General features: G+C 42.1%; 1 protein-coding gene across 1 annotated transcript; it reads right to left on the reverse strand.

Annotated features, from left to right (window-relative positions):
- Nucleotides 1-36,271: 36,271 nt before the first annotated feature.
- LOC121551542 (heparan sulfate glucosamine 3-O-sulfotransferase 4-like) lies at nt 36,272-113,939 on the reverse strand. The gene is made up of 2 exons (XM_041864243.2): nt 112,543-113,939; nt 36,272-38,403 (listed from the first exon to the last, which is right to left on the reverse strand). Exons 1-2 carry the CDS (start codon nt 113,157-113,159, stop codon nt 37,749-37,751), a joined length of 1,272 nt encoding a protein of 423 aa, XP_041720177.2. The 5' UTR covers nt 113,160-113,939; the 3' UTR covers nt 36,272-37,748.
- Nucleotides 113,940-144,179: the final 30,240 nt, after the last annotated feature.

A 144,179-nucleotide genomic window follows, 5' to 3' on the forward strand; every position in this document is an offset into this window, starting at 1 on the left:
TCCTTGAACCTCAAGGTTTGGTTCTGCCCCTCATCTTGTGTCGCTGTCTTTCTGCAACACAGCAACATTTATATTTCAACGGGTTGAATATGAATTATGCACAATAACCAGTGAGAATAAATGTAATGATGCCTCCTTGGTACAGTCTGGCTGGGCGAATGAACGAAGACTGATTCCTCCCCCCATCTTAGCCTGGGGGAGGGAGGTGCTGATTTGAACAAATCTTGACCTCATCCCTCTTGTTACTCGTGTGAGTGAAGCTGATGCACAGGTTTGGAGCAGGAGATAGGGATGGGGGTGGTACTTCACCCTGTCAGCATATTGACTTGCTCTGACTCGTCATGTAATGATTCTTATTCAGTAATGAAATGACGGGGGCGGCTGGGCTGAATTTGGTGTGCATCATGACTGACTTTTAATTAAGAGCCCAGAAAATAACCATATCCCTTTGACCTCGTCATCCACACACCAACCAACAACCCATGAGTAGCCCATTATATCCACACAATTTGGAGGTTATTCTTGTCTCTTTCTGGCTAGGCAACCTGTTAAATATATGATAAATGTGAATTCGTAGATATTCAGACCCCAGGTTGAGAACCTCTGAAACATAACTGACTAGCAACTGCTGTCACATTCTACAAAGTCTCTACTGAAACTAAATTTTTCATCGAGAAAAAAAACTCCTATTAAATGTAAGTGCAGCGGCTCATATTTCCATAATTTTTTTAATGCTCAACAAATTCCTCTCTGTTGTATGGGGTGTTTGCATATCATTTAACATCAAAGACTGTTTGTGCTAAAAACAGGATAATTATTTCCTGCATAGTGGTTCTCCTCATCCTGAATCTGATCAATGACTTCACTGGAAGCTATGCATCTACATTATAATTGGGAGTAGCACACACACAGTGTCTTCCTGAAAGCAATCTGCCTATCCTTTGGTCAGCCTAGTGATTAATGGAGCTCCAGTAGAACACAGTGGAAGCTCCACACTCCCCTTCACACTCTTCCATCCTGCCTCCCATCACCAAACTTTCCCTCAACCCCATGATGTATCGCAGATTGCACTGTCGTACAGTTTTGCATTATACTTTTGCCTTTTTTCCAATGCAGTTTTTAAATGGTTTATTTGGGGTCTTTGTCTCAGCATGCCTGTTCCAGACTATCTTTCGTGATTTCGTGTGCTGTCTGTTTTCTGTGCAATTAAATGATAAGCATTTTCTTCCCACCATTCAAATGATTGTATGAATCAATCAGAATTCATGAACAGAACATGGTTGTCTCTCACTGGCGAAATTGACCTGGACTCACTTGACTCAAAATTCATCAATTATTCTCAGAATTATTTTCCCAAAAGACAGTCAAAGTCACTCACTTCACATTTAGTCCAGTGTTCACATTCACTAATCAGTTAAATGGTTGTAATTTGTGACTAATTTCAGTTACTCCATTTTCAGTATGCATGTAGTGTGAAGATCATTATTTCATACATATGAACACTTAAATCTAATGATAATCTTAGCATTGAATGTTTGAGAAATGGCCAATAGAAATAGAATAGAAAAAGAACAGACATGCAGACATGTATAGCATATAACTTTTCAAGGCCACCCTGCCACACACATTGAACTTGCTCAATACATTTTCAGAGATTACCAATACATTTAATTGAAACAAACAATTAATTCAAAATATGACATTCCTAAGCATAATTGGTATTACTCCATTATGATAGGGATTACTGTACTGTAAGATTAACAATAAGCTGGTAGTGTCGACAGTGTTTCAAATAATTGTTCAAGGACATCCATTAATTTATGATATTGTAACTGAATTTACAAGGTTATGATGTTGCCATCAAAGAGAATAATCATTCATCTACTTTAGAATTACTGGCTTGAATGGCTTTTCTTGAATATATTTTAGTTGTTATGAATAAGACTGAGGTTGGATGAATGGTTTGATTGTTATTGGAGGTGTTATTTCACATGTATGACACATACACAATGGCCATTTTAAAGGAAAGGGTTAATAACACATTTGATTTCCATAATAACATTATTTGTTAAAGGTCCAATGCAGCCGTTTTGATCTTCTCAATATCAAATAATTTATGCGTAACAATAAAGTACCTTACTGTGATTGTTTTCAATAAAAATTTCAAAAGAGACAAAAATATCTGCTTATTAAAAATACATTTCACAAGCGAAAATGTTACTAGGACTGTCTTGGAGTGGTCTGGGTGAGGGGCCTAATTGGAGTTGCCTAATGGGAGGCATACAGCATACAGCACCTTCAGAAAGTATTTACACCCTTTGACTTTTTGTTTTCTTCCAGCCTGCATTTAAAATGGATTAAATTGAGATTTTTGGTCACTGGCCTACACACTATACCCCATAATGTCAAAGTGGAATTATGTATTTTGACATTTTTACAAATTAATAAAAAATGAAAAGCTGAAATGTCTTGAGTCAGTAAGTATTCAACCCCTTTGTTATGGCAAGCCTAAATAAGTTCAGGAGCAAAAATGTGCTTAACAAGTGACATAATAAGTTTAATGGACTCACTCTGTGTGCAATAATAGTGTTTAACATGATTTTTGAATTATTATTCCAAAACATGCATCATGTTTGCAACAAGGCACTAAAGTAACACTGCAAAAAATTTGGAAAAGCAATTAACTTTTTGTGCTGAATACAAAGTGTTATGTCTGGGGCAAATCCAATACAAAACATTACTGAGTAACACTCTCCATAGTTTCATGCATGGTGGTTGCTGCATCATGTTATGGAATGGAGCTAAGCACAGGCAAAATCCTAGAGGGAAAACCTTGTTCTGTCTACTTTCCATGAGACACTGGGAGATTAATTTACCTTTCAGCAAGACAATAACCTAAAACACAAGGCCAAATCTACACTGGAGTTGCTTACCAAGAAGACAGTGAATGTTCCTGAGTGGCCGCATTACAGTTTTTACTTACATCTGATTGAGAATCTATGACAAGGCCTGAAAGTGGTTGTCTAGCAATGATCAACAACCAATTTGACAAAGCTAGAAGAATTTTGAAAATAATAATGGGCAAATGTTGCACAATCCAGGTGTGGAAAGCTCTTAGAGACTTACCCAGAAAGACTCACAACTGTAATCGCTGCCAAAGGTGATTCTAACATTGACTCAGGGGGTTGAATACTTATCTAATCAAGATATATTGTGTTTTATTTTTCACAATTGTTTTACTAATGTTAGAATTGTTCTTCCACTTTGACATAACATAATATTCTGTGTAGATTGTTGACAAAAAATGACAATTAAATGCATTTCAATCCCACTTTGTAACGCAACAAAATATGGAAAAGGTCAAGGGGTGTGAATAATTTATGAAGGCACTGTTATTGGCAGAGATGTTTGAAACTCTATTATTATTGGTCTATTAATGCTGCAATATGTAACTTTTGGGCGACCAGACCAAATTCACATAGAAATGGGAGTTATAGATTTGTCATTTTCATTAAAGCAAGTCTAAGAAGCGGTAGATCTGTTCTATGGTGCACATCAACGGGGCCGCAGTGGAGAAGGTGGAAAGCTTCAAGTTCCTTGGCGCACACATCACTGACAAACTGAAATGGTCCACCCACGCAGACAGTGTGGTGAAGAAGGCGCAACAGAGCCTCTTCAACCTCAGGAGGCTGAAGAAATTTGGCTTGGCACCTAAAACCCTCACAAACAATTGAGAGCATCCTGTCGGGCTGTATCACCGCCTGATACGGCAACTGCACCACCCACAAACGCAGGGCTCTCCAGAGGGTGGTGCAGTCTGCCGAACGCATTACCGGGGGCAAACTACCCGCCCTCCAAGACACCTACAGCACCCGATGTCACAGGAAGGCCACCCGAGCCACTGCCTGTTCACCCTGCTATCATCCAGAAGGTGAGGTCAGTACAGGTGCATCAAAGCTGGGACCGAGAGAATGAAAAACAGCTTCTATCTCAAGGCCATCAGACTGTTAAATAGCCATCACTAGCACATTAGAGGCTGCTGCTGCCTATTGAAATCACTGGCCACTTTAAGAAATGGAACACTAGTCACTTTAATAATGTTTACATATATTGCACTACTCATCTCATATGTACAGTGAGGGAAAAAAGTATTTGATCCCCTGCGGATTTTGTACGTTTGCCCACTGACAAAGACATGATCAGTCTATAATTTGAATGGTAGGTTTATTTGAACAGTGAGAGACAGAATAACAACAACAAAATCCAAAAAAACGCATGTCAAAAATGTTATAAATTGATTTGCATTTTAATGAGGGAAATAAGTATTTGACCCCTCTGCAAAACAAGACTTAGTACTTGGTGGCAAAATGCTTGTTGGCAATCACAGAGGTCAGACGTTTCTTGTAGTTGGCCACCAGGTTTGCACACATCTCAGGAGGGATTTTGTTCCACTCCTCTTTGCAGATCTTCTCCAAGTCATTAAGGTTTCGAGGCTGACGTTTGGCAACTTGAACCTTCAGCTCCCTCCACAGATTTTCTATGGGATTAAGGTCTGGAGACTGGCTAGGCCACTCCAGGACCTTAATGTCCTTCTTCTTGAGCCACTCCTTTTGGTCTCATCTGACCACAACACTTTCACCAAGTTCTCCTCTGAATCATTCAGATGTTCATTGGCAAACTTCAGACGGGCATGTATATGTGCTTTCTTGAGCAGGGGGACCTTGCGGGCGCTGCAGGATTTCAGTCCTTCACGGCATAGTGTGTTACCAATTGTTTTCTTGGTAACTATGGTCCCAGCTGCCTTGAGATCATTGACAAGATCCTCCCGTGTAGTTCTGGGCTGATTCCTCACCGTTCTCATGATCATTGCAACTCCACGAGGTGAGATTTTGCATGGAGCCCCAGGCCGAGGGAGATTGACAGTTATTTTGTGTTTCTTCCATTTGCGAATAATCGCACCAACTGTTGTCACCTTCTCACCAAGCTGCTTGGCGATGGTCTTGTAGCCCATTCCAGCCTTGTGTAGGTCTACAATCTTGTCCCTGACATCCTTGAAGAGCTCTTTGGTCTTGGCCATGGTGGAGAGTTTGGAATCTGATTGATTGATTGCTTCTGTGGACAGGTGTCTTTTATACAGGTAAGAAACTGAGATTAGGATCACTCCCTTTAAGAGTGTGCTCCTAATCTCAGCTCGTTACCTGTATAAAAGACATCTGGGAGCCAGAAATCTTTCTGATTGAGAGGGGGTCAAATACTTATTTCCATCATTAAAATGCAAATCAATTTATAACATTTTTGACATGCGTTTTTATGGATTTTGTTGTTGTTATTCTGTCTCTCACTGTTAAAATAAACCTACCATTAAAATTATAGAGTGATAATTTCTTTGTCAGTGGGCAAAAATACAAAATCAGCAGGGGATCAAATACTTTTTTCCCTCACTGTATATACTGTATTCTATTCTATAATATTCTACTGTATCTTAGTCCAATGCCGCTCTGTCATTGCTTGTCCATATATGTATACATTCTTAAATTCCATTCCTTACTAGATTTGTTTGAATTGGGTATATGTTGTGAAATTGTTAGATATTACTTGTTAGACATTACTGCACTGTTGGAGGTAGAAGCACAAGCATTTCGCTACACCCACAATAACATCTGCTAAACACGTGTATGTGACAAATACAATTTGATTTGATGTGCACTCTTAAGTTTCTTTTTTGCATCTTTTACTTTTGGTTTTGTATTCCAGTTTCAAACAGTTGAAAATACAATACTTTTGGATATGGAAAATATATTTCACAGCGGTTTAGATGGTACAATTATTCTCTACACTATACTTGTTTGTTTTGTCACATAAACTGCAAACTATTAGAATTTTAGCAACCACGAAATGGTGGAGCACACTGCACCTTTAACTTATACCGCCTGATGATATCAACAGGCAGTCCAAAACTCCACCCATGCAAAACAAGCTGAGATTTTAGGCAGTCTTTCCAAACAGCTCTTACACAAAAAGGGCATTATCATGATAGTGTGGAAATATTTTTAAAAAACTGGGAAATCACGTTTTTGACTGCATTGCCCCTTTAAATTAATAAACCATTCATCTTATTCCCTATGGAGGGAGTCTCTTGAAATATTAAAACAATGTATTTCTCTGTTCTGACCTTTGCTTGATTAGAAAGTCAATCTTTGTCTTCAGACATCTGTTGCATAATGCACAAATTGGGCTATGGTAGAGCGTGGTAAGTCTTGTTTGTTGAAGGCATTAACATATTGGGGCTGTTTGACAGCATGGACAGGAGGCTGCGAATACCTGCAAACAGCACTATAATCCCCGGAAGGTTCATTACCCACAATTTACACAAGCTTTACTCCCCAGGGGAACTGGGCTGAGAAGCACCAACACTGCCTGCTTATTTCAGTTATGGTGTCTCCAGATTGTATGGGTTTGTCAGGAAGAGTGGCGTGTGCCAGACTACACAAGCGGCAATGAGTAAACACACAACAAAAGAGTTCACGTTTCAAATGCTTTTACTTTAGCTTTTAGTCTTACAGATTTTAATTGCTAAGCTTTTTAGTGTCTCTGGAGTTTTAGTCCACAAAGCTGTTCAGGCAAAAGGGTGGTTAAAGATAGAAGCCACCTGTAGTCTCTTGCGTCAGTGGTTGTCAAGGGCTGAGGTGTATGAAGTGTGGAAGTCAGGCGCAGGACACCGAAGCTAGTCCAACAAAGTTTACTGAGAAAACCAATAGGCAAAATACAGTGAACGGCCTCAACAAAAAGACAGAGGCGAGCAATACGCAAACTATGCGTAAAACAAAATAAACAAGAAAACAGATGCAAAACACGCAGCACTACGGACAGGCGAAAAACAACACACAATCTAACCAATGTAAAACAGGGAATTTATAGGACACGTAATCAGACACAAACGAACACAGGTGTAAAAGACAGACCAAAGCAATCACACCAAGAAACATTCAACGGTGGCAGCTAGTACTCCGGGGACGGCGAACGCCGAAGCCTGCCCGAACTAGGAGGAGGAGCAGTCTCGGCAGAATCCGTGACAGTGGTGGCATGGCTTCACTGGCAGAGTCTCTAACTCTCCTTCGGAGGAGTCTGTAGAAGGTAAGTCTTAACTGCTCCAGTTGAATGAGGTCCAGCCTGCACTCTTGTGCTGGTCAGTTGATTAGGGAATGCCTTACAGGTGTGCTGATTAGTAATCCAGCTGAACTGGGCATACATGTCTTTGAACAGAGGGAGGTTTGAAGGTCTTTGAACGCCTTCTCAGCTTCTGAACTCCATTTAACCTTTTCATCTGTGAGTTCCAAATATCTCTAATGGTCCCCCCAGCGTTAAGTCAGAATTCACACACTGTTCCAGAATTTGACTGTTACGCAACAGGACAGTTAACCCGCGCTGCCCTCAAACCATTGGCACGCTGCTTGCTAACTATCTATTGGCTATGTTTTAACTTGCCAATACATGATTTTCTAACAACAGTTTGAAATGAGGTACGTTCCACATCCTCATTAATTCACATAGAATTAGCCCATTTCACTGTGGTGGACAATTTACGTTTGAGGCATGCTATGCTAATGTAAGGCGAGAATTAGGTAGATGAGCCAGACAAACTTCTCTCTTCGATGAGAGCCCATGCACTCCACCAGTGTTTCCTCAGGTCAAATTTCTGCATCTCTAGTCAGAACCTGGCCACATTTTTTTCACTGGCGCATTTTCAGTCTGCCGCCTGCATTTCATTCATTGTTGTTTTTCTTACTAATAATTACTGTGTGCATTCCTATCAAAGTAAGTGTCTTATTACCATATCATAATACAGTTTCTTTATATCGTGTTATGTAATTTCTGCTGTAGCACACCGTATTTATACTGAACAAAAATAGAAACGCAACATGTAAAGTGTTGATCCCATGTTTCATGAGCTGAAATAAAAGATCCCAGAAATGTTCCATATGCACAAAAAGCTTATTTCTCTCAAATGTTGTGCACAAATTAGTTTACATCCCTGTTAGTGAGCATTTCTCATTTGCCAAGATAATCCATCCACCTGACTGGTGTGGCATATCAAGAAGCTGATTAAATAGGATGATCATTACACAGGTGAACCTTGTGCTGGGGACAATAAAAGGCCACTCTAAAATGTTCAGTTTTGTCACACACACAATGCCACAGATGTCTCAAGTTTTGAGGGAGTGTGCATGTAAGCGTTGGGGTGAGGTGTGACCCAGGTGCGGTGCAGGAGATACAGTAGGCAGTAGGCAGCGATGGTGAAACAAGGACCTTTACTGTTGGTCCCGAAGCCAGAATACAAAATAACGGACTTATCACAATAAAACAAAGGTGGAGCAAATAAGTCTTCAAAAACCGTCTGACAGCCAAAATACGAAAAACTACCTGAGACTGAAACAAATAACGAAACAGGGAGAACACTTCTCAAGTACCTGTACATAGATCTCCGATCAGACACTGAGTAGTACTGCTGGACATAGAAAAACTAGCAGAGAAAACTGAGCAAGGGAACACAGGGAAGTGAGGGCATAAATGCACAGGTGAACCGATAGACACAGGTGACACCAATAGGATGATGATTAGTCCCGACTGTGAGTGAGGAGGTTGTCGGAGGATGACACCTAGTGGGTTGCTCCGGAACTGCGACCCCCTCCTGTAACACGTGCAATTGGCATGCTGACTGCAGGAATGTTCACCTGAGCTGTTGCCAGATAATTTAATGTTCATTTCTCTACAATAAGCCGCCTCCAACATTGTTTTAGAGAATTTGTCAGTACGTCCAACCGACCTCACAACCGCAGACCACATGTAACCACGGCAGCCCAGGACCTCCACATCTGGCTTCTTCACCTGCAGGATCGTCTGAGACCAGCCACCCGGACAGCTGATGAAACTGTGGGCTTGCATAACTGAATTATTTCTGTACAAACAATCAGAAACCATATCAAGGAAGCTCATCTGCATGCTCGTTGTCCTCACCAGGGTCTTGACCTGACTGCAGTTTGGTGTCATAACCGACTTCAGTGGGCAAATGCTCACCTTCGATGGCCACTGGCATGCTGGAGAAGTGTGCTCTTCATGGATGAATCCCAGTTTCAACTGTACTGGGCAGATGGCAGATGGAGTGTATGGCGTCGTGTGGGCGAGCAGTTTGCTGATGCCAACATTGTAAACAGAGTGACCCATGGTGGCGGTGGGGTTATGGTATGGACAGTCATAAGCTACGGACAATGAACACAATTGCATTTTATCAATGGCAATTTAAATGCATAGAGATAACATGATGAGATCCTGAGGCCCACTGTCATGCCATTCATCCACCACCATCACCTTGTGTTTCAGCTTGGTAATGCACAGCCCCATGTCGCAAGGATCTTTACACAATTCCTGGATGCTGAAAATGTCCCAGTTCTTCCATGGCTTGCATACTCACCAGACATGTCAACCATTGAGCATGTTTGGGATGCTCTGGATCAATGTGTACGACAGTGTGTTCCAGTTCCCGCCAATATCCAGCAACAGCCTGATCAACTCTATGCGAAGGAGATGTGTCACACTGCATGAGACAAATTGTGGTCACACCAGATACTGACTGGTTTTCTGATCCACGCCCCTACCTTTTTTTAAGGTATCTGTGACCAACAGATGCATATCTATATTCCCAGTCATGTGAAATCCATAGATTAGGGCCTAATTCATTTTTTTCAATTGACTGATTTCCTTATATGAACTGTAACTTAGAAAAAATCTTTAAAATTGTTGTATGTTGCATTTATATTTTGTACAGTGTATGGAGCATAATGTATTATATGTGTATTCCTTTATAACTGCAGACACACGAAGTACTTATTTCATAAACTTTATGGTGTTATACTCAATTGTGCTTATGTAGTTAAATGTTTCTAATAGTTCTGTGATTCAATATTCAAAAAGGCACAAATCTGACATTAATTTGACAAAAGCTGGATTCCTTCTAGCCATGGGCTTATCATGACCATTGCATTGGCATGTGTATTCATTTGGCCTGCATAGCTATGCCCTGAGCTGCCCCGTTGTCAAGCCCTTGTGGAGCTCTTCAGTTAAGTTAAGTTAAGTTACTTGTAATATTGTTTTATTGCTATCCTGACATTTATTCTAATTACTAATAATTCCTTGGTGGGTGAGATATTGTCAATATAATTGCATAATGGAACTGTATTTGATTTGTATGTGAACTGTATGTCCAATTACAAAAAACCTTGTTCAGTCATTACATTTACGTCATTTAGCAGACGCTCTTATCCATAGCGACTTACATGAGCAATTAGGGTTAAGTGCCTTGCTCAAGGGCACATCGGCAGATTTTTCACCTAGTCGGCTCAGGGGATTAGAACCAGCGACCTTTCGGTTACTGGCACAACGCTCTTAAACACTAAGCTACCTGCCGCCCCAGTCATCTCACTTGTTAGCTGGCGGTGAACTATGTGGCCATTGAGGACAGCAGTGTCGATCAGATGGAAAAATATATTATTTTCCGAGTGCATGCCACAAAACTGTTTATCATGTCCGCCTTATCCACTGCCCCCATTTTGCGATTATAGTCAAGCACACAGTCTGGTTTGATCTTTCTCTCCTGTCAGGTGGTCCACCTTCCCTGTGCCTCTCTCTTCTCCTGTAGTTCCAAGGCATAGTGATTGGTCGTCTCCACTATGTCTTCCAACAGCTCCTCTGTCAGAAACAGCTTGAAGCACTCTGCCTCAGTGGGAGATGGCAAGGGGCTTTGCACTCCAGACTGGGACTCATCAAAGCCAACAGCAGGGCCAGGAGGGGTGAAACGGCTGGAGGCCTTCCAGCTACTGCAGACCACCTGTACTTCATCCACTATTGGTGTGCCTCCATCACCACCAGCATCTTCAGAGGGACCTGGGACTTCATCGGTGGGCAAGGGGTCCTCAGAGTCAGGGTTTCTTAATGGCCACAAGGTTGGGGGGCAGCTCCTCACTGTCACTGTCAGAATCTGATTCCTCACTGTCATACTCAGAATCATTGTCAGAATTTTACAAACATCTCCAGAATTTCCACATTTGTGAGTCATCTCCTTTTGAAAGACATTGCTAATGCTACAGCTTAGCCCACTAGCTACATACAGTACATACACAGCAACACTGAATGGCTTCAAGTGAGTGTCAGGGGTGACGTGATTGGCTGCCGGTGTGGTGTTACTTATGATCTGTCTCCACAGATGGTTTGTTTACACAGCAGGTTAGGATAATTAACGTGGCTGGTTAGGAGAACGAACGCAGCAGGTTAGGTGAATTAACATAGGAGGATAAGAGAATGAGGTTAAGGTTAGTAAAAGGTTTAGGGTTAGCTACAATACTACAGTTGTCAACAACTGTTGTCCCCGACACGACCACTAGACAGAGCTGTTGTACGCCAGCTACTCCATCTAGCACAACGGTAGAAACGTAAACAAACCATCTGTGCCTACAAATTATACATATCATAACACGGGCACATGCCACTTGTATCAATAAATCACTATCAGAAAAGGGTTTGTTTTGTAATTATTTCTTTATGTACTGTTTTATTCACGTTTTCAAGTACTGGTAACAAAATCATGCATTCCGATTCTTGCATATATTGGACACATGATGTGTGTAAAATACTTTTTTGAAGGTTGTACTGATTATGATGAGCTAATGCTAACTTATTTGCCGGCTATGTGGGGCGCCATGTTTGTTGACATCATTCAATGCATTCTGGGTGTCACGTAAACGTTTGTCAGACCAAAGATGTTATAGCAAAACAAGTTAAAGGGATGGTTCACTCATCTTTCAAGTAAACTTCCAGAAGTGAATGATGGGAAGTGAAAGATGGTAGATGACACACTCCCTTCGCCTTCAACATGCATACTGTAAACAGACCCAACTCATCTTGTCACCTCTTCTTATCTTTGGTTGACACAGAAAAAAAAACATGGCGGCGTGCACAAACTCTACCCATCGTGGGATTTCTTTCAACTTTTAGAAAGTGTTTTACTCAATTATTTCGATCACTGGTGAGCTCACCCGTGATGTGATGAATTGTAAGTAGTAATTAATATTAGCTCATTCATATTATGGTTTCTATCAGCTGAGAGTTGGATAAATATGACTATGTGTGTTAGCTCACTCTTTACTCAGTTAGCGCTAGGACTAATGTAGCCTACATTTTGCGATTTGAATGGGAATTGTGTTATGCTGTTGCTACTTCTGCGAATGTCTGAACATTGCATCCAAAAATAAACTGCTCACATTGAGGACAAAGTTGTAAAGACTGTGGTTGTGCAAAATGTTTCTGTGAAATAACAGTGCTGCCAGCTCAAACGCTGACTGTTGCGTCAATAGTAACTAGACGTTCTAATGAAGTCTTCTAATCACACCAGTTTGAGCGTACGCTGTAGGGACCACTGTAGAATGATCACACCTGTGTGTTCATACGCGTCAAAGGGTTAACCTTCTCCGGCTTGGCCTTTCGTGTCATGTCTGTCAGCAAAGAGACCCGAGCAGAAAACCACAGAATAAACCGCTAGTAGTAACTGGCCAGCCTCAAGAAGACTCTCACCTGAGTCTTGATGGTTGGATAAGTTGTGGATTGTCTCAACATTCTGCTCCTGTGGTTTGATGAGTCCTCAACAAATGGTGTATCCAAAATATTGCACCTCACTCTGTGCAATGTAGCACTTCTTTGGGTTGGCTGTCAGGCCTGCCTGTCAGAGAGAACCCAAGACACAGCTTAACACCTCCAAGTAATCTTCCCAGGTCTCTAAACGGATTACCACATTGTCCAGGTAGGGCGTATCAAAGTCCCAATGTGGCCATAGGACAATGTCCATCAGTGGTTGAAAGGTGGCTGGGGCCCCGTGAAGGCCAAAGGAAGAACCTTAGAGCCCATCAGGTGTGGAGAAGGCAGTTTGGTAAGGCCTAGTGTGGTGATGTAGCAAGCTCATCAGAGCCCTTGGCATGGGATAGGAGTCAAACTCTGACACCTCATTTAGTCATTGGAAGTCGATGCAGAATCGCAGTGTACCATCTGGCTTTGATACCAGGACAATGGAATTGGCCCATGGACTTTTTTTCTCCTATATAGCATCCAACTCCCACCTCCTTTTGACCTCAGCACGGATGGCTTTGCGATGAGCTTCAGGGACCCTATACGGCTTCACGTGTACAGTCTTCCCAGGTGGAGTACGTCTATCATGTCCTAGCACATCTGTCCGCCCAGGAAAAGAGGAAAATACATCTGTGTACTGATCAACAAAGTGTCTTACCTCTTGGAGTTGTTGGGGAGTAAAGTCTTGTGCCATGTTTATGACATCTAAGGGTATTTCCTGGGGAAGCTCTGTGGGGACAAAAGACAAAGTAACATCATCGTCCTCCCATTTCTTCAGAAGGTTGATGTGATACCGTTTACAGTGATCTGGCTGGTTTATCCTGTATGTCACTGGTCCTAGTTTCTCCATGACTTCATAGGGGGTCTGCCACTGGGCGAGGAACTTGCTTTCTGTGGTGGGGAGAAGGAGGATCACACAGTCACCAGGATTGAACTCATGTGCTTGTACAGGGTGGTTGTAAGTCCTCTGTTGTGCTCTTTGTGCCTCTTGCATATGCTTGTGCACAATGGGCATCACCTGGGCGATCCTGGTCTACATCCCCACCACATGTTCTACCAGGGTATTATGGGCAGATGGCGGGTCTACTCAGGCTTCCCTGGTGACATTGAAGATTACTCTTGGGCGGTGAGTGTAGAAGAGCTTGAATGGGGGAAACCCTGTGGAGGACTGGGGCACTTCACGAATGGCAAAGAGGACAGAAGGCAGTAACTGATCCCAGTCCTTTCCTTCATACTCTTTTCAACAGCCTCTTGAGGGTCTGCTTGAAGCGCTCTAACAGTCCATCAGTTTGCAGATGGTTGACTGAGGTGCCTGGATGTTGGATCCTCAGGAGCTTACACATGTCCCACATGATTCTTGACATGAAGGGGATCCCTTGGTCCTTCAGGATTTCTCTAGGAAGGCCCACCCTGGTGATCATATGCACCAACTCCTTAGCTATGGCCTTGGTGGTAATGGTTTGCAGGGGAATCACCTCAGTTTACCTGGTGACATAGTCTACCACCACCAGGATATCTCAGTATCCTCACCCAGACTTTGGGAGCAGTCCAACAAGGTCAATCCCTATCCTATCAAATGGGGTCTCAATGATGGGTAGCGGAATGAGAGGAGGTCGGGTACGCCCTACTGGGGCAGTCCACTGACAGGTGGGACACCTCTGACAGTAGCGTGTGACAGCTGTGTAGATTCCGTGCCAGTAAAACCTCTTTACAATTTGTTACCTTGTCTTTTCCTTGCCCAGATGAGCACCCAAGATGTGACAGTGGGCCAGCTGGAGAAGAACTGGAACATACACTTTGAGCACTAGGAGCTGTGATATAAGGCTTTCACCTACTTCTGTAACCCGATAGAGTAGCCCTTGACGAAGGGCAAAGTAAGGACTCACCAAAGGCCGTTCTCCCAGGGCTTTACCATCCACCTCCTGGACCCTTCTAGGGGACTTGACAAGGTTTTGGTCTCTCAGTTGGGCAGCGCCAAAATGGCCCTGCAACAGAACTGAGAAGTCATTGATAAGTAGGGGGGCTCACCTTCAACATCGGCGAGATCTCTGCTCCCGAGTGGCGCAGTGGTCTAAGGCACTGCATCGCAGTGCTAGCTGTGCCACTAGAGATCCTGGTTCGAATCCAGGCTCTGTCGTAGCCGGCCATGACCGGGAGACCCATGGGGCGGCACACAATTGGCCCAGCATCGTCCAGGGTAGGGGAGGGAATGGCCGGCAGGGATGTAGCTCAGATGGTAGAGCATGGTGTTTGCAACGGCAGAGTTGTGGGTTTGATTCCCACGGGGGTCCAGAATGAAAAAATTATAATGTATGCACTCACTAACTGTAAGTCGCTCTGGATAAGAGCGTCTGCTATATGACGAAAATGTAAAATGTCATCAGGCTGGTCTGGTTGTAGGGCATCACCTTGCAGCACCTCCACTGACCTCTGCTGGCGAGAATGGGTTTTAGTATGTTGCCCCTTTTCAACAGGCAGCAAAGGCTTGTGTCTATGAGTGTGGCAAAGACCAGAGATAGTGCGAGAGGGATTTTTGCTTACCCCAGCAGCCTTAAAGACTGTCAAATCCCTGGCAGTTTCGACCCAGGAGCAGAGGGGTCATCAATTCTGGCATCACCGTTGCAATGACAGTCCATGCCGCACAATCAGCGTTAAGCTGGATGCAGGCTGTTGGGACGTGCCTGGTGTCCCCATGGATGCAGGAGAGGGGTAGGGAGTTGTGGTTTCGAAGAGACCATACAGGAATCCATTCTGGCTGTATTTGAGTCACGGCACTACCAGTGTCCAAGGAAGACAGTAGGTTATGGGAGTCCACCTGCACTGGATACTTGCGAGCTGCTACCTCACTTCCGTCATCTCTCAGGTATGACAGGTGGCAATGAGGGGTTGTCCAGCCACTCCTGGGTCTGTAAGCATTGGCTCATCTGTTAGTCAACATTTGTGAGTTGGGAGTAGGGTGTCCCTTGGCCCCACATTTTTCGCACCATTTTCGCACCATTGGGCGCTGGAAAAGGGGTTGAGCCATGATCTGCTTAAGATCTCCTCCTTCAAATGGTCATAGTTATTGGCCTCTACTGTCTCCAGATCCTGATAGGCTTGTTACACTTCTCCTGTGAGATAGGGGCTACAAGTACAGTGGGGAAAAAAAGTATTTAGTCAGCCACCAATTGTGCAAGTTCTCCCACTTAAAAAGATGAGAGAGGCCTGTAATTTTCATCATAGGTACAAGTCAACTATGACAGACAAAATGAGAATTTTTTTTCCAGAAAATCACATTGTAGGATTTTTAATGCATTTATTTGCAAATTATGGTGGAAAATAAGTATTTGGTCAATAACAAAAGTTTCTCAATACTTTGTTATATACCCTTTGTTGGCAATGACACAGGTCAAACGTTTTCTGTAAGTCTTCACAAGGTTTTCACACACTGTTGCTGGTATTTTGGCCCATTCCTCCATGCAGATCTCCTCTAGAGCAGTGATGTTTTGGGGCTGTCGCTGGGCAACACGGACTTTCAACTCCCTCCAAAGATTTTCTATGGGGTTGAGATCTGGAGACTGGCAAGGCCACTCCAGGACCTTGAAATGCTTCTTACAAAGCCACTCCTTCGTATTCCGGGCGGTGTGTTTGGGATCATTGTCATGCTGAAAGACCCAGCCACGTTTCATCTTCAATGCCCTTGCTGATGGAAGGAGGTTTTCACTCAAAATCTCACCTTACATGGCCCCATTCATTTTTTCCTTTACACGGATCAGTCGTCCTGGTCCCTTTGCAGAAAAACAGCCCCAAAGCATGATGTTTCCACCCCCATGCTTCACAGTAGGTATGGTGTTCTTTGGATGCAACTTTGTCCTCCAAACACGACAAGTTGAGTTTTTACCAAAAAGTTCTATTTTGGTTTCATCTGACCATATGACATTCTCCCAATCCTCTTCTGGATCATCCAAATGCACTCTAGCAAACTTCAGACGGGCCTGGACATGTACTGGCTTAAGCAGGGGGGACACGTCTGCCACTGCAGGATTTGAGTCCCTGGCGGCGTAGTGTGTTACTGATGGTAGGCTTTGTTACTTTGGTCCCAGCTCTCTGCAGGTCATTCACTAGGTCCCCCCGTGTGGTTCTGGGATTTTTGCTCACCGTTCTTGTGATCATTTTGACCCCACGGGGGTGAGATCTTGCGTGGAGCCCCAGACCGAGGGAGATTATCAGTGGTCTTGTATGTCTTCCATTTCCTAATAATTGCTCCCACAGTTGATTTCTTCAAACCAAGCTGCTTACCTATTGCAGATTCAGTCTTCCCAGCCTGGTGCAGGTCTACAATTTTGTTTCTGGTGTCCTTTGACAGCTCTTTGGTCTTGGCCATAGTGGAGTTTGGAGTGTGACTGTTTGAGGTTGTGGACAGGTGTCTTTTATACTGATAACAAGTTCAAACAGGTGCCATTAATACAGGTAACGAGTGGAGGACAGAGGAGCCTCTTAATGAATAAGTTACAGGTCTGTGAGAGCCAGAAATCTTGCTTGTTTGTAGGTGACCAAATACTTATTTTCCACCATAATTTGCAACAAATTCATTAAAAATCCTACAATGTGATTTTCTGGATTTTTCTTTTCTCAATTTGTCTGTCATAGTTGACGTGTACCTATGATGAAAATTACAGGCCTCTCTCATCTTTTTAAGTGGGAGAACTTGCACAGTTGGTGGCTGACCAAATACTTTTTTCCCCACTGTAGGTGTCATCCGGTCCCATAATCCTCTCTCTGCCACTCTCTCAAATGTCAAGAGATAGGCCTCTGGGTCATCAGCATCAGTCATTTTAGTGAGGGTCTCTCTGGCCTTAATGGTGGGTGAGGGAAAAGGGACCAGGGACCGGTTGCATAAAACATCTTAAGTACATTTTCCCCTTATCTTTTCCCTTAAAGTTTCCTTAACTTTAAGTCAGTTACACAAAACATTTTAATGTGAATGTCCACCTTAAATTAAGTGAAAAAGTGAATGGTGCCCATGAGGGTCCCTTAAGTGCTTCATTCAGTATGTAAACAGCATTTGTGGAGATTAATGTTGCTTTCCTCTGCCCTGATTGCAAAAGGAAAACATCAACCAGCTAGCTAGGTGCATAGATAGCTAGCTACTTAGCTAAACAATGGAAGGTGCACAATCCATGGCTACAAAGATAGCTGACTAGCTAGCTACCTACTCTGTAAGTTAGCTTGACGTGCTAGAAAGTAATATAAGCAAGTTGAGAAAAAGGTAACTAAAATAAACGTGTTTTATTATCTTCTGAATCAATTTGTTTCTCCTGTCTTGAATGTAGAAGTTCTATTTTGCATCATACTGTATGTATTTCTGTATTTTGAAAGTTATATACACTACCAGTCAAAAGTTTGGACACACCTACTCATTCAAGGGTTTTTCTTTATTCTTGCTATTTTCTGCAATGTAGCATTATAGTGAAGACATCAAAACTATGAAATAACACATATGGAATCATGTAGTGACAAAAATAGTGTTAAATAAATCAATTTATATTTTATAATTGAGATTCTTCAAATAGCCACCCTTTGCCTTGATGATAGCTTTGCACACTCTTGGCATTCTCTCAACCAGCTTCATGATGTAGTCACCTGGAATGCATTTAAATTAACAGGTGTGCCTTTTTAAAAGTTAATTAGTGGAATTCATTTCTGTCTTAATGCGTTTGAGCCAATCAGTTGTGTTGTGACAAGGTAGGGGGGGTATACAGAAGATAGCCCTATTTGGTAAAAGAACAATAACATATCATGTCAAGAACAGCTCAAATAGGCAAAGAGAAATGACAGTCCATCATTAATTTAAGACATGAAGGTCAGTCAATACGGAACATTTCAGGAACTTTGAAAGTTTCTTCAAGTGCAGTCGCAAAAACCATCAAGCGCTATGATGAAACTGGCTCTCATGAGGACCGCCAAAGGAATGGAAGACCAAGCGTTACCTCTGCTGCAGAGGATAAGTTCATTAGAGTTACCAGCCTCAGAAATTGAAGCCCAAATAAATGCTTCGCAGAGTTCAAGTCACAGACACATCTCAACATCAACTGTTCAAAGGGGACAGTGTGAATCAGGCCTTCATGGTCAAATTGCTGCAAAGAAACCACTACTAAAGGACACCAATAAAAAGAAGAGACTTGCTTGGGCCAAGAAACACGAGCAATGGACATTAGACCAAATTGGAGATTTTTGGTTCCAACTGCAGTGTCTTTGTGAGAGGCGGTGTGGGTGAATGGATGATGTCTGCATGTGTATTTCCCACCGTAAAGCATGGAGGAGGAGGTGTTATGGTGTGGGGGTGCTTTGCTGGTGACACTGTCTCTGATTTATTTGGAATTCAAGGCACACTTAACCAGCATGACTACCACAGTATTCTTCAGCGAAACGCCCTTCCATCTGGTTTGGGCTTAGTGGGACTATCATTTGTTTTTCATCAGGACAATGACCCAACACACCTCCAGGCTGTGTAAGGGCTATTTTACCAAGAAGGAGAGTGATGGAGTGCTGCATCAGATGACCTGGCCTCCACAATCCCCCGACCAAATTGAGATCGATTTGGATGAGTCGGACCGCAGAGTGAAGGAAAAGCAGCCAACAAGTGCTCAGCATATGTGGGAACTCCTTCAAGACTGTTGGAAAACCATTCCAGGTGAAGCTGGTTGAGAGAATGCCAAGAGTGTGCAAAGCTGTCATCAAGGCAAAGGGTGGCTATATGAAGAATCTCAAATATATTTTAATTTGTTTAACACTTTTTGGTTACTACATGATTCTATATGTGTTATTTCATAGTTTTGATGTCTTCACTATTATCCTACAATGTAGAAAATAGTACAAATAAAGAGAAACCCTTGAATGAGTAGGTGTTCTAAAACTTTTGACCAGTAGTGTATCAAAAACTAAAAGTATTGTATTTGGTACAAATCATTCCCTAAGTTCTAGACCTCAGCTGAATCTGGTAATGAATGATATGGCTGTTGAGTAAGTTCAGGAGACTAAACTTATTGGTGTCACCTTAGAATGTAAATTGTCATGGTCAAGGCATATTGATTCAATTGTTGTAAAGATTGGGAGATGTGATACAGAGATGCTCAGCAATTTTAACACCACAGTTGACCATGTCCTGCAGGCCCCAGTTTGATCTAATCTTGACTATTGCCCAGTGATATGGTCAAGTGCTGCAAAGAAGTGTCATGAATTCCGCCGAGACTGCTCCTCCTCCTTGTTCGGGCAGGCTTCGGCGTTCGTCGTCTCCGGAGTACTAGCTGCTACCGTTTGATGTTCTCTATGTTTGTTTGGTTTTGTCTGTTTAGTGCACCTGTTCCATATCACGTATTGATTATGTCACCTATAAGTTTCCTTTGGTTTTGTTTGTAGTTGTGTGTTGTTGTCCGCCTGTCCGTTGGTGATTTGTATTTGCTCTCGTGTATTTAGTGTATTGACTCACTGTTTGCGTAATCACTTATATTTTGTGTATTTACGCACAGTATGCGTAATCGCTCGCCTCCGTTGTGTTGAGGCCCGTTATTTTGTATTGTCGTGTTTTGACTAGTAAAGTCTGTTGGACTAAGCTTCTGTGTCCTGCTCCTGACTCCAACACCACATCCACATCAGCTCGTGACAGAACAACACACCATACAATGGAGTCAGCAGGAGCAGCGGCGGCGACCGAGTCGCTGGAGGATCGGGTCAGCTGCCAGGACGCCATGATCCAGCAACTCGGCTCCGACATGCAGGAGGTAATGAACACCATGCGCCGATGGGAAAGGGGAGGCGTGCCCACACCTCCTCCTACATTACCACCACCATCGGCCAGCCCCACCAGACCAGCTCCGGAATCCAGTGGGATTCGGCTCTCGCTCCCGAGGGCGTATGATGGCACCGCAGCCGGGTGTCAGGGGTTCCTCCTTCAGGTGGAACTCTACCTGGCCACCGTACACCCGGCGCCCTCGGGATACGAGAGCGTTTCCGCCCTCATCTCCTGTCTCTCCAGCAAGGCGTTGGAGTGGGCCAACGCCGAATGGAGGGGAATAGACGCCGCCACCATCAGCTATGCGGAGTTCTCCCGCCGCTTCAGGGCAGTTTTCGATCACCCTCCTGAGGGTAAAGCAGCGGGGGAGCGTCTGTTCCACCTCCGACAGGGGAAGAGGAGCGCACAGGAGTTCGCCCTGGATTTTCGGACTCCAGCGGCGGATGCGGGGTGGAATGAGAGGGCCCTCATCGACCACTATAGGTGTAGCCTGCGTGAGGACGTTCGTCGAGAGCTGGCCTGCAGGGACACCAATCTGTCCTTCGACCAGCTAGTGGACATGTCCATTCGTCTGGATACCCTGCTGGCCACCCGCGGACGTCCCGAGATGGGGACCTCCATTCCATCCCCCAGCACCTCCGAGCTGAGCCCAATGGAGCTCGGGGGTGCTGGCGCTAGAGAGAGAAGGAGAGAGAACCCGAGGGGGGCCGTCCCCTGCACCAGCTGTGGCCGTGGAGGACACACTGCGGCTAGGTGCTGGGGAGGGTCTCCAAGGAATCGAGGCAACAGGTCGCGCACTGGGGAGTCATTTCAGGTGAGTAGGCGCCCCACTCACCCAGAGCTCTCTGTTGTTCACTTGTGTATACCTGTGGTATTTCCTCAGGTTGCATCTCATTCCCAGCATAAGGCGCTAGTCGATTCAGGCGCAGCTGGGAATTTTATTGATCGGAAATGTTGTTCTAAATTAGGGATTCCCCTCCTGCCCGTTGATGCACCCTTTCCTGTCCATGCCCTAGATAGCCGCCCGTTGGGATCTGGGTTGATTAGGGAGGTCACAGCGCCACTAAAGATGAAGACGCAGGGGGGTCACGAGGAGATTATTCAGTTGTACCTAATTGACTCTCCTGCGTATCCCGTGGTGCTGGGGCTTCCTTGGTTAATCACCCATGACCCCACCATTTCGTGGCAACAGAGGGCTCTCAAGGAATGGTCTGGCCAGTGTGTTGGGCGATGTTTAGGTGTTTCCGTTGGGGCGACCACGGTGGAGAGTCCGAACCAAGTGCCCGCAATGCACATTCCCCCTGAGTATGAGGATTTGGCACTCGTGTTCAGCAAGACGAGGGCGACGCGATTGCCACCTCATAGACAGGGAGATTGTGCGATAAACCTCCAGACAGGTGCGGCACTTCCGCGGAGCCATGTGTATCCTCTGTCTCAAGAGGAGACGGCGGCTATGGAAACATACATAGCTGAGTCCCTGAGACAGGGATACAGTGGGGAAAAAAAGTATTTAGTCAGCCACCAATTGTGCAAGTTCTCCCACTTAAAAAGATGAGAGAGGCCTGTAATTTTCATCATAGGTACAAGTCAACTATGACAGACAAATTGAGGAAAAAAAATCCAGAAAATCACATTGTAGGATTTTTAATGAATTTATTTGCAAATTATGGTGGAAAATAAGTATTTGGTCACCTAGAAACAAGCAAGATTTCTGGCTCTCACAGACCTGTAACTTCTTCTTTAAGAGGCTCCTCTGTCCTCCACTCGTTACCTGTATTAATGGCACCTGTTTGAACTTGTTATCAGTATAAAAGACACCTGTCCACAACCTCAAACAGTCACACTCCAAACTCCACTATGGCCAAGACCAAAGAGCTGTCAAAGGACACCAGAAACAAAATTGTAGACCTGCACCAGGCTGGGAAGACTGAATCTGCAATAGGTAAGCAGCTTGGTTTGAAGAAATCAACTGTGGGAGCAATTATTAGGAAATGGAAGACATACAAGACCACTGATAATCTCCCTCGATCTGGGGCTCCACGCAAGATCTCACCCCGTGGGGTCAAAATGATCACAAGAACGGTGAGCAAAAATCCCAGAACCACACGGGGGGACCTAGTGAATGACCTGCAGAGAGCTGGGACCAAAGTAACAAAGCCCACCATCAGTAACACACTACGCCGCCAGGGACTCAAATCCTGCAGTGCAAGACGTGTCCCCCTGCTTAAGCCAGTACATGTCCAGGCCCGTCTGAAGTTTGCTAGAGTGCATTTGGATGATCCAGAAGAGGATTGGGAGAATGTCATATGGTCAGATGAAACCAAATTAGAACTTTTTGGTAAAAACTTAACTCGTTGTGTTTGGAGGACAAAGAATGCTGAGTTGCATCCAAAGAACACCATACCTACTGTGAAGCATGGGGGTGGAAACATCATGCTTTGGGGCTGTTTTTCTGCAAAGGGACCAGGACAACTGATCCGTGTAAAGGAAAGAATGAATGGGGCCATGTATCGTGAGATTTTGAGTGAAAACCTCCTTCCATCAGCAAGGGCATTGAAGATGAAACGTGGCTGGGTCTTTCAGCATGACAATGATCCCAAACACACCGCCCGGGCAACGAAGGAGTGGCTTCGTAAGAAGCATTTCAAGGTCCTGGAGTGGCCTAGCCAGTCTCCAGATCTCAACCCCATAGAAAATCTTTGGAGGGAGTTGAAAGTCCGTGTTGCTCAGCGACAGCCCCAAAACATCACTGCTCTAGAGGAGATCTGCATGGAGGAATGGGCCAAAATACCAGCAACAGTGTGTGAAAACCTTGTGAAGACTTACAGAAAACGTTTGACCTGTGTCATTGCCAACAAAGGGTATATAACAAACTATTGACAAAACTTTTGTTATTGACCAAATACTTATTTTCCACCATAATTGCAAATAAATTCATTAAAAATCCTACAATGTGATTTTCTGGATTTTTTTTTCTCATTTTGTCTGTCATAGTTGACGTGTACCTATGATGAAAATTACAGGCCTCTCATCTTTTTAAGTGGGAGAACTTGCACAATTGGTGGCTGACCAAATACTTTTTTTCCCCACTGTACATACGGCCCTCCACTTCCCCTGCGTCCTCGAGTTTCTTTTTTGTGAAGAAAAAGGATGGAGGTTTGCTCCAGTGTATTGATTATCGTAGTCTCAATCAGATCACTGTGAAATACAGTTACCCTCTACCTCTGATTGCGAGTATGACTGAATCATTACACGGAGCGGGTTTCTTCACAAAACTGGATCTCAGGAGCGCTTATAACCTGGTGCGCATTAGGGAGGGAGATGAATGGAAGACGGCATTTAGTACCACCTCAGGTCATTATGAGTATCTTGTCATGCCATACGGGTTAATGAATGCTCCTTCAGTCTTCCAATCATTTGTGGACGAGATCTTCCGGGACCTGCATGGACAGGGAGTGGTAGTGTACATTGACGACATCCTAGTGTACCCTGCTACCCGAGCCGAGCATGTAGCCCTGGTGCGCCGAGTGTTGGGTAGGCTGTTGGAGCATGACCTGTATGTCAAGGCAGAGAAATGTCTGTTTTTCCAGGAGTCCATCTCCTTCTTGGGTCATCGGTTGTCCGCGTCAGGGGTGAAGATGGAGGTTGACCGGGTGTCAGCCGTGCGTAACTGGCAAACCCCAACCACTGTTAAAGAGGTGCAGCAGTTTTTGGGTTTTGCCAATTACTACCGGAGGTTTATCCGGGGTTTTGGACAGGTAGCAGCTCCCATTACTTCCCTGCTGAAGGGGGGCCCGGTGCGTTTGCAGTGGTCGGCTGAAGCGGACAGGGCGTTTTGTAAACTGAAGGACCTGTTCACTTCGGCTCCGGTGCTGGCGCACCCGGACCCCACTTTAGTGTTCCAGGTAGAGGTGGACGCTTCAGAGGCCGGTATTGGGGCAGTACTGTCGCAACGCTCCGGCACGCCTCCTAAGCTCCGTCCCTGCGCTTTTTATTCTAAAAAGCTCAGCCCGGCGGAGCGTAATTATGACGTAGGGGACAGGGAGCTGTTAGCCGTGGTTCAAGCCCTAAAGGTGTGGAGGCATTGGCTTGAGGGGGCTCAACACCCTTTTCTCATTCTGACTGACCATCGGAACCTGGAGTACATCCGGGCAGCTAGGAGATTGAACCCTCGTCAGGCTAGGTGGAACATGTTCCTGACCCGGTTCGTTTTTAAGATCACTTACATCCCAGGGTACCAGAACGATAAGGCAGACGCCCTGTCCCGGCGGTATGACACAGAGGAGAGGTCCATTGAGCCCACTCCCATACTGCCGGAGTCTTGTCTGGTGGCACCGGTGGTATGGGAGGTCGATGCGGAAATTGAGCGGGCGTTACGCACTGACCCTACTCCCCCAGAGTGTCCAGTGGGTCGGACGTACGTGCCGCTCGAGGTCCGTGATCGTCTCATCTATTGGGCTCATACGTCACCCTCCTCTGGACATCCAGGTATTGGCCGGACAGTGCACTGCCTTAGTGTTAAGTACTGGTGGCCAACATTGGCTAGGGACGTGAGGGTTTATGTCTCCTCCTGCTCGGTGTGCGCTCAGTGTAAGGCGCCTAGACACCTGCCCAGGGGGAAGTTACAACCCCTGCCCGTTCCACAACGGCCGTGGTCTCACCTCTCGGTGGACTTTGTTACGGACCTTCCCCCCTCTCAGGGGAATACCACTATTCTGGTCGTTGTGGATCGGTTCTCTAAGGCCTGTCGTCTCATTCCTATGCCGGGTCTCCCTACTGCCCTACAGACCGCTGAGGCTTTGTTCACCCACGTCTTCCGGCACTAAGGGGTTCCCGAGGATATAGTGTCTGATCGGGGTCCCCAATTCACCTCTAGAGTCTGGAGGGTGTTCATGGAACGCTTGGGGGTCTCGGTTAGCCTTACCTCGGGTTACCACCCTGAGAGTAATGGGCAGGTGGAGAGAGTAAACCAGGATGTGGGTAGGTTTCTGAGATCCTATTGCCAGGGCCGGCTGGAGCAGTGGTCGGGGTATATCACCTGGGCAGAGATGGCTCAGAACTCTCTTCACCACTCCTGTACTAACCTGACCCCTTTTCAGTGTGTGTTAGATTATCAGCCAGTTCTGGCACCATGGCATCAGAGCCAAATCGAGGCTCCTGCGGTGGATGAGTGGTTTCGGCGCTCGGAAGAAACATGGAACGCTGCACACGTACATCTGCAGCGGGCCATCCGCAAGCAGAAGGCGAGCGCCGATCTCCACCGCAGTGAGGGTCCAGTCTACGCCCCTGGAGATCGAGTCTGGCTCTCGACTCGAAACCTGCCCCTTTGCCTGCCCTGCCGGAAGCTTGGCCGGCGGTTTTTGGGGCCATTTAAAGTCCTGAGGAGATTGAACGAGGTGTGTTACAAGTTGCAACTGCCTAATGACTATCACATTAACCCCTCGTTCCATGTGTCTCTCCTCAGGCCGGTGGTAGCTGGTCCACTCCAGGAGAGTGAGATAAGAGAGACCCCTCCGCCCCCACTGGACTTCGAGGGGGCTCCGGCGTACTCAGTCCGGTCCATCGTGGATTCAAGACGTCGGATGGGGGGTCTACAATATCTCGTGGAGTGGGAGGGGTACGGTCCGGAGGAACGGTGCTGGATGCCTAGGAGGGACATTTTAGATCCATCCCTCCTGACTGAGTTCCACCGTAGTCATCCTACGCGCCCTGCTCCACGTCCTACTGGCCGTCCCCGAGGCCGGAGTCGGGGGGTACTGTCACGAATTCCGCCGAGACTGCTCCTCCTCCTTGTTCGGGCAGGCTTCGGCGTTCGTCGTCTCTGGAGTACTAGCTGCTACCGTTTGATGTTCTCTATGTTTGTTTGGTTTTGTCTGATTAGTGCACCTGTTCCATATCACGTATTGATTATGTCACCTATAAGTTTCCTTTGGTTTTGTTTGTAGTTGTGTGTTGTTGTCCGCCTGTCCGTTGGTGATTTGTATTTTCTCTCGTTTATTTTGTGTATTTACGCACAGTATGTGTAATCGCTCGCCTCCGTTGTGTTGAGGCCCGTTATTTTGTATTGTCGTGTTTTGACTAGTAAAGTCTGTTGGACTAAGCTTCTGTGTCCTGCTCCTGACTCCAAGACCACATCCACATCAGCTCGTGACAAGAAGGACCTAGAAAAGCTGCAGATGGCCCAGAACAGAGCAGCACGTCTTGCCCTTCATTGTACACAGAATGCTAATGCCAACAGTATTCATATCAGTCTCTCTTGGCTCAATTCTTGTTTTTGTGAGAAATATTAATGTGTTGAAAATTCCAAATTGTCTGTATAATCAACTTACATATAGCTCTTACATACTTACCCCACTAGACATGCCACAATGGGTCTCTTCACAGTCCCCAGGTCCAGAACAAATTCAAGAAAATGTACAGTATTATATAGAGCCATGACTACATGGAACTCCCTTCCATCTCATATAGTGCAAGTGAACAGCAAAAAACTAACAAAGCAACACCGAACGGCACAACGTCTCTCCCCATGTGACCTAATTTTTGTGTGTATGTACTAACATGTACACTATACAGTACCAGTCAAAGGTTTGGACACACCTAATCATTCAAGAGTTTTTCTTTATTTTTACTATTTTCTACTTTGTAGAATAATAGTGAAGACATCAAATCTATGAAATAACACATATGGAATCATGTAGTAACCAATAAAGTGTTAAACAAATCAAAATATATTTTACATTTGAGATTCTTCAAAGTAGCCACCCTTTGCCTTGATGACAGCTTTGCACACTCTTGGCATTGTCTCAACCAGCTTCATGAGGTAGTCACCTGGAATGCATTTCAATTAACAGGTGTGCCTTCTTAAAAGTTAATTTGTGGAATTTCTTTCCTTCTTAATGTGTTTGATCCAATCAGTTGTGTTGTGACAAGGTAGGGGTGGTATACAGAAGATAGCCCTATTTGGTAAAAGACCAAGTCCATATTATGGCAAGAACAGCTCAAATAAGCAAAGAGAAATGACAGTCCATCATTACTTGAAGACATGAAGGTCAGTCAATACGGAACATTTCAAGAACTTTGAACATTTCTTCAAGTGCAGTCGCAAAAACCATCAAGCGCTATGATGAAACTGGCTCTCATGAGGACTGCCACAGGAAAGGAAGACCCAGAGTTACCTCTGCTATGTTCATTAGAGTTAACTGCACCTCAGTTATATAATGAAAATATAATAATGACTGGCAAAATGTGGATCAACAAACATAGATGACAGCCACCAACGTTGAGATTGTAAGACGCGGTCACCAATTCTGTTGTTGCTCACTGACAACACTTCTCACCTTGTTTGTTTGTGCCAGGTGTCTGTGGTTTGTCAAGTATGCTTGCTTTAGGCACTCTTCCCTCAGAGAACTGACATCACTTTATTTTTGCATCATTTATGTAGTGTCAGGGTTAGGATGGAACAGAACGACAGTCCAATGTCGAAACATGAGAAAACCTGGTGCAACTTTTGGCGTCCTGCCTTCTGTCAGTGTATCTCTCTACGGGCTCTATTCAATCCGCATCACGGAAATTCAGCTTTACAGCGCGATTGAAATTTAAAGGCAATGTTCCCGCTTTAGTGGAGACTGCATTCACGGTAAAAGCTGCATATGTCGGCTCAATCGGAAATTACTTTAACATTTCTATTGCGGAATCTGTAACGCTTCAGTTTAACAGATTGAACAGAGCCCTAATACATTTAAACTTTGCCTGTGTACCTCAGCTTTTGTGTCAGCTCTTGTATGGCCTGTAGGTGTTCGAAATGAGGTTCTTGAACATGTTGTACCCTTCTCACTGTCACTTGCAAAAAACGTGAAATGCATATGCATTGGAAATGTCCAGAGTGACATGCCTTTTCTGCAAATGCTCTGAAATGCCAACCAGAGATTTCTAACCCTACTATTGTGGAAAATTGTGTGCATTTAACTGTCTTTCAATGCAGGTAACTAGCTAAGTCAATACATTTTGTATCACTGGTCATTTAAAATCATAACAATGTTAAGAAAAGTTGTATAAATTATTCAAATAATACCTGGGGCAATTCTAAATAAATGTTAACCATGAGGGTAAGCATTTCCATTATCATCGTTCATTTCAAGTAACACTTTCAGAAATAGGACAGGAGGCTATTTAATAATGGAGGCTTTCCAAATAATTTAGTGCATGATCTACACTAAGAGGGGGAGCTTGGATGACAATCTTCATAAAGCAGATTATAGTTGCATTCTGGCAGATAATTCCTCCCAATACACAAGATCCATCCTACTGTGTTTACTTTACTGTGTACTATATGTTTAACATTACAAACCACATACCATCAACCTCAAACTCAATAAGCATTCGAATTAAAAGGCTGTACAAAACAATATGTATACCTGATAAATGGAAATTGTCCAACCTTTGTCAAACGTTAATTCCTCAGACGTTTTTATGAATGGTGTTAGGCTGATTACATCTAAATGAAACTGTTGGGTGATTAGAAAAATCTAAAGAAAGCTGGTTTTTACATGTGACTTGAAGGAGGCTGATACTGTATGGTTACCTCCAAGGGAGACAGGTTGACTTAGCTTAGTGGGAACAGATAGGACTAATTAATCACCTACTTAGGGTTTATTGTTCATGCAAAATTACTGTACCTCACAGAATATGAAGATTATGTAGACAATTCTCCAGAGATGTATTTTCTTTTCATTGCATGCAAGAGGATCATAGAGAGGAAATTAAAAGGCTTCTGATAGTAATCATAATGCAAATGTATGCATCATAGATTGGTGAAAAAATACATTAGAGTCATAGGTCTATAGTCAAACAACATATACAAATAACATTTGATCTTTCATAAAAAATCGATGATTCAAGAAACAACGTGAAGTAGGTCTCTCATTAGTGACATTCCCCATGACACAAATGGGTCATAAACTCATTGAAATAATGCTGTTGGAATAGTGAATCCGTTTTAGGTCATTCATTGAAAAAGAAAAAGAGAGCCGCACACTCTAGGAGCTCAGATGCAATAATGAAGTCATTCATATAACACATCTGATAAAAGATGAATAACCTTGTACAACTCACCCAAATGTGTCCTTCCATGTCGTTGCAATGAAGTCGGAGTGAGTCTCTTGTAGCGAGCAAGATGTCTTTCTTTAAAAATCAACAAACATTGATAATTGTTACCCTCAATACCCTCATGAAAAACATACCTTCTAATTAGGCTAAGAATCTTTTACTTGGTTGACAAATGAGAGGGGAGACCAAACCCTCATAGGAGAATAGGAGTTATTGATGGATGGGCACTAAGCCTAATTAAGAAAAGAAAGAAGTGCTGCATTGTATGCGATATCTAGTGAGTGCATAATTGGTGAAGTTATTTTGAGAACATAAGTGGTTTATATTCCAGTTTTAGACTTTTAACATCCCAGGCGTCCTCAAACCCTTACATTGACCAATCGCTAGCATGCCTATACCTAACCTTACCTTATCCCCTTACATGAAGCAGTTATCAGATGCATCAGGCCAGGCATTTAGATCACATACCATGAGTTTTAGATTTTTCAGAGCATAATAATTGCCCCCGAAGGCATGCATCACTGAACAAAGCAACATGAGGGACCACTGTTGCCACTTTCAGGGCAAACCTACACGATTGTGTACAAAGGAAAACAGAATATGAACAGGGAGAGAGTAGCGAGTATATAGGTATGGCAATTGTAATCAACAGACAGTAAATGCAGTGAACTGTAATATTTCCATTTGATGATATTTATGTAGAGGCGTTACATGAGAAGTCTTTTAAAGCGCAACTGAAGTGAAATTTATCTGATAGAAAATGGCCTATGTGACATCGATATTAGTCAGAAACATTTATTGACTACAAAGTGTAAATAGGATAATATCTTTCATAAAGTCACTCTCGTCCAAAACAGAGTTTTGTAAGTGAGTTCTTCATGACTTACTTGAGGGTTGGGTTTTGATTCAGACAATGCTCACTTGAATTTTTTTCCATTAAAACTAGTCATCTCTCATAGAATGACAACAAACACTTCATTGAAGAATCCCATTAATCCTACTAGTAGTACTGTTGACCAATCATCGACGAAGTGGCGTAGACTTCGGCTACCGAACTTCGAGTTGCCTCAAGAAAGAAAATGGTGTGCTCGAACAGACAAAAAAAAACGGCCAAACACCAAAACGAACAAAAACGTCACTAAATGTTGTCATAATATATGTGCTGTTTTGACTGGGAAGGATGCAACAGGATTAATACGATACACAGCTGAAATGATTGAGCTCTCTCCATTCCTACCACAGAGCACACAGACAGTGAGACAGACTTGCTCATCAGGACCTCGGATCTGACTTTGTTTGCATAAAACAATTCATTGCACATGACAAATACTGCAATAAACACCTTAACTAGATGTAAAATTGCACGACCAAAACCTCCTCGGCAAAAAATGTCCAAATTCATTACAGATTTCTTGAGTTATATTAGATTCATTCTGACTATTTTGAGGAAGTAATACTGTCTTTGTTCCTATGGTGTCTCATGGGGGACAAACATCAGTAACAGCCACATCGAACCACACCCCCAAGACTGAAATCTCTTTTTTCTTAACGAGCAACAGAGAAACACATGCAGAATCAGTGTGTTCAGTCGCTCTTTTAGAGGTGTGTTTATTTGGCCTCCAAGAATCTAATTCACAATACATACTGACCACACCTCTGACAAACATAATTAATGATTGCTGGCAAAAGGTTAATATCCACTCAGCAGAAAATGAATCAACAGTGTATTAATGAGCCCATTACCAACAATGATGGATCAAGAAATTAGTCTCCTTAAGGAGGAGGAGCATCTCGGATGCAGAGAGATATTGATTGGAAAAAATAATGCTTCTCATATAGACAACACTTTGTCCTGGTGGCAACAGAAGGGTGATCCCAGACAATACGGGCCTCCATGCACTGTAAATAGTGTTGTAATTGATACTCAGAGACGGGGATGAAAAACAAGCTTACCCCTCCCCCTCCTCTACAACAACAGTTGACTTATTTAGGTCCCCCCACTCCTACAGTTATTGCTAGATCATAAATGTTCCATGACTCTAGACAAGATGAGTTAAGGTCATGTAAATGATATGCTGGATCCTGTTGAGATGCATTCTATTGTACTTTACAGTAATTGTTTGTTTCCATTCGAGATTACATTTTGCTTTTAGCCAGTCAGAGTAAGATTGGACTGCAATGTAGCTAACTAGAATGATTCTTTCTAGACATGGTAAACTACTCTCCTGTGTTAAAAAGGACCCTTTCTCCTGACATATTTTATGACAAATGATTGTTTTTAAAGGCCCAATCTTGAATTACAAAAAAACAAAATGATGTAACAATTTCACTAGAGAGAGAAAGTAAGGGATGGATTCAAACCGGAGTGCGAAAGATCCGCATTATAGCACGATTGAAATTTAAAGGCAATATTCCCGCGATCGCAGAGGGTGTTTCTCAATATGCATACTACCGCGCTCCACACTCTCATGCTCCGAGTGTACTCTCCGATGATGTTTTCTGGAGTACGTTCTTGTGAGGACGAGAGTGTGGAGAATGTATAAAAAATTACATTTGAGAAGCACTCGCACTCCCCCTACTGTATTACCTCAGGCTTCACCTCCCCATTCACTGAACCTTTTTCCAGCCAGGACAATGGCAACAATAGACGAAAACAAGACACCAATTTGTAAGTCGCTCTGGATAAGAGCGTCTGCTAAATGATGTAAATGTAAATGTATATACAAAGCAAACGTTTTACTTCATAATTATCAGCTAGATATGTGAATCGTAATAATCGAGCTAGCCAGCTAGTTAAACAGGCAAAAATTACCTAAAACTAATGTTATGTAAGGTAGATGTAAATTTTTTGTGGCTAGCTAGCTAACCTGTTAGCCCTATTGACCTTCGGACTTACCCATTCACTGAACCATCTTCCAGCCAGGACAATGGCAGTAAAGATGGAACAAGATATACACAAAGCAACCGATTTACTTCATAACAATCAGCTAGCTATATGTGAATTGTAATTATGTAGCTAACCAGATAGTTTAACAGGCAAAAATACCTCAAACTAATATTATGCAAGATAGATGTCAATTCTTCGTGGGTAGCTAGCTAACAATTCTTCGTGGCTAGCTAACATTAGTAGCTAGCCAGTTAGCTCTTTTGACTTATTATGGGCTTGAGATCTACGGTACGCAGGCAGGCAAACATGCCAAAATTAGCACAGCATGTATTTATTAACGTATCAAGATGAAATATTGTAGTCAGGCAACATATGAGATGTGAGTAGGAAATATTGTATTTTCTCTCGCTTCAGCTCAAATAATGATTTCAATAAATTTTGTGTATTTTTTTACGTGGTGGTGTCATATTTCATTGCATACTTTCCGTTAAAGCTTGCATCGAATCATGCTTCAAAATATGTACAAATGGAGTACGCATTCGAGAAGTGCCCTCCGTGCTCTGTTTCACATACTTGGATTTGGACTCATACTCCGACCCTCCCGTGCTCCAATTTGCGTGCTCGGAGCACAGTAGTATGCATTTTGAGAAACACCCAGAGACTGCATTTACGGTAAAACCTGCATACAGTATATCGGCTATATCAGAAATTACCTTTACATTTCAATTGCACTATATCTCGGTTCTTCCCCACTCCGGATTTAATCCAGCCCTTAGTTTATCGGTTTTCCAAGGGTAGATTTGCATACATTGTTGTTTATGTTCATGCCTTAATGTTCTTCTCCGTCATTCTATGAGCTAGGCTATGTGTATAAAGAGCTTTTTGTATTGGACAGTAGGCTACTGTGAAGTACTGTGGATGCCACCTGCGAGGAATTATATGGACTCTTTTATCTCCTTACAGGTATTGAGTGACAGACATTCATTTGTACATTAATGGAGCATGATGACAGCGAAACAATAGTGGTTGTGATGAGTGGGCGAGGCTCCTCCCGTCATCTAAGTAGAGCTCCTCTCTCCTCTGTCTCCTCACCCCACCACGGTGCCGAACCACACACACCACATGACCCCCATAGGGAGAAACATGTGGAGGACAGCTTTGCATGCCTTTCATGCAATGGAACTCTCGCAGGGTGTATCAAAGCACTAGACTACTCCACCGACTGTGGACTGTGCTTCGGTGCGCAAAGAGAAGATACTTACAGTGGGGGAAAAAAGTATTTAGTCAGCCACCAATTGTGCAAGTTCTCCCACTTAAAAAGATGAGAGAGGCCTGTAATTGTCATCATAGGTACACGTCAACTATGACAGACAAAATGAGGAAACAAAATCCAGAAAATCACATTGTAGGATTTTTTATGAATTTATTTGCAAATTATGGTGGAAAATAAGTATTTGGTCATTAACAAATGTTTCTCAATACTTTGTTATATACCCTTTGTTGGCAATGACACAGGTCAAACGTTTTCTTTAAGTCTTCACAAGGTTTTCACACACTGTTGCTGGTATTTTGGCCCATTCCTCCATGCAGATCTCCTCTAGAGCAGTGATGTTTTGGGGCTGTCGCTGGGCAACACGGACTTTCAACTCCCTCCAAAGATTTTCTATGGGGTTGAGATCTGGAGACTGGCTAGGCCACTCCAGGACCTTGAAATGCTTCTTACGAAGCCACTCCTTCATTGCCCGGGTGGTGTGTTTGGGATCATTGTCATGCTGAAAGACCCAGCCACGTTTCATCTTCAATGCCCTTGCTGATGGAAGGAGGTTTTCACTCAAAATCTCACGATACATGGCCACATTCATTCTTTCCTTTACACTGATCAGTCGTCCTGGTCCCTTTGCAGAAAAACAGCCCCAAAGCATGATGTTTCCACCCCCATGCTTCACAGTAGGTATGGTGTTCTTTGGATGCAACTCAGCATTCTTTGTCCTCCAAACACGACGAGTTGAGTTTTTACCAAAAAGTTCTATTTTGGTTTCATCTGACCATATGACATTCTCCCAGTCCTCTTCTGGATCATCCAAATGCACTCTAGCAAACTTCAGACGGGCCTGGACATGTACTGGCTTAAGCAGGGGGACACGTCTGGCACTGCAGGATTTGAGTCCCTGGCGGCGTAGTGTGTTACTGATGGTAGGCTTTGTTACTTTGGTCCCAGCTCTCTGCAGGCCATTCACTAGGTCCCCCCGTGTGGTTCTGGGATTTTTGCTCACTGTTCTTGTGATCATTTTGAACCCACGGGGTGAGATCTTGCGTGGAGCCCCAGATCGAGGGAGATTATCAGTGGTCTTGTATGTCTTCCATTTCCTAATAATTGCTCCCACAGTTGATTTCTTCAAACCAAGCTGCTTACCTTTTGCAGATTCAGTCTTCCCAGCCTGGTGCAGGTCTACAATTTTGTTTCTGGTGTCCTTTGACAGCTCTTTGGTCTTGGCCATAGTGGAGTTTGGAGTGTGACTGTTTGAGGTTGTGGACAGGTGTCTTTTATACTGATAACAAGTTCAAACAGGTGCCATTAATACAGGTAACGAGTAGAGGACAGAGGAGCCTCTTAAAGAAGAAGTTACAGGTCTGTGAGAGCCAGAAATCTTGCTTGTTTGTAGGTGACCAAATACTTATTTTCCACCATAATTTGCAAATAAATTCATTAAAAATCCTACAATGTGATTTTCTGGATTTATTTTCCTCATTTTGTCTGTCATAGTTGACGTGTACCTATGATGAAAATTACAGGCCTCTCTCATCTTTTTAAGTTGGAGAACTTGCACAATTGGTGGCTGACTAAATACTTTTTTCCCCCACTGTAGTTAAAAATAAAAATAAATCCTTGAATGAGTAGGTGTGTCCAAAGTTTTGACTGGTACTGTATGTGTTTATAATGTCACCGTCTTCTGTTCCCGTTTTTTCCTCTCAACCCTCCTGTAGTTATCTTAGTTGTGCAGCCCTAGTTTCTCAAGCACACTGACTCAGCAGAAATCAATTGCCTTAATAGCATGGACCCTAATTACAAGGGAGAAAGAACTTCTCCAAGCAATATCTGAAAGTTTGTTACATTTTTTGTGTGCAATATAGTGATTAGCTAGCTAGAATATTTTGTTTGTGTTTATTTGGCAAATGGAAAGTATTATTTTTGCAAGAAATCCCATTTCATATGCATTCAATGCAGTTTCTTCATCAGAGTAAAACAAACACATTATTAAAACAGGCAGCAGAATCCCATTCTGATTGGATTATTTGATGCAACCTACCATTTTCCCCAAAGTAGTCAAACTATAAACAATGTTATTTATGAGCCCACATCTCTGTTCTAAACTGAACAAAGAGAGTAGTGCTAGACAGTAAGAATCATGTGAGGAATGGGGGAGTGTGCTCCGGGACGGAGAGAGAGAAAGAGGTTCAGAGGAAGACACCAGGGGATATCTGCACAGAGAAGCCTCAGTGGAAAGTGTGACTGGGAAACTGAGGCTCTGAGGTAAGTGTTCAGGCTCAGTGCTAGAAAGGGTAGTATAGTTCTTACCTTGATTGAATCAATTGCTCTGTGTAACTAGCTGCTGCACCCAGCCTCCCCTGGGTGACAGGGAGGCCGGCAGAGAGTGAACCTATCCACCCTGTCATGGCCGCCAGAAAACAGGGAAGATTAACAGTGTAATGCATCATAGCTGTGGGCGACCATTGATGTGTAGAAGACTGTATTTATTGACTCATTGACTGTATTGATTGTCTCAATTGATGAAAAGTCCAGAGACAGTAGTAAGACAGCAGACAGAAGCACAGCAAGCTATGCAAAAAGGATGACGGTTCTTATTTCATGGAGTGAAACATAAAGTAACATTTATAGAAAAGCAGAAAAGCACTGTAAAACTCTGTTATTATAATCCGTGCCATGTATACAAACTTGGATGAGGATCAGCACAAGTGGGTTACGATGCGATGATGTGCATAATGTTTCCTCAACAGACAGACTTATATTCCAGTCAGATACATGATACTGTCATAACAATATGGGAGATTTACTGGGTAAACCTGTGCATAATAGCATTTTGTCTGAAGCAAATCATCACTTTGACATTGACAATGCTGTTCCAGGTTTACTTAATTAATCCATGAATCTCTTAATGACAGAAGACTGCATGGCACCAGATGTTTGTTAACACCCTTCTGTTGGGTCCTCCTCTGTTGTTCTTCACCTCATCGACTTAACCATAACAGGAGAACCCTATTGGCTTGCAAATCTCACTACACATTTTGTTTTGTAGTAGTTCTGTCACATTTATCATATAATAGCTCTATATAAAAAAGTTTTTAGAATAGTTTCCTTCATTTATAATATACTTTGTGCACACCTCAAAATACTGTTACTTCAGATTAGTGGGCATACTTTGAATGGGTGTGACATTTACAGTAATCCCTTGATGTTTGTAAGAAATGCATTCTAGTTGATACAGTATACTGTATGCCAATTCCAGCCTCACAAATGATGATATACAAAACAATTTGAAATATATGTACTGTACATTTGTTTAAAACATGTTATTTACGAGTGCAGGTCAACAAAAATATGGATTCTGAGTAAATTAAAGCTATGCCTTGGTAAACTTGGATTGACAAAAAAGGGATTGTCTCTGTTTATAATACATACATGGACAACCTCAAATACGACATGAGTGTCATGTCAAGGGATTATTGTACTGTAAGACTCATTTATTTTATTTTATCTCTACAGCTGAATGGGAGTGTTGAAATAAATCATCCAGAATACTTCATGGCCTCAGTCATCTGAGTAGTATGACTGTTTTGTACTGTACGCTGGTGGGTGTGGGTGAGAGGGCAACAAACTGCATGAAAACTAAAGGGAGAAGAAGCAGGCAGAATACACCCTTAGGGCTCAGGAGGTAAGGACACTTAACTTATCGCATGCATGCATCGTCATAGTCGACATGATTCATATATCAGCTCTATGTTTTTAAAACAAAAGGAATAAAATCATCTCCTCTTCACAAATATAAATATTATTTTATGTATAGTATGTACAATAATGTTTTGCCACCATCAACAACATTAATATTGAGGGAGAGAATAGAAGCATGTCAGTAAACTCTTTTTTTCTATGGATATAGACACTTTTGCAAAGACAGCCATGATTGATTGACGTACTCAAGCACTCTCTCAGAGGATGAAGAGGTAGGGACAGACAGTAGTTGTGTTATTGAGAAGGCTGGTGGTGTAGCTGTGGCTGTGTCATGGGGCAGCAGTCTGTTAGTTCTGAGAGCTCCGAGAGTCACTGCCCCCCTCCAACTCCCACTCAAAGTTCTGGCCAGTCATTTGGTAGAACATCATGTTAAAGGGTTTGAAGAACTTGTGCAGTCGGCGGATAACGTCTGGGTCAATTTTAGGGTGAGTTCTCCCCTTAGATTTGCCGAGACATCTCGGGGTGCTGCTGTCCTCTGGCTTCTTGAGACAAGGAAATCCCTTAGTTTTGTTGAAGTAAAAGTGTTTATCCGTGACGATCCGCTTGAGTCCCAGAAAGTCCTGTACCTTGCCCATCTCGCCAGCGGGATCAACGATAAGCCTCTCTCCACTGACAAAGTGCATCTGGGCGAGAGGGAAGTACTGCATCCACGTCTCCAAGTGGAGTGCGTAGATCCCTATACGTAGAGCACTCCACGACGCATCTATTAGGCCCAGCGTCCGGTTCTTAAAGGCCAAAACCTCAAAGGTTGGGATCTCAGGTTTTTTGGACAGAGTCTGAGTGTAGTCTGAAATGGCCCTGGTGACGGGGTTGCGGACCACGATGATTAATTTGATGTCCCTGGCCATCGTGTGGATGCGCTTGGGGGCGTGGCTAGTCACAAAGTAGCTGGGTGTCTTCTCCATGGTGATCTGTCCCTCCAACGTCGAAGGCATCAGGTCTCTGTGAACACAAAGCAGCAGTTAGCTCAGCTCCGTTAATACTGAACTCTCTGCACCTACTGCAACACAAATGAGGTACTCAAGGACAGGGTACAAGCAAATGTGGTATTTATGGAGCAATAAATCATTTGAAATTACAAGTGAAATAAATGTTATTATCACTGGACATTATGTAGCGAGGAGAAACATACAGCTTATTTAATCCGTGGAGTAATATGTGCAAGATAAAAGAAACAGAAGATGTAACGGCAAGTGAGCAAGTATGCTCATTGCCTAATTGGCTCCATCTGTGTTACTCCAGGAGCTGTTTTGGAACTTTAATAATGAGTTCACTGCATATCATTAATACTGCTGGTGCCTGGGGTATTGTTTTGTCATACATTTATTCTGTGTGCCCCACACTGTGTGCCTGCCTTGAGTTTCATTCCTTAGCATTCACTTCACCTTCTGCATTGTGTGTAAGACACATTCATTTTCTTTCCCTCTATCCCATGTTTAAGGTTAGAGGCTGTTCATTGAAGGGAATAGTGATTCATTATGAGATTCTTTGTGATCATTTGTGGTAGAACAGAAATGCCCCTGCCTTGAGAGATTTATCTCAGGGATAACGGGAAACCATTTGCCAGTGCTGCAAATATTATGTTCAACTTTGTCTCTGAGACTAAGTTGGGGGATAAATCAATGTGGAAGCAAATGTAATTCATACATACAAAAGAGAGATTAGTTCCTACAGTTTCTCTTTTTTCTCTATGGATAACAAAGCATTATGTTTGCCTCAAGCAAATCGATATTAAATGTTTACATTGTTTTTCATTGCAATCCTTGTTCTATTTGTTTAGACATGATTATGCTCTAAATTGGCCACCTTAAAACCTGTGAATTGTATAGCCTTTATATACTTACACCAAATAGAAATATGAAATACAATACAAGTTTATGAACACCGTAATAAATGCTATTGATTTGATCATGTTTTATAATCTCCTTGCTGTATACAAGTAATTATAATCTTAGTCATGCTATATTTTCTTTGAATTTGTGAAAACTAAAGCTCATAATTGTTCCATTCCTTCAAAATAAATGATTCCACTTTCACAGATACAGAGGGTACGGTGTTCTCCATAAATCTCAGATAAAACAATTGTTTTCTCAATTTAGATTGTCATCAGCATAGACCTAAGATGGTACAATATAGCCACATCAATCATTTGCATCCTGGACACATTCTAAATTAACTGTTCTCTTTGAAAATAATCAAATTTACTGGGAGAAACACATCGTGTTACAGTGAAGGAAAAAAGTATTTGATCCCCTGCTGATTTTGTACGTTTGCCCAATGACAAAGAAATCATCAGTCTATAATTTTAATGGTAGGTTTATTTGAACAGTGAGAGACAGAATAACAAACAAAAAAACATGTCAAAAATGTTATAAATTGATTTGCATTTTAATGAGGGAAATAAGTTTTTGACCCCTCTGCAAAACATTACTTAGTACTTGGTGGCAAAACCCTTGTTGGCAATCATAGAGGTCAGACGTTTCTTGTAGTTGGCCACCAGGTTTGCACACATCTCAGCAGGGATTTTGTCCCACTCCTCTTTGCAGATCTTCTCCAAGTCATTAAGGTTTTGAGGCTGACGTTTGGCAACTCGAACCTTCAGCTCCCTCCACAGATTTTCTATGGGATTAAGGTCTGGAGACTGGCTAGGCCACTCCAGGACCTTAATGTGCTTCTTCTTGAGCCACTCCTTTGTGGCCTTGGCCGTGTGTTTTGGGTCATTGTCATGCTGGAATACCCATCCACGACCCATTTTCAATGCCCTGGCTGAGGGAAGGAGGTTCTCACCCAAGATTTGACGGTACATGGCCCTGTCCATCGTCCCTTTGATGCGGTGAAGTTGTCCTGTCCTCTTAGCAGAAAAACACCCCCAAAGCATAATGTTTCCACCTCCATGTTTGACGGTGGGGATGGTGTTCTTGGGGTCATAGGCAGCATTCCTCCTCCTCCAAACACGGCGAGTTGAGTTGATGCCAAAGAGCTCCATTTTGGTCTCATCTGACCACAACACTTTCACCCAGTTCTCCTCTGAATCATTCAGATGTTCATTGGCAAACTTCAGACGGGCATGTATATGTGCTTTCTTGAGCAGGGGGACCTTGCGGGCGCTGCAGGATTTCAGTCCTTCGCGGCGTAGTGTGTTACCAATTGTTTTCTTGGTGACTATGGTCCCAGCTGCCTTGAGATCATTGACAAGATCCTCCCGTGTAGTTCTGGGCTGATTCCTCACCGTTCTCATGATCATTGCAACTCCACGAGGTGAGATCTTGCATGGAGCCCCAGGCCGAGGGAGACTGACAGTTATTTTGTGTTTCTTCCATTTGCAAGTAATCGCACCAACTGTTGTCACCTTCTCACCAAGCTGCTTGGCGATGGTCTTGTAGCCCATTCCAGCCTTGTGTAGGTGTACAATCTAGTCCCTGACATCCTCGGAGAGCTCTTTTGTCTTGGCCATGGTGGAGAGTTTGGAATCTGATTGATTGATTGCTTCTGTGGACAGGTGTCTTTTATACAGGTAACAAGCTGAGATTAGGAGCACTCCCTTTAAGAGTGTGCTCCTAATCTCAGCTTGTTACCTGTATAAAAGACACCTGGGAGCCAGAAATCTTTCTGATTGAGAGGGGGTCAAATACTTATTTCCCTCATTAAAATGCAAATCAATTTATAACATTGTTGACATGCGTTTTTCTGGATTTTTTTGTTGTTATTCCGTCTCTCACTGTTCAAATAAACCTACCATTAAAATTATAGACTGATAATTTCTTTGTCAGTGGGCAAACGTACAAAATCAGCAGGGGATCAAATACTTTTTTCCCTCACTGTATGTACATATCGACCCCCCCTCACACCACATGCACACATACATGGACACTGGCCCTCAATTCTGGCCTGGTAATGTCATTTCTGTAACAGTATTGCACTCCTGATTGGTAATTTCCCCCTGGATTCTGTTTGGCTCAAGATACTATAGAGGCTGTGGCTATTTCTTAGGCTGTAATGGGATTTAAAACATACCTACAGATTGCATAGTGACTGGAAGGAGTATTAGTTTTCATTATATTCCATCAATGTTCCACACTTCCTCAGTGGGGTGGGTAATGAATGGCTAAAGATTTTTTTCTCCCTTCAAGGTCTTCAGCTGATGGCTATTTAAAGTCTAAAGCATGTTAGATGGCAGTGAGGGTCATCACTGTGTCTGAGAACTAAAACACAGAGAGAGCAGAAACTCAATAAAACACACCACAATGAATCACCTTGAAACAACCTATGTACTGCACATCCTATATAGAAACATAAGGACAAGCTAGCATGTCTCAATGGTAATGTGTCATGCCTCTTTGACACAAACATCCCATTGACAGGACAGATAAATGATGCTCAATGTAATCTCTTCTATATAAGTCAGCCACATAACAAGCTATTGTCCTCATCAGGCTTAATTAAAAAAATATGGAGATTGCACAACGCGGAACTTCGGCGATACAGATTGAATCCAGTCCTATCTAACATAAGTGTAAGGACTTCACTCACTTCCTGCTCCTGACGAATATGGGGATGCAGTGGTTATATATAGTACATGGTGGTTGTGCTTGTATCAACTTAGACAGGAGGAAGAACTGTGTGACTACTATGAGGACAAAGCTGCAGTTCTCAATATGAGAGGGTAGAAAAGGTAAGTACATTGTAAACAGGAAAAACAGATTTTTAAAATGCATTTCCTTCACTGCCTTGAAGTTTAAAGCAATTGAATTGCTTCTCTTCATGATTTTTAATATACAGAGGAAAAAAGAGGACGACAGCAATGATCATTACTGCCAGGTGTTTCTCATGCAAATGGAATGTCCTTTGAATCCTCCATCCAATAGATGGCTACAGATGTTGGGCCAGACTCAGACAAACACCTGTTGTAATATAGTTGCTTTGCCAAGTCGGGTACCACTATTAGTGTACTGTGAACTGGGTATAGGTTCACTCCACCAACCATCACAGCTTTAAACCATTTCACATAGAGACAAAACGAATGCTAAATTCACATGTCTGGAGCAGTTACAAAAGCTTCAGGAAATGCATCTCTTCTTTCAATACGCAGACTACCAACAGTGCCATTTCATGACCATCTCTAAAACGCCTACTGAGGAAGTATTCTGCTACGCTATGAGTGGGCTCTGGAACATGCCCATGCATTTTCCTCAATGAATATGTTTCATTACGCCCTGTCAAATCCGTTAAAGAATAACATTTTGAGGCATGACGAGTTGGAGGATCATATTAATTTGCATCCCAGATACTAATAAGGCCAAGCTGTTTCTTGGAGCATAGAAAGCATTGCTGCTGAGAGGCTTGGTCATTTCTAATAAACCACTGGCACGGTAATAAAAGCTGCTCCAATCTCTCATTTGGCTTCATCGTGGCACTGGTACTGAATCTAACTCCACAAAGCCATGTCATGTCAATGGCATTTGTACAATCCCTGAGCAGTCCACACACAGTGGGTACTATCCAGGGAGAAAACAACATTCATTTTTTTCTCATGAGGTATACTGTAAATTGACTTATTCTTTCTTTGTTAGTGGATGAAGGCATTATTTTGAGAAGAAAAGCGGGGGCATGGTGCAAAACACATTTTTCTAGCATACTTCCATCTCCCAGCTTTAGGAATTTTACTTGGTACGTGTAATGAGCACAACATTGGCGTACCATTTGCTAGTGAGAAAAGAGGGAGAGGTGAGTTTAATTAAAACATAACACAGCCTCCCTGCTGTAAATAAGCCCATTATACTGCAGAAGAACTGTGTGCTTCAATGAAACAGTTAAGGAGAGAACTGACAGCTGGTCCTGATCAAAACCTTTTCCCACTCTCTTCTTGAGATCCCCTGAAGACCATTCCACTTCCAACAGCCTGGCACTTACTCTACCCACAACAGCAGACTGCTGCACTGAGATCTGAAGCAATGTTCACATGCCCTTTGGACATAGAACATCATGAAATAAAACAAAGGCGAGGAAAAAAAACCTTTATGGATCCTTGGAATATCATAATAAACTGCATGATTAGGCCATTATTATTATACATTGGCCAGTAAATTAGCATATTTTTCACAAGATTAAAGCCAGAGGAGCAATCACATTTCAAGGATTCAAAAGATATTATCGGCAGCTTTCAAGTTCATTTTCTGTGTCACTCTTTTAAGTTCAGTGGCTTAGATCAAAACCAAAACCGTACTCTGCAGATCCATCCCTAAGCAAATATTATTTTCAAACATTACTGTTTTTCTCAGCACTCAAATATACAGGTGTACAATACTAGGAACCTAACACTCATTTGAATACGTATGTTGTTACTTCTAAATCTTCCTCGCTTTGTGTTTGTTTATGTGCATTTGAATGAGCTGATGAGAGTGCTTCAGGCTACACACATACAATTTGCTCACAATAGCCCTCTATATTATATGATTGGTGTTGCAATTACAACAACAAGCAGATGTGATGGCCTGTATTCTGCTTCAGAGCACCATAGTGAATAAACAAGTACAAATGATCAGTCTCCCTCGTTGTCTCTCAATGTAATTTATTTACCTTTCCCAAACACAGTCAAAATTTTATTGGAATAAAATAAAGCCCAAACAGTAATTGCTGGTCACACCTGAGCATGTCAGAAGCAAAGAGTAAAATGTACATCCAGGACATTTTTGCAGATCTGGTTCAGTTAAGCAGAACCAATTAACAATATGACAGATTGCATGGGAAAAACAGCTAGGAGCACTCATCCTGCCACTAAGGAGATTTGGCTGCAGTTGACCATGGATGGATAAAACTCAACACATCTCTCTCATACTAAGGCCTCTGCATGAGTGACAAGAGTGAAGGACATCTATTAGTGCGTGGATAAGCAAGTGGGCATAAAATATATAAAACCACTTCACATCAGAGAAAGCCCCATATGGCTCACACCACCCTCCGAACGAAGTGACATAAAACCATCCATGGATAACACTCAATTTGGGTTACCCATACTGTAAGACATTGTCACCAACCCAGAGTGCTGTTAGACAGTACAGTGCACACTGTAATTTTACTATACATGTTTTGCTATAGGAAGTATTAAGTTGAATTCTTGATCCAGGAATCATGGAATCAAAAAATCTAAGTCTGAATGTTGAAAAAAAGAGGACTGAGCACGCCCCCATTCTCATTGACGGGGCTGTAGTGGAACAGGTTGAGAGCTTCAAGTTCCTTGGTGTCCACATCACCAACAAACTATCATGGTCCAAACACACCAAGACAGTCGTGAAGAGGGCACGACAAAGCCTATTCCCCCTCAGGAGACTGAAAAGATTTGGCATGGGTCCTCATATCCTCAAAAAATTATACAGCTGCACCATCGAGAGCATCCTGACTGGTTGCATCACTGCCTGGTATGGCAACTGCTCGGCCTCCGACCGCAAGGCACTACAGAGGGTAGTGCGTACGGCCCAGTACATCACTGGGGCCAAGCTTCCTGCCATCCAGGACCTCTATACCAGGCGGTGTCAGAGGAAGGCCCTCAAAATTGTCAAAGACTCCAGCCACCCTAGTCATAGACTGTTCTCTCTGCTACTGCACGGCAAGCGGTACCGGAGTGCCAAGTCTAGGTCCAAAATACTTCTCAACAGCGTCTACCCCCAAGCCATAAGACTCCTGAACAGCTAATCATGGCTACCCAGACTATTTGCCCTGCTCCCCCACCCCCACCCCATCTTTTTACGCTGCTGCTACTCTGTTAATTATTTATGCATAGTCACTTTAACTCAACCCACATGTACATATTACTACAACTACCTCAACTAGCCGGTGCCCCCGCACATTGACTCTGCACCGGTACCCCCCTGTATATATAGCCTCCCTACTGTTAATTTATTTTACTTATGCTCCTTTTTTCTCAACACTTTTTTGTTGTTGTTTTATTTTACTTTTTTATAAAAAAATAAATGCACTGTTGGTTAAGGGCTGTAAGTACGCATTTCACTGTAATGTCTGCACCTGTTGTATTCGGCGCATGTGGCCAATACAATTTTATTTTATTTTATTATTAATTCAAATGGCTTTAGATTCTGAATTGTACATTTGAGTCATTTAGCAGACGCTCTTATCCAGAGTGACTTACAGTTAGTGCATTCATCCTAAGATACTGTAGCTAAGTGGGACAATCACATATCTAAGTACATTTTTCCTCAATAAAGTATCCATCAGCAAAGTCAGTGCTAGTAGGAAAAAGGCAAGTGTGAGTGTTAGTTCACGAAAAGCAAAGACTGAATGTCTTTTAGATTGTAGAACATAGCAATAGCTTGTTCGATTCTCTCAGCTTATGCCAAACCCATAATATCCCCCACTACTCCATGGAAACTGCTTAACTTCAACAAGTGGAGTCCTGATATTGGCTTGAGTCAGCAATCCTAGCCAGAACTCTATTTGTCCACAGCACTGCTTTATCCAAACTAGAATTTGGAGCTGGCCAAGACTCAACTCACGCTCTGTGACTGTCAATTTGTTTGTGTAATATGACCGATGTGATATAGCCTCTCGCCCACAAACTTAATATCAAACACTTGTTTGCTGTTCATAGTGTATGGATTTAATAAAAAATTATGCTGATGATATCCCTGAGATCATCTGCTCCAAGTTGCAGATAATTGTATAGTTATGATAAGTTTTGGAATTGTCATCATCATCAGCCTTAATCATCAGCCTTAATCATTGGCCTTAATCATTGGCCTTAATCATCAGCCTTAATCATCGGCCTTAATCATCGGCCTCCAATTTACTGTACTGTTTTTCTTCCTTCCTTTTTTATTGTGTTGTAGTGGGTGTTGATGAGTGCTTACAATATAGAGGTTGCATTGCTTTGAATGTAAATCCACCAATGAATCACCATTCAATTTATTTCTGACTTGTCAATTGTTCCCCCAGTCTTCAAATGAGCTCATGATTCAATGTACTTTCTTCATCTGTGAGAAAAGAACTGGCCTGCAGGAACCTTCAAACATTTACCGTGTTGCTGAGGCATTATTTTGTCGTTTAAGGTATGAAATCAGGACACGTCAAGTTAGAGAAGCTACTGTAGATTCCTTTCATTTATGATCAATTTCATTGGGGGTCAGAATTTCACATATTTTTTGTCAGTTTAACCTGCTTTACCCCTAATCATGATATTGAACCTCCAGTTGTCCTCTGGTCTCTTTTTGTTGTTGATTTATTAATTACCCCCAGGATATGGAGTCATTCATGGAATCATGCACATGGGATGATTCACAATATTCTTCGATTTTTGGTGTCTGGGTGAGATCACACAGAGGTTAGTAGACACACAAAGATGCCTGTGCAAAGAATGTGGAGATAATTCACTCACCTATCAATCTTCTCCATTAAACCAGCATGATCAGTTCAATAGAGCTCCGAATGACACTTTAAATATTGAAAGCTATATTGAGAATTATGAATACGGTTTAAGTCACAACTGTCTCTATACTCTCTATTAAAGCATGTCATAAAAAATTTAGAAATATCTAAGTTTTGTATACATTATTTCTAAGTGTGGTAGGCTATAGCCTTCCCTTTAAAATCTTGAGCTCTTTTCTGCAACTATTTATAAAGTTACTCAGCAAAGGGCTGCCAGCAAGCCTTTAAACATGCAGTAGTAGGTGGTCACTTAGAATGAAAGCTATTTGCTGCAATCTGAAGATGACAGTATCTGTCCACATTAATTACGGTATCGGAATACTATTTCAGAATCCTACGCCACTCACAGAAGCTCTTCATATGCAGGAGGCTCCTCAAAAATATATGTTTGACTAAATTAAATATATGAATGGAAGGTATTTGTTTCCTAAGCAGAAGAGGGGTGAACCTTGGTCAGAAGATAATTAGTTTTTATCATGCATTTCTGTTGCAGTGGGAAGGAAGACCATTCCCGTCAAAACATGTCAGCACTGTTCAGTAGCTAATTTGAAATGTCTGCTCTTTACCTGCCCACCTATTTAAGTAGATTTTTCCTATATTATTTGTATTAAGAAAGTTACTTAGACATCTGTATGCGCGGCTTAGTTTCCCTGTCACAAAAAGAGCACACCAGGCCTGGGTTTAAGGGGAAAAGCAACATGATTACACTCTGGTGTTTATTCCGGAACATCTGGCCACAAGGAAATAGGCTGCTAAGAATGTTATAATCATGTACAGAAGGCCTAAGCCGCTCCATTAAGGACTAAGCTGACCTATCAGTGGAACCTTTGCTAATCCAAATTGTGCTTTAGCTGGCACAGATTGCTCAATTCAACCAGTGAGCTGAAAATACTCTGAAATGGTGGACCTGGTTTGTGAACGGCTATAGCCATTTATACAAATATTTATTCTTTCGATTATCTCAGTACACAAAGGCCAGTCTTTTTTCTTTTGATATACAAATGTTCATTTGATGGCATATACAGTCAGTTCCAGAATTATTGGCACCATTGATAAAGATGAGTAAAAATACTGTGTATATATATTACAAATACTGAGATATATTACAAATACTGAGATATATTGTATGCTACAATGTTTTGAAAATTATATTATTTTATACTAATACAATACTATAGAAGAATTCTATAGGAATTCCTATATTCCTATATTTTAATTATTAGCATGATATCATTTGGACATTTCATAGTTCTTCCACAGCTGTGTAAAGTTACATCACACACGGATGTACTGAGTGACTGTCCTTTCACAGGCACAATAGATGTAAGTGAAGCAGAGGAAATGCATGGTTATGTAAGAACGACAACTATGTTTACTTACATCTGGTTAGTGCAGGGATTGTTTTTCCTGGTAATGTCTGACAAAATGGTTTGAAATGGGTTTGAGATTATTCAATATGTATGGGCAGATGTGTTGTTGTACTGAGTTCTGGCCGTTCTTCATGGAATAGTCTTATTACCATTACTCTATGTGGGTTGGTGTATGCAAGCCTGGCTCTTTATGGATGGGTTGATGCAGTGTTCAGTTTGAGTACATTTGAGTGAACTGGCTACTTTAATTTTCTGTTGATATGATATATTTAATTGCAATCTGATCTCAAAAGATTGCTTCTATAGGAATCCCCATAGAGATTCCACACCTGCACAAGGCAGGAGATGTGGATCAGAAACAGGGCACACTAAGGGAGGGAACGTTGTTCCACAACATAAGGGCAAGAGGGTTAACAACACTGTCAAAATAAACAACTCAAGAGAAAAAAATGCTATGGCCAGACCACTCGATTTAATGTCTCTCTCTATGCTGGACAGGGTTCATGTAACACTAACAGTGTTTATTTCAGTCTAGGTTCTATTTTCATGTACAGTGCCTAGTGAAGGTCTACACACCCATTGCACTGTTTTTGCATTTTGACATCATGTTATGGGTATGCTTGTCACCGGCAGACACTGGGGAGTTTATCAGGATCAAAATAAATATTAAAGGAGCAAAGGTAAAAAGTGAGAGGAAAATCCGCACCAGTCTTCTGAAAACTTTACCCTGGGATAGAGTTTTATTTTTCAGCGGGACAACTACACACATTTTAAAGCCAAAGACACACCAGAATGGCTTTCCAAGAGGTGTTGAGTGTTCCTGAGTGGTCTAGTCTCAGTCCTGACTTAAATTTGGTTTGAATATTGCTGTCCATCAATAACTCCCAACAGAATTTACTGAGCTTGAGCAATTTTGACAAAACCTACTCTCAGACCATAAGAAACAAGATTCTCTGGTCTGATGAAACCAAGATTGAACTCTTTGGCCTGAATGCCAAGCGTCACGTCTGGAGGAAACCTGGCACCATCCCTACAGGGATGTGAAGACATACACAATCAAGACATCTTCATTTCTTTTTAAATCACAATTTTCATATCCCTGCAGGGATGGTGCCAGGTTTCCTCGAGACGTGACGCTTGCCATTCAGGCCAAAGAGTTAAATCGTGGTTTCATCAGACCAGAGAATCTTGTTTCTTATGGTCTGAGAGTAGGTTGTGTAGAGTAGGTTGTGTAGATTTGTATGAAAACCCTTAATTTAATCCCTTTTTAGATTTAATTTTAAGGCAGTAAAATGTGAAGACTGCAAGGGGTGTGTAGACACACTAGGCACTGTATATTTTATGTTTCTCAGGATCAAAACCTAGTATCTGCAATCCAATTGAACTGTGCTCAAGTACGCCACTTGCAACCATGTTATAAAGAGAATCTTAGACAATATTCCACATTGGTAGAGTAGAATGCTGTAGCAAAGCACTCAGTACAGATTGTTGTTGAAGTTCAGCATTATATCTCCCCAACAGAATGCTGAGCCAACTCAATATAAAGTAATTCTTTATCTTTGGGAAAAGAGACAGGGAACATGTCAGCTGTGAAATGGCCATCCCAAGTCATTGAGCAGACTCACTGTTTCCAATGCTAAAGATGGGTGGAGATAGGTTTGTTATCCTGGAATGGATCTCAGTGCATTCCTCAGAGGCCGGCCTTTGGCCAATAAGCAGCACTTCCAATAAACCACTGTACACATCCTTAATCTCCCCAGCAGAGGTAGTCTGACACTGTGGGTGAATCTGCCATAAACACACATTGCAAATGCAGGATAATGTTTTACAGATATACAGATTAACTTGTGTAATCCCGCTGCCAAAGGGAGAGCTTAAAAAGGAACGTATCAAACGTTTATGGACGAAATACAACCCAAATATTAAACCCTCATCTCAGCTCCGGGGCTTTTTTTCTCTTGTTGCTGTAATCTCAAATATTGCTCTCTTCTAGGAGTATCTGCAAGATCACTGACAAATCTTCTCCCTCTCAAGAGAACTGAAAATCTCCCTTTACTGAACAAAACGGGAAAAAATGAAACAGTTGAGGAACTTTACCGACTCGTATAAGACACTGTGTCCATGGAGACAAATGACTGTGATCCCGGGGTTAAAACAGTGCTAAGTAAAAGCAGTGTTTCTCTGACCACAGCTGAACTAAACTATTTAACAGCACATTTCACCAAGGTTATGGGAGAAAATGAGCGTGAGGGTAAATCTTTTCCAGAATGTCAGTGGGCTGGCTCACACTGCCGAGGCTAAACTGAGTTATTCACCATCATCAGCAGCAGTTTTACTGTCTGAAATGCCTGACTATTATTCTAAAGGACTTTTGATGGATTTGAGTTGTGCCTAAATGTGCCTTTTTCACCAAATATTGGCGTTAAAAGGAAGTGAAGTGAGTAAAGCTAACTCAGCCAAGCGAAGGCTTAGAGCCAGGATTTTGCGGGATGAAAGAGTGCTCTAGTATCAGCAAGCATTTCCTAACTGGAAATAAGATACATCTCCAGACACTGATGGAGGATCCTGTCCTTCGATCACCAGCTGCACAGCCAACCTTGAAAAACCTTCATTTAGCAGGCAGGGCGATATAAAAAAAAAAAACTTTAAAGAAAAGTGAAATGGTACATTTACAATTTTCCATGACAGTTAGCTCCTTGAAAGGCTGGATTCACCATGAAAAGTATAATAGACAAGCACCATTGTTTTCTATAAACGAGTCTGAATTTTGTGTTTTGTATATTTTCCTCAGCTAGCTACAGTACATTACACAATTTCCATTTTATTGGCCTATATTCCGCTTCTGCAGAAAAAAATATTTAAACACTGTTCAAGTAAATGTGTTGACATGGCTAGTGGCTCTGAACTTTCACCGATTTCACGATGCAACTGAATGTCTGTACTTCTGTAGAGTGTCAGTCCATGCCTTCTCCTGTTACAGTGGGGGAAAAAAGTATTTAGTCAGCCACCAATTGTGCAAGTTCTCCCACTTAAAAAGATGAGAGAGGCCTGTAATTTTCATCATAGGTACACGTCAACTATGACAGACAAAATGAGATTTTTTTTCTCCAGAAAATCACATTGTAGGATTTTTTATGAATTTATTTGCAAATTATGGTGGAAAATAAGTATTTGGTCAATAACAAAAGTTTCTCAATACTTTGTTATATACCCTTTGTTAGCCATGACACAGGTCAAACGTTTTCTGTAAGTCTTCACAAGGTTTTCACACACTGTTGCTGGTATTTTGGCCCATTCCTCCATGCAGATCTCCTCTAAAATAGTGATGTTTTGGGGCTGTCGCTGGGCAACACGGACTTTCAACTCCCTCCAAAGATTTTCTATGGGGTTGAGATCTGGAGACTGGCTAGGCCACTCCAGGACCTTGAAATGCTTCTTACGAAGCCACTCCTTCGTTGCCCGGGCGGTGTGTTTGGGATCATTGTCATGCTGAAAGACCCAGCCACGTTTCATCTTCAATGCCCTTGCTGATGGAAGGAGGTTTTCACTCAAAATCTCACGATACATGGCCCCATTTATTCTTTCCTTTACACGGATCAGTCGTCCTGGTCCCTTTGCAGAAAAACAGCCCCAAAGCATAATAATAATATGCCATTTAGCAGACGCTTTTATCCAAAGCGACTTACAGTCATGCGTGCATACATTTTTTGTGTATGGGTGGTCCCGGGGATCGAACCCACTACCTTGGCGTTACAAGCGCCGTGCTCTACCAGCTGAGCTACAGAGGACCACATGATGTTTCCACCACCATGCTTCACAGTAGGTATGGTGTTCTTTGGATGCAACTCAGCATTCTTTGTCCTCCAAACACGACGGGTTGAGTTTTTACCAAAAAGTTATATTTTGGTTTCATCTGACCATATGACATTCTCCCAATCCTCTTCTGGATCATCCAAATGCACTCTAGCAAACTTCAGACGGGCCTGGACATGTACTGGCTTAAGCAGGGGGACACGTCTGGCACTGCAGGATTTGAGTCCCTGGCGGCGTAGTGTGTTACTGATGGTAGGCTTTGTTACTTTGGTCCCAGCTCTCTGCAGGTCATTCACTAGGTCCCCCCGTGTGGTTCTGGGATTTTTGCTCACCATTCTTGTGATCATTTTGACCCCACGGGGTGAGATCTTGCGTGGAGCCCCAGATCGAGGGAGATTATCAGTGGTCTTGTATGTCTTCCATTTCCTAATAATTGCTCCCACAGTTGATTTCTTCAAACCAAGCTGCTTACCTATTGCAGATTCAGTCTTCCCAGCCTGGTGCAGGTCTACAATTTTGTTTCTGGTGTCCTTTGACAGCTCTTTGGTCTTGGCCATAGTGGAGTTTGGAGTGTGACTGTTTGAGGTTGTGGACAGGTGTCTTTTATACTGATAACAAGTTCAAACACGTGCCATTAATACAGGTAACGAGTGGAGGACAGAGGAGCCTCTTAAAGAAGAAGTTACAGGTCTGTGAGAGCCAGAAATCTTGCTTGTTTGTAGGTGACCAAATACTTATTTTCCACCATAATTTGCAAATAAATTCATAAAAAATCCTACAATGTGATTTTCTGGATTTTTTCTCTCAATTTGTATGTCATAGTTGACGTGTACCTATGATGAAAATTACAGGCCTCTCTCATCTTTTTAAGTGGGAGAACTTGCACAATTGGTGGCTGACTAAATACGTTTTTCCCCCACTGTATATACGGCACTTATTTACAAAATAACAGTTTAGCGACTAACCCCTGCAAATATTTGATAAAATAAGATATCCTTTTAAATGAATGAAGATAATTTAGGAGGGGAAAGTCATCTTACTTGTGTGGTAATGAAATGATGGCCAATGGCATCATTTCCACTGATGCTGATTTTCCTTCCTATAATACATGCAGATATATTCAATGTAATATTACAGCCTCCCTCTTATGCACCATTGTAGTTCCATCAGCCTCATTTTAAACACTCGACCCTCAAACAACTCCCTCATGACCCACTTTAGTTTTCCTCAACTGCTGTGAGAGTCTCTTTTGTTTAAGGACGATCCACTGCCTGTCAATTAACCTGAGTGTCAGAATCACTGTATATAATAACAGATCTCAAATCGGACCAAAGGTTGTTTAATGAGATCAAACATTATGGAGAATTTGATGACTTTATAAGCTAAAGAAAAAACTATCCAGGAATTGTGGACTTCTTTTCTTGTTCATTACATTGTCTACTTGTGGTACTGAATATGTATAATCACATAATAACGCCTTGGCAGGAATAATTCTGCTGATCAGATAAACCACTTCCATAGTATTTCTGAATCATTGGGAGCAAGGAAGGTTCACTAGAAGCTTTGTACTTTACACTTGGTACCTGAGAACTTCCTATAACCTCAGTCATCCCAGTGCCAAAGACCGTCCCTGGGCCCCATTAAATTGAGAGAGACCGGGTACAAAGGGATAAAACATCCTAGTAAAGCCCTGGAAAGCTCATGGGGACTGCTATCTGTGCTCCAGCTTGGTTACTGGAGAGCACTTAACACTCATCAGGAACATGTTCCCCATCCAGACTATTGTTATAATAAGACCCTGTTTCTGAGACCACAGCACATGTCAAGCCCCGTCATGCCGCGGAACTGTAGGCTATAAGAATAGATTTGCATTCCATGAAAGTTCAATGATCGTTCATCACCATGCACCTCTGACTGTAGAAGGGCAGTATCCCTCCATAATAATGATATCAGGCCTATTCCTCTGCAACCAAAGTATATATCTATCAATCAATCACATGTATTTTATAAAGCCCTTTTTTACATCAGCAGTTGTCACAAAGTGCTTATACAGAGGGGTACAGTATACAGAGGGGTAAAGGGTAAAATTATCCAAATAATTTGCTATGAACTGAACTGTGAATTACTTTGAATTTAGTCAGCTATTCCTTGCTGTCTGGTTCATGAACAACATTCAATTAAGTACCGTGATCTGATGATTTGACACAGCAAACTGCATTGCGGCTTTCTGGTGTCTCCCCTACTGTGAGGAATCCTAAACAGATGTTATTTCAAAGAGAAGAGTCTTTATAATGAGGGAGGAGGGAGGGAGTGGAGTCAACCTAGATTGAGGACGCATATTTTTATTTTCCCCTGTCTGAGAACTTGCAGACTTTAGTTTAGAGTAAATGTGGATTCTTCATTGAAGATTGATCATAATGAGGAATGCCAATACCACATTTCAACATGACACAGGGGGTGGTCTAAATGGTCAGCATGACTGGGTATACATTTGTCTGGTTGCTTTTAAATATATGTGACCTCTAGCTATACTATAAGAAACCTAGATAGAGCTACTCTCCCTGAAATAGAGCTACTCATCCTGAAACTCCCCATGAAAATGGCTTCAATGTCTATGTGGCTGAAAATTAAACACTCACTACAGCAATGCCCCATGTCTTCATCAACACTACAGTAAGTGGTCCATCTGTATATGTCATTAACTGCTGGGCTTTTTACTGATTTATCATCTAGTAGAAACTTCAGAAAAGCAACAGCCATTACATAAGAGGTAAGATGACAGCCCTTGAACTCCTACTGAAGGCTGCATCTGACACAGGTGGTGTGTTGGATGCATTCCTGCTAGGAGAGGAATGAATACTTGCTTTGAAGAATTTGGTTGGGGCCATCGATCCATAATGCCTCACAGAAGCAACTGAAAATGTGGACCAACAGGGAAGTTAAAGGACATCTGCATAGCACACAGCTTTGTATATTGATTGACTAGACAGACTTTGTTTACTAGCAAAGGGTGGTGTGCAGCTAACGGCAAATAAGTGTACACACACACACCAGTGAATTTTTTAACCCCACAGTTAGCTAAGATGGTTAGCTAGCTAGCGAAGGTTGTGTACAGTTAGTTTCGCAACCATTTAGCGATAGTGAAGCACCCGCATGCATATTCACTTTCCATGTAATCAAAGTAAAAGTAAAGATTTTGGGTACATTTTCCTTCTAAATTGCCTCAATCAATCCTGTCCTGACTCATATCTTGTATTGAAAACAATCTCAAGCATTCACATCTACTGATGAATAACATTGGTTGGTGTTATTAATGTTTTTAATAGACCGTTTTTATATGTGAGCACAGCAATTAAAAGCTTGTCGAAGGAATTTTCCAGGCAATGAATTCCCTGCTTGCTTATTTCACATGATCACATCTCAAATGAGAAGATTCAAAACTACAGGCAGAAATATCATCTGCTGCACACGAGTGGTAGTTGTTTGCACCGTTCAAGATGGAATCAACATACATAGAGCATTGTGAGCTTGCATAATGTGTCTATTGATTATCCAAGACTGTGGTGAACAATTCAGTTATGAAGAAGGTAGGAGCATGACACGTCCATGCAGGGTTTGTGAGTAAATGGCTTGGCTGTCCACCAAATGAGTACAAGGGTATTATGATGAGGTCCAAGCTCCTGATGGGCTCATTATAAATGGTTTCTACATTCATTCTTGCCTCACACAGGCAGTGAGCTATTACGAGCTTATTTTCTCCCTTTAACTATTCATTATTTCCATCTCACAGTACTCCCAAGTGTCCTGCCTCCTCACATGTCCACAGCATGGTTAGGGTTGAAATTAGCATCATGCAGCTTGAATTCTTTCACACCATTATACCCAATGACATTTTTACATTCACATTTTAGTCATTTAGCAGACGCTCTTATCCAGAGCGACTTACAGTTAGTGAATACATTTTTTTTTTTTTTTTTATACTGGCCCCCCGTGGGAATCGAACCCACAACCCTGGCGTTGCAAACGCCATGCTCTATCAACTGAGCTACATCCCTGCCGGCCATTCCCTCCCCTACCCTGGACGACGCTGGGCCAATTGTGCGCCGCCCATGAGTCTCCCGGTCGCGGCCGGCTGCGACAGAGCCTGGATTCAAACCAGGATCTAGTGGCACAGTTAGCACTGCGATGCAGTGCCTTAGACCACTGCGCCACTCAGGAGCCATCTTCATACAGACCACACATTACCATGTGTAACGGAGTTAAGAACGTACCGTAAGCACACTCCACAGCTAGCTTGAAATGTTACCGATGGAGCTATCGAATTCGATAGCTCAAAAAGTTGGTACGTTGTCAATGAGGGCGTAACGTGTGTCTGCGAGCAGAGAAACACTGGTTTGAGCCCAGTATGGGGACAGGGACAGTGGAGGAAGCTAAACTGTTATCAGCACACTGACGTCCGTTTCACATGCAGCAATACATTACTTTCCATGGAATAATTATCTCTCAGTGCATCAGTGCTGCAATCTACACCAATATAGTGTCTGAATCTGTGGTTGTATTGAGGAGGAGTTTGGATTCATAGCAATGTTTATTCAGGTGTCTTATTCAGGGCCGGCTCTAGCCTTTTGGGGGCCCTAACCGAGATTTGGTTGCACCCCCCTGTAATTCTACAGATTTTGCCATAGGTCAGAGAGGATTTTATTAGAATTTTATGAAACATTTTGCCATGATTTATGCCATGCTATTGATATCTGAGTGAGAGTGACTGACCAAATTAATGGGGGCCCCCTTGAAAAATTGCTGATGCACAACCACATTTCGAACTTGCACCTTGTCTATTCGATTATTGTCTCTCAACAGCAGGTTTTTGGCTTATGCCTAGAGCCGGCCCTGGTCTTATTAGTATGTTTGTACCACAGGAGGCTGGTGGGAGGAGCTATATAAGGACAGGCTCATTGTAATGGCTGGAATGGAATAAATTGAACGGGGTCAAACACATCAAACATATGGAAACCACGTTTGACTCTGTTCTATTTATTCCCTTCCAGCCATTACAATGAGCCTGTTCTCCTATAGCGCCTCCCACTAGCCTCCTCTGGTTTGTACGGTACTCAAAGCCATTCTGTGATTTTATTTGACCATTAGAACAAGAATACTGCAATGCGGGTTCAATTTCCTTGAAGACATTACTACAGCAGCATGATACAAGTTCAATGGGAGGTCTGAATCTGCCTTTCATTATTGATGTGACAACAGCCCCAGTTGGACAGTGCTGAAACCACATGTTGCCCTAATGTGCAGCTGGTGACAGTCATACACAATCGGACCTTATACACATACTCACTAGTGATGCTGTTTTCACACAAACAGTGGTGTAAAGTACTTAAGTAAAAATACTTTAAAGTACTGCTTATGTTGTTTTTTGGGGTATCAGGGCCCGGTTGCATAAAACACCTTAAGGTGAATTCCCCCCTTAAATTAAGTGAAAAAGTTAAGGGTGCCCATGAGGTCCCTTTACTCCTTCATTCAGTATGGATATCAATTTGTGGAGGTGAATGTTGCTTTCATCTGATCTGTTTACAAAAGGAAAACCTCAACCAGCCAGCTATTTAGATAAACAATGGAACGTGCACAATCCATGGCTACAAAGCTAGCTGGCTAGTTAGCTATACTGTAGCTACTCTGTAAGCTAGCTTGATGTACTAGAAAGTAATACAAAAAAGTTGATAAAAAAGTAGCAAGAAACGTGGTTTATTATCTTCTGAAGCAATTTGGTTATCCTGTCTTGATTGTAGAAGTTCTATTTTTATATCTCACAAAACGAAAGAGATCTCTTTGACGAGATGTCAGTGGTAGCCATGGTAGCCAGATACTCTTTCTGCCATACATGCCTTCAAACTACCATAAAACCCCTTAAGTATGCCCTTACCTAAGGAAATATTTGAGGGGCTCTATGCAACGCCCTTAAACAATTCCCCTAGGTAAGGGAACATTATTTATTAAGGTAAACCCTTAAGGGAAACACTTCAGATGTTTTATGCAACCGGGCACTGTACTTTACTTTACTATTTCTATTTTTGACAACTTTTACTTTTACTCCACTACATTCCTAAAGAAAATGTTGTACTTTTTACTCCATACATTTTCCCTGACAACCAAAAGTACTCGTTACATTTTGAATGCTTAGCAGGACAACAAAATGGTCCAATTCACAGACTTATCAAGAGAACATCCCTGGTCATCCCTACTGCCTCTGATTTGGTGGACTCACTAAACACAAATGCTTTGTTTGTTAATGTTGTCTGAGTGTTGGAGTGTGGCTATCAGTACATTTTAAAAACAAGAAAATCGTGCCGTCTGGTTTGCGTAATATAAGGAATTTGAAATGATTTATACTTTTACTTTTGATATTGAAATATATTTTAGCAATTACATTTACTTTTGATACTTAACTATATTTAAAACCAAATACTTTTAGACTTTTACTCAAGTAGTATTTTACTGGGGGACTTTCGCTTGAGTCATTTTTTGTGTGTATTTTACCCCATTTTTCTCCCCAACAGGCTCAGGAGGCAAAAGTAGAGTCATGCATCCTCCGAAACACGCCTAACCACGATTCTTAACATCCGCCCGCTTAACCCGGAAGCCAGCCGCACCAATGTGTCAGAGGAAACACCGCTCAATTGACGACCGATGGTCAGCCAGCAGGCGCCCGGCCCGCAACAAGGAGACGCTAGAGCACAACAAGTAAAGCCCCTCCCTCCTCGGCCAAACCCTCACGACGCTGGGCCAATTGTGCGCTGCCTGATCACGGCTGGTTGTGATACAGCCCGGTACCGAACCCGGGTCTGTAGTGACACCTCTAGCACTGCGATGCAGTGCCTTAGACCGCTGCGCCACACAGAAGGCCCTTGAATCATTTTCTATTAAGGTATCTTTACTTTTACTCAAGTATGACAATTGGGTACTTTTTCCACCACTGCACACACACATGCACACATGCACGCACGCCACATGCACACACACACACACACAAGCTGTTTTCACCCCATCCTATTGCAAAGTGTAATTATTCATGCTGCTTAAGTGCTCTGAACCAGACATTGGAATCATTTGTTAGGTGGAATTTGCTTCAGAGAGAAAGTCAGTGACTTGGGTTTTTAGTTTCTCCATATAGTGAATACAATGGACTTGAAATTGCTACTTGAGATGAGATCCAAAGAGAGAAACTGATTGAAAGAACAATTTTGGAGCACCTTCTCTTTTCTTCAAGCACCTAAACATTCAATTTACCAGTCAGCCCAGACACAAGAGCAGCACTGACTAAAAATATCCTATACTGATGTAGGATCTTCATTTTATCACCGTGTTGCAGGATAACATTCCTGCAATGCAGGACATTTTAAACTTGTAGTGTATTTGACATAGCCGCGGGAAGTAGCGGTGCTGAGGGTGATGCAGCACCCACTGAAAAATCAGAATAATAAAAAAATATGTTTTAAAAAAAACATGTTAAACAAAATATATATATATATATATATATATATATATATATATATATATATATATATATATATATATATATATATATCACAAAGGTAGTGCACTGGGCCTTTACTAGTATTAGCGGACCGATAAAGCCATCTGTAGCGCGGGCAAAAACATTTTTGCAGCACCCCCACCCACAATCTACTTCCCGCGGCTATTGTATTTGAGGTTTAAAAAGGCTTCTGAAGTTTGTAATTTCCGCTGTGTAAATTCAGACTTGATTTTCCCTTACAATCCCTACAAAAAAATATATTAATTATAATCCACATAATAATTCACATTTCCTGTTGCTGCAGGATCATTTTCCTGCTTTAGCAAACTGGCTCAAATTAAGATCCTACATCTGTAGCCTACATAGAACCAATTTCTTACTCTTTCTAAATTACAAACACATGTTCTGATAAAAGAAAAGAAAGAAAAGGAAAAACCACTTTAAATTGCAGATGCTTTAAATTTCCCCAACATTTTATCACTTTTTATAATATTCTCATTCAACAGCCTCACTCACAGTGATATTTCTGATCTGACAGCTTGCATGCATATTGCATAAATCAGCCATGGGCAATTTGCTCATCATTGACCAAAGCCCCCCATCTCACCCTCCCTCTCCTCTCTCCTCCCTGTCTTCCCGCTCCCATATGAGATAACACAGCACAGGGCCCTTTGGGTTCCTGATCCTGACACTGAAAGCTGAGTCACAGAAACTCCCAGCTCCTGTATGCCTGCCTGGCTGTCACTGGCCCTGACGATGACAGAGAAGCATAAGGCTGCAGGCCGCTCACACATTCCCCCTGCACTGAGTCTGCTGCCTCAGACTGTGACAGTCCATCTCATGTGGGATGAGCTATGTTTGAAGGCCCTGGGAGCAACTCCTGGCTGTCTAAAATAGTGGTATGGGGAGGTTCTGAATACCTGTCAAGCTATGCCAAGCTGTGTGTCCTTCACTCTAGCTATTTTAACAACCCTAGACTTAACTAGCTGTATGTACAGAAGGGATCATCAACTAGATTCAGCAGCGGGATGAATTTTTGTTGAGCGGATGGTCAGGGAGCCGGAACATAATGACAAATAATTTGTAGACTGCAAATTGACCGCAAGAAGCCCAAAAATATATAATATTTGACTAAAACATAATCATTTCAAACCTTGCACACATTTGTATACGATCACGATCATGTGTGCGAAGAATTGGGAACACATTTCTTAAATTAAAATCACTTGGAGCTGATTTCCTGGTGTATTTACAGTCTTATGTCCAACAATGAAAATGTAAAATTTTGGACACACCTAATCATTTAAGGCTTTTTCTTTATTTTTCCAATTTTTTTTTACATTGTAGAATAATAGTGAAGATATCAAAACTATGAAATAACACATATGGAATCATGTAGTCACCAATAAAGTGTTAAATAAATCAAAATATATTTTACATTTGAGATTCTTCAAATAGCCACCCTTTGCCTTGATGACAGCTTTGCACACTCTTGGCATTCTCTCAACCAGCTTCATGAGGTAGTCACCCGGAATGCATTTCAATTAACAGGTGTGCCTTCTTAAAAGTTAATTTGTGGAATTTCTTTCCTTCTTAATGCGTTCGAGCTAATCAGTTGTGTTGTGACAAGGTATACAGAAGATAGCCCTATTTGGTAAAAGACCAAGTCCATATTATGGCAAGAACCACTCAAATAAGCAAAGAGAAAAGACAGTCCATCATTACTTTAAGACATGAAGGTCAGTCAATACAGAAAATGTCAAGAACTTTGAATTTTTTTTCAAGTGCAGTCGCAAAAACCTTCAAGCGCTAAGATGAAACTGGCTCTCATGAAGACCGCCACAGGAATGGAAGACCCAGAGTTACCTCTGCTGCAGAGGATACGTTCATTAGGTAACCAGCCTCAGAAATTGCCTCCCAAATAAATGCTTCACAGAGTTCAAGTAACAGACACATCTCAACATCAACTGTTAAGAGTGGACTGTGTGAATCAGGCCTTCATGGTCGAATTGCTGCAAAGAAACCACTACTAAAGGACACCAATAAGAAGAAGAGACCTGCTTGGGCCAGTGGAAATGTGTTAGACCGGTGGAAATGTGTCCTTTGGTCTGGAGTCCAAATCAGAGATTTTTGGTTCAAACCGCCGTGTCTTTGTGAGACGAGTGTGGGTGAACGGATGATCTCCGCATGTGTAGTTCCCACCGTAAAGCATGGAGGAGGAGGTGTTATGGTGTGGGGGTGCTTTGCTTGTGACACTGTCTGTGATTTATTTACAATTCAAGGCACACTTAACCAGCATGGCTACCACAGGACAATGACCCAACACACCTCCAGGCTGTGTAAGGGCTATTTTGTCAAGAAGGAGAGCTGTATCAGATGACCTGGCCTCCACAATCCCCCGACCTCAACCCAATTGAGATGGTTTGGGATGAGTCGGACGGCAGAGTGAAGGAAAAGCAGCCAACAAGTGCTCAGCATATTACATTTACGTCATTTAGCAGACGCTCTTATCCAGAGCGACTTACAGTTAGTGAGTGCATACATTTTTCCCACAACCCTGGCGTTGCAAGCGCCATGCTACACGGGACTTTACTAGTGGGAACTCCTTCAATACTGTTGGAAAAGCATTCCAGGTGAAGCTGGTTGAGAGAATGCCAAGAAATAATAATATGCCATTTAGCAGATGCTTTTTTCCAAAGCGACTTACAGTCATGCGTGCATACATTTTTACGTATGGGTGGTCCCGTGGATCGAACCCACTACCCTGGCGTTACAAGCGCCATGCTCTACCAATTGAGCTACAGAGGAGTATGCAAGAGTATGCAAAGCTTTCATCAAGGCAAAGGGTGGCTATTTGAATAATTTGTTTAACACTTTTTTGGTTACTACATGATTCCATATGTGTTATTTCATAGTTTTGAATAGCTATACTATTATTCTACAATGTAAAAAATTGTACAAACAAAGAAAAACCCTTGAATGAGTAGGTGTGTCCAAACTTTTGACTGGTACTGCATATATATATATATATATATATATATATATATATATATATATATATATATATATATATATATATATATATATATATATATATTTAAATATTTTTTGTTCAGAAAACATGGGGAGGCCAAATGAAACCAGTTGGGGAACCCTGATGTACAGTATTGTTTGGTCCCACGCATCTCTATCCCATAATGTTGTTAGGGCCATTGTAGTTGTGTCACCTGTGTTATTTCACACAACTTTCCTTAGTCACGTTTTGCTGACTGAAACTATTGATAAAATATTTACATTCTGTTGTGTTACAGACTGAATTTAAAATGGATTAATTGAGATTTTTTTGTCACTGGCCTACACACAATACCCCATAATTTCAAAGTGGAGTTATGTTTTTCAAAATGTCTACACATTAATTAAAAATGAAAAGCTGAAATGTCTTGGACTCTGTGTGTAATAATAGTGTTTAACATGATTTTTGAATGACTACATCATCTCTGTACCCCACACATACAATTATCTGTAAGGTCCCTCAAACCGAGCAGTGAATTTCAAACACAGATTCAACCACAAAGACCAGGGAGGTTTTCCAATGCCTCGCAAAAAAGGGCACCTGTTGGTAGATGGGTAAAAATAAAAAGGCAGACATTGAATATCCCTTTGAGCATGGTGAAGTTATTAATTACACTTTGAATGGTGTATCAATACACGCAGTCACTACAAAGATACAGGCGTACTTCCTAACTCAGTTGCTGGAGAGGAAGGAAACCGCTCAGGGATTTCACCATGAGACCAATGGTAACTTTAAAACAGTTACAGAGTTTAATGGATGTGATAGGAGAAACCTGAGGAGGGATCAACAACATTGTAGTTACTCCACAATGCTAACCTAATTGACAGAGTGAAATGAAGTAAGTCTGTACAGAATAAAACTATTCCAAAACATGCATCCTATTTGCAACAAGGCACTAAAGTAATACTGCAAAAAATGTGTCAAAGCAATTCTCTTTTTGTCCTGAATCCAAAGTGTTATGTTTGGGGCAAATCCAATACAACACATTACTGAGTACCACTCTCCATATTTTCAAGCATAGTGGTGGCTACATCATGTTATGGATATGATTGTAATCATTAAGGACTGGGGAGTTTTTTTTAGGATAAACTAAACAGAATGGAGCTAAGCACAGCCAAAATACTAGAGGAAAACCTGGTTCAGTCTGCTTTCCATTTGACACTGGGAGATGTATTGACCTTTCAGCAGGACAATAACCTAAAACACAAGGCCAAATCTACACTGGAGTTGCTTACCAAGAAGACAGTGAATGTTCCTCAGTGCCGAGTTACAGTTTTGGCAAGACCTGAAAATGGTTGCAATGAGCAACAACCAATTTGAGCTTGAAGAATTTAGAAAATAATAATGGTTGCACAATCTAGGTGTGGAAAGCTCTTAGAGACTTACTCAGAAAGACTCACAGCTGTAATCGCTGCCAAAGGTGATTCCAAAATGTATTGACTCAGGGGGTGCTTTATTAGTGCTTTATTTTTCATATTTTTTTATTTATTACAAATGTTAGAATTGTTCTTCCACTTTGACATTAGAGTATTTTGTGTAGTTCGTTGACAATTAAATCCATTTTAATCCACTTTGTAGCACAACAAAATCTGGAAAAAGTCAAGGGGTGTGAACACTTTCTGAAGGCACTTTCTCTCTGGGGGATATGAATCCATATCATGAAGTGTCACTCCCGGTAGACTTGTGCACATCTGGATTCATATCCCCCAGAGAGAAAGTTGCACATCTGAAGGACTCCCTAAACAATTAATTACCCCACAACCAAACTAACTTCATCCTCCACACATGGATAGAGGAACAAGGTGTGTGTGTGTGTGTGCATGTGTGGGTGTGAACTAAGTCTAATAAACAAACAAAACCTGGCATAAATGAGACATTGCAAAAACGCCTCATGGTGGCCATTTTCCATTCTGTCATAATCAACTAATGTATTTTGCGTCATATCTCCTGAACCAAACATGATAACACAGAAAATGTCATGTCTAACCCTATGTTTTGATTATTCCGATTTTTATATAATGGTAGACTGCCATGTTAAGCCATGGGAAGAAATCCAATGAAATCGCAGTTGCTAACAACATACGTTATATAATATTATTTATGTTGTATACAGAGCCATACAGTTGTCTACTGCTGTCGTCTTTCCCCTGGCTGTTAATGTGGATACTGTGTGACAATGTCAATTCACGGAACACAGGAAGGCCTTTGAAATTATCTGGACCCAAGCACTTTGTGATTTCATGGGCACATACAGTACCTAAAGTGCTTGTCGGTCCCAAATGCCACTCATCACGCCTCAAATTATATTTCAGAAGAGAACATTTGCATTTTGGAGCAATTCACAATTCTCCTTTATGATTGCACTAACCGTCAAGATAACATCAATCAAGCTCATTTTGAGATGTTCATGAAGGAAGGATGAGAAAAGGAGCTTCCCACAAAATGATACTTTGGTGCAGCACATCAAAATCAATGAATACAAAAGTTATTTATATAGCCCTTTTCACAACAATGAGTATCACCGAGTGTTTTACAACAACCCGGTCTAGACCCCCAAAGAGCAAGCAGCAGCAAAGGGAAAATAAAGAAAAGATGGATGGAACCTCCTTTAGCTGAACCGAGTAGAAGGTTGGAGTGCATATGACCATCTAGGCCAGACAAATTGACAATTTAGGCAAGAGAGTATGGAAGAGTATGTGACCATTAATGAACCAGTTGTTCATTTAGGCGATATTCACGGCATGGATGACCAACAGGGTCATAGTAGATCAGAGTGTACAAGACACTTTAGCCAGAGGGTTGTCCACATAGGCCGACAAAGATCTCATATTCTAAATAGGCCTCAATCCGCTCAATCCACTTCATCCCCATTGGGACATAAGTCCATAATGAGTCTATATCTGGGCATTCTGAGAATGTGGCCAAGCCATCAGAGTCATGCTGTGACATTTTGGCAACTGGTCTTCTTCTATAGCTTACTGTAGTATATTTTATTTGTCCACAAGATGCAGCAGATTCTCTTGAGACAACCACTGCTGAAAGACTCCATCCTTCTCATGTTGTTCTTGACAACAGGGCAACACTCCAAATGATACAACAGAACAGATTTTACTTTGCTGTTCTATTCTAGGTGGATATTTGTTTTGAGGCTGTGCTGCTCAGACGTTTGGCAAATGCACAATGAGAGATTGTTGTCTAGAGATCTTCCAGCTGGGAGAACAGTCCACTCAATACCGCTGGGTTTGTATGATTGGTTTTGGTCATGATCCAGTCAATGTTAATAAGGAAGAGGATAGGAGAGGTGAGTGACCCCGGGCCTGTCTTACTCCAAACTGCACAGGGAACCACATAGAGAGGGTACTGCAAAGAGAATATACATGAAGAGGTCCATAAACTGCTTCTCCAATAGAAATCCTCCATCACACTTGTAAACTACCGGTCAAAAGTTTTAGAAAACCTACTAATTCAAGGGTTTTTCTTTATTTTGACTATTTTCTACATTGTAGAATAATAGTGAAGACATCAAAACTACTAAATAACACATATGGAATCATGCAGTAACCAAAAAAGTGTTAAACAAATCAAAATATATTTTATATTTGAGATTCTTCAAACAGCCACTCTTTGCCTTGATGACAGATTTGCACACTCTTGGCATTCTCTCAACCAGCTTCATGAGGTAGTCACCTGGAATGCATTTCAATTAACAGGTGTGCCTTCTTCAAAGTTAATATGTGGAATTTCTTTCCTTTTTAATTGGTTTGAGCCAATCAGTTGTGTTGTGACAAGGTAGACCAAGTCCATATTATGGCAAGAACAGCTCAAATAAGCAAACATAAATGAAAGTCCATCATTACTTTAAGACATGAAGGTCAGTCAATACTAACAATTTCAAGAACTTTGAAAGTTTCTTCAAGTGCAGTTGCAAAAACCATCAAGGGCTATGATGAAACTGGCTCTCATGAGGACCGCCACAGGAATGGAAGACCCAGATTTACCTCTGCTGCAGAGGACAAGTTCATTAGAGTTACCAGCCTCAGAAATTGCAGCCCAAATAAATGCTTCACAGAGTTCAAGTAACAGACATATCTCAACATCAACTGTTCAGAGGAGATTGTGTGAATCAGGACTTTATGGTCGAATTGCTGCAAAGAAACCACTACTAAAGGACACCAATAAGAAGAAGAGACTTGCTTGGGGCAAGAAACTTGAGCATTGGACATTAGACCGGTGGAAATTCGTCCTTTGGTCTGGAGTCCAAATTGGAGATTTTTGGTTCCAACCGCCGTGTCTTTGTGAGACACGGTGTGGGTGAACGGATGATCTCCGCATGTGTATTTCCCACCATAAAGCATGGAGGAGGAGGTGTTATGGTGTGGGGGTGCTTTGCTGGTGACACTGTCTGTGATTTATTTAGAATTCAAGGCACACTTCACCAGCAAGGCTACCACAGCATTCTGCAACGATACGCCATCTGGTTTGGGCTTAGTGGGACTATCATTTGTTTTTCAATAGGACAATGACCCAACACACCTCCAGGCTGTGTAAGTGCTATTTTACCAAGAAGGAGAGTGATGGAATGCTGCATCAGATGATCTGGCCTCCACAATCCCCCGACCTCAACCAAATTGAGATGGTTTGGTATAAGTCAGACCGCAGAGTGAAGGAAAAGCAGCCAACAAGTGCTCAGCATATGTGGGAACTCCTTCAAGACTGTTGGAAAAGCATTCCAGGTGAAGCTGGTTGAGAGAATGCCAAGAGTGTGCAAAGCTTTCATCAAGGCAATGGGTGGCTATTTGAAGAATCTCAAATAAAAAATATATTTTGATTTGTTTAACACTTTTTTGTTACTACATGATTCCATATGTGTTATTTCATAGTTTTGATGTCTTCACTATTATTCCACAGTGTAGAAAATAGTAAAAATAAAGAAAAACCCTTGAATGAGTAGATGTTCTAAAACATTTGACCGGAAGTGTAGGCGATGTCATCGTGACGTTAGTTAGTTAAGCTCATGCACAGAAACACGTAATCAGGTCGAATAGTCGTTTCCCGCCGGTCTGCGCATGTGCAGGCCATCAAATCAAAGGCAAAAACAAGAAGTGGTTCTCAACAGTTTGACAGAGAGGTTGATATTGAATGGATGGACAAATATATATTTCACAAAGACAAAAATAAAAAAATATCTGTTTTGACTCAAATTAAAACGATGTAGTAATGACATATTCAGCTACTTGAGACATTGGCTTTAATCTAGGTTGTGCCTTCAGAGAAAAGTAACAACTAAGGAAGACATTTTCACTCTCCCATTGACTCCCCAAACCCCTGTCTGGTCTGTCGTGTCTACTCCAGACGTTCCCGGTAGTATTGGCCACTTGTAACTCTGGGGTTGAAACCTCTGTGGTATTACCCCTGAGCTTCACTTTCAAACATTATGTTAAAACAAAAGTGTAATCCAATTTTCAAATCAACAACATAAATAATATTATATTTGGTAGGTGGTCAGAAACTGCGATTTCATTGGATTCCTTGTCATGGTTTACCATTGCAGTCCATCACTATATAATAATCTGAACTGTTTAAGGTGTTGTACATGGTACCATTTTAATCCCTTACCATCAAAACATGGGGTTAGACATAATCTTTTTGTTATCATGTTTGGTTCAGCAGATATAATGGAACATACATTGTCCGGTTTTGGCGGAATAGCAAAATGGCGGCCTGGAGTCGTTTCTGATGTTGTGTGTGCATAAAGGACAATTGTGAAGTGCTCTAAAATGGAAATGTTCTCTTCTGATATCTAATTTGAGAAGTGGTGGGTGGCATTTGGGACTGACAAGCACTTGAGGTACATATGTGCCCATGAAATCTCCAAGTCCCTGGGTCCAGACAATTTCAAAAGCTTTGTGTTCCATGAATTTACACAGTGTCACACGGTATCCACATTCACAACCATGGGCAAGACGACAGCAGTAGACAACTGTATGGCTCTGCATGCCACAGGAATAATATTCAATTCTGTATGTTGTCAGAAACTATTTTATTGAATTTCTTCCCATGGCTTAACATGGCAGTCCACCATTATGTAATAATCTGAACTGTTTATGATGTTGTACATTGCACTGTTGTAATCATTGACCATCAAAGCATAGGTGTAAACATCAGATTTTCTGTGTTATCATGGTTGTTCTACAGATATGACGGAAAATACTTTGTCCGGTTATGGCGGAATCGCAAAATGTCCGCCACGGCTGTCTGGAGTCTTTTTTGATGTTGTGCATGGCATCATTGTAATCCTTGACCATCACAACATATGTATAGACATCACATTTTCTGTGTTATTATGTTTGGTTCAGGAGATATAACGCAAAATACATTATTTGGTTATGGTGGAATGGAAAATGGCCGCCAGGAGGCATTTTCAGATGGCTCAATAAGTGAAAATGTTCAGGCCTCCAAACTGTACAAATTTCATGCTTTAATGAAAAATCACCTAAAATTTGGCACATCGCCTGGACTATTTGGTATGATGCTGCTTTTACCGTCTCTCACTCTTTTCATTATCAAAGTCATACTTGTTTAGCTGGTGTTTATGTTCAACAGTCTCTAAGGGTTTAAATAGATTATGGAAGAACACTAATGGTGTCTAACTATTTCATAATAACTATAAGCATAATTATGAGAGTAGAAATAATTACAGGTACAGTATACACAACCAGCTAGCCGTATAAATCATTTTGACATGTTTTCAATGGACTATTTAACAAATGTAGATTACAATTACAGTGTGTGCACAGAGTAAAATGCATTTAGCTTGTGAGGGTAAATTGATTTTATTCAGTATTATGGAAATTAAAGGATTACAGGATATTTCTGATTTGGGTTAATTTTTTGTCAAAATGTGAAAACACATGAGCACATCAGTAGCAATGTTTGTACCTACATAACTGACATCGCTGCATGTAAATGGCCACTTGGTATAGGAGAGAAATGCATTGGTTTGATTTCATCATTCTATGCTCAATACTATGTTATCTTTGCCTAATGTCTGTTGCAAATGATTGTCAGTTGCAAATGATTGTCATTCCCTCAGAGTACAGCCATTTCTAAAGCTTGCACAAAGAAGACTACTGCCAGGGGAAAAAAACTATTACCCACATAGGCAGAAGTGCTTTGATGGGTGTCTTCGTGAACTTGTGAAATCTTGTGAACAAAAATGGTGAATAAAATGGCAGTCAAAGGCAGTTAAATGTCATCTGAAAAATGGCACAGATCAGGGCCCTAAAACTTTCTTGCGCCCAATTAAAGATAAATATGCCATGGATTGATATGAGAGCCATCAGGTTCAGAGCACTTCCATTTTACAGCAATTAGTTTGCAGAAGACTGGGAGCTTCTCCGACTGCTGAGCAGTTCAGCTTCATGTGAAGAGTTCCACAGACCTGTAACATGACATCAGTTAGTTGGAATCAATGTCCATGACCTTTGCTACCTCCAATATTGCTTGAGTCCTTTATAGAATTGTAGCGAGCACATGCCACGGGTAGGGGTTGAACCAATGTGCCAATCTGCCAGTCACGATCCCCTTTGCTCATTGCTGCCCTTCATGCCCTACAATACATGCCCTTTATAAACTGGCAAAATAAAGACATGCCACAGATGACCTTTCTGAGGCTTTGCCATGGACATCTAAATTGACCTGCAGACACTGTTCTTCCTCTCGCCTCTTTTCTCCTGCACACTAAACAATTCATTTCTGATGAGTCCCTTTCATATGCCACATCGCTTAGGCACAGAGAAGCAGGATGGTGGGGGATGGGGGGGCAGGAATTGCTCACATGAAAAGAATCACACAGATTGCCCCATGAAAAATGCACTTGGTGTTGGATAAACTGATGCCGGAACTACCCTGGCTCAGTGTGGATGGCACTCTGGAGAGAAAGGAAAGACAGAAACAAACAATATCATCAAAAATGCATGATTGTCTTTTCTTCTAAAACACAGTATTTGACCAAGTAAATGGTTCCTTTACATGGTAATCCAGAGAGACACAGAGACAGGGCTATGAAAGAGAAACAATGCACAGAGAAGGAATACACAAGCCCTGGGAGAGTCGCGACTGAAGGAGAGCTACAAATGCATTTTAAACACAGTCATTACTACTTTTACAGTGTATCAGAAAGTTCAAAAAACAGAAACGTGTGATGAAAACATGAAATGACAAGACCTTTTAGTCAGTAGGCTTCATTTACTCTGTGGAAATGTAATGTCAAAAGAATTCAACCGAAATATTAGCTATACAGTGTTATCAAGTCTACATTTCTGAGATCTAATCAGAGATTCTGTGCACAAACCACAGGCACAAATCTGGGCCTCTCCGACGCAATTCGCATAGCACACATTCAAAGTCACTTCTATAAGCCAGGTCATTTGAAATGCTACATCATTGAGGTCAGAATTCAATTTTCCTGCTTTGAATGCAGTCAACTCTTGAATGGTTAATCAATTACAGTTGCTTTACAATTTAATCCTCTTTACATAATACTGTAGCTAACTGTCTTGGCCTTCCTCTTTACAGGCACAAGAGTGGCTGAGCACTGTGCACATCCTTCAATGTCAGTGGGCTGCACAGACTTTTGTTTGAAGAGGTTTGTTTATTTATTGCCACTTTATAGCCAACAATATCTCATATCCATTAACGCAAGATTTGTCAGCCATTACGAACCATAATTGTCATCATCATCACCTTCATCATTATTAATGATAGCATATTGAAACCTCACTACCATCCAGTAGTAGTTACTTTGGCCGTCTTCTGTGTTCTCCAATTTGCTGTATAATAATGAGACATGCTTGTTGTATTTTCCCATTAACTGCAGTTAAAAATATTCTTTCTCCTCATGTCATCTTCAATAAGCTTGACAGAAAACAACCTTGTCACAATTTTCTTTGTCTTCTTATTTCCTGATCAACATTTTACAGTTGCACGATATATGGCTTTTATATAAAGTGTTTCCCAGACAAAATCAAGCCTTGTTTCTTTCATCTCCGGATGAGACATAACCCTTGTGCAATCCTGCTTTCAGACACTGTCTGAAGTGTACAGAGCTCCACAGAGCTGTGGGACTTATTTACCTCTCTCCTCCATCATCTACATGTCAAAACCACTTTTAAACTCTTATCACTTAATCTGGGGGAAATATAAATGAAATGGCGCTTCATTATGACAGCAGCGGCGAGCATGATTAAAGACTGAGGAGCACACTGACATTTCCCTTGACAAGTGTGGCCTTGGAATCAGCTAAAGAACAATATACAGTATACTAATTTTTTCCCTTATTTAAAGTCTCATCTTTACTGGGAGAGACAGACCTATTGTGGGGGACATGTTTAAAGCAAACTTTCATCTGCTCAGAGTGGTTTCCACAGTAACAATAAGGAGAGGCTCACATCACAGCAAATTTTGGAAAAATTGACTGAGATATTGGAAGAACTTAATAGTGGACCCAAAAGTAATCACCAAACCATGGGGAAACCAAATGTAATTCAGGTTTTGAATGTGTTTTTCAGAATACTGTTGATAAAGTCGGGTAACTGTGTGTCTGTGGTGTGTGGGTGAATTAGACTCAATAGAAGTATCAAATCTGTATTGAAAAGGGAAGCATAGGCTAGTTACGCAAACATGCTGTCAGTATGTACATACTGTACCATGTATGAACTGTAGAATTAATGGATTTCCAAGGTCGCTAGCAATTGTAATCTATAGAACATTTAATGTATTGGAAAAAGGTGGGAGACTAAAAATTTAGCAGACGCTCTTATCCAGAGTGACTTACAGGAGCAATTACGGTTAAGTGCCTTGCTCAAGGGCACATCGACAGATTTTTCACCTAGTCGGTTCAGGGATTAGAACCAGCGACCTTTCGGTTACTGGCACAACGCTCTTAACCACTAAGCTAAGGACTGGCTCTTAAAGGACTGAATGGGAAGCATTGTTTCTGGATGATGTAAGTTTATCTTTGTTTCAGTTTGAAGCAACATGGCTTACAATGACCATAGACAGGTTTATGATTTATGCAAGAGTGCTTTCTTTGCCATGAACCCTATTGATTACAGATACCATTCTCATAATGCCTCTTGAACTAAGGTACCAAACATATTTACTAGAATTAATAGGTTATTCCTAAAATGGAATTGAACACCTTATGAAAAGACACCATATCAGGCTACCACTAAGTGCCTCTTACCTTGCTTTTGACTGAATACCAGAGGTGGGACAAAGTCATTGTTATGCAAGTCACAAGTAAGTCTCAAGTCTTTGCCCTCGAGTCCCGAGTCAAGTCGAGTCAAAGATGAGGCAAGTCCCAAGTCGAGTCAAAAGTCAAAGCCATCAAGTCTCAAGTCGAGTCCAAAGTCCTACATTTTAGTTTCGAGTCATTTCAAGTCCTCTTAGCAAGCCTTTGCAAGTCATTACAAGTCCTCGTAGCAAGTCTTCTCGAGTCATAAGGCGCAAGTCCAAGTCAAGTCACGAGTCATTGATGTTAAAGTCCAAGTCGAGTTGCAAGTCTTTGTACATTTTGTCGAATCGAGTCTGAAGTCATCAAATTCATGACTCGAGTCTGACTCGAGTCCAAGTCACATGACTCGAGTCCACACCTCTGCTGAATACCCAATTTCCTACTATGAATTTTAATCAGGTTTTATGTGAAAATGTTCATTTACTAATTGTGACAGTCTCATAAATAGAGCATCTGGCTGTTTATGCTTAAAGCAGAACAACAAATGTATATTAGATTACGTATCTCTCCTGCCTCATTTGGATGATAGTGTGCTGACTTAATCTGGACCCCACAAACCAAACGACTAATGTGTCAAAAGGCAAAATGCTTAGAGGAATGGAAAAAGCTCCCCCCTGGCAGGCACAGCACTGAGTGAGTTCTCACTGGTCACAATGAGTCGTCAGCAGGGGAGTTGTGTGTCTATGCGAGGCTTTGTAAATAAATAAAAACAAGTCAGGGTCTAATTAAGCTCGGTATAGCAGGGGTTTGTTCAACTTGTACAGCTGACGCTAATTAAAAGTTAGCTCGCTGAACACATCAGATCCATTTTAATTCATGCACTTTAAATAAAAATGACTCCACAGCAGACTTGTCATATGCGTTGAGTTACCGTGGACCACGACTCAATATGAATAGATTTAACTCTCCAGAAGATTAAAACTGGTCCCCAAGTGATTCATATCTTCTGGAGTACAGTAGTTATTCTCCAGCATGCATTCTGAGTATGTACAAAGAAAACTGTTTCAGCCATTAATAATAAATCATATACAGTCGGAATGTGTTTAACATAAAATGGTGATTAGATTAGAGTCTTAATCATTTTCACCTACAGTTGTTAATGATTTTACTGTACAGCCAATAGAATGTAAAGGATTGCATGTGGTACATCTGTTTTCAGATTCTATGTCAAGGATTATGTTGGGCATAGAGCAAGATTTGTTATAGCTCATATTTTCTCCTAAATCCAACTGAAATGGCTGTAATCCTTTTCCACTTGCCTGTTTAGGAGATTTAAAGCAATGAAACCATGTCATTCAGCTGGCACATGGAATGACGAGTTGCCCTCATACAGTAAACATCATAAACTAGTATGTTTACATGCACACTAATCATTCAATATTAAACTGATTGTGGCAGTATGCCCAGTATGTCATTAGTCATGTAAACACCTTACTCTGCTTATCTTATCGGCATAAGGTCATAATCGAATTAAGCATACACCGATTAAAACACCTGGTTTTCTGAACAATCTTTCAAATTATTAGGACATGTTCATCTGAGTTCCAGCAGTGTATTTGATCTGTGCATGTGCCAGGCAGCACCAGCAGCACAAGCCTCCCTCTTATGTGCGAGTAAAGTGAGTTCGGAAAAACTGAAAGTATGCATCTTAGAAATAGTTTTCCCATACAAACTTTATATGTCCGAACTCAGAATGAAATAGGCTTCCCAAAAATAACATAGTCGCTGTGGTAGAATGTTTATTTAATGTTTTTCTGCATTTATCAAAGTCCCATTAGGTTGCCTGATTTCAGATGTATCCATGTAAACAGGATTATTAGGGAAATCGTTCTTGTTGCAAAGCATGTAAACGTTTAAATTAAACTATTATATTAATCTGACTATTTACAATAATCGTATTATTGTGTGCATGTAACCATACTCACTGACTATTTAAGATATGTGTACTGATGTTCATACTGTATGTGTGTATGTACTGTATATAGTGTATGTGAAGCCCTTCAGTATGTGTATATTTTTCTATGTTTTGTGTATGTACAGTATATGGAATTTTTTATATTCAATGTGATTTTCATGTGGACATTGTTTTTTTTTCTTTACCCTTAAAGTCACTGTAGGTTTTTCCATAAAGCAGGGTGTAAATATAAAAGGAAACATTTACATGGCACTAACCATTAGAATAGGAGCTTTCTCACTAATTGCCAGAATGTCAGCTTGGGAAATTGTTTTATCTCAAGACATGCAGTCAGAAGTCCCAGGTAAGACAAACATCCCTTTTTAGTGAATTATCAGAGCAGTTTGGCGGTGATATACCGTCATGGACATTGACAAGCTTCCAATTCAACTACCCGGGAAATAACATTTTCATAGATAAAGTGAAATAAAACATAAAAACCACCCACTAACTAAGAGGCAGTAAGCATCAATCATTTCAGCTGCAACATCTGGAAATGGTGGAGCACAACTGAGCTCTATTCTATCAAACCTCTAAAATCCACCAAATTCAGGGAATTTAGGACAATAATCGCCAAGCACGACCACTTTTATCCACTATTTGTCTGTATCTGTCTGCTTTTACAAAGCATTATGGTCCAACAGTGCTCTTAGCATATACAGTAAATCCCAGTTCCACAGATCAATGCAGACCACCAGGTGATGTGTGGCTAAGTCTGTACTCGTTGACATTGTGCAACTACAACAGTCAATTCACCAGAGACCTCTCTCGCTACAGGCGTAATGTTTGGTCTAAACCTTAGTGTAGAGGCTAGCTCTCTACAGCGAGCAGTCATGATTTGATTTGACCATAAAAACAGACAATAATTATTATTAAAAGGAATGACAGCAAAAGCATACACTTAACTAATTGAGCGTGATGAGTATCCTCAAACCAAATGAGCTATGACTAAACGTCTCCTTGGAAATAGAAAGCTCCATTTACTACGGCAAGCAAAGAGAGGCATGACATTGTGCACCACATCCGATAATATACAGGGGCATGCTGCTCCGTGTCAGTTACATAAACACAGCAATCAGTGCAAAACTGAGTGCCAGGGAAAAACCTATGATGCTTAGACATGTGGTGCTAAAATAGGAATTTTAAATGAGGTGTGTGTTGTGTATGACCATCCTCTTCATCACTGTGGATGCAGTGCCTGGTGTTCAACTTCAAACAGCTAGAGCCACAATCAATCACAAGGAACTTCCAGTAATTAAAATAAATGTGTCACTAAAGCGCCTGCTGTCAAACATCTGAGATGTGTCTTCTGGTATGAAGCATGAGACTGAATTGTTCTACATATTTCAAATGCTGCATAACGCTGTATTTGTTCTAACGCTGTATTTGTTCTATCAATTTCGCTCCTTGGCGACAATGAAAGGCTCTAAAAATAGACACAGCGATCAAAGGCACATCTGGGACTGGCAACGAGGAAAAATAACTCATCATCAGTCAGAAAAAGAGGGGCTGTACGAGTTCTTTCAGAGAGCAGAGGATAGAAAGCTAGCTGTTCCTCACACATCTCCTCAGAGAGGCAGGTGTTCCGCATCACCTGAGGTCACCAACACTCTCCCTACATGGGCCTCCATGTTCTCTGCAGGTATTATCAATGTTTAAAAGATGAACAAGATGGGGAGAAAGAGACGGGGAGAGAAAAAGCAAGGTGTACATACAAAGCTTGAAGAAAAAAAGAGAGAACGCAAGAAGGTAATATAGTGGGAGAAAGAGAGAAAGAGGCAAAGATTGAGCAGTTGAAAATTAAAAGGAAGAGATGAGATTATTCCAGAAATATAAAGTAGGTCATACATTTTCCACATTTTGCGTTGTATAAATCTAGCAAATCAGTAGGCAACTTCTTCTCTCTCCGGTTAAAAGCTCAAATACGACGTAAGTATGAAAAATGTATGGCTAAAAGAACATAGCCATTCCCAGAATGCTTGCCTTAGAGCCCGGAACAAAAAGCACCATACAAAGTGTCCCTTCATAGCCTGGACATTGAGCTAAAACTGACAAGCAGCACAGTGAATAACTAACTGCCTTGCAGTGCACAACTGTTGTAATTAAATACTCTGTCACTAAATATGCTTAGGACTTAACTGCTCCCCAAAGCTGTGGATGAAGAATGTATTGCTAGAGATTTAGAAGAAGCAATATTTTGGATACAACTCTGCTACTTTGATGTCAGTCAGACACAATGTATGACAGAAGGCTGTGTGTGTGTGCTTCACAGGGGAGAGACTGTGGATGTGTGTTCTTCACATATGGTGTGTGTGTGTGTGTGTGTGTGTGTGTGTGTGTGTGTGTGTGTGTGTGTGTGTGTGTGTGTGTGTGTGTATGTGTGTGTGCTTCAGAGAGGAGAGTCTGTGGGTGTGTGTGCTTGACAGAGGGATGGAGTGTGAGTCATAATTGAGATCCAGAGCCCTGTGGCATCCGTCATGTCAATCACAGCCATCAGTTAAGAGCTGGTTGGGAGGCACACGCATTACTGTACACACATATAGTTTTCACAATGGGCTCTGTATTCATGTCCAGCAGCCAACAACACACCAATGATAATATGGAGCTTGGAAAACTAATTTAAGACAATTGGAAAAAACGTAGCATAAAAAGGTCAAATATATTAGTTTACCGATAATGTAAAGAAATTACATGTATTACCCTGTTATAACTTGTGTAAGACAGTAAGTCGAGGTGTTAGCTTTAGTGTGAAACATAACAACGTTGAATCATTGGAATCAGTTGTGGGTCAGTGACATGACATGACCCAGCCAACATAGCATGCAGCACAAAGCTCAACCCCATTTTAATTAACACTTCCATTACAGCGCTACAGCACAGCTAGCAACATAGCATATCTCTTTCATGATACAACTTTCCGAGCCCTCAAAGCAGGCTAAGTGGTATAGAAGCACAGCATTCATTACATTACTCAAGGTAGATGTAACCTTGTTTACATCCACTGGAGATTAACATTGGAGCAATAGTCCCTCGTCAAAAAGCTGCCTCATTACCGGTGGCATCATTAAACTGAATGCTCAGACAGCAGCAGTCAGCCATGTGACAATGGTGCCAGGAACGCGAGGTGACAAGCTCATCCTTAATGACAAATGTACATCTCAAAACACAGGCAGGCCACTCTGTGGTTCATTTGGAGGTGTTTTATTTATTAATTTTTTATAGTTTCCAGTAGTTGTCAGTATTAGCCACGTCACATTCTTTAGCTAGCGTAGCGGCCTGTGAGCGGAGCGGAGCACCCACTGTGCTGTAAACGAGATGAGACGAGTCCTGTTGAGAGGAGGCTGTGCAAGCTGTCCTCTTTTGTGTGGCGCTGACCTTCTAATGATCGCGTCACCGACACGGGACGGCAGCCCTTGTCTGAAAATGCAACGCAGGACAGTGTCTGAAGAAGGAGACAGGCTACCGACGGTTAAGTCTAGCCTACAGACTACTCATTTCATTTAGCTCTTTGCAAAGCTGATAGTGAAATCTGTTAGACATTGGAGAGGCGGTTGGCTTCCCCTCTTAATTACCTGAAAACACTGCAAGCCAAACAGTTCGGCTATACCCTCCAGATTCTTTGATGGCAATTGCCGTCAAGTAGGCTAACCCCTCTAAACTGGCGCATGGATTTCTAACTAATCCGAGTGGGAGGGGAAAGCCTGATGGATAGTGGATGGAACTGAGAAAACCAATTTAGCTGGGGCTTCAGTGTGTCCTAAAGCAAACACCACCCCCACCCAATAATGTTCATACACTTGTCTTTACCTTAGAAGTGAAACTACCAGTGATTTCACTGTGCTGTTTTAGTTGTTAAAGGACAGGAAATATCTTCACAGAGGGCACTTCTCATAATAGCCTGAAACACTCCTATGAATAAGCCTGGGCATTTCTTATGGAAATACTGTGTTCCGCCATGTAAGCAATATGCCCCGGGTGAAAAGGCAATAAGCTAAGGTTTGCTCAAAGTTTATGCCTGCTCAAGAATACACCTAATGGCATGGAAACAAGTTAGGCCATGGCAGTTGTTTCTTTAGGGTGTTTGTGTTGGTAATGGTCTCCAGTGGTATGGGAAGGAATTATTAACGAGGTCACTGACTCTCTTTATCCCTTTCAAGACTACCTGTATTCCATCCATCCTGACCTGATCGATGCAGCTTTAAAGTCCACAGTTTCATTGCTAGTTTCTTAAATCCTTTTTTTTCGTTTAATGATTCTTATCTCATGAAAGAGGGTTGTTTGTACTATTTTGGGCTGCAATCTGTACTATGCACGTCTTAGTTCATGTATTTTATTTCTACTGTATCTGACTAGTATGTTTGTGAAACGTAGAGAAGTTTTAGTATCAGCGGAAGCTAATGATGAATGGCACTTTGGAGGCATCCTATTTGTCTCCTTTATCAATGTCATCTTTAGTTTTTCGGAGATGTTCCCTGCACTCCAGTCCACTCGCTCTCCAGTAGTGTCGCTCTTGAGATAATGTCACTGGAAGGGCAGAGGGAGCACTTTCACCTCCCCTCTGTTCTTGAGACGCTCTTCTCTTTTCATCAAGCACCCAACCAGACATGGACAAGCATGTTTAAAGGTTATCAGTGGCCTTCACAGATCTCTATCAAAGATAACTCCCCTAGCACACACTTTGTAAACAGAGATAAACAGCAGGGCGACATGGCAGTAAATGTACAAGAGACAAGAGGCAACAAAACTAACTTTCTGTTTCAAATCATAAGATGTCAGAATTCTTTCCAAGGAGTGTTGCTAATGCAGTAAACAATGCCCTCAAACCCTGACTAAACTGTTTTATTTTCTGAACCCTGAAACAAAATATCTCTCAGGAGATGGGGGAGGAAAAAGGAGGTCTGTACTCATTTGATTTAGAGCACCGACTGCAGAGAAGAAACTTGAAAGATGTACATTTACAAGAGTGAAGTAAGGTTTCCCCTAGCACACAGTAAATAATCCTTTTACTGAAAAAGATACGTAGAACTAGAACCACCAAAATCACCTTTGGGGGGCAAGTTGGACATCTGTGACACATAGCACAACTATGCAAAGAAACCTGTGGTGAGAGAAGCTGAGAAAACAAATCACATTTGTGGGAAACGAACATTGAGTGTTTTTATGTCAATAACAGTCCATCTGATTGCCTTCAAACCTGCACTCCAGACATACTATCCATTAACATATATATATATTTTAAGTACAATGCCTGTGAAAAAAATTATAAAAGAGATTATCTCAATAAGTAAATGCTTACATTTGTCCACATTATTTGCATATCCCACGGAGAGTGGGGTCACAGCCAGGGTCTGACATTATCAACAGCAACCCTGGAGCAATTAGGGTTAAGTGCCTTGCTCAAGGGAACATTGACAGATTTTTCCTGGGATTTGAACCAGCGACCTTTCAGTTACTGGCCCAACGCGCTCTAACCACTAGGCTACCTGTAATATTGATGATGAATTGAGTATTGGTTTTAAAATTGTATAAAAAGAAAAAAAGAGCTACAGCAAATATGAGACCTTCGACGACTGCTAAAATCAAAATACACAATGGTTTCAAAGTCAATAGTAAGAGGTGAAAAGGCCTTTCCTGTGATAAATGAAGTTTACCCTATCTGATCTCTGACATGAAATGACATGGTCCACGCTCCTTGCATTTAACAGTTTATACGGACTGTGGTTTCCAATACGTTCACCAAAGTAAAAGGGGAGAGAAAGAGAAAACCAGCCAAGCATTTTATAGGCAGAGCAAATGGCTTGGCCACATGGCGTAATGCTCCCTTCCTGGAGTAGTGAGCACGTGTACGTGGAAAGTAGCAGTGCTTAAGTACACACGCGTCGCTGTTTTTATTTCAGCTGAGTCAGAGGCTGAATCGATGCAGTTTGACAGGTGATGCACTTGGACTAAACCTGCTAAGAATGGCCTCCGGACACCTCTTGAATATTTGAGGTGTAGGGATCCTGGGTTAGAGCATACAAATACCCACAATGCTCCTTTCCACCTTGGTAAAGGTGGACTTCAGTACAATGGGCCTTCCATGTGCAAATACAAATGAGTCAACTGTTTGAACATCTAAACAGGAAGACAAAATGAATGTTCCAGGACAATCATTCCTATCCAGCTTGAAGGACCAGTGAGAGCTGTAGAGGGCTTTTATACAATAAACATCCACAGCGTATCACTAGCTGATATTGCCCCATCTATTGTTCCCGCTTCACTCTTATTGGCTAGATGCTCATGGTCTGTTGCATGCTTAATTAGATAGGCCACGTGAGTTAATTCGTTTTGTGATGAAGACAAAAGCCATAGGTTAGGGGTCACTCTATCCAATACAACTCATCTAATCTGAGGGTCCAATGGAGAAATTAATTGTCTTAAAATCATGGATGCCAGAGTATTGTGTGGATTACACTAATCTACCTCATACGGCTACTTGTTTCAAATGACAATAGAGAGATGAACGAGAGTTAGAATGAAGTAGTCATAACACATGTTCATTACTCAAAATGATGCAGTGTAATTGAGAGTATTACTGTTTGTGTTCTGTGCTAGTGTAGTCAGAGTGCAATCTAATTTCTCCACCCATTTCAAGTGAAAATAGGCGATTCAAAGGTACACAGACTGTCTCTAATTTGTGTTTCTGTCATGCCTTACAGTTAACATTATTTAATAAGTAGCATGTGCATATATTTACTTGAATTGGTAACATATTTTCACAGGATTTTAATACATTACCATTCATTATAAATATTCAGCACATGCAAATAGCTCTCCACAGTAACTATAAGCTAAATATTTGGTTATGCCAGGGATGTATTATACAGTGCTGTTTATTATACACCATAGAATCGTGAACTATAAGCAGCACATACATTTGGTCATAAAAAGGATCAGTGCAACCAACTGCACAATCTCTGCTTTAAAGGTTGGAAAATATTGCCTGGAAGCCTTGCAGTGACCTCACTTTGTGCAGGTTGCAGAAGTAATTTTAGAGGAATTCAAGTCTTCACAGTAGAGCAAACTTTGTTTCGCCCAGGCAGAGATTTAAAACACTAAAGCTAAAACGTCCTAAAACACTTTTACACTTGCTAGATACTATCTGAGACCATACTCTACTGATGCTTAACTGATGATACAAGTCTGACATTTTGGCCAGATGGCATCTTTCATAATCCCAAAGCTATTGTGATTGGCTGAGTAACGGGCCATGTTATTTTTCCTCTGATAACGGAGTCGCCAAAGAATGGAACGAACCTTGCAATTACCAGATTACGCAACACACTGAACAAAAATTTATAAATAATAATTAGACCAAAACACATCATGGTGCCACATTGTTGACAAAAAAATCTGCTCTCTTTAAACATATTTGGCTGCGACTTCAACCCAAAGTGCTGCTTGTGCCATGGTGGGCGAGGGACTTAAGACTGAGCCTTGGCAACAGAGATGAGGTTGAGGAGGCTGTTCTAGATCAACCAATGACGATGCTGCTGAACAACACACTCAGCGATGGGATGGCAACATCAGTGCAGTCATGCCAGATGACAAACACTGGAGACAGCGTGTGCAAATAACCAAACAGCAGGAAAAACCTTGAGAATCAAATTCAGCTAATCTTCCTGCAGATTGCTGTGAGGCAGGCAGTGCATGAGATTGCCTATCATCTGCGAGTTTAATTAATTGTCGTAGAACTCCCGACTTGTATGCTTTCCACCCAGGATAAGAACAAAAGACCAAAGGATAGGAGGGGAGGGTTGTCTCTCCAATATTGAATATTGCAGAGCAGACTATGCCCCAGGAATCACTAATGAACTTCATCCAGTTTCATTCTAATGGTTATCAGCGGTGATTTGATTCCTCCGGCCTTTGTGTGTAATCATCGATTGTCCCGAGAAAGGTGGGGTGTATAGAGCCCAGTAAACAGCAGATAATTAGTATTGCTGGACCTTTTGACAGGATTATACTCAACACATCTTTTATTAGCCTGCATGAATGGAGGAGGGCGGTATTTATTTCCACACGTAGAGAGATAACGCTTGCTTCCACCATAAGTTCTATCCTTATTTTCTTTCCAGGATGTATTGCATGACACAATTGAAATGATTGATCTAAATAAAACTTATCAAAAGTGACGCTGACACATTTAGCCATGGGGAAAGAATATAAAAGCACTTGCAGTTGAATGCCAATAATGCAGCAGGGAAAAAATACACATTATTTTAAGGGCATTAAACATGTTTCTTGCTATGACTCAAGAAATAGATGCCAATATCAGAGTTCCATGCTTTCAAGAACAGTGGGGGAGACAGTGGTACTGGTCTCTCTCTTTTTGTTGTTGTTGAAAGAATGTACTGCATCCATTCAAATGACATTTTCCACAGTCTAATTTTACCCTGTAATTACATATCCCTGTATTCATAAACATCAGCTGTCCCTCTCCTGGGGGGAGGGATGAGCACAGTGTGGTCCTGAGTAAATGTTCCATCAATGTTTAAGCAACACACAATAATGCAAACACTGATTACTGAACTCACAGCGGGTGGGTTTCACAATGTACACTTTGTGCAACCAGAGCATTAATTCACCATTATGATTCTCACACAGTAGGAGCACATTAGTCACAGGGTTAGAGTGTCACTGAAAGCTCTGTTCTTAATGAGTGTTGTTTGGTGGGGGCGATGATAATAATGGTTATTTTGCAGGGTCTGTTGTTGTTTAATGTTTATGGCGGATGGAATTGTTCCTTCGCTCTTCATCATGAAAATGTGTCCTTTTTAATTATAAACAATTTTCAACATGACTTCCCAGCAGGACAAAGTGGTGGGTTGATCTGACCTATGCACTTGGGAGCACTGGGGTCATGTCCTATGATTCACTGATGTCAGTGGGCCTGACTGTATCATAGTCATAGCAGGGGGCAGGATGCAAGGGTTAGAGGGAGGGCTGGCTCATCTGAAAGCTGATACTCTGTTAATGGCCGGCTACTGTGGTGCCGGATCACTTCCTACAAATGTCACCTCAGTAAGCTGCCTGAGCCTGGCACTCTGCCCCCTCCGGCCATACGACAGAGTTTGAGTCAGGCCAGGCAGGGGCACACTCTGTGGGGCAGCAGACACTGTGCCCTAGCCCCTACGGCTCTACTAGTGGAGAGTGACTCACACCGTGGGAAGGTGGACAAACAAATATCATTCCCACTGCAGGCAAGTACATAACAAACAGAAATCTCACCAAACTTGGCCCACTATATATCTGTGTCTTACGCAGACCAAGTAAGACAGAGAGAGAACCTCCAACTGAACTCTTTCACCTTCACACTATAAAGTTCAGTTTGAATATCCACAGAATTGTGCAGAACTGAAGGTCAATTCTTGAATCCTTCGTCTCCAGCAGCTAAGAGAACTGCTTTACCTGTCCTCGAAGCAACAACTCCCACGCGCACAACTCAAGCCTCTAGTGGGGGCGGCTAAAAGAGGCCAAATCACTCCCCTGATGTCTCAGAGAGTAACAATGTTTTCAAATCCTCGGAGTGGAGAAGGCAAAACATCTACCTTTCACCGTTCTACCTGATGCATTATTTAACCGTGTCTTAATGGCACTTAGGAGGCACAGAGGATTGAATAAACTTCAAGAGTGCTCTACCTAATTAAAACAACCTTTTTATTTATGCACACGGCTGTTGAACTTTTACAAGCCTGGTGGAGATCCAGGTAGTCATGGAGGCCGGCTCTGCCTGCACTCCCTGATGGATAGCCAGCCTCTAGGCTCAGCTGTCTCCCCCGACACAGGATAGCCCGATTGATTACGCCTGCTGCCAGTCTTCCTGAGAACTGCCAATACCCCCTATCAAGAGTCAGACGTAGAAGGCCTTGCCAAAATAAAGGCATCAAGTGTGTATCTAGAATTACCAAGCCTACCTCCCCCAGACAGAGGCATGGCCAGCAGATGAATCCAACCGCTGACTGACAGAGGATAAGCCCTGTTCGCCTGAAATTTCATATGCTCCCAGCTCCACTGTCCTGTTAAATATAGGCCTCATTTCCAATAGATTAAAGTCATCAGCAGCTCGGTGGCGCTTTCAGTGACGTTAAAAGGGAGAGGGGAGATAAGCTGGCAAAGTGACCGGCTGATAAGGAGCTATCCATGCAACACAAGGAGGGGAAGTCTTTTCAGTCCCTCTGAAGGTATGGGGATAATTGCTCATCACTTTATGTCCCCTGCTATGTTAGATGTGGGTTTAGACACATTGTAGGAGCCTGATACTGGTGTATTCTTAAGAAAGGAAACATAGAGTTCATACAGCCTGTGTCTCTACCACACAAAGGAACGTTTCCACTGAGAAGATAGAGCCAGGTGATTGTTCATTTTCAATCTGAATATGAGGGACAATGAAAAGTGAACTCAAAAAGGAAAGTATATATCGAGACAACATGCACCTCTTTTCTGCAATTAATTCTGCCACACAGCGTTTACTATAGCATCTAAGACTACAGTGAGCAAATTGTTGTATAATTCCTCGCTAAAAGTAGACAATCTTATTTTCCTTCCACCGAAACTGCTGCATAATCACATGTAAATTAGCTCGGAGGCTGTAACCGCTGACATATTTGAATGGCATTCTTAAATCACAGAGGAGCAGTTTCAGTCTCACATCACTTATTCCACCATTAAGAATAACAACAGATCAGGTAGAAATAAAAAAGTGTTAAGTCATTAATGCACCATGCAGCTTGGAAGACAAAATTCAGCTCTTTTGAGGTTGAGATGAAAGATCTGACATTTGTTACAAACTCTGCAATGGATGTTATAGGGGGTATTCTTTGAGTGAATCCCTCTTTGTGCTCATCCTGTTTATATATTGTCACACTCTGGCTCCAGGACTGTGTGTTAGAGCCAGGGTGTATTTCATTTGGTGGTGTTGGGGTTGGGTGAGTTTCATTTTGTTTGTGTTTAGTGGTGATTGGTCAATGACTCCCAATCGGAGGTAACGAGTGTCAGCTGTCGGCTCGTTATCTCTGATTGGGAGCCATATATATACTGTTGTGTTTCACTGTTTGTTTGTGGGTTTTTGTTCCAAGTTCTGTCAGTGTTACAGAGGACTTCACTTTCGTCTTTTTGTTTTGTATTTACGTGCTTTAATATTAAAGTCATCATGTTCACTCGCAACGCTGCGCATTGGTCCGCTTCTTCAGACGATCGTGACAGAAAAACCCACCATAAAAGGACCAAGCAGCGTGTCAAGCGGCAACAGGATCCACCTACACAGGATTTATATCCACCCATAAAGGATTCATGGACATGGGAGGAGATACTGGATGGTAAGGGTCCTTGGGCACAACCGGGAGAATATCGCCTCCCTCGTGAAGAGCTGGAGGCAGCTAAAGCCGAGAGGAGGCGATATGAGGAGGCAGCACGGAGGCAAGGCTGGAAGCCCGGGAGTACTACCCAAAAAAATTTTTTGGGGGGGGGGCACATGGCTTGGCGCCTGGGCAGCAGGAGGCTGCCACAGGGAGATGTGGAGAGAAGGCTATCGGATTACGGGAGCCATTGGCGAGTAGAGGGAGGGAAGTTGTTGTCGCACGGCATGAGAGACTGAAGTGTGTTACCAGTCCGGTCCGGCCCGTTCCTGATCCCCAGTTAAGGCCAGTGGTGTGTGTTCCCGGTACGGACCGGCCTGTTCCTGCTCCACGCACGTATCCCTACGGGGTGCGTCACCAGCCCAGCCCGGCCTGTTCCTTCAGAGCCGTCCGCCAGACCGGGAGCCGCTAGAGCCTTCCGCCAGACAGAATCATACACCTGCTATGGAATCAGCAGGAGCCGACGCAGCCTATGCTGGACTGGAGGCTCGGGTTCGTGACCGGCAGGAGCGGCTCATGCGGATGGGAGCCGTCCTGCTGGAGGTGATGACTGCAATCCGAGGCTGGGGTCCGCCTCCACCGCTAGCCGCCCAGCCAGCACCATCAGCCAGCCATGAGCAGCCAGACCCGTCAGCCAGCCATGAGCAGCCAGATCCGTCAGCCAGCCATGAGCAGCCAGATCCGTTAGCCAGCCATGAGCCGTCCAGCCAGGATCCGCCAGAGCCGTCCAGCCAGGATCCGCCAGAGCCGTCCAGCGGGGATCCGCCAGAGCCGTCCCAGCCGGGATCCGCCAGAGCCGTCCAGCCGGGATCCGCCAGAGCCGTCCAGCCGGGACCCGCCAGAGCCGTCCAGCGGGATCCGCCAGAGCCGTCCAGCCGGGATCCGCCAGAGCCGTCCAGCGGGGATCCGCCAGAGCCGTCCAGCCGGGATCCGCCAGAGCCGTCCAGCCGGGGATCCGCCAGAGCCGTCCAGCCGGGATCCGCCAGAGCCGTCCAGCCGGGATCCGCCAGAGCCGTCCAGCCGGGATCCGCCAGAGCCGTCCAGCCGGGATCCGCCAGAGCCGTCCAGCCGGGATCCGCCAGAGCCGTCCAGCCGGGGATCCGCCAGAGCCGTCCAGCCGGGATCCGCCAGAGCCGTCCAGCCGGGATCCGCCAGAGCCGTCCAGCCGGGATCCGCCAGAGCCGTCCAGCGGGGATCCGCCAGAGCCGTCCAGGCCGGGATCCGCCAGAGCCGTCCAGCCGGGACCCGCCAGTGCCGTCCAGCCGGGACCCGCCAGAGCCGTCCAGCCGGGATCCGCCAGAGCCGTCCAGCCGGGATCCGCCAGAGCCGTCCAGCCGGGATCCGCCAGAGCCGTCCAGCCGGGATCCGCCAGAGCCGTCCAGCCGGGATCCGCCAGAGCCGTCCAGCCGGGATCCGCCAGAGCCGTCCAGCCGGGATCCGCCAGAGCCGACCAGCCGGGGAGCCACCAGAGCCGTCCAGCCAGTATCCGCCATTCAGCCTGGTACTGCCCCTTAGTCCGGTACTGCCCCCTTAGTCCGGTACTGCCCCTTAGTCCGGTGCTGCCCCTTAGTCCGTGCCGCCCGCTTAACCCAGTGGGGTTTAGTTGGGGGGTGGTCATGTGGAGGAGGCTAGGGAAGCGGGTGGTGACTAAGGTGGGATGGGGACCACGACCAGGGGGCAGAACCGCCACCGTGGACAGACGCCCACCCAGACCCTCCCCTAGACTGTATGCTGGTGCGCCCGGAGTTCGCACCTTTAGGGGGTACTGTCACACTCTGGCTCCAGGACTGTGTGTTAGAGCCAGGGTGTATTTCATTTGGTGGTGTTGGGGTTGGGTGAGTTTCATTTTGTTTGTGTTTAGTGGTGATTGGTCAATGACTCCCAATCGGAGGTAACGAGTGTCAGCTGTCGGCTCGTTATCTCTGATTGGGAGCCATATATATACTGTTGTGTTTCACTGTTTGTTTGTGGGTTTTTGTTCCAAGTTCTGTCAGTGTTACAGAGGACTTCACTTTCGTCTTTTTGTTTTGTATTTACGTGCTTTAATATTAAAGTCATCATGTTCACTCGCAACGCTGCGCATTGGTCCGCTTCTTCAGACGATCGTGACATATATATTGTGCTCTAAGTACTAGAATTGGATTTTCACAATCTGTTCCAGGTGTCCCTGAGATTTTCTGTAGTAGGTCATGCGTATATTATGAGGGGTAGTTGGATGATCAGTGTAGATACATCCACCGCCAGCCCAGGTAATGGGAAACCACATGACCCATTGTAACGGGAGAAACCAAGCCTAGATACAGCAGAGAAGTCTCCTTTCCCTGCTCCTTACTGCTGTGTCTCCTGTTGACAGCGTATCAGTAGGCAAATCAGCTTAGTCATTGACCCTGTGCCCTCTGGTGCTCATTAGGCCTGGCTTTGACAGTGATGGAGGGGTGGGCTTGTCCTGAAGTCTGCTATTGACACTGGAAAAACGTGTCAGAGCTGGTGGGTGGCTGGCGAGATTAGCGTGCAGCCAGACAGCTCTCTGGTGTATCATGCCCCGGGCAAGCTTTTGCCTTCTGCATGAGGGGCTGCTTTGGGACTTAGTGGGGAACCCAACACCCCCACCCCCCCGCCCATACTATCTCCGCTCTTGTTACCCTGGATAATGGAGGACAAACTAGAATCGGAGAGAGTGGCTACACAGAGTGATGTCATGTGGCTCAGGCAAGCACTCAAGGCATTATGGGCCCAACGTGCTGAGTGCACTGAAATGAGAGAGAATCAACTGGAGCTTTCTGGCAGTTTCCACAGCATGGGCACACGTTGGAATGGTACATCAGTACCAGAGTACTGGGACACACATCAAACAGTGATCTCTGAAATGCTATTTTTTACTGACTAGTCCTAGGCTAATCCCTGTTTTTATATAGTACATATGACACAATATTCACCAGGATTGCATTACATGAAATTAAGCTCAACTGACTGTAGGGTAGATGTATGCGGTTTCATATAAAAGTGAGGGAAAGCTTGACATGGTGTGTTTGAACTCCTCCTCTCACTTTGAGGCTGCCATTTTATGCTCAGCAGTGTCACAGATTATGGCCCACTTTGATTTTATCATTTTAATATCATCCATCGGCGATAATTGAAAGTTGGCTAAACAGCTCTCCCAGTGTGAAAACTAGCCGAGATCAGTGGAAAAAACAGTGGCTCGCAATTGCATCATGTGCTACATGTGTGTACTGTAAGCACTGTTCTCTTTAAATCAGCCTGAATTACTTTGCATTGACAGTGTAAAAAGGGAGGTTACCCAATACATTCAATGTCAAGTAGTGGCCAATGAATCAATCAATTATGGTAACCATGCCATTAACATCAGTTTACTTTGCCTTTCTTAATGGCTAAATGGTTATATGCTTTATCATTAGTCACTGAGATATCTTAGGTTGGCACATTTCAAATGAATAAAGACACATTACTGTCATCAGGATTCCTGCAACTTGAGTGAGACCTCAGTCAGGATTAGTGGGAGTAAAAAATCTGTTTAGTTTCACAGCAAGCAAAATTATTTTCAGATTCGCAAATTTCCCCCGTCTTTCTATGGATCCCACAAGGGGATTCACAGAGCTGATACTAGCTGCAGAAGCTGACGCATTCAGATTTTTCTGTGCTACTGTTAACTGCACTTCTATAAATACTCCAACGTGCAACGTTAAGACAAAAGGCTTCATGCAATAGATTCGACGACTTGATTGATTGCAGTATAAAAAAAGGACGAGAAAAACAGACCAAGAAGAAAGGCAGAAAGAATGGAGACTTCAGGATCTAAAGATAAAGCGTGCAGGAGGAGTCTTTCTTGGAATATGTGGGATGTGTGGCTAATTTCATCATTTTCTAGGGGCGAGTGTGAACGCTATGGAATGGTGATGCTTCACCCACATACAGTGGGGAAAAAAAGTATTTAGTCAGCCACCAATTGTGCAAGTTCTCCCACTTAAAAAGATGAGAGAGGCCTGTAATTTTCATCATAGGTACACGTCAACTATGACAGACAAAATGAGAAAAAAAATTACAGAAAATCACATTGTAGGATTTTTTATGAATTTATTTGCAAATTATGGTGGAAAATAAGTATTTGGTCAATAACAAAAGTTTCTCAATACTTTGTTATATACCCTTTGTTGGCAATGACACAGGTCAAACATTTTCTGTAAGTCTTCACAAGGTTTTCACACACTGTTGCTGGTATTTTGGCCCATTCCTCCATGCAGATCTCCTCTAGAGCAGTGATGTTTTGGGGCTGTCGCTGGGCAACACAGACTTTCAACTCCCTCCAAAGATTTTCTATGGGGTTGAGATCTGGAGACTGGCTAGGCCACTCCAGGACCTTGAAATGCTTCTTACGAAGCCACTCCTTCGTTGCCCGGGCGGTGTGTTTGGGATCATTGTCATGCTGAAAGACCCAGCCACGTTTCATCTTCAATGCCCTTGCTGATGGAAGGAGGTTTTCACTCAAAATCTCACGATACATGGCCCCATTCATTCTTTCCTTTACACGGATCAGTCGTCCTGGTCCCTTTGCAGAAAAACAGCCCCAAAGCATGATGTTTCCACCCCCATGCTTCACAGTAGGTATGGTGTTCTTTGGATGCAACTCAGCATTCTTTGTCCTCCAAACACGACGAGTTGAGTTTTTAACAAAAAGTTCTATTTTGGTTTCATCTGACCATCTGACATTCTCCCAATCCTCTTCTGGATCATCCAAATGCACTCTAGCAAACTTCAGACGGGCCTGGACATGTACTGGCTTAAGCAGGGGGACACGTCTGGCACTGCAGGATTTGAGTCCCTGGCGGCGTAGTGTGTTACTGATGGTAGGCTTTGTTACTTTGGTCCCAGCTCTCTGCAGGTCATTCACTAGGTGTGGTTCTGGGATTTTTGCTCACCGTTCTTGTGATCATTTTGACCCCACGGGGTGAGATCTTGCGTGGAGCCCCAGATCGAGGGAGATTATCAGTGGTCTTGTATGTCTTCCATTTCCTAATAATTGCTCCCACAGTTGATTTCTTCAAACCAAGCTGCTTACCTATTGCAAACACTGGGTATTGTCTTCGCTCTAATTCCAGGCTATCTGTTATTAAACCAGCATGACAGACCGGGAAAATGAATCTTTCTTTTGTGACATAGAGAGGAATGTGGCAAGGGAAAAGGAGAGGCATATTCGGAGCAGGTGCATAAAGGAAGGCTAATTTCCCTTATCTCACCCTACAACAGGGATTTTAATTGGCCATTCAACTATTCAATTACAGAGGATTTGAATAGCACTTATTTCTAATATTTGACCTTCTGTTTTAATGACAGGTGTGAAACCCATTAATAGAAACCAATCTTGTTATATCACACTATAGAGCATAGTAAGATATGGCTACAGCTGAGATCAACAATGAAGAATAAGGACTTTTTGAATTTAGAAAAGTTCAGTTCGGACTTGCCGACTTGCCAGCAGACCTGTTAATTTGGGGCTAAAATTCATCTCTTGGCAAGACGTCTGGGGTTAAATACAACAGGCTTTGAGTGCTTGACCGGGTGTCACTGACTGCATCTGCATGTCTCTGTGGGAATGAGCTCTTACAGTGTACTTTAATCACCATGTGTACTTAGTGTACTCTAGTCTTAAGCAAACGATCAGTACATTGCCAGTTATAGTAATATTGGTATGGTGTATTAAAGGGCTGAGAAGGTGTCTTTTAAATCACTAGTAAAATTATTCTAGACCCACCATTACTTGCAGTTCATACATGTCTAAATTAATTCCGAATTGACTCCCGAATAACAGTCTTTGGCCAGAACCAAGCCTGCTGTGCCAGTAAAACTGTCAATTTTGTATTATTTAGATTGCCAATGAATATTGAAAACATGGGCCAACATCCAAGAAACACTAAATATTCGTCTTTAACCTTGACTAATGATTCTGAGGAACAATTTGGTTTTCATCCAAACATGAATGACTCCAATGAAACCATTCAGGAGGAAAAATCATGTACCTCACATGCAATCAACAAATTCAACAACCAAGAAACATGCCAACCAGAAAACATTTCCTTTGTCAGTTTGGACCAGTTCAAAACATGTATGTTCCTAACTTAACCTACTGTGTGGCGAAAAAAACAATTCCATTGTCACGCATTTCCAGACAAGTCTTCTGACGGAACTCACTTCTGACAGATTAATGTGTGGCGTTTCGGCAGGTGTGAGCTCAACTCGCAAAAATGTCATCGGGTGAGATCAGGACTGGCATGGTAGACTCTCAGTTCTTTCCCTTAGTGTTGGGTTAATGCAGCTGTGCCACTAAAGCTGTCAGGGCTTGTAATATCACTGCAGATGTACAGCTGCCAGCACTAAAAGGCTATTACTGGTGCTACTGTGAAACTCAAATATGTACAGCAACAAATATGATGGCTTGAGAGGCAGGGATACACCCAGAGTGACAGCCAAGATGTGATGGGAAAATATACAGTGACAGAAACTATGCATAATAACATACTGCAGTTCATGTCAAACAAAACTAGAATAAGATTAAATCATTTACTGTACTTACGCTCATCTTGTCTTAAAATAGAAAACAAAACACCCCCTTACTTATCAAGCAAAACAATTGGTTTAATCTATATCTATTGTTTATCAATTAGTCTAAAGACAGACCATAATCTGAATGGGATGTCTGGTTCCTTGTCACAACAAATGCTTTGATAAGTATTCAACTTGACTTTCCTTAGTATTATTTCATATTTTAAATCCTACAATATTCACTCTCCATCCAAATAATTTCCACATACAGCACAATGCCACCAATTATACAAACAGAGATGGTTGTTAGCGTATATTAGCATTTAATTATCTTGTTAAGCACAACATGATGGAATATTAATTTGCAGCCTTAGCATTCTGAACCAGCGCACCACGCTCCATGACATCTAATTAGTCAAAGTCATTGTGCAGGTTAGTCAGGTCACACAAGTTTTAGAAAGGCTTTCATTATCGTTCTGATGCTGATGCTAACCATGATCTGTTCTCCAGTCTACACCTTCATAGTGGATAGAAGATACAGTAAGAATGTAATGACTTGAAATGTGAAATGACTTCTGAAAGCTAAATATCATACTGTCAATATCTCCAATATTTCATCTGAAAGTGGAACACAATGCTTTTCCCAAGATATGCATACTGTTGAATGCTAATAGCATAACGCGTAAGCTTTGTAGCTAGCGATTTCCATTTCCACAGCATAAAGACATGGTGAAATTGAAACATAATGGACAGGCAAAACCAGCCGAGGAATGGCAACATGCCCTAGAGTGTATTTTCTTCCTCTAAACCATGAGTTTCGTTATATCCTTTATGAATCAGAGGCCCTCTGAGGAGAAGACAAAGAGGACTTACTATATTCAGTACAATGTAGGTCATGCGCCTTCAAGCAACGGTCAGGCACCACAGTGGATACTACGGTCATGCTCTGGAAGAGAATCAGAGAGTACCCACCAAACCCACTGAGAACAGCTTGGCCTTTTTATACATTGTTAAAGACATACAGTAATAAAACAAACAACCCCATGTAAAAACTCACATAATTATATTAGGCTGTTATGTAACACATATTTATCCTTGTATTTCAATTTTTGGACCCTACTCGTCTGTGCAGAGATGGAAGATGATGCTTCAGTTATTGTTTTGTTTGTATTTACTGTGTAGTAGAAGTGTATTTAACAATTCCAAGGGTTATGCAATTTATTGTTAAACAATAAAACACAGCCATCATTTTATTGTTTCAAGTTGAGTTATATCACCAATACGGTAGTGAACCATAAAATCAAAAGAGCTTGATTATATTAAATGTAACATTGTCCTGTAAAGTCCACAGTAATATGTTTAACTATAATACTCTATTTTAAGCCAGCCTCATTTTAAAGAGCAACGCAACTATCTCCTAGTTGACAGGGAGCGGTCAGAGCAGACTGACTGGGGGCTATCAGAAATGATGCAGCCGACTGACAGGTATCAACATACCAAGGGTGAACCAGCAAGTCAGGCAGGGAATATTAACATCTCTCATTACCATACTAAAAGTGTGTGTTAGGACCTAGGCTAAGCAACTGCCACAGACCAGAGCAAGGTGGGCGCCCAAGGTCAGAGTCAAAGCCTGATCTTCCACACTGAATCTAAATCAATCTAATGAGATAATATTAGACAATCACATGTTTTTATGAGGAGAGTCATGATCACCATTAAAACGGTAGCAATCAAACAAGGATGACATGCTACTTGGCCTGCGCTCTGCAGATCCATCCCTGAGTGGTGAAGTTTCCAGTAGAGTAGGCTTTACAACTGGGACTGATAAATGAATAAGCCACACTCATATAAAGTTTATAGTCATGGCTGCTCCTTGTTTTCCACCAGTAGTCTGAGATCTTAGTGCTGGAGAGTTGTGTGTGACACGACATCAGCTTCTCCGTGCAACACATGAGTATGAGTGAGCATTCACAGTATAGAACTATACTATAGTATAGGTAAGGACCTAGTGAGCCAGATAGAAAGTATAAGTCCGTATGTTGTGCAGTTATCATGACTCCCCAATCCGTTGGCAGAAGCAATGACTGGAAATCCGTGTTCAACACATAGAGACCAATACAGTCTGATACTGTGACACTTGAGATGTTGTGTAATGTCTCTAAGGAAAATATTATTTTTGCATGTGTGTTCTGGATGTTCAGTGCAATTCCCCTTTAGTGGACATGTTGTCATGACGTCTTGTCAGTTTGAGGAATGGCTCACCATTGTAATGCCGATGGGCAGTATGAATTGGTTGCACAGCTGGAGTTATGTTAAGCGTAAAGCGAAGTGACAGAAATGCTAATGAAGTATCAAAACTGACACCGCATTCCCATCGATGCACATCAGACCTTCAATGATTTATTAGCCAAAGTGAAAGCATGTGTCAGTGTTGTGAGTGTCTCGTGGGTAAACCCAGCCCTCGCCAAGGTGCACCACTTAGCCACTCCCCCCATTCCCCCTCGAGCGTGGTCAGCACTCTCCACCGGGGCCGCTGATAGCGCCGCTGAGGAGTAACTCTCAATATAGATGAGATGCACGCAATCTATCCACCCAACTCACTCCCTGTGTACTAAATGGGCCACTATGAGAGTACAAGGAAGTAGAGGGTGTGTGCATCCCACCTCAAATGTGTTCCACTGCTGAGTAAGTATTTTTGACCTCTTCTCTCCCCTGTCTCCCCTTCCATTGGCTGTCCCTGGATCTGAGAGGGGGATAGAGAGCTATAGCAGACCCCAATTATCTCAGCGTCATTCACAATCCCTCATTCACCTCTCCAATCGCCGTCCACCCCTGCATTCATTTTAGGCAGGATATTCCTTTCAGAGCCTTGGGGATCCGGAGGTGGAGAGCTTAAACACTGCACAGCTCCACTGAATTTGGCAATAGAACCAAGGGGATGAAACTTAAAAGACAGCTGGCTCTGCTTTTCCCATACTAAATATGATTTGCATTGTGGACAGAGTGAGAAAGGTTTCTGTTTGCTGTGTCTCCACTCTGTTGTTGCCAATTAATACTGAGCTTCTTTGTGAGGATTCTGGAACGAGGCCTGGTTTGATGCATAAACAATGCTACGATGCATAATTTAGATTGGGTGTTAAAAAAAAGAAAGGAAACATGAGATCCTTTTACTCTCCTGGTTGTCTCAGAATTCCTTGCTGTTGACTATAAAGCCCAAATCTAAATAATGAGATCACTTACCATTGAGCAGCTGAGGACAGTTTATTGGGATATTGTTATGCTAGCACAAACACTGCGAACCGAATTTAAGGATTTGCATGAAGTGCAATTCTTAATACCCTCATATTTCATCCTTTAGCATCCATCAACCAAATGTATGCCTAAATATGTAAGAGATATAATGACTTTGGCTTCCCCCGTATGCATTAAAGAATATTCACACATAGTGATAAATATTGGAACAGCTGGTTTCTGCATAATTCATATGTCTTAACATCTGAGAGAATGGCCGCCCCCGCCAAGCCGTTTTATTGGTTCCCCCGCAAATCAAGACCAAGTCCCTGCTGCCAAGCTTTGCAGCCATAGCGGGCCTGTTCATTTTTAATAGCGAGGGGAGAGAAATATAATTCATAATGATGTTGGTTATTTAGTGGGGCAGACCAACATGTTGCCTTTTTCCTTGAGCAAAGTATGAATCATCACAGACTTTCCACATCGAAAATACTCTCATTCAGCACAAACAAAAACACACAGACAGACTGACAGGCTGACACAAAAACATATGCATGCACACAAGCAAGCACTAACTCACGCACACGCACGCACACGCACACGCACGCACACCACCACACACACACACACACACACACACACACACACACACCCCACCACACACCACACCACACACACACACACACACACACACACACACACACACACACACACACACACACACACACACACACTGAATTCTCCAAGGACTATTTGAGTTGAGTCCACCACTACCTTTGATGTTGATCACCATTAAAAAGGCTGCTTTGTTTATGTGTGTAATTAACACCAAGTCTTTGATTACTGACATTTTTAGAACAGGAGAGAAATTTGATATGCCATTCCTTATGAAGTTCTCTTTCTCCACAACATAATCAAGTGACACAGGGATGTGCAAAATCTCTACTTTTCAATCGCACACAATACCGTCCTCCCTCGCTCCTGCTCTTTTGTGACAAGAGGACCACACTGTTGAAATAGTCATGGTCTCCTGTGAGTAAGGTGAATGCTTTTCTGTGTTATGGACAGTGTGAGCCATTGTTGCATGAGAGTAGCCCTGGGCAGTTCATGCTTTCATAAGGAAAGTGAAGGGGAGAATGCAGTGTATAAACAATATGAAGAAGGGTATAAGAAGAGGACTGTGCATTTCCACGGTAATTTTTGTCATTGGCAACACTGTAAATCACAAGCTCTAACAGAGAGCTTCTTGAAAGGTTTTTACTCCCTAGAGTATCTGTTGCTCAAATATGCTACCTGTCTTGCCTAAATACAGACATATGCCTCAGTGATTCAGCATTACCGGAGCTCTTTCTGCCTAGAAATCACTACCGTCCGGGGTTTATACACCTTTATTTAACCTTTATTTAACCAGGTAAGTTCTAATTTACAACTGCGACCTGGCCAAGATAAAGCAAAGCAGTGCGATAAAAACAACAACAACACAGAGTTACATATGGGATAAACAAAAAAAAACGTACAGTCAAAAACACAATAGAAAATCTATACACAGTGTGTGCAAATGTAATAAGTTATGGAGGTAAGGCAATAAATAGGCCATAGTGCAAAAATAATTACAATTTAGTATTCACGCTGGAGTGATAGATGTGCAAAAGATGATGTGCAAATAGAGATACTGGGGTGCAAATGAGCAAAATAAATAACAATATGGGGATGAGGTAGTTGGGTGGGCTAATTACAGATGGGCTGTGTAAAGGTGCAGTGATCGGTAAGGTGCTCTGACAACTGATGCTTAAAGTTAGTGAGGGAGATAAGAGTCTCCAGCTTCAGAGATTTTTGCAGTTCGTTTCAGTCATTGGCAGCAGAGAACTGGAAGGAATGGCGGCCAAAGGAGGTGTTGGCTTTGGGGATGACCAGTGAGATATACTTGCTGGAGCGCATACTCCGGGTGGGTGTTGCTATGGTGACCAATGAGCTAAGATAAGGCGGGGATTTACCTAGCAGTGATTTATAGATGACCTGGAGCCAGTGGGTTTAGCGACGAATATGTAGTGAGGGCCAGCCAACGAGAGCGTACAGGTCACAATGGTGGGTAGTATATGGGGCTTTGGTGACAAAACGGATGGCACTGTGATAGACTACATCCAATTTGCTGAGTAGAGTGTTGGAGGCTATTTTGTAAATGACATCGCCGAAGTCAAGGATCAGTAGGATAGTCCGTTTTACGAGGGCATGTTTGGCAGCATGAGTGAAGGAGGCTTTGTTGCGAAATAGGAAGCCGATTCTAGATTTAACCACAACATAATTAATTTACGATCACCGGCCAGTTGGTTTCATATATTTAAAAAAATCGAAGTAAATGTCTCTAACCCATAAGGAAGGCCTTTAAAGATAAGTTACAGAAGGGTTAACAGTTATGCAGCTTTGATTGTTGGCGGCACCTGTGGCGAGTGTAGTGGCCAATTCCCAATACCTAATAAAAAGGGAAGGTTGGTTATGAAAGGTCTCTGAGAAACACTTCAAATACAGTGATGCCTTTACAGGAAATGTAATAGGAGGACGGGCTCATTGTAATGACTGGAATGGAATAAATGGAATGGTATTAAACACATCAAACATATGGAAACCACATGTTGGACTCTGTTCCATTTATCCCCTGCCTAGGATAAACAGCTGATGATTCTCAAATGCTGTAGTCATGACAATAAAAATATTGAATAATGAAGGCTTTGCTATATATACCCTTGTGCTATATTTACAGCCTGAATTATAAGTAAAATGTTTACATTGTGTAAGGAACTAATTTTGCCACTATTGTTGAAAATGATGTTGTGCAGTGCCCCTTAGAAATGCAAGGGGTTTGACTGCAGTGGCACCTGAATGAAATGTGCTTGTTGGATCAAGTTGATTATTGAGGGCAATTTTTTTTTAAACATTTTAGTCATTTAGCAGACGCTCTTATCCAGAGCGACTTTCAGTTAGTGAGTGCATACATTTTCATACTGGCCCCCTGTGGGAATCAAACCCACAACCCTGGTGTTGCAAACGCCATGCTCTACCAACTGAGCTACAATAACTGAGCTACCAACTGAGCTATAATAATTATCCTGTCTGACCAAATACGCATCATTTGATGAAAGGAAATCTTTCGTCATACTGCTGCAAAGCCGAGATGTCATTGGAAGGAAAGGGATGTCTGAGAATAGGTTATTTCCAATTTACAAGCTTTTTCTGTATGGTTTTGACGGCTTCTTATCAGGTAGATATATTTAAGTGATAGTCCCTAAACACAACACATGACTCTCCAAAGCCAAGATGCACAATATCAAAGATTCTGGACTGATATGCTTCTGACTGTCACTGTACACGTTTTGTCTTTTTACAAGGCACAATTATCGAACCTCACTGACGAAAGAAACCCCTTGAGATTGAGCCTCTTGTTTGGAGGAAGAAGTCCTGTGAACGGCAGGTCAGGATAAACAGGCTTTGCTACAAGCCTTTATTAGATCAATAAATAAGTTGATGAGTGACTCTGTACATACAGTACATACTCTAAATACAGTACATATAGTATCTTGCACAGACATACCATACGAATCAGACGATATGTGACGGAACGCTAGCTAAGCTATCCTACTGGGAATAGTACCTCTAATTAGTGTTCACATGGCCCATGTTTTGGACATGTGCTGGAGAGAGAGGGAAAAAAACCTGGCTAGTCTTTTCTAGAGATATCCTTCTTCCCCATAATAAATCTGTCCACGTCTCCCATCCAAACAGCTCCAATATGCCAGGGAGAGAATTTACAGTGCATCTCTGATTTGTTTGCTGCTATTAATGGAGCAGTGAGGAAGGAAGTGGTCTGTGGCTGCCAGCGTAATATCTGACCTCTGAGAGTGCATTAAATCAAGGCATTAGGGGCCGCTGTAATAAAGAGGACAGCCAAGGAAGGCAGAGTGCGCTGTCCAAAACAAACATGCCCCAGCCGGCACAACACGAGGATGGGATCGTAACCGCAGGCTGGGCTGATATGGTTTTATAAGGGGTGCTTTGGTGACAGTCAGTCAATCCAGTGGGTTGTCAGTTATGGTTGAGTACGAGCCAGATAGAAGAACCAGCACAGGGGGCAGCATTGTAGAATGTAAAGCAATGCATGGCTGATGCTGGGGCCAGGAGTTTTCCTAGCCACGTGACCTTTTTAGGAAATCCTCCTGTCCCTATTGAAGCCGTATTTGAATATATGTTTCTGTATAAAATATTTACTTTCATTATAATAAGGAAATACATTATCATTGATGATTATTTTCATCTAGGAGAGGGTGAAGATGACTATTTGGTGTATCTTACCCTTTGCCGCATGCACAGGTCCACAGGCCTGACTGCATTTTAAATAACTGTGTCTGTGCCATAGGAGAAACAAAATTACATTCATTATCACATCACGACTGCTTTGGTGAGTTTCACAAATTGACAGACCATGTGGTGGACTTTTCTGTGTCTTTCAGACTCAGATAATGGACAAGTCTGATAGAAAAAGGCCCTTCACTCGTGAAACAAAAGGAACTAAAATCAGGGAATGCGAGGGCCATGTCTGGCTCTGTGGGGCACCATTTATTTGAGGTGGGGGGCATGCCCTTTCAATGTCAAGGCTTGTCTGAACACTATACTGTTTTTCACTGATATTCATTACCATACTGTGGTCCTCTGTAGCTCAGCTGGTAGAGCACGGCGCTTGTAACGCCAAGGTAGTGGGTTCGATCCCCGGGACCACCCATACACAAAAAAAAAATGTATGCACGCATGACTGTAAGTCACTTTGGATAAAAGCGTCTGCTAAATGGCATATTATTATTATTATACTCCTGTATTACTAGGGCTATTCTTTGAATTTTGCCTTTCTGTAGACGCTGTCACAATATGAAAAAGGAATTTACAGGGGGCACATCATTTTAACTTACACTGCAATAACCTAAACTCAACCTACACTTCAGCTGCAGTCTGATGGTGGCCTGAGTGGACTGGTTTATAATAACCTAGATTTAAAGGGCCAATCCAGTCGTTTTTATCTCAACATTCAATCATTTCTGGGTAAAAATTAAGTACCTTACTGTGATTGTTTAAATGAAAATGGTAAAAAATTAACAAAAATAGCTTCTTAGCAATGAGACATTTCGCAAGCAAGAATTTCGCTAGGACTGTCTGGAAGTAGTTTAAGTGGAGGGAAAAGGGAGAGCAAGAAGCAGCATACAGTATTTCAACCATATCTAAGGCGATTTTACCAAAAAGTTCAGACATCTACAAGTAAACTGGTGCACTCAGTCAAGCAAAAACATATATGATTCAATTGTGAATGGCATTTACGGTGGAGACACGGTGTGGCTAATCTCAGTGCGAAGGCTCCCGGTGAGAGCAGTAGTCCAATGGAGCTGTTACGTTAAAACAAAAAAAGGCCCGATGCCATCATGCACTGATGATGAAATACTTCAACACGGATTATTAGAATGTAGTAGAACGAAGACAATTTGGGAACTAATGCAGTTTCCATTCAAGTTTAACCAAATGCCATACTGTATGGAAAAATTCATGGAATATTCAATGAGATCTACAAAGACCTTTTCCGCCTCATTATATTTATAGTAAAACTCCAAAACAAGAGATGATGCAAACAACTGTCTATATCTCCTGAAAGGGAAGATAATCCGAGTTATGATTTTAAGACTGATCTTTTTTGTTAAGTCTGAGTTGGGGGGTGGAAAACTGAAAAGGTTTGGAACTATCTTTATTTTTGGTCTTTTACCTAATTTACCACCTGGTGATGTCACCAGACAGTCCAAAACTGCATCCCACGAAAACAGGCTGAAATTTCAGGCGGTATTTTTAAACAGCTCTTACACTAAAAGAGCATTATCATAATTTTCACAATTTCACAGAATTATTCCAACCTTATAGTATGGAAATAAACAGTGGGGAGAACAAGTATTTGATACACTGCCGATTTTGCAGGTTTTCCTACTTACAAAGCATGTAGAGGTCTGTAATTTTTATCATAGGTACACTTCAACTGTGAGAGACGGAATCTAAAACAAAAATCCAGAACATCACATTGTATGATTTTTAAGTAATTAATTTGCATTTTATTGCATGACATAAGTATTTGATCAACTACCAACCAGTAACACTTCCGGCTCTCACAGACCTGTTAGTTTTTCTTTAAGAAGCCCTCCTGTTCTCCACTCATTACCTGTATTAACTGCACCTGTTTGAACTCATTACCTGTATAAAAGACACCTGTCCACACACTCAATCAAACAGACTCCAACCTCTCCACAATGGCCAAGACCAGAGAGCTGTGTAAGGACATCAGGGATAAAATTGTAGACCTGCACAAGGCTGGGATGGGCTACAGGACAATAGGCAAGCAGCTTGGTGAGAAGGCAACAACTGTTGGCGCAATTATTAGAAAATGGAAGAAGTTCAAGATGACGGTCAATCACCCTCGGTCTGGGGCTCCATGCAAGATCTCACCTCGTGGGGCATCAATGATCATGAGGAAGGAGAGCGATCAGCCCAGAACTACACGGCAGGACCTGGTCAATGAACTGAAGAGAGCTGGGACCACAGTCTCAAAGAAAACCATTAGTAACACACTACGCCGTCATGGATTAAAATCCTGCAGCGCACGCAAGGTCCCCCTGCTCAAGCCAGCGCATGTCCAGGCCCGTCTGAAGTTTGCCAATGACCATCTGGATGATCCAGAGGAGGAATGGGAGAAGGTCATGTGGTCTGATGAGACAAAAATAGAGCTTTTTGGTCTAAACTCCACTCGCCGTGTTTGGAGGAAGAAGAAGGATGAGTACAACCCCAAGAACACCATCCCAACAGTGAAGCATGGAGGTGGAAACATCATTCCTTGGGGATGCTTTTCTGCAAAGGGGACAGGACGACTGCACCGTATAGCGGAGAGGATGGATGGGGCCATGTATCGTGAGATCTTGGCCAACAACCTCCTTCCCTCAGTAAGAGCATTGAAGATGGGTCGTGGCTAGGTCTTCCAGCATGACAACGACCCGAAACACACAGACAGGGCAACTAAGGAGTGGCTCCGTAAGAAGCATCTCAAGGTCCTGGAGTGGCCTAGCCAGTCTCCAGACCTGAACCCAATAGAAAATCTTTGGAGGGAGCTGAAAGTCTGTATTTCCCAGCGAAAGCCCCGAAACCTGAAAGATCTGGAGAAGGTCTGTATGGAGGAGTAGGCCAAAATCCCTGCTGCAGTGTGTGCAAACCTGGTCAAGACCTACAGAAAACATATGATCTCTGTAATTGCAAACAAAGGTTTCTGTACCAAATATTAAATTCTGCTTTTCTGATGTTTCAAATACTTATGCATGCAATAATATGCAAATGAATTACTTCAAAATCATACAATGTGATTTTCTGGATTTTTGTTTTAGATTCCGTCTCTCACAGTTGAAGTGTACCTATGATAAAAATTACATGACCTCTACATGCTTTGTAAGTAGGAAAACCTGCAAAATCGGCAGTGTATCAAATACTTGTTCTCCCCACTGTATATAAAACACAGGAAAATCACACTTTTGACTGCACTGGGCCTTTAAGAGTGTTAGGGCAGTGCCGTGGGATGTCTAGCGACTTTTTGGTTTTGCTTTTAATATTCACTCATCTCGAACACACAACAACAGCACACACTCCTCTCACAGCTTTAGAATTGGGTTAGCCCAACAGACAGGTGAGAGGGAGACTGGTCATATTACACCTGGTGTAGCCTATAAGATAAGATGCCTCAATCCTATAACATCAGCTAGAATGCAGACCGACCCATCAAGCAGTCAATGGCTGACTGAATGAACTAACCAAACACAGCTTCTTTGTTTTGATCTGATTCCGCCGTGAGCAACCATCAGTGGTTTGTAGGCAGTATTCAGTGTTTTACACTGTCTTGCCACCACAAACCCCCCAAAAAACATCAAATGAATGTGTTTGTGCAGATCCATCTGTGTGGAGGGAAGGAGCCAGCTAAGTGAGTCCCAACCATAAAATAGTGTGAAGAAACACATGCAACATTAGTAGCAAAGCAAATTAAACTATATGTTATTAAACACAAGGTGTAAAATTCATTCCTCTGGCATCACTCTGTTGGTTAACTAATTATGAAACCCTGAAGCGTTTGTTGAGTTTACCCTAGGTGCATTGAGTACGTGTTTAGTCCTGTAAAAAGTGGGTTTATTACTAAACAGCTCTAAGAGCGAGTGATTCAGCGTGAGGCTGAGACCAAGCAGAGCCAGGGGCTGCTGGGATTGCTTAATTTATATTCCACAGATTGCATCAGAAAATTGTGAGACTTAATTGGAGACAATGTGGCCAGAAACAGATATGGAGAGACATGTGACTACAACAATGGCATCAAAGATAATATTTAGCTAAAAGCCTGTATTAATGATGACAGCAACAACCCTACCAAGCTGTTCTACAGAATGACATCCCTATAATCATTAGAAAAATACTAACCCTCACGACTATCCCCCCAAATAAACTTCAGTCGGGTTAGATATGCTCAATTGACTTTCCGTTGGCACGTCTACGTTTAGAATCAACAAGCAATTGTTATTGCAAATGCTCCCTTGCATCCATCTGAGGACATGTTGACAAAGCTTTCATTTATGACTGATTCCCCAGCCCAGCGAGCATGGCCCCAGCGTGACGTTGATTAGGTGGCTTGTACGAAATAAGCTTGAGAGGCCCAATTCACTGCAAACCTATATTCATTTAGTTCTGCAGATTTATACTGGCCTGCTATCTCGGCAACAAAATCCAGCATGACATGAGAGTGAAATTTGCCCTTTTGAAAAGAGGGTTAATCTTTCTTTCTTTCCCACTGCAACTTCAATCTCACTGTGGCCAGCATGCCTCCAATGATCTGGGGGCCACAGCCAGTAAATGAAATTAAATAAACCCATTAGTTACAGCACTGTTACCTTCTCACCTCTGCCCAGATGCGCTTTCATGGTAAGTTGTCCCTTCATAAAAAATAAAAATAAAGGGACTCAGTATAGGATTGTGATGCCAAAGTGACCTTGACAGGGAGGCCTGTCCTCATTGTTCATCACAGAGATCAATTAAAATAGCCTGTTTCAATACAGCACAAGCCCAATATGTTCCGCAGGTGTCTGAAGGTAAATGTATGCTTATTGAAATACTTAACATTCTCCTTCCTCGAATCGTGCAGATGTGAAACAAATGGGAGGTCGATGGGAGTGGAAGGCGACCGTGAGCAGAGTCATCCCAGGCATAATGAAAATGAACGGGGTGAATAACCGAGTGTAGCTTACATATCTAAAGATAAACCTCAGACAAAAATACAGAGTCTAATCCTGCTACAGCCCTGGGTATGGGATGGCATGTTTTCACTCCTCTCTTTTTTCCTGCTCTGAACCATATCTTGTGACTATACTGTAACTACAGTTTGACATCTATGGGATATTTAGAGAAAAACAAGACCATGGGAAACACGTGATTGTATCTGTGATGTCTGACTGTGTACCCCTTTGTACATACCCCCATACATTAAGGATTATAGGATATGTAACTTTTCTTTTAAACACACAATCATCTTTAACATGATTTCACTGAAACACATTTCCTCATGTGTTGCCCTGCACACGTGTGTGTGGCTGAGCATGTTAAAGGCATAAAGAAAAACTATCAGCCACATTAGCTAAGAGTTGGCTTCACATGGTTGGGAGGAGCTAATGTCCCCATTAAATAGGCAGAGCACGTCAATTTGCCCCTAAATCTCTAATGCCAATAATCCAAATTATCCAGGAAAAACAATCACCTTCTGATACACCAATTAGTAATTAGCATAATCCCTAAAAGCAACCTTTTGCATTTCATCGGCTTAGTCCAAGTCTCAAAGGAGCTTGGCACAATGCCGCAGCCTCTATATAAAAATCACTTCCACCAGCCTATACAGAGGATAGAGGACAGCGTTCTCATGGTGAAGGACTGATTAATAAAGTATTCTTGATACAGATGGTTGAAACTTGAGAACCTAAATACTTATAAAGGGTTTCTATAAACAGAACTCCCAATGAAGATTTCCTACTTGAAAATCCCAATCAACACAGAAAGGAAAGGAAAAGGTGCATACCTAGTCCGTTGTACAACTGAATGCATTCAACTGAAATGTGTCTTCCGCATTTAACCCAACACCTCTGAATCAGAAAATCATCTCAATGTAAGGACTGTGTTGTGCGTAGTTTACACGTGTAATACTCAGCTCCTTCATTGTTTCACACTGTGCTAAAATATTCTAGCGGAATACCCCATGGTGATTTCAGGCAAAGAAAGAGTATGAATAAATAAACAACATAAAGCGATGAGAAACTTCAAAGGCAATGGGACAATCACAGCAAACAAGCTCCTGGAAGCCAATGAATGTGTTGGTCTTTGTTTGTGACAGTGACTCAGGGGTGTAAACAGAGGAATTAGCTCACACCTCCGGAGTCTCAGCACATCGCGCTGCCATAATTGAATTAAGCCTGTCAAGATTGTTGTGAGCTGTGGATGGCGTCAGTGATGAGAGGTGCATGTGGGCTCACAGGACCCCCATATATTTATATAGCTAGAACTGCCTTTTCATTCTGCTCTGTTCTTTGGCGAGTCTTTGAAAAAAAAGACAATTGCTTTCCATGTTCATAACACCATCCCATTCCAGACTATATCTCAAGTTAATTTCTGCATCTTGATACGGCCAAGCTGATGTATTTCCTATGAATACGCTCTGTGTGTAACATGTCATGGGCATGCAGGCGAAATAATGCTACTGGTGGAGTGTGGAGGGAAAAGTTATGATCTCCACTCTCCCCACATCCCTCACCTTAACACACTCCTGGAGTTCATGTCAGGTTATGGCCACATATTTGAAACATGCTCCCAACAGCCCTTGTGTGACATCTTGGCTCCATGGCCAGCCCTGTCAGAGAGAACCCTGCTCTGACTGAACCAATGCATCAGCTTGCTTTTGGGTCTGTGTCATGAGACTGCATCCCTCACAACCGATAAGGGGCATGCATGCACAGCACCAAGTGCTCCAGGAGAGGCAAAGGGAAAATTGGAATCTTGACAAGTATGATTGACATGCTTATTTGTCCCAAAAGGAAGTCTTATTCAGAGATATTTAAAGATGGCTGTAAAGCAGCATTCTGCCGAATGGAATCATTGTTCCTTCTGACTAGATGCACATCATGGCAATTCTGCAGCAAGTAAATAACCCTGGGAGATAGGAATCCTTTCAAGCTTAAAATGACTTGAGCTTATACTTTATTTTTGGTGCAAAATAAATCATTTAACAGGCGAGACTGGGGCTGTCATTTTCAGGCAATCCATCTATGACATGGAACTGAAATAGGAGTCTAAGAATTCCCTGTTTTCCCATTGGCGATGGAATGGAGTAGAAGGCAGAGTAGAATTCCATCCAATTCTATTTTGACAGACACAAACCTAAAGGGAGGCTGTGCCTTGATGGCAACCATACCCCACTGCCAATTCATTGTGTTGGCAAATTGAATCAGCAAATTAAATTCTAAGCTCAAGTAAAGTAAACTTTACTGGAATTGGAGAATGATCATTTAGGTGTTTGGTTGTAGCTTTGTCTACGGCACAGAAAAAGAAATGAATGTCAAAGAGAGAGGGTAAGGTATTGCATGTGAAATAGCAAGTAGAATGAAATTGTCTGCACTAACCCTCTGCCAGAGTGATCGTTCCTCTCTCTAAGCCACAAAGGATGCAGCACTATTACTTCTATTCATAATGTTTATATCACAATAAAAATAGACTAAGGCTGACCCTGGAGTAACACAAAACTAATTGAGTCCACATTCTCCCAACACAAAACACTGATTCAATTACATATATATACATTTTTTCCTAGGCTGTGCAATGCTGTGTGGATGGTGTTCATGACTAGACTTATTTTGATAATAGCTGCTGATATGGTTGAACTGGAAAGATAAAGTGTTGTGAATTGTTCCCACAGTTCCACTGTAGATATACATACACACACGGTAGCTATACACACCTAAATATCTAGCTAGAGGATATTTAGCTAGCTACCGTGTAACAGGTATCGTGTATGTGATTATACACAAGAGTAAATGGCTACAAAAACCTGCCATTCACGGTTGTAGGAACTTGCTACAGAGTGGGTTACATTAGGTTATTTAAGCGTGATCCAATATCCATATTTATCCAGACTGACAGTAATTGGTGGTGCAGCAATCTGAAGGTTCTGATTATTCTCCTTCATATAATCAAGTTTAACAGCCAGACAGAGATGACACAAAGGCTTTCTGCTGTCTGTGTCATAGCGCTGTGCCATGTCTGCATCCAGTCAAAGGCGCTGGAACAGGAAATAAATATGTTTCTGTTGTGGACGCTGGTGGAATCTGGGCTCTGTGGTGCTTGGGAGTTGAATGTAGAAAAGGGGAGGTGAATGTTGAGACCGACCTGACTGCAGCGGTCCACTCTCTTGACAGGCACTGGGGCATGCTGCTAATTAAAAAGTTGAATTCCACGACTGACGCGTTGGCATCCCAGTACCCAGAGGTGCGTCCTTGCGAGCCTTGGCGTCACCTAATAAGGTATAGGCAGATTACGGCTTGCCGGGGAGAAGCAGAGGACAGCAGCAGCAACACAGGCCCAGCTGGAAGATGGAGGGATGGTCTCCAGCCTGCTGCTCAGGGATCTGGCCCACCTCCCTCCATCCCATCTCCCCGCTGACTGGAGTCACGGGCCCCTAGTCTGGTGGCAAGAATCAGGGAGCTGAGCTGTGGAGCGGCATGCTGAGGTGGGAGCGCAGGGTTAAACAAGGGACAAACGCAGGATTTAGACTCTGATGCTACTCTCAGCAGTAGATCGCTGTCTCCGACACACACTTCCTGTCAGAGGGTCCTGTCTTACTACACTGAAGGGTGCGGATAAAGCTGGGGCTGGAATTCATGTTATTCTCCTCAGAGTCCCCCACGGGCCTGCAGCAGTGAAAAGACATGGTGCTCTGACATGGTCTCTACACTACCAGCATTTCATATTTACAGAAAAAGAAGAAGCAGCAATGTGGAAATTCTTTCCTTAAGCTTTTTCCACCATTCAGTGGGAAACAAGAGAGCCTCGATAACAAAGTAGATAAAAGAATGAGAGTACTTTATTGCATGGCCTTGGTGGAGTGTAGAGCCTGCACTGTGTGGGCTTCAGAGCTGTGTAGGTCCATATTGATCAGAATGCATTACAACTCACACAAAGAGAGACAGTCCTTGGTGATGGCAAGGCTGATTCTTTGGCATCTTTTTTAAAGGCCACCTCATATAAAAGCCAGCAGGCAGCAACCAAGATGGAAAAAAGCCTCCACCTCAGGTGAAATAGCTTGGGGAAGGGAAGCACTTTCAGAACACTGTGCTGCACTTTATAAGCACCACTGTAATTTAACATTATTGTTTGTCACATTGTGCAACACAGGGCCATAGCCTTGCAAAGGTACAAAACAGCTCAAAAGATTTACAGTCACATTGCCTCAGCTTTTATCTCTTACAAGGTCAAGGTGTCATTCTCCCAACACAATGATAAGGGTCTCGGAGACCTCAGAGCCGCTTCAGAGCCTTGCGTTTCATTGACAGCTCACACAATATGATCTGCAGCACAGTAGAACAACCCAAATAATCTTCCTGGAAAATCAATTGTATTACAAGCAATAGAGTTGTTCATAAATACCAGCTCAATGAATCGTCTGTTGTTTTGCAGCACCTATTTAAACACAAGATAGGCTTCCAGGCAGCGGCGGGATTCTAATGACGGTATAGCTATTATTACACCCAGAAAGAATGACCTACTCGATAAAGACAATAGCTTCTTTTCAAAAGCGGTAAGGAGTTTAACAAGGCATGAGGTCCTTCCCGACAAGCCTTTTAAACATTGTGTCACCCGGTAAAATACACCAAGACGCTGCATCATATTTCAAGAACAAGAAGATTAACTTACTCCTTGTGAAATATATGCCCAGCGGATGGGGTATAAAAATACGTTTTCACTTGATATTTCTACCAGATGAATTCTGTATGCATACCGGGATTCTGGAGCACTGTATAACTGCAAGCACAGAATAGCTCTCTCGGTGCACACCTCTTCAGGCTGTGCATTTATACTGGCTTCTTTTAAATATTTTACAACGGTACCACATTCATCCTCTGCCAGTGTCTAACACTCCAAACCACCACAAAGTATGAAATGGGTCACCACTGCACAACCAAATTGATTCAGTGCTTTTGATGACATTATTGGACTCAACCTCCAAAGCCACTGTTAAATGGTCGTGATCATGATTTCAGTCATAGGATTAGGCACACAGCCTACACAGTAGGCCTGCATACAGATGTAATGTAGTATATTTTTTTAAACAGCAAATATCCACAAAAATGACATGAATTGTCTGTAGCATCGGGACGTGGGCAGATCACATAGCTCTGAGTGTAACCTTTTTTTCCTTGTCACACTACAACACTGTTCACATTTGGCAGACAGAACAGTCACATTGCTATATCGTCCCCATGGGTGTAAAAAACAACCCTACCTGATACTTACATTTCTGCATACGTCATCCTGAGGTTAACATTACTCAGAGGACGAAATGCAGAAATAAATGTTAAGAGCGCTTAAGGGATTTGGTTGGCTCAGGGGCACTAAAACACACAAGCACACTTTGGTGTTATTTATGTAAGCCTGTCATCTTGTCGTCTAATGAGCCTGACACCGTAAGTGTAATGAAACGTCTCACATTAACACGGGCTAAATGAACAGCCAACAGCCGAGGAGAGGAGAGCATAGCTCCCATCCACACTGCAATGAGTTGAGACAGATGGTCCTCTGTATACCCAAAGCCCAGAGCCACTGTACTAGACTGGGTTCACAGCCACAGCACCTCATCGCTCTGGGCACAGGCACAGTCAGGGACTCTGTGTACTACTGGCTGGCTTCATTTTCATTCTCTGCTCACTCAGTCCATTTGAAAACCAGCATTCCCCTGGTCGGTCAGACCATTATCATGCTAGATGCTGGCGCTTTATTGAGCGAGTGTCACTGCCAAACAGAGGGACAGAAGAACCCTCAAACAGACCGTGGTTCAATGCCATGATTGTTTTTCTTTTAAAAAACTGAAATAAATCACAAAGGAGGAAGTGAGATGTGCAGTGTTGGAAAACACATTTTAAAAAAACATGACTGGGTGATGAACCTGACTGGGGGAATCTTTACCTTGAATGTATTGCATGTGAGAAGACATGGATGGCACAACACTCAGGATCAGTAGAGACACATCTGGATTAGCAGATCAAAATGATGATCTCTCTACCCCCATGCAATCATATAGCAAAAGGCTGGCAATATGGCTTTTAGATAGATGGACTTTAATAGGCCTTTAGCTACATGCATTTGGTTTCAGCTCTGGTGGACATTACACAGCATTTGCTAAATAAACTCAATATTCCATAGTTGGGAACTAGCTAGTATCAGATGAAAATACACAAGGAAATACATTTGGTCGAAATGAGGCAAGATTGTCTATATTTGGGACACCATTAGAACATGGGGTACAGTATGAATACTAACTCAACATCACATCCCAAACCCAGAGTACACTGCTAAGGTACCAGACCTGTTGCACAGGGGCAGTTCTAAACACCATAGAAAGGTAATACCACAACTGTAGGGGGATCTGAATAAGCAAGAGCTTAATGGAATACATTGTTCCAATAAATGCACTCCCACGAACACCTGATTGACTGAATAGTTTGGCTATTGCTGTATGCTATATTCATATAAATTCATACTATGATAAAACACTGTATATTATTGTAAAACTAGGTTCACTGTTCTTCAGAAGCAAGACATAAAGGTATGCTGCATAAAGGCTACTTTGTTCCCTAGGTGTGGTTTCTAATTGATGTTAATATTTTAACTTATCATCCAAATCAGTCTAGCTCTCATTTTGATGCAGTGGAATATATAGAAGGATTAGGCTATCTGATAAACTGCTTTGTATTGTTGGATGTAAAACAAGTGGGGGATATTTTCCTAGACTAGAGACATTTTTAAGCAGAATTACCTTGGCAGATACCCATCTAATAGTTAGGCTATTTTTAAGCAGAGTTGTTATTTTTATTATGATTATGATTATTATGATTATCATGAATAATGGCATTGATACAGTGGTATAGGCATACTTATTATTATTATTAGAGATAATCAAATGTATCTAATATATCAACTAATAGAGACTACCAACACATGGTTTATGTTATGTGGGGTAGTGAGACCTCTGAACCAGATAGAGTGAAGTGAGAGTGGATGCGCGCACCTGTACCAATCCAGCCCTTTCTCGTAGTTCCTGTCGAAGAAATGTGGCTCATTCCCAACGGCTCTGATGTCGGGATGGACCCTCAAAGCTTCGAGCAGAGCCCTGGTCCCTCCTTTTTTCACACCAATTATTATGGCTTGGGGTAATTTTTTCACCCCATAATCCGAGGTGCAGTTCACCCTGAGTTCGTTGTCCGTGGTGCTGAATTCCTGGTGCTCCCTTTCCAGAGCGGGAGATTGATACACCGCGGCAGCTTTAGTTGGAGCCGCCTGATTCCTAACCCAATCCAATGTTCTTTGTTCGGTCTCCACATTATCTTTGACAGTGGAAATTGCAACCGTTTGCTCAGCGGCAGCAGTCACCTCTATCAGCTCCTCGTCCAAATAGCCCTGGGGTGAAGTGGAATAAAGTTTCTCCCTTAATGTCACGAAAGTTGTCTCCTCTGTCACCAGCCTCCCTTGGTACACGTAGTTATCTTGCAAGGGGAACTGTAACGAGTTGTAACAGCTCATCAAGCTATAGAACAAGTAGGTGACAGAAAGGGAGAGGGTGAACATGAATAACATTTTCCGGGGCACTTTAGAGGTAAAAACCGAAGTGCTGGACCAAAATGCCATCTCTGATAGCAGTGATCCTCTCAAAGAAGTGGCCAGACATGTTTCCACCCCAAGTCTTGCATGGACACTCAACAACAATAATCTGTCACTATCAGCACTGCTCCATTTGAAAATGAGAGTAGCTGAAGCACTCCAGCATACCCCCAATTCGCATGGTTATAAGGATAGAGGAAATAGATCTTTAAAATTCCGAAAGAATATCGCGTCCCTTTTTTGAGTAGCCTATCGATTTCTTATTCCAACGCTGACAGCCAATGTCACAATTTATTGGCCTGAATTTGCAGATTAGAAAGCCTGCGGTCTGGCGTCCTTCCAAATGAGCAGCCTGGTTTGAAATGGGCAGTGTGATGGACGAAGTCTTGGCATTTTACTGGAAAATAAAACAGGGAACGGCAAAGTGTTTGAAGTAGTGTGCAAAGCACGTCTTCATCCCGATCCACTGACAAGCACCACAGTAGATTCAAAACGGCCAATTACAAATCCTGAGGATCTTCCCAACAAGGGTGAAAAAACTGCCACACATTGGTCCTCTCACTGCTAACTTTGTGCAGTAGAAAGTGACCAACCTTTGCATAAATATTCATTGACTCCTCTCTCTCAGTGGCCAGGAATGTTGCTTGCTGTCCTAATGCCGTCTGGTGGTTGGTAGATACGATGTGCACATCAACTGTGTGAGCTCACCAGAACCGAAGCACTATTATATTAGTAGGAGCACCACAAGCTCAGTAAGTGAACACCCACTTTTCGCAATCCGTGCCAGAGTGTAGGAAACTCAATGAGACGTCAGATACGACAGCCAGATAGCACTGAGATGGCATTGGGAAGGCGGGATGACTATTCCTCCTCCTCTCCTTTTTCTATGCCTTATGGTCAGCAAAGATATTGCTGGATGAATGTAAGGGTGAGTAGGGAAACCTAGAAAGCGGTGTATTGCCCTGTATACACTTAACCCAGTAGAGAAGACATCTTAAAGTTAATTTGCTCAACTAATGTAGGCTACATCTGAATTGCCTCAAATTATTTACTGAATAAAATGTGTCATTGTTATTATTATTATTATTATTATTATTATTATTATTATTATTTTACGACTACTACTACTACTAAATAATTATTCTACAAACAGCTTATGGCTGCTCCCTACTGGTGTTCTCTGGAACAGTGCAATAGTTGAATTTCAGTAACCGTGATCTTGGGAGATTTTACACAAGAAGGTAGGATGGATGGTTGGAGAACAGATCAATATTTTTTTAGATGGAAATTATGTGTGATGAAAATCGTCGTTTCACTCCACCAATTCATATCAAAGAGGTTGTTGCTTCTCATGCATGCTGGTCTGATACAAAGGAGGGCCACATGACAGTGCTAGGGAGTGCATTGCAAGTGAGCTGGAACCAACACTGGGCTGTGTAGCCTTACTGAGGTATTTTGCATTGAAGATGCTTATGTAGGGAGAACATATCTATACCACATGTATTACACAAGGTGACAGTCAGTATTGTTCCCTGAATTGAAAAAATTTTGACAAATTTGACTTATGCCCTTTTGGGAGGTAAAGTAAGAGATTCTAGATTGTGAGCCACTGAGAAATGTCTCCTTTTATTAGAAACTCTCATTCATCATACTCCTCAAACACACCAGAAATATCTGCACCACAGCAATGCCTGGACAACAATAAATGGAGGGCTCACCGCTCTCAAAGCGTAATGGCAGAGGTCATCTTAAAGTTTTAGCATCTGAAAGTATGAGAGAATGCTTATTTGGCCAAATTTCTCTTCCCATCACATCTCTAAGATCGTGTAACCAGTAGTTTGGCAAATGAAACAGTGGCTGAGCACAGAAGAAAAAAGGTGAGACTTAAGATATGTTATTGACAAAACGGTGCACATTGCAAAAAGCAATAATGCTGGAGTAGTGAACAAAAAATCAAAGTGCAGCTCTTTTGCATTAGACCCATGGCCTCCCACAGGACAGGAAATGCTGTACAATCCAATAGGACATCTCTTACACGGAGAAAGGCAGATAAATTACACCCTTCCTTGTACTTTTTTCTTAGCAGTTGTGGTACATACTGTACAGCCACTTCAGCATACAGTATGTTTTATTATAGTAACATTATGTACAGGTAACTGCCAAAATAATGGAAACACTTGAGTAAATGAGGGATACAAAGTATATTGAAAGCAGGTGCTTCCGCACAGGTGTGGTTCCTGAGTTAATTAAGCAATTAACATCCCATCATGCTTAGGGTCATGTATAAAAATGCTGGGCAGGCCATTATTTTGGGTACCATTGCTATGCACCCATAGGATTACAATGCCCCAATTCACAGGGCACAAGTGGCCACTGAATGGTTTGATGAGCATGAAAACGATGTAAATCATATGCCATGGTCGTCTCAATCACCAGATCTCAACCCAATTGAACACTTATTGGAGATTCTGGAGCAGCACCTAAGACGGCGTTTTCCACCACTTTCAACAAAACACAAAATTATGGAATTTCTTGTGGAAGAATGGTGTCGCATCCCTCCAATAAAGTTACAGAAACTTGTCAAATCTATGCCAAGGTGCATTAAAACTGCTCTGGCTTGTGGTGGTCCAACGCCCTATTAAGACGTTTTATGTTGGTGTTTCCTTTATTTTGGCAGTTACCTGTATCTCCACTGCCATTCAAGGGCTGTATCAGGGATCCTCCAGTCCACACAGCAGTCCACACATGCGTGACATTTGGTTGGTTAGAAGTTATAATAACTGTTAATATAATAATCGTTTATTGGTAATTGAAGGTTGGTAAGTTATAATTATATATAACTGTCACGCCTGCTCCTGCTCCCCCTCCCTGGCACTTGAGGGTGCCAGGCTGCCCATCATTGCGCACACCTGTCGCCATCGTTACGCACATCAGCGCTCATTGGACTCACCTGGACTCCTTCCCTTTGTTAATTACCTCCCCTTTATCTGTCTGTTCCTCTGTTTGATCCCAGTGTCTGCATTGATGTTGTTTCATTTCCCCTGTCCAGACGCTGTCCATGTTTTGTTCCTGTCTGTTTTTTTTCATTATATGTTCACTCCCTGTACTTGCTTCCTGTCTCCCAGCGTCTGTCCTCACAATAACAACTGGTTGATAACACCTAACTTGAGATAATCACTTTTGCATAATGCATGAATTGGTGTCAACAGGAGATGTGTATGAAAAGTTATACAGTACTTTGGCACAGTGTGGGTTGTTGAATGTGGAGGTAGTTGGAGCTGGCCTAAAGGGATCACTGTGACGCTATATCCAGGACTCATTGTCTCCTGGGCGCTTTTTCTTTTTCTGGAGGATGTCTCAGAATGTCTGTGTTTTAAGATTAGGGAGGAATTATTGCAGTAAATCAACTTTGATTGCATTCTTCAAAATTGGCATGAAATGGAGTCAATATTTCAAAATGAACAGTTCATTTTTAGTGCCTGTCATACCAAATTATATCTATGCATTAGAGAAAAATACTTGCTGTAGAGGATCGTAACCTCAACTCATCAATGTGTTAAATCATTGTTGAAGTCATTATGAGTTTACTGGAATTCATATCATTTCCCAACGATACAGGTGGTTTAGCCTTACTCTGACGTAATGAGCTGCTGTGGTGCACCACAAGAGCACTATATAGTCACACAGTCACAGATACAGTATGCAAAAGCAATGCAATGATAGCAGCCATGTCCAAGATCAAAGTCATTCTGTGCCTTAAATTGATTGAAATCAATCGATGATATCAATAATTAGCTAATGTCAGTAAACACAGTATTTATTGTAAACTGTCACAAGAGGATGACAGCAGCGGGCTTTAGAGACATGATGTCTGGCTAAGCATCACTTCAGTGAGATGCTCAGAACACTTTGCTGAAGCCACATAGACTCCCATGGTTAGAAATGGCTGGAGTCTGTCAATGCAGAGGTGAAGTGATAGATACCAGGCCTTTATGTGATCGATAATGCTGTTTTCCCCCAATGTTGACCAGCCTGCCACTCTGTGAACTAATTAGATGATAAAAAGTGATGGATGTGAATTAAATTCAGCTGGCCCCTTAAAACAACCTCCTGTGGGCTTTGGATCATTTCCTGATGACCTTTTAGATCCCAACTTTATTGTATGTGAATGCAATTAAATCAATTTGTTGGATGTTTGCAATGCAGCAGTTGGCTCCAAGGTTGTGGCTGGATAAGAGTGGCCTCTCTGTGCTTCAAAAGCCCACGGAAGCCGGCAGAACAATTAAAGGTGTAAATATGATAAATGAAAGAGAAGTCAAATGAAACTAATCGTTAAGGCAACATCCTACATAGAAAGCAGTTGGAAAATGGACAATGGGTATTTTCCTCTATTCCACTGTAATAAATAAAACAAAAGATAAATCCCTATTGATCCTCATTCCAAACACACAAGATAATGAGGTTTCACAAATTTGCCCTGATAAAAAGTCACCGTCTAGGACTGCAAGAAAAGGGACAAATTATCCACAGTGGGGTTTGTTGGGCGAAATAATCCAATAACCTCAGAATGGGTCATACTGTATGTTCGATATAGCAACCAGTGAAGACCAAGAGACCATACTTAGAGGGAGGACAGAGGGGGTCTGATACTCACGCAGCACCAGAGTTGAGATGTACAGGTAACTGCCAAAATAAAGGAAACACCAACATAAAGTGTCTTAATAGGGACAGAACTAGCTTCAATGCGCCTTGGTATAGTTTCTACAAGTGTCTGGAACTCTATTGGAGGGATGCGACACCATTCTTCCACGAGAAATTCCATAATTTTGAGTTTTGTTGAAGGTGGTGGAAAACGCTGTCTCCGGCACCGCTCCAGAAGCTCCCATAAGTGTTCAATTGGGTTGAGATCTGGTGTCTGAGACACACACAAGTACACACAAATGCGCACACACACACACCCACCCACCCACAAACACTTAAAACCCCCTATGCTCCTTTGAGAACCCTCTTTCAAAGTCACTGAGATCTCTTCTAGCCATGGTAGCCAAACTAAGCATGATGGGATTTTAATTGCTTAATTAACTCAGGAACCACACCTGTGTGAAGCATCTGATTTCAATATACTTTTAATTCCTAATTTACTCAAGTGTTTCCTTTATTTTGGCAGTTACCTGTATTAGGCCTCTCCCACTGGATCACTGTAGGGCCACCATCAGCAGGTCCTTGGGGAGCAGAACTTTTATCCCGGCTCTTGCTTCATTAAGGACTATGCTATGGGTTGTACGTTATCATATTGTTTCTGCCTGGCAGACTTCATGGTAATTTGCAATACATTCTGTATGGTCAATCTGTCTTTGAGAGACAGAAGCATAATACCGTCCCTAAACACTAGCAGACCTTTACAGTATTAAGGGTCTTGCACATTGGTAAAACAGCAAGAGAGGATCAAGAAGAATGTTGAAAGAGACAATGGGCCAGAGATCTTTAGACTCATTTGGTCTGTTGATCCACTTCATGAGTCACTTAGCATGGACTATTTTTGGAATGGTTATAGTCATTTTCAGAGAAATAAGGTTAATCAGGAATTGGTCAGATGAAATAATTTCCTTCTCTTTCTCTCATGCTGTATTTATACATTGTGGTACTAATGAGCTATCTTGGGGTCATTGGGTGTGTAGCTGATGCAACACTTGGCCTGCTGAGCACTGTGAATTAATGGAATGCCATTGGAGCAGTAGTGAAAATGCACTGCACCGTTTGAAGCTATATCAAGATAAATAAAAAAAGCTCCTTCGAAGAGTCTCACATTCAGAGAGAAGACCCTGCAAAATCACTTGGCTACTAATGACCTATCATTGTGATATGTCTGGGATTGATGACTTTCTATTTGCCCTTTAAACTAAGTACCGCCTGGGGATCATGTCCCACACATCATCTCCTCCCTGGAGTGGTGACATCAGGAAACACTGTCATCTCTCCCAGGGTGCTTTGGAGCCTCTACTTCCTCATCCAGCAGTAGGCTATGGTGACAAGAGAACAACCTGTAAGCTGCTGCGATGGCTCCACTCCTTCTGAGTCCCAGACAGGCAGCCATCCCTGAATCTGCAAGACGTCCCCACGGTGCGGTGTGGCCCGTTGCTTCCCAGGTGTGGCTCCCTCAGCATAATTAAGGCGGGATCTGCCAGGGCTTCTGGGCCGGGGTCATTCATCAACCAGATCACCTGCAAGATTAATGTGCCCTCGCTGCAGCGCTGCAATGGATTGCTGCCACTTGCTGAGATCATTAGCGCTGGCCTGGCGTACCACTGCAGAGGCACTCCCCCGCTCAGTGGAGAGGCAGATTTGCAGCTTTGCATACTAAATTAACAGTCCATCATTGCCTAATTAAGGGATTATTGGAGACACTTGTGTCCAGTCCCCCGGACAATAAACCATAACTGAAGGGCAAAAGAGATAGATTAGCTCCACCTGCTTGGTAGCACATTGCAAAGTAATAAAACTGCTGACAAAGATAAGCTACAAAGGACAACTGGGAGGAGGGAGGGTGTCAACAACCCACAGCATTTAAAACCCCAAAGGATTCAGAGACACTGTTTAATAATCCACGACTCTCCGTAAAGCAGTAGGAATCTGGACTGCAACATTTCCCCCAGACTACCACATAAACAGGCCTAACATTATTCTTGCAGGTGCAGAAGGTGATCATAGTGCCCTGTCCATTCTAAATGAACATGCTTGGTTTGGGAGCACCGGAGGTAAGATAGGCTAATTATTATTTGCAGACATGAAGTGAACAGTGTATCTCACATACAGATCTCCAAGGTGCTCTGCAGCCTGTATGGGTACACACCACTCATTATTGAAGAATGGGGCATGGCAGTCCTCAAAATACCAATTGCACAGTGTTGCTCAGAGCTACATGTGAATTGAATACTAAAGACGAGGGATAAGTAAGGGCCGATTCCGATAACTCACATTCAAATCCTCCAGATAATTGCTTGCATTCAATTCTCACTAGAGATCAATTCAATCGGCTTACATTAATTTAAAGTCACATTTGGAGTGAGTTCTACCAAATCTATTTCTTCAACATCATCAATTCCATCCTTTTAATCAACCTCATTATTTTCATATTGATAGTTGACTCCAATATACCAATAACATAGGGTGAGGGTTGGACCTGCCATGCAACAAATCATGACTTATTCAAATTCTTCTTATTTCATATGAAATGGAAAATGGCTAATATTTTCAGATGAATTAACCTCTAGCTCTGAAGCTTTGATGAATTTAAGTGAAAAATGAAGATGACCCTAGCTTTGACATGAAACACAACAACAGAGAAAAAGAGCATCCACTTGTTGTGTAAATCATCCCAGCTCCAACATACACAGTGCAGGGAAGACAGGGCGGGAGGGTTGAGTATGGCTTTGCCGGCTGTAAGCCTCCCAGTGTATGAGGCTTGTTTTTCATTGACTGTGTCAGGAATCAAGAGGGCTAATCCCTCTGAGAATTCAGATGAAAGTTTCAAAAGAAATAATGAAAGCCATACTGCCTGAGGGTGCATATCAGGGTGAACATACAGCAAGCTGGAGTGAAAGGCAGCAGCCATGCACAACAAGCATGCAGCAGAAAAACTGAATATAACCAGCTTCCCCTGCCTGCCTGCCTGCCTGCCTGCCTGCCACCACCCCCACTACCAATTAAAAATATACATACTCACAATATTTCTCCAAGACATAAACAAATACGCGCATCAAAAACTTGGCATGCTACTCTACTAAAAAAATCACAGCTTGTTCGCTTTCTCCATACGCAGCATTAAAATCTGAATATGACCCTCAAATTGACAAGCCAGTATAATGAAAACATGGGATAATTGGCTGTTACAATTAGCTATACACCAAAAAAGATGATCTTCCATCACATGCGTGTAGTAGACGTCGCATGCATGTGATGTTATTACAAAGACTCTTTGTAGCAGGAGAGATAATAGCAACTGAGCAGCTTGTGTGTACAATATCATGTTTACATATGTTACAGAATTTGTACTGTTTGTATGTGTGTGTGAAGTTCAAAATATTCGCCAGTGTCTGGAGGCTATGCTTTATATCTATGCGTCACAGTATGTATGGTATAAGGGCACTCAGATATATATTTTTTTCATGCGATATTCCCAACAGACCCTTTGCAGAACTCCATGAAGCGCTTCACTGTGAACTTCCAGAGCATGGCCTCTGACAACTCCCATCCTCTCTGAACGTGTCTTATTTATCAGAAACACCATGCCAGTCTCGTTTTTCCCCCCAGATAGTGAGCACTGAGCCATGTCCTCTGTGGTTCTCCAGTCTACATCATTTACACAGCCTCAGTAGGCCACAGCATTCTTTTAGAGGGGGAGTAGTGGGCTGCACAATGTATGGAGGTGTATGATTAATTGGGCATCTGTGACCCTTTCAGGACCTCAGGCTAGGAGTCCTATAAAATGGTGAGTTCCACCTTGCCTTTTTATCATTTCTCATGTTATGTTAGAACTACAAGGTGAAAAATGTTTTCCTGGTGAGGAAGATTTAGCACCCTGAACCACCCAGAGAATCGACACCAGAGATCATCAGCTTTATCATTCTCTAGCAGTGATAATTTGCAGTCGGTGTTAAGCCATTTTTAACAGGCAAATTATCTCTGTGACCTTAGAGGGCTCAGAAGGGTCCTGATGACGACGAGACACAGAACGCTTTATTTCTTCAGCAGAGGAGATGCGTTCGTGCGAAGATTTACAGCATTACGTATCATATGCTACAGAATTCCATTAGCAAAATTCCCTTTGACTTCCAGGGAAACAGAACGTTGTGCTCCCTGTTTAAGTATTTAGTATGGATAAGACATGCGATGTACAAGGTGCTATTCATCAAACACTAAGCGTATAGAGATACAGTACCTTTTCATATAGAGCCTTTGTATACCGGGCGAGTGGGAAGATACACATTTTCAGACAGCGAACTAAGAAATATGATTCTGCCCACAGGAGTTGGATAACACATGGACAGAGGTGGTGAGTTTATCCACTGTGTTGAGAGAAAATATATAAAGATTCAGCTTTAGTTTTTCCTTTTCTACCCAGGATATATTGAGTTCTTATCATTGAAGTGTGACATTTTGTGATGAAGAAAAAACTGTTTTAGCAACCAATTTACCACAAGACCAGACAGTTATTCTAAACACAAAGATGCAATAATGATTGCTTTTATAAAACGGTTGCCAACATATTTCTAAAAATAAAAATAACATTATTTCATTAAAAATTTTTATTTTAATGAGTAAATGTGTTTTTGCATTCTGAAGTTGCTACCCAAGCGGGCTGGTCGTTAGTTATTTTCTCATGTTTTGACCTAGTCGTTCATTCTAATAATTCTATTCATTCGACGTTGCTATGCTAAACAAATCATTGGCATGTAGCTAGCTAGCAGATATTCAATGATGATTAGAGACAAGAACCTCAATAAATAATGATTTAATAAATATCCAATAGGGCTACATAGGCAACAACTATTATGGTTGGCGAGTCCGAGCTAACCAAGCTAGTTGGTGATGTTAATAGTGACGTTTCCGTTGAGTGGAAGAACTGTCCATGGTCCTGGCGCTGGTTGGTGACGGCCAGTGCTTGCCTCTTCTTTGCTGGTATGGGAGAGATCGCATTAGTAAAATGATATATTGTTGCACAGGTTGTAGAGGCAGACAGATAGATTTATACAACCCCCAACTGTTGCAAACCAAATAGTAGCATTGAAAAATTATGTGTAGATGTTTTTTCCCAAGGGAGATTAATTTCCTGCCTGGGAATTATGTGGAATTATGAGATTAACACGTCATGGTATTTTGTGGGAATTGTTATCCCACAACTCCTGCATATCAACCAATCAGCATCCAGGATCAAAACAACCCCTTTTATAATTATGATTATTCAAAGAATGTTGCTGGTGATCGTATTGTGAGTACTCAAAAAGCTAAATCTCTCTTTTGAAAAATAAACAATTTTTAGAGTTTTGTATTGATCAGTTCAGGTAAACACCCACTCTTCCCTCCAGCCCACAACATCAGCCATAATCCCTTCACTGAGAGGAAACACAATAACAAGTGGCATAATGCTTCCACTGCCTGTCGATTCACTTTGATTGCTCTGCTTTAGGAGTTACAGCACTATCACTGCCTATTGCTGATGGTCAATGAATATAGCATGGAAGAATGGAGACTGTGTTGGGGCTGTGATACTATACTGGACCATGACATTTTCAGCCGGTTCACCCGTGATACAAGTCACTATTCGACGTCCATTCATTGTCTGAGGACGTTGGGCGATGATGTGGAAACTGGCACGAGGGGCAACAGTGAGCGCTTTTACCTTCAGGTAGGTTTCGGTTTTGCAACGGTATTGTGGACTGGGATGGTGGATGGGTATAAGCATCTGCCTCTGATTCCAAAGGTTGCAAGTTTGAATCCAGTGACAGGAAGTTGTTTTTGAGATGTTTGTTTTAAGCCTATCCCAAACCTTAACCCTTACCTTAACCATTTGGAGTTAATGCCTAAACTTAACCTTAAACATTTTATGTTTGCAACAACTTAGAAATTTGACATTTGATAAACATGGATAAAGATCTAATTCAGACTTGAGACCGTGAGAGCTAGTTGGGCGTTTTGGCAATGTGAGCAGCTGATTGATTCATGGAAACATATTTGTTCACAACAACATTAATAGAACAATTATTGCCAAGCTGTTCTATACAAAGTTTATTAACAGCCATCTCTAATGACAGAAAAGCCCCTCCATGATGCTTATCCACTATATATAAAAAATTGCATTTCATGTCTGGACAAGGCTTTCAAGGATGAGAAAAGATTCATACTTTTAGAAAGCATAATTATGGCAGAGACAGGATGGAACTTGTTAAAGACCAATGTACTGCTTCCTCTTACTGCAGTCTTTATATTGGCACTGATTTGACCACTAATGACTACTTTAGCGATGACTCAAATCGTTCAGAGAATTCACATTCAGTGTCAGCATATTCCATCCACGTGTCAAATTGGTATGCATCTAAAGCCTCATTTGTCATTGTCAAAAGGAGACAAGGAAAAGGGAAGAAAAAAACTAAGAAATATTGCACAAACATCCCCAAGATCACACAGTACTCAAGGAACCTAAGAAAGACCTTTCATTCAATAATTCAGTCCACATCTTGAATGGAAAGCAACACAAGCCATATAATCAATTCATGAGCCTCTCAACTGTCCAATTAGCCTTATCTGTGCTTTGCAAGAACAAAAATGTGTCATTCAAAAGAGAAATGTGATAATGTAACTGTCCCCAGAGTCAAGCTCAGAATGTATTACCTATTTAATTCCTAATTATATAATAATTCTAATGCACTGCTTATGTCAGGGACTGTTTTATACTGTGGAAGATACTCCAAATAACAAATGAAGATTTCAATTAAAGATGGCTTTCATGAAGGAAAATGATCCTGCTCTGTCTCAAAGCCTCAGTGTCAAGGACCTGTAGGTGTGTTCCTCCATCTTTTTATGATTAACTGCAGTATTGGACTGGGGAAAGAAAAGAGGTGTACATTAGAAAGTAGCATACATTAGAAAGCAGCATACATCAGAGACCATAGTGGCCAAGGGTACTAATTGAAAAACTGCCCTTCAAACTTTCAAACAAAGCGCTACACCAATATGCTTGGCAATATGTGAGTTTGCACAATTAATGCATAGACGAAGAGGCCCATCTCAGAGCACAGCGTTCATTTTCGGACACAATCATAGTAAGTAAGTAAGCCTTATCTAAGCCAGAATGGTCCATATCATCATACATCCATGGAATTCCTACTGTCAAGTTTAGTTGGCAACACATGACATCCCATGTGAGTTAGGATCTAGAGGGTTGTATGAGATTAGGCATTTGAACCACAGTTCTGGCTCTGTAGTGACAAAATACCATGGCACTTATTGCAAAAATTGAGGTGTTGACTGGTGTGCTGGATAAATTCCTAACCTGGCTCCTCCAATTTTCATGGTCATCTAATCATCTCCAGCTTCAATTGGTCATTCCTCACCTCTCCACTGTGATATGTGGTACGTGCTTGGCAGAATGGTTGCCACATTTGGTGGGTGATGTACATTGGTGGTGGATGGAAAGTTAACTCAATGGAGACCTAGTGAAAAGCATAGTAAATACAATCCAGCAACAGTAGATACCGGTCCAAAATATTGTTATTTACAATGTTATTTCATATGTTTCATATTCAGAAAGAAACATCACACAGCTACGCATCTATAACACATGCCAAGCTTCCTTAGGCATGAAGGACACGTGAAACAATTCCCCATTCCTCCACAGGCGATCCGCATCCCTCTCGGCAGGTGGCGCTTGCTGTGGGAAGTGTATAAATCATCCACCGGGAAGCCTGTCAGGCATGATGACACTAGTCATAAACACTGCTGACCGGTGGCACTGTACTTCTTCACCAGCTAGCTTCCCCTGGACAACCACAGAGGAAGGCTGGGAGCTGAAGGCATCCACATCACATCAGTACTGCAGATGAGCACACACACTCCCTGGTCAACACAGACACATCCCAAGAACTATATGTAATGCATTGGATTCCACTGACCCAAATAAACAGTGATTTGTTTCAGCGATCTTTGGCTCAAGAAATACTGTAGTGTCATCTAGCAGTATGATAAATATACACTGAGTGTACAAAACATTAGGAACACCTTCCTAATATTGAGTTTGACCCCCTTTTGCCCTCAGAACAGCCTCAATTCGTCAGGGCATGGACTCTAATGGACTCTACAAGGTGTCAAAATCGTTCCTCAAGGATGCTGGCTCATGTTGACGCCAACGCTTCCAACAGTTGTGTCAAGTTGGCTGGTAGTGGATCTCTACTCCGAATAGCTCGTTCCATCTCATCCCACAGATTATCGATTGGATTGAGATCTGGTGACTGGGCAGGCCACTGCAGTAAACTGAATTCACTGTCATGTTCATGGAACCATTCCTGGACAATCATAGCCTTGGCATGGGGCTTTATCCTGCTGAAAAAATCTATTTGCAGATGGATACACTGCTGCCATGAAGGGATGCACCTGATTGGCATTGATGTTCAGATATCCTGTGGCATTCAAACGTTGCTCCATTTTTATCAAGGGGCCCAATGTGAGCCATGAAAATACACTCCACACCACCAACAGCCTGCAATTTTGACACACGGCATGATGGATGCATGTACTCATGTGGTTTTCTCTATACCCTAGTCCTCTCATCATCGTGAAACAGCAGGAACTGGGATACATCAGACCAGGCCATGATTTTCCAATTCTCCAGTGTCCAGTGTTTTCGTTCCTTAGCCCACTGCAACCGCATTTTCTTGTTTTTCCTGAAAGAAGTGGAACTCTGTAAGGTCGTCGGCTGCCATACCCCATTCGTATGGCAGCTGACGAGTTGTTCATTCTTTTATAGGTCTTTGGGCACCAATATTGTTATGGAATGTCAGTTGACTATCTGTAGCCCGTCTGTTGCTCTGCGCAATTCATGTCAGCCTCCTTTGTCCTCTTTCATCAATGACCCGTTTTGACCACTGGCCTGCCGTTGGCTGGATGTCCTTTGGGTGGTGGACCATTCTTGATACACACAGGAAACAGTTGAGCGTGAAAAAGCGCTGCAGTTCTTGACACACTGAAACCGGTGCACCTGGCACCTACTACCATACCCCGTTCAAAGGCACTTAAATATTTTGCCCATTCACCCTCTGAATGGCACATATACACAATCCATGTCTCAAGTGTCTCAAGGCTTAAAAAATATTCTTTAACCTTTCTCCTCCCCTTCAACCTACACTGATTGAAGTGGATTTAACAGGTGACATCAATAAGGGATCAAAGCTTTCACCTGGATTCACCTGCCCTGTCTATGTCGTGGAAAGAGCAGGTGTTCCTAATGTTTCGTGCACTCAGTGTATGCTATGAAGTTAGGGGGAAAACTGAGTAAAATACTCAATTAATTACACGTGACACTTTAACTAAAAGGTATCTACCTTGTTTGGCAAAGAATTTATGGATTACATCGACTGAGCTGTTGTGGAGCGAGTCGAGAGCTTCAAGTTCCTTGTTGTCCACTAAGGACTTAACATGGTCCACACACACCCACACAGTCGTGAAGAGGGCACGGCAGCGCCTCTTCCCCCTCAGGAGGCTGAAAAGATTTAGCATGGGCCGTAAGATCCTCAAAAATTTATACAGCTGCACCATCGAGAGCAACTTGACTGGCTGCATCACCGCTTGGTATGGCAATTGCACCACCCTTGACCGCAAAGTGTTACAAAGTGTAGTGTGGACAGCACAGTACATCACTGGGGCCGAACTCCCTTCCATTTGACCTCTATATCAGGCGGTGTAAGAGGAAGGCCCAAAAAATTGCCAAAAACTCCAGCCACCCAAGCCCACTCTTCCTGCTCACTCTGCTACCATCCGGTAAACGGTACCAGAACATCTGCTCTCGGACCAACAGGCTCCGAGACAGCTTCTACCCCTAAGCCATAAGACTGCTAAATAGCCAGACTACTAAATAGTAAATTATTGATACCCAAACTATCTGCACTGACTCTATCTTGCACTGACCCTACACACACTCACTAGACTTTATATACACACCATATACACACTCACTCACATACACTACACTGTTACACTGACACAAAACCCTCATAAATTCACAAACACTACATACGCACACACACACATAACACACACACGTATACCGACACAACACAAACACACATACATACACACACGCACACACTTTTACAATCATCATTTGCTGCTTCTACTCTATTCTTTATTTTTACTCTTATTATTATCTATCCGAATGCTTAGTCACTTTACCCTGCCTTCATGTACAAATCTACTTCAAGTACCTCATACCTCTGCACATTGATCTGGTACTGGTACTCCCTGTACAGAGTATAGCTCCATTCTAGTGTATTTTATTTTATTCCTCTTGTGTTAGTTACTATTTTATTTGTATTATTATTTTTTAACTCTGCATCGTTGGGAAAGGTTCGTAATCAAGCATTTCACTGTAAAGCCTACACCAGTTGTGTTCGGCGCATGTGATTAAGAAAATTAGATTTTATTTTAGATGTACTCTGTACCGTGCAATTTTACACTTGCCTTATTTTTGCCATATAGGCAACATTGATTGGATTTCTCTAGTGCCGCTTAATATTTCACATAAGATTCCTGTGATTACCATTGTAAGCACAACCCTGAGTCGACAAAGTTGCACTCAAGCAGATTAATTATCATTTGGCACAGCAGAGCGACCATTTTTCTGTAATGGAATTCCATGCTAGAGAGTTTTAAATAATGCATTATGGTATGTATGCTATGCAGCAGAATATTGTAATACAATTGGTTACATTGAGATGAATGGGGTGGGGCTGGTTTATCTGGAGAATATGGCTGAACTGAGGCAGAGACGTGCAGGTTAGTTTACTGAGGGCCAACTAGACTGGATTATTTTGTGTGTACTCTCCTAATCCCTCAAATAAGTTCCAGTCACTTGGCAGCCAACTGTTGTCTTTTGAAAATAAACTCTTAGTTAAATAATGAAATAAATAGGGAGGATTTAAGTTTTCTCTTGGTCATCATTTATTGCTGGACGGCAGCAAATGTCTGATCGCTTGTTAAAAGCCTCCAAATGTCCGGACCCGGACTATGACATTCATTCTTTTCATGTTTCCTCATGTGCTAACCATTTCATCTCAAGTACATACTTTAATAACTTTTCCATAAAAGTAAATGGGATGGGGATTGTGTTAGCAGCGGTCTCTCTTTCCTCAGGGGCATCAGGGACTAAACGCTTGTGATTAATAATTCATATTTCCTATTTGATCCTCATCATCATGGAAATCGTTCCCTTCGTTCCAAAAAAACGGCAGTCTCCTGAGCCCTGCACACCTCGCCTGTCCTGTAAATTAACACATTAATAATGTTTCTATTGCCCTCGCTATCATTGATATGTACTGCAGTTCTTAGACCCATGTGTTGTTGGGAGATGGGAAATTGAGAAAAAAAACACACCAATTGCGAGTGCAGATAGACTTCAAGTACCTGGATTAGATATCTTCTAGCCGAGTTATTACCGAGAGCACCCTCCATGTGAGGAGGCATAGAGCTCAGGAGGGATCTGCCTTAGCAGAATGAGCCCAGGACCTGACCATGGTTCCCTTCATAACACCTAGGTGCTCTGAGGGAACATTTCCCTTAACACACCCTCAAGGACACATGATCAAGAACAGGGGGGTGTAGCGAAATGGAATGTAGAACGAAAAAAGCAAAGCCCATATATAAAACGATCGTCTAGCAACCCAAAGGTTGCGAGTTCAAATCTCATCATGGACATCTTTGGCATTTTAGCTATTGAGCAACTTTTAAACTACTTACTAGTTTTTAGCTACTTTGCAACTACTTAGCATGTTAGCTAACCCTTTCCCTAACCCTAACCTTAACCATTTTAGGTAACCCTTCCCCTAGCCTTAACCCTTTAACCTAACTCCTAAACTTAAACTTAACCCTAACCTTAACCCTAACCCCTAACCCCTAGCCTAGCTAACGTTAGCCACCTAGCCACCTAGCTAGAATTCGTAACATATTGTACTTTTCGCAAATTCGTAACATATTGTTTGTTTTGTAAATTCGTAACATATAATACTAATTGTAATTCGTAACATATCATATGAAACGGGTGACGAACATCCACAAATTAATACATACAGTGGGGAAAAAAAGTATTTAGTCAGCCACCAATTGTGCAAGTTCTCCCACTTAAAAAGATGAGAGAGGCCTGTAATTTTCATCATAGGTACACGTCAACTATGACAGACAAAATGAGAAAAAAAATCCAGAAAATCACATTGTAGGATTTTTAATGAATTTATTTGCAAATTATGGTGGAAAATAAGTATTTGGTCAATAACAAAAGTTTCTCAATACTTTGTTATATACCCTTTGTTGGCAATGACACAGGTCAAACGTTTTCTGTAAGTCTTCACAAGGTTTTCACACACTGTTGCTGGTATTTTGGCCCATTCCTCCATGCAGATATCCTCTAGAGCAGTGATGTTTTGGGGCTGTCGCTGGGCAACACAGACTTTCAACTCCCTCCAAAGATTTTCTATGGGGTTGAGATCTGGAGACTGGCTAGGCCACTCCAGGACCTTGAAATGCTTCTTACGAAGCCACTCCTTCGTTGCCCGGGCGGTGTGTTTGGGATCATTGTCATGCTGAAAGACCCAGCCACGTTTCATCTTCAATGCCCTTGTTGATGGAAGGAGGTTTTCACTCAAAATCTCACGATACATGGCCCCATTCATTCTTTCCTTTACACGGATCAGTCGTCCTGGTCCCTTTGCAGAAAAACAGCCCCAAAGCATGATGTTTCCACCACCATGCTTCACAGTAGGTATGGTGTTCTTTGGATGCAACTCAGCATTCTTTGTCCTCCAAACACGACGAGTTGAGTTTTTACCAAAAAGTTATATTTTGGTTTCATCTGACCATATGACATTCTCCCAATCCTCTTCTGGATCATCCAAATGCACTCTAGCAAACTTCAGACAGGCCTGGACATGTACTGGCTTAAGCAGGGGGACACGTCTGGCACTGCAGGATTTGAGTCCCTGGCGGCGTAGTGTTACTGATGGTAGGCTTTGTTACTTTGGTCCCAGCTCTCTGCAGGTCATTCACTAGGTCCCCCCGTGTGGTTCTGGGATTTTTGCTCACCATTCTTGTGATCATTTTGACCCCACGGGGTGAGATCTTGCGTGGAGCCCCAGATCGAGGGAGATTATCAGTGGTCTTGTATGTCTTCCATTTCCTAATAATTGCTCCCAGAGTTGATTTCTTCAATCCAAGCTGCTTACCTATTGCAGATTCAGTCTTCCCAGCCTGGTGCAGGTCTACAATTTTGTTTCTGGTGTCCTTTGACAGCTCTTTGGTCTTGGCCACAGTGGAGTTTGGAGTGTGACTGTTTGAGGTTGTGGACAGGTGTCTTTTATACTGATAACAAGTTCAAACAGGTGCCATTAATATAGGTAACGAGTGGAGGACAGAGGAGCCTCTTAAAGAAGAAGTTACAGGTCTGTGAGAGCCAGAAATCTTGCTTGTTTGTAGGTGACCAAATACTTATTTTCCACCATAATTTGCAAATAAATTCATAAAAAATCCTACAATGTGATTTTCTGGATTTTCTTTTCTCAATTTGTCTGTCATTGTTGACGTGTACCTATGATGAAAATTACAGGCCTCTCTCATCTTTTTAAGTGGGAGAACTTGCACAATTGGTGGCTGACTAAATACTTTTTTTCCCCACTGTACCATACGAAACGTACGATATCATACTAATTGGAGTATCTCGGATTTACATACAGAATAATAACAAATGCTCTGAGACCAGGTTGCATTATGAGACAGCAGCCAATCCATATCACAGCCTTCCTCTTTTCCTCAGCTAAAATCCATGGAAACAATCAGTGATGTTCTTATACGTCTGTCCCTATGCTGGTGGGGCATCCATCACTAAATCAAATTAGAGGGAAAGTTTCATTGTTTACGTTAACCAGTTCAATTTCATGTATTTACGGCATTGCTGTATTTAAGGCATGGCTGAGTGGCACACAGATGTCTGTTTAGGACTCCTGCTCCCATGATGTGCCAGGTTCCTGCCTGTCTTTCAGGCCATAATGGGAAACCATAATGGGCAGAGATTGGAGATTAAAACAAATAGTTGCATTTAAAAAGCAATCTGAAAAAGGTTTGCAGCACATTGGTCATCTCGTATTAATTTGAGCTCCGGTTGCTATAAACCTCGGAGGAAATTATACTTCAGGATGAGAGTGCTACATTTTTAGACAGCAAAGCATGACTGTATTGATTGGTGTTCTACGCATTTAATCAAAACAGAATAGAATTCAAATTGTCAGGGGACATGGATAATTGCAGTATGTCTCATATTCTTGAATTATGAGACTTTTAAGTCAGTCAGGAAGGTATATATACATGGGGAGATACGTGATAATGGATGGATGTTAATATCCTCGTGGCAAAGCTGTAGTCTTCAGATTTATCATTTGGGTACTATTGAGAGAGATAAAACCATAATTTCGAGGCAAAATAAAATCCACAGTCACCAAAAAGTATACAGATGCCATGTTGTTTATAGCTGTACATCTGTTGCCTATAACCACACATTTCCTCACAAAACAAAGTGGTATAATAAAACACAACGTCCACAGAATATAAATTCAGACTGACTGATACTGAGATGGTTTGAAATATAGACATCTAGGATGACATTCCCTCTGAAAAGAAATACCTCAGCTGGACACACAGTACCAGTCAAAAGTTTGGACACACCTACTCAGTCAAGGGTTTTTCTTTATATTTACTATTTTCTACATTGTAGAATAATAGTGAAGACATCAAAACAATGAAATAACACATATGGAATCATGTAGTAACCAAAAAAGTGTTAAACAAGTCAAAATAAATGTTAAATTTGAGATTCTTCAAAGTAGCCACTCTTTTCCTTGATGACAGCTTTGCACACTCTTGGCATTCTCTCAACCAGCGACATGCATTTAAATTAACAGGTGTGCCTTGTTAAAAGTTAGTTTGTGGAATTTATTTCCTTCTTAATGTATTTGGGCCAATCAGTTGTGTTGTGACAAGGTATGGGTGGTATACAGAAAATGGCCCTATCTGGTAAAAGACCAAGTCCATGGCTACCACAGCATTCTGCAGCGATACGCCATCCCATCTGGTTTGCACTTAGTGGGACTATCATTCATTTTTCAACAGGACAATGACCCAAAACACACCTCCAGGCTGTGTAAGGGCTATTTGACCAAGGAGAGTGATGGAGTGCTGCATCAGATGACCTGGCCTCCACAATCACCCGACCTCAACCCAATTGAGATGGTTTGAATGAGTTGGACAGCAGAGTGAAGGAAAACCTCCTCCATGCTTCATGGTGGGAACCACACATACATAGATCATCCATTCACCTACTCTGCGTCTCAAAAAGACACGGCGGTTGGAACCAAAAATCTCAAATTTGGACTCATCAGACCAAAGGACAGATTTCTACCGGTCTAATGTCCATTGCTCGTGTTTCTTGGCAAGTCTCTTCTTCTTATTGGTGTCATTTAGCAGTGTTTTCTTTGCAGCATTTCGACCATGAAGGCCTGATTCACGCAGTCTCCTCTGAACAGTTGATGTTGAGATGTGTCTGTTACTTGAACTCTGTGAAGCATTTATTTGGGCTGCAATTTCTGAGACTTGTAACTCTAATTAACTTATCTTCTGCAGCAGATGTAATTCTGAGTCTTCCTTTCTTGTGGCGGTCCTCATGAGAGCCAGTTTCATCATAGCGCTTGATGGTTTTTGCGACTGCACTTGAAGAAACTTTTAAAATTATTGAAATTGTCTTAAAGTAATGATGGACTGTCATTTCTGTTTGCTTATTTGAGCTGTTCTTGACATAATATGGACTTGGTATTTTACCAAATAGGGCTATCTTCTGTATTCCACCCCTACCCTGTCACAACACAACTGATTGGCTTAAATGCATTAAGGAAATAAATTCCACAAATTAACTTTTAACAAGGCACACCTGTTAATTTAAATGCATTCCAGGTGACTACCTCATGTAGCTTGTTGAGGGAATTCCAAGATTGTGCAAAGCTGTCATCAAGGCCAGGGTGGATACTTTGAAGAATCTCAAATATAAAATATATTTTGATTTGTTTAACTTTATTAGCTACTACATGATTCCATATGTGTTATTTCATAGTTTTGATGTCTTCACTATTATTCTACAATGCAGAAAATAGTAAAAATAAAGAAAAACCCTGGAATGAGTAGGTGTGTCCAAACTTTTGACTGGTACTGTACATGTTCACAAACACAACATGTCAATAAAAACAACCTCTTCTATTTCACAACCATAAAAAAAAAAAAAATCCGTCATAAAACATGGGATCGATACCAATAATATAACCTCCTGTACAAATACCACCATTTTGAATGTGCAACACAGTTTATTACAATTATGAGATTCCCATCAGGCTTCCCTGTGAAGTCGGTGCAGTTCAACAAATGCTAAAATCTATGATTGCCTGTATGTTTGTAGCTGACCTTCAGCCCTGGCAGTTGTCATCTTTGTTCTGTCCACATCGAACATCTGAGTACTTGGCTTTCTGAATACTAAAGGCTTCTCTCAAACCCAGTTGGAACTTTGTTCTTTAAAGATACACTGTGTTTGATGGCAGATGTCCTATCTCCTTCATTTCTGATGATCAAAGGTATGCCTTGTGATACATGTTCACATCACATTATCAATAGATTTTGGTGGCGACAAGGTCTAATTGAACTGATAAAGTATGCTGTCCGTTCCCAGCACACAGCTTTGGTAGAGCTCCAGATGTCCCTCCCATTTCATGTAAAAAGGAAATATTTTTTGGGGGGGTAATTGTGGAAGGAACACAAACGTTTGAAAGCAAGATTTTCAATATGATTGATCTTAACTACAGAGTGCATGCAATTTACACCCCTGCACATTGAACTGAACAATTTGTTTTGAGACTTGCAGAAAATAAAAAATTCTTCACTCTCAGAAAAACCCATGCCAGGCAAGCTAAAATAAATGGAGTATTCCCGGAGTCAAGGAAGTCTAGTGATATCTGACAAGCAGAGTTGAGAGAAATAAGTAATCTGTTTTTGAGAGTGTTTTCGATGCATCGGTAAGTAACAGCATAGAGGAACCACCTGTAATGCATTGTGAATTTATTTGTAATCATGTATTCAACTGTAAAAGCTGCTACAATATTAGGAGTTGTGAGCTGTACTGAATGCTTATTGCATTGGTACATTTACAATGAATGGTGATATGCCACATCAGTGTGTTACAGAGGCATCTGGGTTCAGTGCAGATGAGTCTATAAGCCTCCCCACTGTACCAATCTACATAACACAGAGTATCATCGTTAGCCTCTAGGTATGAAATATTAAAAGTGGAATTGCCTAGCATTATTGGTATTTGTGCTATAAATATACATTTGAGCTGGTGAATTACTGTCATTAGGGATCAGACAGTGTAGTGTCAAAAGGAATATTAGCAAAAATAAATTGTTGGTGTTTTTCAACTCCATACTATCCTCCTCGATAAAAATGAAACAATATGAACGAGAAATGAATCAACTTCTCAGCTGCCTACACAAGCATGTCTAAAAGAAACATAAGCTTGTGCCGCTAATGGACTAAAGAATGTCTGATGTTGTGATCTTGAGCAGAGAGACACAACAGCCAAGTGGTTGTTAACCTGAACAAAGTATTCTTAACTCACATTGCTAGTATGACAATAATAACATGAAATCACAGTGTGCCTTCTCTCTCTACTCTCTCTTTGCTCTCTTCTCTCTCTACTCTCTCTCTCTCTCCCTCTCTCAGACAGGATTAATTCTAGAGTCCCCTGTGCAGACAAGCCGATTGGGGATTTGCCACACAATAAGCTCAGCCCTTTATAATTGCCTTTGGTAACAGAGAGAGGACCATGTCATATGCAGGAAATAATCTGGACAGAGGGTCTGAGTCTGTGGTATCCAAAGGACCAAAGAAAGAAGACAGTGGTGAGAGCTCAAGACTATATGTTTCTGTCCTGCTGTGCACATAGCAGGCTGCAGGTACAGTACCAGCCTATCTAGTGTTGAGCCGTTGCAGGTGCCGGAGCTTCTGTGTGGATTCTGCAGGGATTGGATGCAGTTGAGCAGCGGAGGGGAGCTGACATGCACCTTTATCACACGGCTTAGGGAGACTGAGGCTGCACAGAGACAGGGCCCAGTGATGGATGTGCTGCAGGCCTCGCCTCCCCTCTTCCTTTGACAGAGCTGCTGTAATCTGTTACAGTGGAGCCACCGCTGCCTCCATTAACTTCCTGACACATGCGCAGCTGCACTCGCCGTCATTGACCCCGCACTGGCTCTGAGGGAGAGGAGATAAAGGCATCTAGATATCTGCATGCAACATGTGGTCCTCTGTAGCTCAATTGGTAGCGCATGGCGCTTGTAACGCCAGGGTAGTGGGTTCGATCCCCGGGACCACCCATACGTAAAAATGTATGCGCACATGACTGTAAATCGCTTTGGATAAAAGCGTCTGCTAAATGGCATATTATTATGCAGAATTGGTGCTGAGATCCTGCAACCTTGTCTATCCTCTCTGCCGGTTAAGATGGTATACAAGAGCACTTCTAGTGGAGATACCTCAGATCCAACCAATGGTGACTTCTAACATGAGGTACCAGTGTGAACCTCCAAACGACTCATAAAGGGCAGATAATATATCTTTGTTTTGAATCTGCATACTGTAGATTATGTTCACTTCTATGTCTAGGATCAAATCTATGCATAGAGATCTATATCAGTTGAAGCCTGCTAATCCTTTCCTCTTTCAGGTATACATTAAACTGAGACCTGTTTCAGAGGTCCATAATAGCAACAGTGTACAAGGGGTCCTGTAGTCAGAGGTTGCATATGTCCTGGATAAAACCCAATCCTTGGTCTCTGCACCCATCCATGACTGCTCAGTAGGCAGCAAGTGAGTCTTGGAATCTGTCCAAGCTGTGTGATCACTGAGGCAATGTGATCATACCTATACTTACCACTATACACAGGCAACCCTAATGAACACTATTCTAATGATATAATATCTGGTGTGGTCCTCTGTAGCTCAGCTGGTAGAGCACAGCGCTTGTAACGCCAAGAGAGTGGGTTCGATCCCCGGGACCACCCATACACAAACATTTATGCATGAATGACTGTAAGTCGCTTTGGATAAAAGCGTCTGCTAAATGGCATATTATTATCTGATGTCTTGCTATGAAATGGCATTAAAGGAGGACACTTGTGGGGTGACGGATGGAAAACGATGATGACGTACTAATGGTGGTGTATGAAACCCAGTCTGATGGTTAGGCTTTAGGCAGGAAAATACGTCCTAACATTTAATAGCTCTATAAAAGTATGGCAGCACTTCTATTGAAGCACTCAGTGAATTGCGTTGGGATGCTACCCATAGATCAAGAATTGATAATCACTCATTTATGTATGCAGAGCCAGATGATTTACTTCCACCCTGGGTCAACTTAATCCCCAAAGCCTATAATTGAAGTCAATCATAGGCAGTAGTGGCAATAGGCTTGAGCTACAAAGGCGACTACCTGCATTTATCTGAAGACACAAACTCAATTAGCCCGAATCTGAGCTTGAATTCTTGAACTCATTCTGTCTTACTAAACAATGAGGCATGCATGGTTGGAGGGATGCACCACAGAGGCCAGTAAATCGCTGATTAAAAAAATCCACTATAATTTTGATTAGGGGATGAAAGACAAAGCTCATTTTCATTGAAATCTCTCAAAATCAGGGATTACCATGTTTTACTCTCAATCCCACGCTGACCTTTCTGTACCTTCATGTTAAGCACATCCCAATGAAAGTTTCAACATATGTGAAAAGGTCATTTGGGGTACGGCCATAGCACTGGGATTAAACTAAGCCAACACGATGACAATGTCATAACGATTAACATTGTACTTGATCATTTTTCTGTTATGACAGTAAGACACAAGTCTCATTTTAGATATGCATTAATTTCATAAATCGATTTCATGACTACAGTGCATTACAATCGCTCACTTAATTTTTCTCATTGCCGTATGACACAAAGAGGAATGTTCTTATTAGGCTCAGTCTACTGAAAGTCAACTACTATACTATTTTTACTTGGTCTAAAATATATTGATATACGAGGTTTAGATGGTCATGGTTTCTCATAGGCACTATAACATACACATAAAGATGACGGACATGTCTATCCCCAACTGTTTCAGCCACGGGCCACACAGGAACACTGAATATCGATTTAACACCCCATGGTTTATGATCTTCCCTCACCAGGAGTGCTTATACAGCATATGACCTCTGACCCTGGAGTGAATTTTCTACACTTGCTCTCTGCTCTTGTCTTTGATGTAGTCCTGAAAACCCTTTAGGCCAAAACATCACTGGACAACTGAGGTCACTAAATATCCTTTACTTTTATTTCTCCCCCATCCAATTTTCACCACAATCAAATCTCAGATGCAGCCGTACAGTAGGGCATCTGGATCCTGAGGGGGTGGCGATCAACAATCCCATAATAACCCTGAGCATCCTGTAATGAATCGTTGTCACTAACAATGTTGTGTACTTCCTCGCCGTAGCAACAAAGGTGAGAGTTCATTTGTTTTCATGAGGTGTATCCAGGGGAGCAGGAAGACAAATTGCAGACCAGTGTGGGAGCAGCAGTGCTATTTGGCTGAATGCCTTGTCCTGCTGAAACCTTCCCCAGGGTGCCCTGTGCTGGCATCAGGTTCCATACAGGGGAAAGCAGAGGGGCTATCGGCTCCCGCCCACACAATCACAATATAGCATGCAGCATACTTTACTGAGGCAGGCTGCTCAAGTAACTCAGTAATCAAAAACCCAGCATTGCTGGCACATGATAATTAAGGTCATCTGCTGGTATCTGTTTGCCAGCCAACAAAACAATTATGTCAGGGAGATAATGATATGGCCCTGTGTCCATGGTGAGTGATCTAGTGAGAAGGCATTTGACAGAAATTGAGACCTTTGGTTGGGAAGGAAAAAATCTTTAGATTGATCTATCACATTAGTCTCTCGCACTCTAGCTTGTCAACCTTTTTTCACAATCTGTCTATTTGTTGGTTGACCCCTCATTTGTTGCTAGAGACTGGAGTTGGAGTATCAGGTCTTCAGTTCATACACCCTTTCGACAATCCCTTTGAAATGAATGCTAAATTGGATTTGCATTTACTTTTGTGCAATGCAATTAATCCGTTCTTTGTTGTTCGTTGTTGACAATTGCAAGGTTACTCTGTATCTTAAAATTATACTTCCAATTGCAACAAAACATTGTATTTCCATATATTCCAGTGTTGGATTTCATATTGAACTGCTTCCATGGGTATCATTCTGAAATTAATTAGTGAATGAATAAATTCATGAATAAATCAATGAAGTACATGCTTACCTAGACGCACAGTACATGTACAGCCATGTAATGGAGAATTCTTAATGGCATGCCCAGTGTTCTTGTAAAGCAGCAGCTAGTGTTTTCTCTCTTTTCAGATGGAGGTTGTAGACTTTTATGGGAATGAGGAACTCTGCCACATGGTGAATGAGGCACTAGACACAGTCAATCTATATTTGCTATTCAACATCTTTCTTTCCGGCCCTGTTTTGAGTTCCAATTTCAACTTTCTTCGCTTCTGCCTTTCATCTATCTTGGAGTTGCTGCAATTTACACTTCGTCTTTCAATTCATTCCTGTCTGATGTAGTCCTTGGTTATCAATTCACCTCATGCTTTTCCTCCTCACTCGCACATCTAAAAGGTTGAGAGATGACTCATAACTCCACTCACTTCAGTGAGTGCCGAGGCAAAGGCCTTTTTCTATCACCTTTCAAAACACCCTCCTCTTATTAAATGCCCACACATACATTCCATTTCATCCAGAACAAGAAGCAGGGGGCATTTTCCCGCTGTTGACATCATAAATCTGAACGAGATTAAAAAGTGCTACTCTAGTGTTCGGGTGGGTTATACACCGTCATTATTCACCTTGGTGGAGTGGATGGACCAGCCAGCCTCAAAGAGAGGAGAGCATGGATAGACTATGCTCAGCTCTCACGCTCATTCCTGCTCAACCAGTGCCATCTGCTGTTCACAGCAGGCTTCGCCACATCTTTCCCTCCCTCACTGCACTCCACACTATTCAATTACTGGCGCTGCAAATCTGCTCTGGATCAGTGATCAACACCTATTTTCTGCAAATGTCAACAAGCATTGTGTTTACCGCTCAACAATTACAGAATACAATAACTAGTTTTCAGACAATGTATATGAAGAAGAAAAACCTTAACCAGCAGTAGGTTGATAAGACTGGAAAATGAGAGTAAAAACAACAAATAACCCTGGGTATTCTCATTTACTGTGTCAGACCCTGTGTAAATTACCAGTGTACACTGAAATGAGAAGAGACATGCTCTCTAATGGTGTGGGAAAGAGGACTTATTAGAACCTTGCCTTGTTCGGAGCAACACAGTGATGCATTATAGATATGGGCTGCACACTTGATCACATCCCATAATAAATGGTGGGGATTTGGTGTGGAGAAATCACATTTAGTCTGGGGAAAATGAACAAGCTCAGATAGCAGATGACACTGGCGCGTCCTCTCTTCTTCAAGAGTCATGAGAAATGTAAGACAATATAAATGTTCAATTTATATTCTGTCTATCAGAAAAATAGAAATGGAGAGGTGCAGGGAGACATGAGTCAGAATAACTGAACTTCAAAAGAAATTAGAACAAGAAAAATGAGAAAATAAAAGACAACGTTGTTTAAAAAGTAAAGAAACAATGATACTGTGAAGGCCTTGTCAAATTAATATTCAACCATTTTAAAATGTCAACCATTGTTAGCAGATTGTCCAATGGTAATGTTCCCATTGAGGTGCAACAAAAGGTCTGTTTCTGATGTCTCGGATGTTGATGCTTTATCCAAAATGATTGTGGGCATACAACCACTTCTATGAGCTACATGAATATATGAGTCATATTCAGTTGAAGTGTCTACAAAGGCCATTTATGTACTATTAACTTCATAATGAAATACGATTCAAATGCTCGGTCCGAATTTCCACCATGACCACAGCTCCCCTTTGCTTTCAGTATCTAACGTAGTAGTTCCCTGAGTGTACATAGCTACCATACATGTATTTCATGTTGGCATGGTCATGGTCTAATCCTGACATCGGGACAAATCTGTACTACAGCTGTCCGTCTGACAACAACATGGCATCTCTGACAAGTCCTGTAGCTGTGTCTTTAAACCCTCTGGCCTGATAGATCCTGGGGAGAAGCTCTTCGTCCACATGTAGTCCCAGACTCCAGACTGAAGACAGAGGATCCCACCGACCTTTGATCCCAGACACACTGTGGCTCTGACAGCTTAACATTACATTCAGCACCTGGCCCTACTCTCCCTAATTAAAAAAATTATACCTGTATGAGACGAGGTAATTGTCCACTCGGAATGACAGTCTTCTTGGACAATGCTCCCCAGATCCTAAATCGAGATTACATGAAAAAGAGATGGGGAATATCTATTCAATATGGGAGGTATTTTACCATCTCAATATCTAGACATATCTATTATTACTTGGTCAAACCTCCTTTGCTTAGATGTGGAAAAAATACATTAAAAAGGGTTTAAATACATAATCAGGTATATCAAATTCTCCATATGGCAAAAAATTCAACCAGAGCAATGCATTCATTTTGAACTCTTAATTTGACTCCATTGCAGTCCTCTGTCTGGTGTATACTGGAAGATTGAAACCGTATGGTCGGTACCAATAATTATACATTTACCTGGAGGTGTCAGCTTTGAACTTTGTTCCTTGCCAGATTTTCCAGCCCCACCAGATTTAATAAAATTACATGGTTCGTGCCAACCCCTGCAGATTGGAGGAACAAGCACCTGCTGGCCAGTCAGGGAAGGCGACAGGCCTGGCAGCTTGTAGATTAAATAAAGCTGTCTACTCTGTGCCAAGGTAATGGCTTCTCAAACATCAGTTAAATGTAACACTGATGCCATGTCAGAGTTGCTTTGTTGGATAGCTCTCTACAGGGTATTGGGGGAGGCAAAGACTGTTGCTGCTGGACAGGCCAAGGCTCACAATAACACTTTTAAATGCATGAAAATGCAAATGTTATGTTTAAAAAATACAGCCACATTCTTTTGATGTTTACGGTCACAACTGGGTGGCATCTTGATAAGGCTTTTCAATCTGTCAGAGAGAGATGACGTTTTTATGGGAATCAATTTTGTTGAGATAACTTAATTTCGTATTTCACATCCACATACTGGTATTGATGGTTGCCATGACAAAGAATCAATCCTAAAATAATAACAAATGGGTTCAATTCATTGAAGGAAATGATTCCCATTTGCCCCCAGCTGCTCAATACACATTTGAGGCCCAGTCAAGACCTGTGTGCTGGCTTGTTTACCCAAGGAGACAGAGACATAATTTCAGACTCCATGTTTCTGGCTTGCACTTTGCCAAGGCCTCATGCCATGATGCAACAAAGCCTGTTTTCCGGGAAATATTCTGGGCTGATTTTCACAGCTGTCAGGCCTTTCTCTCTGGCACTCTGCACGTTACATCCCTCACTAGGTTATCAGATGCAGATAATCACTGCGGCCATGATTCAGTTCTAAATGGCAATGTTAAGGAATCTCACGCACACATACAGTAATGTTAACAACCTGCATCTTGGTATACATGATGGGCATGGGATAGATACTGTTTGTTTAAAAGAAAGTTGGCAAATAAAGAGATTGAAGCACTCCCTTCACATAAAAGCATTTAGGCTCAGTGAATGAGTTCAAGGACAGGGACAAATTCATAATCGATAACGGTTAGGTATGCTAATTTAGAGCATTATTCATCTTGACTACCTTGGCCCACAGTTATTGATTGATAGACAATGTTGTCGAAATGACAAAGATGAATGTAGTCAAGTAATATGACGTATCTTGTTCTGAGCCAAAGATACCCATTGTCGTTCCACATGCAAGGCACATCTTGAGGTATCAAAGTAGGTCTACAATAATGTGAAATCGTAACTAAGGACCAACAATAAATCTATATTTTTGCATTTTGCAATTCCTGACATTTAATCCTAGTAAAAATTCCCTGTCTTAGGTCAGTTAGGATCACCACTTTATTTTAAGAATGTGAAATGTCAGAATAATAGTAGAGAGAATTATTTATTTCAGCTTTTATTTCTTAAAAATCACATTCCTAGTGGGTCAGAAGTTTACATACACTCAATTAGTATTTGGTAGCGTTGCCTTTAAATTGTTTAACTTGGGTCAAACGTTTTGGGTAGCCTTCCACAAGCTTCCCACAATAGGTTGGGTGAATTTTGGCCCATTCCTCCTGACAGAGCTGGTGTAACTGAGTCAGGTTTGTAGGCCTCCTTGCTCGCACACGCTTTTTCAGTTCTGCCCACAAATGTTCTATAGGATTAAGGCCAGGGCTTTGTGATGGCCACTCCAATACCTTGACTTTGTTGTCCTTAAGCCATTTTGCCACAACTTTGGAAGTATGCTTGGGGTCATTATCCATTTGAAAGACCCATTTGCGACCAAGCTTTAACTTTCTGACTGATGTCTTGAGATGTTGCTTCAATATATCCACATAATTTTCCTTCCTCATGATGCCATCTATTTTGTGAAGTGCACCAGTCCACCTGCAGCAAAGCACCCCCACATCATGATGCTGCCACCCCCGTGCTTCACGGTTGAGATGGTGTTCTTCGGCTTGCAAGCTCCCCCCTTTTTCCTCCAAACATAACGATGGTCATTATGGCCAAACAGTTCTATTTTTGTTTCATCAGACCAGAGGAGATTTCTCCAAAAAGTACGATCTTTGTCCCCATGTGCAGTTGCATACCGTAGTCTGGCTTTTTAATGGCAGTTTTGGAGCAGTGGCTTCTTCCTTGCTGAGCGGCCTTTCAGGTTATGTCGATATAGGACTCGTTTTACTGTGGATATAGATACTTTTGTACCTGTTTCCTCCGGCATCTTCACAAGGTCCTTTGCTGTTGTTCTGGGATTGATTTGCACTTTTCGCACCAAAGTACATTCATCTCTAGGAAACAGAACGTGTCTCCTTCCTGAGCGGTATGACGGCTGCATGGTCCCATGGTGTTTATACTTGCGTACTATTGTTTGTACAGATTAACGTGGTACCTTCAGGCGTTTGGAAATTGCTCCCAAGGATGAACCAGACTTGT

This window comes from Coregonus clupeaformis, chromosome 35 (assembly GCF_020615455.1).
Source record: "Coregonus clupeaformis isolate EN_2021a chromosome 35, ASM2061545v1, whole genome shotgun sequence".
NCBI classification, from domain to species: domain Eukaryota; kingdom Metazoa; phylum Chordata; class Actinopteri; order Salmoniformes; family Salmonidae; genus Coregonus; species Coregonus clupeaformis.

What these genes read in the sequence shown, in the direction of transcription:
- LOC121551542 (XM_041864243.2), bottom strand. Translation starts at nt 113,159, where the DNA reads ATGGCATTTTGGTCCAGCACTTCGGTTTTTACCTCTAAAGTGCCCCGG. An exon ending in AAAGGGCTGGATTGGTACAG is followed by an intron (nt 38,404 to 112,542) that starts GTGCGCGCATCC and finishes TTGTGTTCACAG; the next exon opens with AGACCTGATGCCTTCGACGT.